Below are 127,140 nucleotides of genomic sequence, written 5' to 3' on the forward strand. Positions count from 1 at the left end.
TCATCAACTTGTGCCTCATAAGATGAACTCTGTTACTGAAGTCTGTAATCTTATTGAATATTTAATAACCTTATGCCAGCCAGTTGATATAACTTGGGAAGTAACCCTTAATCCTTTTGCAGAGAAATTTAAAGAGTAGGATGGGCATGATTTTGAAAAATAGGGGAGGAGAAGCAGGGGTTTTTGTTGTTTGTTATAGTCCAAAAATAACGATGGGATAAGTGACATAGAAAAGAGAAAGAGTCATTGTATTCTTTGGTTTTCCCTTGGAATAAATGTGAGGGACATAGGGTCCATGCAAAGTCACTATAGAGTAAGAACCATAACTACCATTTTGGTGAAGAAAAGATACCAACTGAGAAAATGTTCTTAGCTATGAGGGATCTTCAACTAGTGCCCTGTGAGATGATTTGTAAGTAGGTAAAGGTGGTGAACTCATTGCCCTCCAGATTCTGAAAGAAGCCTCTAAAAAATGGTGGTGTGATGCTCATTACTGAAGAGAGTCACGTGGACACCATAAGGCAACAGCCATAACAGTGGAGCCTCATTGCCTCTCTGATGGCCTTGCTCAAAAAGATGCCACAAAACGCAAGAGAGAGTGTACATCAACATATCAGCAGGAAAATACAAAAGGTGTCACTAGAGTTATTAACAGGAAAAAAAGATGAACAGTGACAATGTAAATGACATCAGATAAAGTATGAGTGTGACATATGGAAGAGCTTTCAGCAGAGGAAAGTGTAGACAGAGAAACCCAAAGCAAACTGCAAGATATCAGGGGGCAAGTTAGACATCATCTCAACCAAAGCTGGAAGAGGAACAAGTTGAGTTTGAAATGCCTTCCTGTCGATGGCTGTCAATCTGAGTCAAGGCACCTGGTTAGATGTCAGTAGAGAGTGGGGAGTTGAAGCTCCAAATCTCAGTTCTTATGTTCCAAAGAAAGAAAATTTGAAGTCACACACCAAAGGCAATGCAAGATAACTTTTTTCTTAAAGTAAAAGTAAAGCAAGGCTCAAAGGAAGAGCATTCTCAAGACAGTGGGTCAGCTGCCAGTAGAGAACAAGGAAGGAAAGAGTGCTGTCTCCAAATGCATTGGTATTTTATGGTTCCCTGAGAATTGGGTCCACCTTCTCCACTCTTTGCCAATCAGAGGTTCAACTCCTTCATGTCAGGGGGTAGTTTTTGACCTTCGTTGGTCCTCTCCAGAACTGTCATAGTGGCCATCATATTAAGGGGGAGGGGGCTTCATTTACAAGAAAATACTCTTAGTGTTGAGTATTGGGGTCAATGACCAGACAGAACTTAACTTTTTTCTCTTTTTCAATGCTAAGAAAATTTCTCTTGTGAAATTTATTGAGACACCTATGGCCATAAATTCTAGCTTCACAATGACCCCAACAGACTCTGCTAAGAATTAGTAAGTAATAGCCCCATTAATCTTTCTTAGTATATTTCTCAATTGACTCCCTTTGTTCTGATTATTTGTGTACCTGTTGTTTTTCTACATTATCTGTTTACCCATGTGCCTTAAAAGTAATTTAAAGAAAACCTTAAAAGCAACAAAAAGAAAACCCATGACATTACTTGCCTATTGTTGGTTTGCATATCAGTGCTCACTACTGTGATCTAGCATCTCTCAGCCCTTGAGAGAAGTGACAATGGCCTTCTTTGGTTTGGCAGGTAGAGGTCAGAGGAGGGTCCCTTTGCCTTGGAGCTGGCAGGCTGCATGGCAGATGAACAAAATCCCCCTGCCTTCCACAAAGACCATGAAGGAGATCAGGTAGAGGGTGGGGGTCAGTCACAGAGCTACCTTTGTCAAGATGTCCCTCCTCACACTGTACAGCAGCCAGGCTTCCTTAACCTTGATGAAGTTCTTCACTGATCTTCAACAGTTCCATGGACAGATTTGACACAAGTCCTCACAGAGAAGAAATTCAAGCAGAGCACAGCTGTCCAAATTGCCCCAAGATAAGCACTAAGGGGGCTGGAATTCAGGTCCCACCACCCTCAGTCAGGGCTCCTATCTACTGGGTGGCAAAGAGCCAGGCACACATGGACACTTGCCTGGGCAGACATCAAGCTGTGGCTTCACCAGACTGTGGTTCTGATGGAGTTGGTGTCTGGTGCAAAACTTTAATTCAACTGTTAGCTCTAAAAACAGGAAAGCAAATGTTGTAATCAATAAATTGACAATATTATGCTACAAAATTCTGATGTCTTTTTCAGATTTAAAAAATCTAATGATATCAAATATTATTACAGCATAACATTTAAAACAACACAAAATGCAAGCATGGCTTTCAGATTTCTCACAAAACATATTTTCCCCTAGATTAAATACCTTTTGGGGGGTATATCACAGCATTTCAATATAGGTACAAGTTTTATCATGCACCTTTGATGTTTCTTGGGAAGTCCCTGTAATATAACCTACCTTTAGTTTTTTGTTATGAATGACTTTTCATAGAATTCATACTGTGACACAGTCTGAGAGACTGTTTCTGTGTGCCTTTCAAGAATAGGGACATTCTACCATTTCAAGCAGGCACTGATGTAGGACACAAGAAGCTGGACACCTGAGGAATTTGGAGGAAGCAGATTTATTTAAGCTGCAGAAATCCAGAGGGGCTAAGGCCAAATAATCTCTGGACCCCAGGTCTGGATATTCTCTGAGATTTCAGTGGGTGGTTGCACAACACAATGGTTAATGTTAACAATTACTTTTGGTTCCATGTTTTTAGGTTAGACAGAGGTTTCACAATTTTTTACTAAGAAAAGAGAAACTTTTTTTAAGTTGTAGATGAGCACAATACCTTTATTCTCTTTATTTATTTTTAAGTGGTGCTGAGAATCAAATCCCAGGTCTCACATGTGCTGGGCAAATGCTCTGTCACTGAGCGACAACCCCAGCCCTGCAGGCCTTTACAAGAAACCTGGCCTTCACAACAAAGAGGAGCTCAAAGCACAATAAGCTCCCTAGAAATCCTGCTCACTTCTTAAACAATATCTTCTTGACTAGAAGAGAGGCTTATATCTTACAATGAAAGTGGAGGTCTTTGATGCTCATTTTTAATTCTCTAAGTCAAAGAGCAATGTCATATCATAGTTGTTCTCTTTTTAAAACAGCTGCTTCTATAGTAGACCCACTAGTTATAATGTAAAGAGGAAACAAACATGGAAGCAATAAACAAGTTCATAGCATAATCCCTGCTATGTCAATTAAGCTTTTGAATCCACCAAGAATGGGAAACCATCATCCAAATAGTAAGCTTGGATCCTAGCCGTAATGCCCTTTCAGGTTTGAACTGGTACATGTGGTAGTTTTCTGATATTGTTAACTATGTGTTTGATTGTTATCAGTCCTAGAGTCAAGACAAAGCAAACGACTCTGTATATGAAAGAACTAAGGGGTGGCAATGACAGCACAGGAGCCATCTTAGAGGGAGAAACAGTCCATTTTCCTGTTGGTGTGTTTATCTTCCACCTTGTGTGGATCATCCAGCCCAGAGTGGCTGCAGCAGGGCTGATGTTTCCTCTAGCTTTGGGCACATGCAGGCTAGTCAGCTTCCAGGGACTTGAGCAGTGTTGGTGTCCTTCTGATCCTTGAGCTTCTCTGGTGTTTCCTTCTTCCTGATGCTCAGCTTAAGGGGTGCAAATTAAGGAGGAGAAGCTTCAAAATAATGTACATAAGAATAAGAGATTTTATTTTCAGGAGGTTCCAAAGCAGGCCAAAAGGAACAAAATATTACATAATGTATATTTAATGTATGGATATCATAATGCATGTGTACATACATGTATTGACATATTTGGTGACACTCTAAAGAAGAGTAAGGGATTATGGACAGTGCTCTGTGTGGAGGTGTGGCAGGGGTGAGGGATATCACAAGAGGCTTGAACTATATAGATTTATCTCAATGTAACTTTAAACAAATTTGAAAACAGCCTATAATTTCACAAGCCTGACCCAACATTGGCTTATGATCTTCCATATATTATTATTTCATCTAAAAAATGAAGTGAATTTTAACCCCGTCTCACAGGTCAATTGCCTTCCAAAGGTGCATTTATTAGTGGGTTAGCTTTAATCTCAGAATATATTTCTGTGTCTAAATCATGTCAAATGCCTACCTGGCTTCCAAAGTTTAGGTAGTGCTCAGCAGCTTAATTTTACCCCTGGCTTATCTTCCTCACCATCTTTACTTTACCAAATGCAAACCCAAGGTTGTGCCTAGTTCTGCACCCTGGTCAAGGTCACCCAGTAAAGAGGGATTTGAATCCAGCTCTACCAACTCTGAAGTCTTTACTTCTCCTCACACTACCCTTTAGCCAGACAAAACTTCCTAACTTACATTTTTCCTTTCTTGATAATCTCTTGAAAGAAGACAGAGTTAGGCTAAATTTGGTAGATCTAGGAGGGTATTTTCCCAATAGCTGTTTTTCTCCAAGTCTAGGTATGGCCAGTCTGGCTGTCCCTAGCCTGCTGCAATGTGCTCAGGCCTCACACCACTGCCCCGAGACCCAGTGCCCAGATGCCCCTATCTCCAAGACACAGAGTCCCTGCAAGGATAAGTGGAGGGGTAGAAGAAGGAGACACGGTGGAAAGTTCAGGAGAAGGGACCCAGAAGGTGCTTCCAGGGCTGGACTCCCAGAGCATCCAGAGATCCCTCTCCAGCTTGCCCTACAGGATCAGGTCCAGACCTGGCCAGCAGCTCCCAGGCTCTGACCCCGCCCCCACATCAGTGAGCTGGACCCACCTAGCCCCACCCACTGCCTGCTGTGAGGACTGCAGCCTTTATTTAAAGCTCTCACTTGTTTATTTGGATGAGTTCTCTGAGTTAAAGTCACAACTCTTCAAGGGTCTTGAGGACTCATGGCTGGTCCTGGGGTGAAATAAAGGCAGGCAGCATGCCGTGAAATTTGGTGAGGTGAATGTGATGGAGAATGCCCAGTTTCCCAGCTCTTGTACATTTTTCTCAGAGCAGCAGCCTTGGGGTCAATTCACTGCAATGGCACCATCATGAAATGGTGGCATCTGGTGGCAATAGCAGCATCCGGCTGCTTTGAGCATAGAGCATCAGGCATCAAAAGTCAGTTGAGTATTGGCATGGGGTGGGATTGTCTGTGGAGGTGTCAACATGCAGCTGTGATTTGGGAGTTTCTTGCTTCCTACTCATGGTGGCATTGACTGTGGAAGAATCCAGAAACAGTGGTTGTGACAACAGAGGCATCCACCCATCTGTATTTTCACCCTGCCCTAGTGACAAGAGTCTGGCTGCAGTTGCAATGAAGTTGGCATCCAGTGCTGAGTGTCACTGTCTGGTATCCATGTTAAAGTCTGGTGGCAGCAGGGTGGAGCTCCAGAGTCTGGCAGGTGTGGGAGCAACTTGCAGCCTCGGTATAGGGGTTGGACATCAGGCCTGGGGTGAAGTGCAGTGACATTGGGTCCTTGGTGGGCAGAATAAGAGTCCAGCTGGAGTTTGGGAGTTTGTTTGCTGTAGATGGCGGTGGCACCAGAAGAGTCCTGAAGCAGGGGCAGCAACAACAGGCAATGTGCAGCAGGGAGCATCATCATCCTACAACAGAAACTGGGGTCTGGCTGCAGGGCCACGAAAGTGGCATCCAGTGGCCAGGTAGGAAGTCAGGGTGACTGCAGCAAAGAGCTCCAGGCTGGCAGTAGCAGCAAGGGCATGGAATAGTGGTCATTAGAGTGAGAAGATGACCAGTAGCTGGGATGGCCTCTGTGGTGGAGGCTCCAGGCCCTGGTCTTGCTCCTGGTGGACTGGCCTGCTCAGAAGAAGCACTCAGGAGGCATCGGTACCCAGGCAGCTGCAGGACCTTATGTTGCCCACACCTGCCATACCTCACTCTGGCCATGAGCCCACTGGGTGTCTGCTCACCACATCCCCCGATACAGCCTCTACTGAGGAACTAGGCTGTCTGCCAGGTTGGGGCGACCTTGGGAGAGAACCCCACCATCCCCAGCCACATCCTACATGGACTGTGGGGGCAGAGAGCAGAGGCCCTAGGACATCTTCACCCCCATAGCACATTTCTGTGGCCGAGGGTGGCAGAAGACCAAGACAGAGAGCTTTGTGCCCTCAGGCTCTCTTTGCCACCTGTGCCCTTCACACTTGTCCTGCCCCAGGGATGCACTTGGAGGGTGAGGATTTGCTAGGCCCCCCCCCACCTCCCACCTCTTCACTCTGCTGCCACAGCCCAGGGGAGATGTGGCTGGGGAGGGAGGGTGTCCTCTCCAAAGGCTGCCCCAGCTGGCAGCTGGCCTACTTGCCTCTCAGAGGCTGCAACCCAGGGAGGGGCAGGGCAAACACAAGGATCCGGTGAGCAGTCAGCTGGTGGACTCAAGGCCAATGCCAGGCATGGCTGGCATGGGCAGCATAAGGTTCTCAGCAGCTGTCTTGGTACCACCAGCTCCTGCATCCTCCTTCCTGATCAGGCAAGCCCTACCAGGAGCAAACCAGCCACCTGGAGGAGCCACTGCAAAGGCCACCACAGCCTCCAGTCACCCTCTGACTCTGAGGCCTGCTGTCCCAAGCTGTCACCATTACTGCTACCAGAGCTCCACACTGCAGCCTCTGGAGTCCCCACATGGCCACCAGAAATGCCATGGCTACCACCACTGCCCTGGGACCAGACTCCCGCCACCACCAGAGGATGAGGATGCTCCTGTCTGGAGGCCTGGCTTGCCACTGCCACCTCCAGACTCCTCAGTTGCCTTTACCACCACTGCCATAATGGAACTCCAGGCAGCAACACCTCCTCAGATGCCCAACACCAAGGCTTCACTGCCCAGGCTCCTGCCTGTTGCTGTCCTCCAAGCATGAAGTCAAGTTTCCATCCTGCACTGATACATCGGCACTCCACAAACTGCCTTAGGACACCTAGGCTCGCTATGTGACATCCTCCCCACATATGGATGCCCCTGCTACAGGATCCTGACACTGCTCCTGGTCTCTGGGAACCTCCAATGTGGAATGGTGAGGCTGGCCTCTATAGCTTCAGTCCTAGAAACCAGACTTCTTTCACAGCCACTGGACACCTCCACAGGTGCCACCTGCACCCCCATGCCCTTCCATGCCTGCTGCCTCTTCATCTCTGTCCGGGGATTAACTCACTGATTGGGTTAAAGCTCTCAAAACTGAATCATTTGACTTATAAACCTTGCATTGGCTCACCCATGAGCTTCTGGGGACTACCTAAACCACAAAACATCTTCATCAAACAGCTTAGCAAGACCTCCTTGATGACTTGCAAGAGCTTCTGCATCAGCACTTGCTTCTTTGCCTTGCACTTTTATTTTATGGAGAGGAGCCTCTTGCCAAGAACATCATGGACCAAACTCTGGCACCTTCAAACTTCTTCTGCAGCTCTCTCACTTCTCTTGTCAGTATAACAATCTAAAGTGATGGCCTTATCTGGATTTGGCTTCAGCTGAATGGAATGTGGGTTGTTTCTTCTTTTCTCCACACTATGAAAAGTTTTTCCATATGAGCAATAAGGCTGTTTTTGATTTCCTGTCATTTGCATATGCCCTGGAGCAGAACTTTAATTTCCTTCATGAATATTTTCTCTGCATTCTCGATGTGACAAAGTAGAGTAAGATGCACAGCTTTTTATGTGAAGTGCAAAAAATAAGATTCTTCCTTTTCTTTAAACGGTACAGACCATTACTGAGTCATTAACAGTTCTAACTTCAATAGTGTGTCTTGGAGAATAAGAGGATGGTGAGCCATGCTCTGTGGAGCAATAAGAATGCACATATTAAGGTTGTTATCTTAAATGAACAGGATTTTTAGTGCTACATTACAGTTAAAATAGTTAATATCACAGATCAAAGTACGAGTTATAATGGCCTGAAATCTTCAACACTCATTAGGCAGTCACCTCTGCTCCATACACAGGGGCCTCTATCTCACCTTCTCCAGGATGGCCTGTTTGTGTCCTCTCCCACAGCACCATGAGCTCTACATGGGCTCCATCAGCAGCTACACAGTGCTGATGGTGGCACAGCCTGGTGAGTGGATGAGCATTTTTAGGTCAACATAAAAGACTGTCACTAAAAATACTTACAATGCCATCCTAAAAAATGAAATAATTGCCATCACAAAAAAATAAAATAGACAGTCTCAGAGGGAAGTGGAAGGAGAGCTGAGCTGGGGGGTCTGGCACTGGATAATGCTCATGAGCTCACATGTGGAAGGTGCCATAGAAAACATTAGAACTAGGGCAGTGAGGATACATTCCAGGAGAAATGAAGGGATGTGGCCTAATAGTTTCTAGACCTCCTGCCTCTAATGTTTTGGTGCCCGAATTTATGTTGCTGCCAGGAAAGGTGGCTGGCTCTCTTTCAAAGGATGGGATGGCAGCTTGGAGCACCATATGTACCATACATATATACCAAGTAGAAGATAATGTTCAATGTCCACTGACTTGCTCAGTGGCAGCTAAGCTGCCTCCTCTTCTTGAAGGTTCACAGTGGCCACTCATAGCTCCATATCTTCCTGTGTGGTCAGTGCTGGTGTAGGGCCAACTTCTGTTTTTCAGGGCTATTCCTCCTCCTTCACAGGGAATGTGATAATATGCTCCCCCAAATGTAAGCAGGTAAATTAGGCCATGGCTGCTGGAGGAAATTATATCACTTGGGGTGGTGCTAGAGCTGCAGGAGAAAACACCCCAAGGCCTTTCCTTGAGTCTTTCCCAATTCACACTAGAACCCTGCCTCTGAGAATAGCCCAGGCCCTCCCCAATAGGACATCTTCGCAGACTAGGTTCCACCAGCTGCAGGATGTTAACAGTGTGTGTCTTGGGACCATATGGAAACATCCCAAGGGCACCAGCAGAGATTCCTCTGCACACACCTTCAGTCATCCACCCCAGGCCCCATCATCAGAGAGCTCAGACTCACAGGATCTGTGTTCTTCAGCTGGGGAAGGACATGGAAGGTCCCCTCTGATTCAGGCATAATGAGTAACAGGAAGGCCCTGAGGTATTTCAGGTTGTCCAAGTCTTGGGACCTCAAAAATATTCTGGATAGAGGTACAGCAGAGGGTGCTGTGGAGTGTGGAGTGAGACAGGGAGCCATGAGCGACTGGGCCTCTCCTTTAGCTGGAACCTCCCAAGGTCCCTGCATCATGGGCTTTCCAAAGAGTGGCCAAGCAGGTCCATGCACCAGATCAAAAGGGCAACCTTTGAGGCACATGTGTGGGTAAGGGGCTCCCCACACTTGCTGTCCAGTCTCTGTACAGAAAAGTATGGGCAACCCAGGCTGGGATTGGCTGTGTTGGGGAGGGATCCTCACAGAGCCTGGCTCTGAGGCCCCAACCACTTCTCTGTTCCTTGGGTGTCCAGAATCCCACTGTACCACACTATGTCCTTTCTACAGTGTAAGCCCCAGAGTTGAGTCCTCTGCTGGAAATCACACAGGGTGGAAATTTGGGTTTGCCCAGCCATGTTTTACAACAGCCCACCAATTGGCCCCTCTTGAAACAGGAGCCCTCCCGACTGACCCAAAGACCACTCACTTCTTTCCTTGAAGCTACTCCTCACGAACATCTGGCTGCAGGTTTCTATACCTAGAGAGGGTGAGGAGGCTGTCACCTCTCACATCCTGTGCCCCTCATCTGCCAAAATGGCTGGTGGGCTTGACTAACTTCCTGATAATCATGGAAGTTCCGGAGGGCTAGGAGGTTTGTCTGCATTGCTTCCTAAATGAGAGGCCAAGTGATGGCCAATAGTGGTGTTACACATACTTTTGAGCGATGACTGAGCTCAACCACCTAATACCTAGCTACCTCAGGGCCAGAATCCTATTCATTTCTCCCCAAGGGTCCCTGTTCTGACTACATGCAGATAGGAACACTCCCAGATGTGATCCACAGACTCCTTCCCAAAAGTGGAAATTGCTTTTCCTGAAGCCTCAGAGTAGTGAGGTCTGAGGCAGAGAACTTTCTCACAGGGAGAGGTTGTGCCCACAGGGTAAGACCAGAGCTGCAGGCAGCATGTTACACAGAACCAGGCCTGAGGCAGACACTCCTTGGGCTCATCCTACTCGGTTTTCTAAACATCCAGGCAGGATTCTCCTCTGAAAACACTACTTTCCCCAGAGCTGACTGAATGCCCAGAATTCCCAGCACCAAGCAGGAGATGGCCATGTGCCAGGGCTTGGAGCTGATACACACCTTTTACACAGCAGCTCCAGCACCTTCTGAGTACTGTCCAGATTTTGGTAGGAATGTTAAAAATTCATGGCCATAGGAGGCATTCCCCTCTGCAGGACAGGAACCAGGCCATTCCTCAGCTCCCAGATGAGTGCTGTGAAGGTTTCCACTAGACAGGACACATCCATTGATGAATCTTGGTCATCTTCTCTCTAGGTTGAGGAATCAAATAGGGACACTGCAACACGGAAACAGTAGCCATCTTCAAAATGACTCATTGCCATACACTCAAGTTAAAATGAAGGATTTATCTCTGTATTCTTGAGATATCACACACACACACACACACACACACACACAAACACACACAAACCTCTTGAGGGTCTGTAGCAATCAAGAGGAATTTGAGTGGTGGCCTAGACTGTGGTCACCTGCAGTAAACAGTCATGTCTCACCTCTGGTCTCCTTGGGAAAAATTGCCAGAGTTGTCAGGACCCAGCAGTGACCCAGTACCTCCACACTCAGAAACGGCCCCTATTCAGGGCTTTTCTGAGGCATGAGCATCCTCAGATCAGTAGACAGGAACTCTTGTTGCTGGGCTTGCTGTCTCGACACCAGTTAGCACACAGGGACTGTATCTGACTGTTGGTGCCTAGCTACTAGGGTTGCAAGTTCTGTATGTTTTGTGACCAAAAAGTGAGGTCACTTCCTTGGGGAGTCCTTACCTGAGTCCCATTCTCACACAAGATGGTTCCAAAGGCCCCCTGGGATGTGGGCTGCTCCCATCTTCTCATGACACATGCACCAGTGGACACAGTTACACCAACACACCCTGGATCAGGTGCACATGGCCAGGTATAGGCAGCTCCTCTGGTTTGGGACAGAATGTGGTTCAGACCCACCTCCTCCTTCAGGTTATGTGTGTGACCCTGAAGAAGTCATTTTGGCTTGCAGGGCCTCCATGGCTCCCCAGTGTGTCCATTAAGGATTATTATACCACCTGTTTTTCAGGTTGTCATCAGGGGAATGAACCCATACATACATGTACTCCCTGAGATACCCTAATGCTAAAGTTATGAGTCTGTAATACACAAATCTACAGATGACACAGCATTGGAAGGTGAGGGACAAAGGATGACATGCAACACTACCATAAGCTGAGTCCCACAGTGAGAGAGAGAAAGTCAACTCCTGTCTTGGCCATGGTCCCCTCTCTGCACCACTGGAAGGCTATAGTGACTGATTTTCAGAGATAGCCTCTCCTTTGTCAGAGACCTGCCAATGGCTTCCTGTGAGTTTAGAATTGTCCCAAGGTCTCTTCCCATTGTATTATGTGGGTACATTACAGGGGATCCCAAAGACCATAGCATCCTGGTGCCCAAGGCCTGTAGCTCCCTTCCCTCCAAGTGGATCCACATCAGCATCTGGTTTCTAAGAAACAGAAATCAGCCAGGTCATAAAGATCACTTCTAAGTTTGAGTCGAGGGAAGTCTCATTTCTGCCTGGCTCCATAGCCCCACAACTGGGGGCACTGCTGGGATTCTAGATCTCTGGGGAAAAGTTTGTGTGGCAGCAGGCAGAGAGACCCAGGGATCCCATGAAATGGCAAGGGGATGGTATTTCTGTGCTTCCCTTTCTGAGTGCCTCATAGAAGAGAAAATATGTGGGTTGTAAAATTCACTGATGCACAAAATATATCAAGAAGCAAGAATGGTGTGAAGTGGCTAAGATTTGTTCAACAGCATGGTCCTAACCGCAGGAGTGGATACTCTGCCTTCGTGTCTTTAGGAAAAGGCTATGTTGCTTCTTTTAAGGAGGCAGCAAGCCACTTTCCTTTGTTTTGTGTGCAGTTCAAGACAGTTTCCTCCTATTCTTCCAACTAAAATTTTGATACATGACCCCAGAAACATGAACAAAGATGTATCTCAGGAGGCAATACTGACTCAATAGCTAAGGATACTGGAGCCAAGAGAAGGACAGACAATTCAGGACTAGAAATGGAACAGGAGACCATTCCCTGCAGGGGACACTCACTAAACTAATACATGACCACTGAGCACCCTGTGCTCACTCTTGAATAAAACACAAGGAGCTGATGTCTTTCCCTCTCCGAAGGAACTTCAAGAATTAGCTAACTCTCCCAGGTGACTCAGGATCATCTTCCTTGTACAAAGGGAGCTAAGTGGCTGCTCATTACCTTCCTACCAAAGGTGACAAGTGCATGATGCTAAGTTCTTTTAAACTATACCAAACTTAAAAAATTGTTTATGCTCTCTAAAAATACCAGGAGAATCATCACCTCAAAATACCATAAGAAAAAACTAAATGGGAGAAGATTACTTAAGCAAATTAAGAAATGATCAGGATTCAACTTCCAAATTACCTAAATGGTCTTGCAGCTCCTGGTCCCTTTGCTGTGGCTTCCAATGGACAGCAGACTCCTTATGTGCTGATTTTGCCTTAGTGACACATGACCTAACAGGAAGGCTTTCTGTACACAACAGCTGCTTCACCCAAGCATCTAGATATACACAACTGCAAATGTTGAAAGTAGCACTAAATAATGTCTTTCAAGATAAATAGGTCCTCTCATCAACACATACTAAAATGAGATAAAATTCTACTAGAATACAAAATGTAGACACTAAGCTGACCTAACACAATGTTTATTAAGCATATTACTTATTGACCCAAAAATTATATCATAAAGCATTTCTAAAAGTCGTCATCCTTATTCTTCTTTGAATTGCTTCTACTCATCTGAAAGATGCCACATCCTTAATTACTGATTGATTTAGTGCCTTCACATTGGAATTTATCCTGTGAATTAAATGTCTTAAATTAAGAAGCCAAATCACAAATTTCCACCAAATCATTTATAAAAGGGAAAATGGCCTTCTCCACCCAATTCTACACAATATGGCTGAAAAATATCCCAACAAAACCAGAAACACACTGAAAAGTTTCCATATGAATTGTGGAATGACACAGCACCTTCCAAGAATTGAAGTCAGTAGCTGCTGTGTAGTAAGGGTCTGTACATTTGTTTTAGTAGCACCACCTACCACTGTGTTTCTGGCCCATGCTCAGGGACATGATTTCTTCAACTCTTCATGGTAACACAATGAGATGGGTACACCCCCCTCTATAGATGAGGAAACTGATTCAAGCAAGTAAAAAGCAAGAAGAGGAAGAAGTGTGCTTTGTCACTCTGCACTGGGAAAGCTGAGGGCAGGCAGCCAGACCTCGGGGCAAACAGACCCAGCACCTCCTTCCCAACCTGCCTCTCTCCAAGCTCAGCACAGCATGGCCTTCAAGGGGCTTTGGGGTCTTTACGGAAAGGTGTCTGATGGTCACAGCTCAGAAGTCCTGCCTGCAACCTCCTCAGGAGGAGGCCATGTGGGAAGACTCAGATTTAGGGTGGCCCACCTCTCCATCTCTGTCCTGGGCTGTCCCTACTTATCTCCATTCCACCCCTGCTCCCTCAGAGGCTGCCAGCTGCTTGCTGCCTGAGCACCTTTGAGCTGCCCTTCCCACTTCTTGGCCCAGCAGCTCCTGTCCATCAATAAGCTCTCAGCTCCCACGACACCTCCTCTGAGAAGCCCATTCTGACTGCCACCCAGGAACACCCTGACCCTCTCTCCCCCCTTTCTGTTTCCTCAACCATTTCTGAATTCAACCTATTTCTTTATCAGTTTGCTTGTCTTCTCTTGGTCCCTCCTTCTAGACCATGGGCTCCAGGAGGGTAGGGGCCTTCCTTGTGCTCACTGTGGTCTCCCCAGCTCCCCAGGACTCGAGAGGAGGGCTTGGAAGCTGTGGAAAAGGCACAGGGTGAGGATCTAATGAGAAGTGTGCAGGCTGCCACCTGGGGGAGGGCCCGCACCATACCCTGCCATTCTGGCCCCCTGATCTTGGCCTGCCAGCCTCCAGATCTGTGAGAAATCAGTTTCTGTTGTTTCAAAGCCACACAGTTGATGGGTCTTAGGTACACCTGCCTTCAATGATTCAGACCTGGGCAATGTGAGCCAGATTTGGATAATGCACTCTGGACACTTGGAGGTATCCAGGAAAGCTGGGGATGCTCTCTCCATGCAGCAAGTAGGTGTCTGTGTGCACAATATCAGGGTCTGCTCACCTGATCCAGTGGACACCTGGCACAGAGTAAGCCTACAGGCAGCACTTAGGACCAAAAGCAGGCACAGGGGCAAACTCAGCCACCTCTACTGCAAGGGGCTATGCTCTAAATGCAGCTGCTCTCACCCCTTCAGTGGGGAAATCTGTGGCTTGCCTCCTGGGCTTTCATCTCCCTGTCTCATCATTTAACCTTGAATATTTTGGGTGACTCTTTCTTTCTCTCACATGGTGACTCATCCCCTCGAGGCTTGACACTCAGATCAATCCATCCCACCATGATGGGCACAAAGAAGCAGTGACCCAGGCTGGCCCAGCCACAACAATCCCATGACTTTCATTATCATCATTAGGCAGGGGACACTGTCTTTTCCTCCAATGCCAAAATAGTGGATTGTGCCCCTAAAGCTGCTTGGCAACATGCCACCACCCCACTGAGAGAAGGTGAGCAGGAGAAGGCAGTGCAGGGAGATGGAGCGAGGCAGTGTCCTGATGACGTCACTGCAACCTCTGGATAAAGCTGTGCCTGAATCTGTGTTCATCCACACTTCCCAAACACGTGAACCAAAGCAACCCACTTTTCAGCCTTTCTTTCTCCTGTAAAGTTATGCTTGTTTACTTCTTGTTCTAGCTAACTTTGTTAGGGTTTATCCAATTTGAAAGATGTACCCACTTTGCTGCTTCACAGCTGTGTGGCCTGGGCTCAGTCCTTAAACCCTCAGGGATTCAACTTCCTTGCTAATAAAGAGGAGTTGCTACCTCCACCTACACAAGAGGAAGTCAGCCTTGTAGATTATATGAGACAAGGCAAAGCACTTAGGATTGAGGTTTGATGAATTGAAGTTCCTAAAATTCTAGTCTACTAATTAAGCATAATTTACTGAAGAATAACAACAGGGAATGCTTTTAAATGTCTGACTCCTAGGGTCTCAGCTAACTGAATTTTCAATGTGGCCTCAGTGTGGAAGCAACTGTTGTGTCCCTAAGAACGCCCACAATCTGAGCTCCTAAAACATCAGGCAGAGAAAAAGAAAAAAAAAACTGATCTAACTTCTCATATAACTAAAAGAAAAACACAGTGACCCATCTGAATTTAGAACTCTGAAACCCCTCACCCAAGGGCTCAGGACAACTCCATGGGAAGGTCAGGAGGCTCCCCCCAAAGGGATTGTCCCTTTGGACATCAAGAAATACCCCTTGCATTCAACATATAGCACAGCTCTGGGGCCTGCAGCACCCCCACCCAGGGCTTACCCAGGTGAGCAAGCTCATGCTCTGAGAGCATCTGCAAAGTCATCTGTGAGCAGAGGGCAGAAACTGACCCCCTGCAGCTGAGTCCACCTTGCTCCCACTGGAGTGAGCCAAGCACACCTTCCTGCATACAGATGGCACCACTAGGACAGGTCAGCAGCACTGCTGCATAAGGGGAAAGAGACTGTCATTCCAGAGGTTCAGGTGCTACTAAGTGGGCAGGACCACAATTTGAACCAAGGACTGTCTAATTCCAAAGTCTGGCCCTTTGCCAACTCCAACTCCACACTCCTAGCATAGGTCACAACCACCTGTGGGCTGTTGGTTCCAGCTGCAGAGCAAGGTAAAGCAGGATTTGCAGCCAGATCCCTGGGTGAACCACTCACCATCTCTGGGACCTTAGGCAAGTTACCTGCCATCTCCGTGTCCCAGCTTCCTCATGCACAAGTGAAGGTGTTTTGTCCACAGAGCATGGGGGTGGTTAAATGTGATGGTCTATAGAGCAGACTCGGTATCATATGGTGATTTGTTGTTTTGTTTGTTTTTATGCCTTTATTTACTTGGGATGTCTTTAACTGGCCCTGGGCTTCCTGGAGGGGAACAAGCCTTATCAGCTACTATTTTATTATATCTTAAGTGCAGCCTTGGCAAATTATAGGTGGGGCCTGGTCACAGAGGGTGGTGCCAGCCAGTGGCTAGACCCTAGGGCTCACCAGAGGTGGTGGTCAGCTCTAGAACTTCCTGCACTTAGAAAGCAGGAATAGGGGGATGTGAGAAGGGACTTTCTAGGAGTCACATGGTTGTTAGGGACAGAGGTCTGGGTACAAGGACGCAGGCCATGTCCTGTTCCATCAGGTGTCTGCAGCCTTAGCAATTGCAGGCCCATGGGGGTGACAAAAGTGCCCTTTCCTACTTGTTAACCCATGACAAAACCCTCCCCCCAGCTACTACAGCACCCCATGAGGCTTTGGCAGGGAGACCCAACAGGATGGCACAGGAGACACAAGCAAACAAGAAAGTCAGGCCCCTCCTGCCACCCTCACTACTGAGAACCAGGGAGATCAAGGCTACCAGACACCCGTCAATATCCAAAGCACCCAGGAGCTGAGCTGCCAGAGGCCTGAAACAGCCTCAAAACACATCCTGTGGGTGGGACTGCATTTTTCATGAGAAGTTCTGCCCCATGAGCCCACACACAGGCTCAACTGAGTGAATCTTACAGGACTCAGGGGACCCAGAAATGTCCTTCTTGGAAGTTCTGCACCCATTCAATGGACAAGAATTCTGCAGCACCTCCTCTGCATGCTGGAAAGTGGAGGCTGGGCCTGGGGTTCCCAGCCCAGAGTCAAAATTCTACAAAGAACAGGCAGAAGGTTCCTCTCTGGCCTGACACCCTGGGGACCATGCTTGCTCCCCACTGGTCCCTGATACTTGCATGTTCCTCCTCTGGTCCAAACTCCCCCAGGGCTCTCATGTTACCCAGAGTGAGGATCAAAGACTTCAGCAGCCAAGAGGCTCGGCATGGTGGGCCCTGTTCTTTCTCTGACATCATCGTCACTCTCCTTCACTCTGCTCTGGTTTCATTGGCCACCTTGCTACTCTGTCTTCCCAACTCAAGGTCTTTGCAGGTGTTGATAATTCTGCCAGGAACACCCTTCCTGCAAAAGTGTATGTCCTCCCTTCCTTCAATTCTCTGCTCAAACATTATCTCCTCAGAGAGACCAAGCTGACCACCTCTGGTGAGCCCTTTCCCTCTCTATCTGACCTTCATTTCTGCAATGGAACTTATGTATCTACCTGTCCTCAAACTGGATTGTACTTTCAATGAAAGCATGTGAGTAAGTGCTCAATCTGCATCTGCATGGGAAGGAGCTCCTCAGTGGTCTTAGTGCATCCACCACATGATGCCACCCCTAACACACACACACACACACACACACACACGCACGCACGCACCAGGCTGGCCCAAAATGTCTACATCATGCAAGATCTCAGGCTGATAGCTCACAAGATGAAAACATGACTGCAAAGGGGTGCCAGGCTGAGCAATGGTGGGGGGGGTGACAAGAGAAGGGCAAGTCACACACACACCCACACACACACACACAATCATAGCCTTATTTATTCATATATACTCATGCATTACACAAACACAGACTCACAAAAACAGTTCACACAGATTCACATACAATGCCTGGAAATGCACTTGGACATCTGCAGACAGGTGCACATACATTCTCATATACACACACTCCAGCCACAACTCCACACATATGCACACACACACACACACACACACACACACAGCCATGTGTGCAGCCACGCACACTCAGTCCAGGCATGCAGATGCCATCCTTAGCCCCCAGCACTCTAAATGTTCCCCACCTCTACAGGGACCTCAGAGGTGACTGGCTATAAATCCAGAGGCTGGACTAATCTCCAGGGTGGCCCAAGGGATAGTAAAGATCAGCAGGAGTCTGTCTGTCATTCTCCTGTGTAAGGTGGTTAGGATGAGGGGACCCTGCCTGCCAAAGGAGCAGTCCACAGACCCTGACCTGCAACCCCCAAGAAGTGGCCTCTGTCTCCTGGTAGTGGCTCTGGGGACTGGGAATGTGTGGGTGCAGGAGGGAGGCTTTTTGTCTCCAAACTGAACCTCTCTCCTTTGCTGAAGGCTGGGTCCTCTTTGGCAGGCCCACTCAACATTGACCTCCCCAAACAGGCCTGCCTGTTCCCAGGAGCTTGTCTCTCCTTTAAGGTCCCCTCACTGAGACCCACACAGCTGTTCCTGCACAAGATGAGGTCCCACTCAGGCACCTCAAAGTATGCCCCCAACCTGGAGGATCTTCACACTACATCCACCCCTGCACACAGCTTAAAGACACCACAGGTACACCCACACCTCCAGACCCAGAATCCTAAACTCATGGGTCATACCTCTAGCCCTCCAGAGATAGATGCTCATCCTGGGTGAGCCTGCCTATAATGTGGCAACTCCTGTCACAAGGAGCAGCCCTCCAGAAGCCATTGCCCCCACCCAAGCTGCCTGTGCCTTCCCAGATGTGCGTCCTGCACCTACCTTTTTCTTCAAGGTCTGCAGCATCTTCAGTAGTCTGCAGCAGCTTTTGCCTTGTTCCAGGTCTTTACCCTGGGGGACAAGCCAGTGGGCATGGGTGACCACATGGTAGGGGCATCCAGGGATGTCCTGCCCCCAGCCCACGTGGACCTTCCTTACCTGTGGGAGCAGCAGCCATGGCTCTCACAGCGTCCTCTGAATACAAAGGGATGGGGGACCCTTGGGAATATGCGCCTGGTAAAGGCAGTGTGTTTGGTGTGCTACCACTCAGGTGGGCATGGGTAGAACCAGGGACTCCCAAGTTCTGAACTCAGAGTCAGTACCTCCCACTACAGTAAGCCCATTCACTAGGAGGGCACCATCACCTCAGATCAGCTTGGAAAGTGTTGGAAATTTTCCTGGAGACCAAAGCCTTCCTCAGGATCTGAGAATCCCCTCACCTGATCCACGCTGCCCTCACATGGACTCATACCAGCATCACAGAGCAATGGTGCAGTAGCTTAACCACGGAGGTCTCTGGTTCCTGCAGTGTCACTTCAGCACCCTCTACTGAGGAAGCCCACATCATGCACCTTGTAAATGGGAAATGGTGTAAATCCAGGCTATGGTGGAGGAGCAAACACTGAAGGAAGGAAGGAAATAAGATCAGAGCCAACATTAATGAACTTGAGAATAAAAAAAATAACAACATTAAGGACCAATGAAACAGTGTTTCTTTGAAAAGGTAAACAAGATTGATAAGCCCCATGCTAACAACCAAGAGAAAAGGAGAGAAAAGCCAAGTTTATAAAATTAGAGATTAAAAAGGTGAAATCACCATAGATATCACAGAAATCCAGCAGATCATTAGAGACTACTTTGAAACTTGTATGCCAATACATTGGAAAATCTAGAATAAATGAATACATATCTAGATAAATAGGATCTCCCAAAACTGAATCAAGAGCAAAAGACAACCCAAACAGACCAATGAGTTGTAATGAGATGGAAGGCTTTTCATTATTGTCTCTAACAAAGAAAAACCCAGGGCTGGATGGACTCCCAGCTGAGGTCTACCAAAAACCTTTAAAGGAGAACTGATGCCAAAACTCCTCAAATTACTCCATGAAATACAAAGGGATGAACACATTCCAAATTTATAAAGCCAGCATTGCACACATACCAAAACCAGATGAGGACACATCAAGGAGAAAACCTACACACCAACATCCACAAAGAACTTAGATGCACAAATATGGGATGTATGCTTCCTCTGATATGCAAAAAAAAAGAACAAAAAGGAAAATAAATGTGGGAAAGATGAGTGGAGAAGGGGGACCAAGGGGTAGGGATTGGAGGGAGGGGGAGCTGAGACATACTGCAGCAGTAAAAACCTGGGGAAATCAAAAAGATTTCCAGGAAATCTCATTTTGATCCTAACCCCAACAACTGAGACAACCAGTCATTAAGGGAATGGAACAGCTTTCCAAAACTGTTCCATATCACATTTCACATGAAACCACTGTTTTTTGTTTGTTTGTTTGTATGGTTGGTTTTTTGTTTTTGTTTTTGTTTTTGTTTTTTGGTGAGAGAGGCTTGTCAATCAGCCTACACTTTAATGTAGAAAAATGGCCCCAAGGTATTTGTATGATGAAATAGGAGGAAGACCTAGAAGGAACTCCAACACTATTCTTTACAAGGATCAGCCTTCTGGGGCAGGCAACATGGCTCTCAGTAAATTAAGTGTCCTGGTAGAAATGTGAAGAGATGGAAGTCAAGCTAAAGGATAACTGGAATCCTAGAGGTGATGACACAATCAAGAGCTGTTCCTTGGCACTGCATTCCCCTCACCCCCACTTTTGGTAGTCGTATTAATTTTCCATCATGGAATTTATAAAATAGGTGCAGAATAAATCATGTTAGTGTATTCTGTGGTGACTGAGGAGCAAGGACAGGTATTTAGAAAGCCAGCTTATGTATTCTATTGTACAACATGTCACCACTCTTCTGAATGTTGTTGTAGTATGTTTCTTCTTTTAACAGGAGGCTTTTTAGCCATGGTTGGCACAGGTGGGTCCAGGAGGCTCTTCTTACTGCTCATCAGTTGCTTTATGGACTTTGAGATCAGGCTCATTTTTATTCAGGTATTTTGTCCTTCAGTTCACTTATAGTCATTGAAGGGACTGTGGCAAGAAGTCATTAAGGATGCAGCATCTTTCTGATGGACACAAGCAGATTATTGAAGAGTAAGAGAACTCTGTTGTAGAAATTGTTTAGCATGCATGCTTTGTGTCAATGATTTTGCTAATGTAACATGCAGAGGGTTCTAATGATCATGAAGACTTTCTACTTTGTTTTCCACATTGAAATATGGCCAGTTTATTCACTACTTTTCTTATACTCTGGTAGTTTCAGTGTAGTTTTAACATTTGCTGAGAAGAGAACCTATTTATCTTAAGAGATGGCCCTTCATGTTGCTTCCCCAAGTCTCCTACTCTTTCTTTATTCCTACTTCATTTTCTTCCTCTGTTTCTCCTCTCTTTGGCGTTTAAGTGAACTGTGTTGGAGCTCACTGGTTCTTCCCTCTGGGTGATCAATTCTGCTAGGAGGCTCTGTATGTTTGGGAGCTCATTCGCTGTAATTCACAGGGGCAGGATTCTGGGGTGATTTTGGAAACTTAGTGCAATCCTTTGCTCACCTGCTCTGGCAGGTTTCTGTATTGCTTCTCTGTATTCTCAGAGTTTGTTCAGTTCACTTCAAATGACTCTTTTGAATCCTTGGCCACTGCCCAGTCTATGCAGAAGTCCATGTATGGAAGGCCCTCTCCAGTGAGGACATTATTAACACCTAACCTTCATGTTTGTATTCTCACTAGAGTTTGCCCTGTCCCCTTTCCATCCCTCATCAGTTCTTGCACGCTGTCTTTCACTTTGGATCCAGGCACATGTTGATCATAGTGATTTTAAAGTCCTGGCCTTACCATTGCAATATTTCTGCCAAATCAGAACCTGGCTCCCAGGCTTGCTCTATCCACACTGCACATTCTCTCTGTTCATATCACATGTGCCCTATGTGTCCTTTAGAGCCCTACATATTAACCATAGTTGTTTCTCTTTCTCAGTTGTCCAAGGCTCTCTTCACTGCATGTTTCAGGATGGTTCTAGTGCTGCCTCTGTCTCTTCAAATGATGCCCTTTTGTTAATGCACTTTTCACATTTAGTCCTGCTGTGGACATGATGTACTGGGGAAAAGGAACTGAGGCCTGTAGGCCTCTAGAGATACTTTATATTTTATTGGCTCAGAGTTGTGGTGTGATGATGAGCTGTATTTTTTAAGGGCTTGTGACTTTGGTTTTCCTAGGGATATCTTCATAAGGTCTGAGTCTTACAATTCCGTCTTGTGAAAACTGCCATTAGTATGTGAAGGTCCTAGAGTTGCAGGGTGAGGTATGGAGGGAGGAAGCCTTCTTTCATCCTGAGATCAGTCAGTAAGTGAGCCTGAGACCCTGGGCTGTGACTTTCTCAAGTCCTTCTCATTCCTCCTCTTCAGATGTGACTGGAAGTGCAGAGGGAACTGGAGGTAGATATTTCCATTCTCCCCAATAAAAGGCCAGAGGGGGATAGATTTGGAGCTTTCTCTTTCCCCAGGCCAGGGAGACTCTGTGGGAACCCAGGCTGGTTAGGCTCTGCTCAGATGGTTTCTTCCAAGGGCAGATGTTCTGTTCATGAAATGAGAATGGATCCAGGTGGACCTAGAAGCCAATGCCTCAGTTTCCTCTATCCCCACTGGAAACATGGGGGAAGCTTTGTCTGACCTTCCTCCTGAACAGCTGGTATGGTAACTGGAGGGAGATGTGTGGAGGTATGAGGAGCTCCAGGAGATTGGTTCTTCCCTTGGGGCCTTTTAGTTATATAGTGGGACCACACTGCACCTCCAGCCATTCAGCAGTGACAGTGTCAGCTTTCCTACCCAGCTACAGTCTCCAGCAGAGGTCCCTGCTCAGTTAAGCTGATGGTATGAATTTCCAATGACCCAATTTCAGGAGCAGTGGTTGGCCCTTGAACCTCCATCCATTCTGGGGGCTGAGAGCTATAGTCATTTTCAGTTTAGACTTCCCTGGGAGGGCTGTGAGCATGGGGATGATGACCACAGAGCTCCACATGCATTGGTCCACAAATTGAAAACCTTTCAATTTTTCCTTATCACTAACATCTGATAAAGTTTTTTTGTTCACACAGAAAACACTCTACTACCATCCCAATGCCAGAAAGTGGGGAGATATACTCAGGGGGCACCCCTCCTTTGTCAAAGCAGAATGACACCAAAGCCTCAAGAATATGTTAATCCTTTGAATTAATTTTTCCCTAGGTTCAAAAAAAAAGTGAGTTTTCTTGTTCTTCCTGCCCAGGTGTTCTGATGCCAGGCCTGCACTCTCTGTTGAAGATGTCCATGATGGTGATTGGCCCAAGACTCACAAACTGCACAAAGGATCAAAAGGAAGAGGCCACCTCAGAAAGGGCAAAATGTGGGCAGTGGGGCCCCTGGTGGATGTGACAGATGATGCAGACCCTTCAAGACCAAGGAAGTGGGTGACAGGTGGCAGCTTGTACAGCAAGTGTGAGTCTTCCCTTTACACTTCCAGTTGGGGCACTAGATCAGGGGCCAGCATCCCTTCAACTCAAGAAACATTTGAATAGGCCAGAAAAGGGGATGCTTCATTTTCCAAGAATGCATCTATAGGCCAAGGCACATGGTCTCCTTCGGAGTGATGGTTGAATTCTACATGTTTGGGGGAGCCCAATGTACTCGGTTGGGAGTCCCACAAAAGTCATGTAGTGTACCAATACATGAGGTGGATCTCTCACCCATTCAGCTTCTCCTGCCAGTAGCTATCTGGCTCCATCACCTACTCCATGGCCTTTGTCTGGAGTGGTGTCGAATCCTTCTCTTTCTAGAAGAGACAGGTTTTCTCTTCTCAGCCTTGATTTTTAACATCTCAGGACTCTCCTGGTTAGAAGGGGGAAGGAGGCATTTTTGGTTGAGCATGGTAGCATTCCCCCTTGATCTGAGCCAGTTAGGGACCTGCTGCCAGGTACTTTGATTGGCTGCCTGAATTTTCCAAATTAGTTAGTCAGTGTCCAGCAGAGGGAGCTCTCCACAGTCCCAACCATCCACCTGATGATGGAGATCAGAAACTGAGAGCCCAATCTGTAACCAGGTGGAAAGGACTCTGACCTGGTTTTAGGGAGGGACAGAGAAGGTCAAGAGGAACAATCATTGAACACATGAAAGCTTGATGTATTCCATCTAGGGTTGTCTCCTGAACAGACGTGTGAGATTTATAGAGGGGTTGTCAGCTAACCAGGGACTGTGGGTTCCCAGGATGAGCGGGACAATCATCTTCTGGTGGTGTCTTTCCTCCTCAGATGTGGTGAATGAGGGTTAGGAATGTCTGAGCAATGAGGAGTACTACATGAGGGCCTGTCCACTTATCCATGAGTTGCGCTTCTGATCTCTGATTTTTCTATGTCATAAGCAGGATTGAGTCTGCTTCTAGAATGTCTGAGAAGGGTCCTGAGGAGAGGGTGTTGTCCTAGAAGAAGGAAATTCCTGCATGGAGGTCAGAATTAGTTTCAGCAGCTGTACAGAATATTGGGTGCTGCCTTCATATTTTCAAGGTGGAAAATGCATTCTTCTTAGTGAGGTCTGAAAGGGTCTTCCATGTGTAAATAGTGATAATTTAAGTTCTTCTTTTCCTATTTTTATGCCTTTAATTTCTTTCGTCTAATTGCTCTGGCCAGTGTTTCGAGAACTATGTTGAACAGAAGTGGTGAGAGAGGGATTTTAGAGGGAATGCCTTCAATTTTTCTCTGTTCAGAATGATGCTAGCCTGAGGCTTAGCACAGATAGCTTTTACAATGTTGAGGTATGTTCCTGTTATCCCTAGTTTTTCTAATGTTTTGAACATAAAGGGATGCTGTACTTTGTCGAATGCTTTTTCTGCATCTATCGAGATGATCATATGGTTCTTATTTTTAAGTCTATTGATGTGGTGGATAACATTTATTGATTTCCGTATATTGAACCAGCCTTGCATCCCAGGGATGAATCCTACTTGATCATGGTGCACAATTTTTTTGATATGTTTTTGTATCCAACTCACCAGAATTTTATTGAGGATTTTTGCATCTAGATTCATTAGAGATATTGGTCTGTAGTTTTCTTTCTTTGAAGTGTCTTTGGTTTAGGAATCTGGGTGACGTTGGCCTCGTAGAATAAATTTGGAAGTTCTCCCTCTTTCTCTATTTCCTGGAATAGCTTGAAAAGTATTGGTATTAGTTCTTCTTTAAAGGTTTTGTAAAACTCTGCTGTATACCCATCCGGTCCTAGGCTTTTCTTAGTTGGTAGTCTTTTGATGGCTTCTTCTATTTCCTCGATTGATATTGGTCTGTTTAGGTTGTCTTTATCCTCCTGACTCAATCTGGGTATATCATATGACTTAAGAAATTTATCGATGCCTTCACTATCTTCTATTTTATTGGAGTATAAGGATTCAAAATAATTTCTAATTATCCTGTATTTCTGAAGTGTCTGTTGTGATATTGCCTTTTTCATCCTGTATGCTAATAATTTGAGTTCTCTCTCTTCTTCTCTTCGTTAGCATGGCTAAGGGTCTGTCGATCTTATTTATTATTTCAAAGAACCAACTTTTAGTTTTGTCAATTTTTTCAATTGTTTCTTTTGTTTCGATTTCATTAATTTCAGCTCTGATTTTAATTATTTCTTTCCTTCTACTTCTTTTGCTGTTGTTTTGCTCTTCTTTTTCTAGGATTTTGAGATGAAGTGTGAGATCATTTATTTGTTGGTTTTTTTCTTTTTTTAAGGAATGAACTCCAGGCAATGAATTTTCCTCTTAGAACTGCTTTCATTGTGTCCCATAGATTCCGATATGTTGTGTCTGTGTTTTCATTTATCTCTAAGAATTTTTTTAATTTCCTCCTTGATGTCTTCTATAACCCATTGATCATTCAGTAACCTATTGTTCATTCTCCAAGTGATGCATGATTTTTCCTTCCTTCTTTTATCGCTGATTTCCAGTTTCATTCCATTATGATCAGATAAGATGCATGGTATTATCTCTACTCCTTTATACTGTCTAAGACTTTCCCTGTGACATAATATATGTTCTGTTTTTGAGAAGGATCCATGTGCTGCTGAGAAAAAAGTGTAACTGCTTGATGTTGGGTGGTATATTCTATATATGTCAATTAAGTCTAGGTTATTAATTCTGTTATTGAGTTCTATAGTATCCTTATTCAACTTTTGTTTGGAAGATCTGTCCAGTGGTGAGAGAGGTGTGTTGAAGTCTCCCATGATTATTGTATGGTGGTCTATTATTAGACTCTTGAACTTGAGAAGAGTTTGTTTGATGAACATAGCTGCACCATTGTTTGGAGCATATATATTTATGATTGTTATGGCTTGTTGGTGTATGGTTCCCTTGAGCAGTATGTAGTGTCCCTCTTTATCCCTTTTGATTAACTTTGGCTTGAAATCTATTTTATTAGATATGAGTATGGACACTCCTGCTTGTTTCCGAAGTCCATATGAGTGATATGATTTTTCCCAACCTTTCACCTTCAGTCTATGTATGTCTTTTCCTATCAAATGCGTCCTCTGTAGGCAGCATATTGTTGGATCTTTTTTTATCCATTCTACTAGCCTGTGTCTCTTAATTGGTGAGTTTAAGCCGTTAACATTTGGGGTTATTATTGAGATATGGATTGTTCTTCCAGCCATATTTGTTTATTTATGTTACTTAACGTGGTTTGTTTTTCCTCTTTGATTATTTTTTCCCTTTACTGTACTACCTCCCACTGTTGGTTTTCATTGTTATTTTCCATTTCCTCTTCCTGTAATGTTTTGCCGAGGATGTTTTGAAGACATGGTTTTCTAGCTGCAAATTCTTTTAACTTTTGTTTATCGTGAAAGGTTTTAATTTCATCTTCCATCCTGAAGCTTAATTTCACTGGATACACAATTCTTGGCTGGAACCCATATTCTTTTATTGTTTGAAATATGTTGTTCCAGGATCTTCTAGCTTTCAAAGTCTGTGTTGAAAGATCAGCTGCTATCCTGATTAGTTTACCCCTAAATGTAATCTGCTTCCTTTCTCTTGAAGCTTTTAAAATTCTCTCCTTATTCTGTATGTTGGGCATGTTCATTATAATGTGTCTAGGTGTGGATCTCTTATGATTTTGCACATTCGGCGTCCTGTAGGCTTCTAGGATTTGTAATTCTGTTTCATTCTTCAAGTCTAGGAAGTTTTCTCGTATTATTTCGTTTAACAGATTGCTCATTCCTTTGGTTTGGACCTCTATACCTTCCTGTATCCCAATGACTCTTAAGTTTGGTCTTTATTGTCTGATGTTCTATCTTCTTAGTGTTCTACTCTGCTGGTAGTATTCTCATTTGAGTTTTTAAGTTGGTTTATTGCTTCCTGCATTTCTAGGATTTCTGTTTGTTTGTTTTTTATAACCTCTATCTCCCTATATAGTTAATCTTTTGCTTCTTGGATTTGTTTATGTAATTCATTGTTGAAGTGATCTTTCATTGTCTGATTTTGCTGTCTAATGTCTTCCTTGAGACTCCACATCATCTGAAGCATGTATATCCTGAATTCTTTATCTGACATTCTATCTGCTGCAGCTATTACCTATTCTAACGTTGAGTTGACCTGCATTGCTTGTGGTCCTTTCTTTCCTTGTCTTTTCATACTGCTCGCATTTCTTTCTGCTTGGTTAAACTGTTGTGTTATTGAATTTTCCCCCTATATATTTATATTGCTCTTGTATAGTTGCAAAATCTCCCTTGCAGGGGTGGGTGGCAGCTGTGCTCCTCCTCCGCTGGGCCCCTTCTCCAGGTCGCGTGATCTGCCTACCTTGCGGGCAATGGCTGGGCCCCTCCTCCAACAGTGATGATCTGTCTATCACGCTGGCAGGTCGCTGGGCCTGTTCTCCAGGTTGCAGGTCTGCCTACCTTGCAGGCGCAGGTGGCGGCTGTGCCCCTCCTCCAATTGGGGTGATCTTTCAACTAGGACGGCAGGCCGCTGGGCCCCTTCTCCAGCATGCGCGGTCTGCCTACCTTGTGGGCGGCAGCTGGGCCCTTCCTCCAATTGGGGTGATGTGTCTACCACACCGGCGGGCCGCTGGGCCTGTTCTCCCGGTAGGTCACAGGTCTGCCTACCTTGCAGGCGCGGGCGGTGGCTCGGCTCTGCCCCTCCTCCAATTGAGGTGATGTGTCTACCACGCTGGTGGGCCGCTGGGCCTGCCCTGCCGGTGGGTCACAGGTCTGCCTACCTTGCAGGCGCGGGCGGCGGCTCTTCTCCGCCCCATGTGGCGGGCCGCTGGGCCTGCTCCACCAGTCAGTCACAGGTCTGCCCACCTTGGAGGCCTACTCATTAGTTTTATATTGTATTATCCTTACAAGTTTTAAAACTATTATCTGTTAAAACCTTACACAAGTACAAATTTTAATGTAACAACTGAAGTTAATTTATAATAATAAGATCATTACCTATAAGACAATCAAGTTGTAAAACTGTATTTCAGTATCTATACTGGCCCCATTTTATAATTTTATTGCTTAGCTCATTAATAGACACAAAGGAAAAATCAAAAAACTCATAAAAACAACAAAAATCTAGGCCTCCTTTTGCTGTGGTGCCCTCTTTGGCTGGACAGCATGGACTTTAACAATCCTCACATGCATCACAGGTCATTTTTGTTAATTGTCCTGGCCAAATAAAAATATTTATTGTCATTTCTTGCTGTTTAAATACTTGTAAAGTGCTGGGCCATTCTCTAATTTAAGGCTAAGTATGCTCCAGCTTATATCAACTTTTTCTAAAATTTTAAAAATAAAAAGGGGGAAATGAAGTCTCATATAATCCCACTAAATCTCACAATTATTTTAAAAGGTTTCAAAATTGTGATATTAAAAGTCTCACTCCTGCTGAGTGACACATGGAGCCCTAGAATAAACCAGATTCAGTAATAACATAGGGTAGAGGCTATGCCTGTATGTTTCCAGAAAACCCAACCTGTCATTGGGGAGACAACTGAAGGACCTGGCCTTTCAGGCTGAGCAGATAACTTAACAAAAAGGAGGTAATAAGTCTCAACCACATGTTTGTGGCTATGCTGGTTCTGTTGAGTTGCCAGTTGAGTGGAGTCAATGGAGAAACTTATTGGACCTATTTTCCAGATCTACCTTTAGTACATCCAGCTTTGTGGACTGGAGAATCCATCCCAGTATCTACTAATGATATTCACATAATGCGAGGTTTTACAGATGAATGCATGTGCCTGGATTTAATTACATTGACTACAGTGGGAATCCACCTATATGTTAGTCCCATGATAAACATGGTGGCTGTTTTAAAAGTAACTTTTAAGGAAAAGAGAGCATACTGGCCCCTGGGACTTAAGGTCAAATGGCTGGACAGTTATTAAAATGAGAGTTGCCCATAAAAAGTCAGCCATTCCCATTAAAAATCCACCAATAACTTACTGCCCTAATCATTCTGCAATAGAATTTGACACCTGTCCTAAATTGACAGAGTTTGTTAATGTCTTGCCAGCACAACATAATGCCTCTAGAAATGTGGATATATTTTGGATTGGTCTCCAAGAAATGAGAAAAGCCACATCAGGATGCTATGACCCCTGTAGGTTCTCTTGGTAATATTTTAACTTTCATAAGGGTGGTATTCCAAAAGATCTCTGGCATTTACTTGCTGCCTCAGATTTTCTCAATTATACTGATGGCTCCATGTCTGACTTTATAAACAACAATTGCAAAGAGGGCTTCTGTTATGTCCTAGAAGCCTGTGTTCAATCTCCTTAGGCTTTAATTACTGTAAATGTAAGAGTGCGGAGAAAAGGTAATAAATATCATGGTACTTTTTAAGAAATGTAATCTAATGAAGCTCATTGCCTCAATAATTTGGTTCAAAATACTTCCAAAGCCCTTAAAATTGGGAGAATATTGAAGAAGAGATTGAGACTAAATTAATGTTTTGAAAATTTATGTAGGAAATGAAGTTTCCACACTCAAATTTGAAGAAAGGCTTAGATTCCATGCTGGCTATAAGCATATCTGTCATTACTGCAGACAAATAATATGCTTCCCAATGGGGTTGAGAAAAAGTCAAATACTATCTAATGGGGTTTAGCATAGCAATAATAATAGCTTGGACCTTGTGAACCTTAGCTCACAACCTTAACACGGCCACCCAGAGATGGGAATAACCTGCCAAGACTCAAACAATTTGTTTTCCCCACTCTTACCTGTTTTTCTGATTATGCTCCTCACTGAATCCCTTTGGTGTATTTCACTATAAATGAAGCATTCCCAGGCTTTTCTCCTTGTTAGCATCAGACCCATCAGTTTTATTCCACTTGTCAAGCCACTGTTTCCAATATTGTCCTGCATCTTTTGTGTTTAGTTCTTAATATTACTATCCAGGCCTTTATTTTCAGCCAACCCACACTTCAGTGGTTACCTCCTCCCTCCCCATGCAGGTCACGAGCAGGAGTGATGTATTTCAAGCACTGAAAGAACAGAGGTGCCAACCTAGATTACTGCAACCAAGAACATAGTGCCTTCAGAACTGGAAGAGAATTAGAGACCTTCCAAGATGAGAAGATCCTAACAGAATTCATGGGCACTAAATCAGCTGGACAGATACTTAAAGGAATCCTACACACAGAAGAGGAAGAAAGATGAACACAACCATGAGAGCTCAGGAAGTGTCTCTAGGGGAATAGATACACAATTGAGAAATGAGAGTGTCACATGGTATCAATTTAGAAAACCCTGAAACATCTGAGAATTCCATGTTTCCTTCTTCAACAAAAAGACAAGCAAAAAAGAGAAGAAAGAAAGAAAGAAAGCCAACAAAAAGATAAGAAACATACCATACCTTTCAGAATAACCTTGAGTACACAATTATTCTTGAGTACAAATTATTCTTTGACTACAAATTACTCTTCAATTTAAAGGTAGAGGGATAGATTGAATCTTTTTTTTAAATCTAATTTCCACAAGAAACTCCCCTCCCCTGCAAAAGTGAGCAAGACTGAAAATGTAAAGATGGAAAATAATTTTCCAAGCAAGTAGAGTGTGGAGGCAGGGAGAGGTCACTATGCTTATATATGACAAACACACTGAAGCCAAAGCCAGGCACAAGAGACAAACAAGGTCACTCTATGTTCATCAAGAGAAATACAGCAAGAAGGTATCACAAAGTCACCAATACATATAAATGCACGAATATTGGAGAACCCAATTTTATCAAACACTACTAGACAAAAAGGAAGCCATAGGCTCCAAAAAAAATAAAATGGGGTGACTTCAGAGCCCATCTCTCTGGGAGGTAGATCTTCCAGATGAACAATCAACAAGGGAATGTCAGAGTTAAGTGGCACTATGGGACGAGTGAACTTCACAGACATTGATAGAAAAGGCCATACAACAAATGTGGGGTACACATGCCACTCACCAGCACAAGGAACATTCCCCAAGGTATATTATGTATTAGGCCATAAAGCAAGTTTTTAAAAATACCAAAAAATCTTATATGCTTTCCAATCACGATGAGATGAAACCAGAAACTAAGAGCAGAAGAACCTACAGAAACCTCACAAACACTTGAAGATTATGCCTCACACTATCAAACAAGTGAGAAATCCCTAGAGTCAGAAGAATATGGAAAGACAACATATCAGAACTTGTGGGATCCAGAAACAGCACTATGAAAAGGAAAGACTACAGGAAACTGTACCTAAAGACAGAAGAGAGAGACCTCAAGTAAATTTCCTGGTGATGGCTCAGGAAAACAAAAACCAGTCTAAAATCAGGAGAAGGAAAGAAATAATCAAGATTAGGGTGAAAAAATGCAATAGAAAGTAGAGGAGCACCACCAAAGTTCATGGGAACAAAGAGTAGTTTTTTGAAAGCATAAAACAAAGTTCCCAAACCCTTAGCTAAATTAACAAAAGAAAAAGAGATTAGACCCAAACCCATAAGATGAAACTTGAAAAGGGAGATTTTACAACAGATACCAAGGAAATTCAAAGGATCATTAGGGAGGATTTTGAACAACTACATGAAAATATGTTGAAAAATCTAGGAGAAACAGACAAATTTAGGGACCCAAAATGAATCAAGAATATAACATTCAGATAATAGGAGGGACAAGTAAGGAGACTGCAGTAGGGTCTTATGACAGAGATAAGCTCAGGTCCCAATGGAGTCAATGCTGAATTTGGCCAGATTTCAGAAGAAGCAATAACACCAGTATCATGTTACCCAAAGTATTCCATAGCCTAGACGTGGAAGGAACTTGTCTAAACTCAGCCTCCAAGTTCACTGTGTTCCTGATTTAAAACCTGACCAGGACAGAACCACAGCAACTATGAGCAGAACAATGTTAGGGGGAGTCCCTGCCCAGGAATGGAACCAGGTGTTGTGGGGGATGGAGACCGTGGTGAGTGCAGTGCAGGTCTAAGAAGTGGTTTGGGGAGGCTGCAGGGGAGCCTGCTCCTGGAGCTTTTCTGCTGCTTTTCTCCTGTAACAGGCACAGTCTAATTAGATTTCTGTTGGACTGGGAGTATTGGGGTGTCAGCCTGGTGAAGGACGAGAGCCTCCACTGGGCTTACTGAAGAGATGACTCTTGTGTGCAGTTTGTGAGCTAGAATTATGACAGCATGAGACAAAGATGCTCCAAAAGTGTTCCATCATTTTCAGGGTCATCATGGTTAGAAAGTTAAGATTCTTTGTGTTTAGCAGACCAGAAGAGGAGAGGGAGTGTAGGTTGACACAGAGTAAGCTACTGACCTTGGGATTGCTCCCATGGGCTATTGTCTTAGGGGACATGGCCCTGCCCCACTGAGGTGGGTGCCCTGGCCAAAGTGCCCTCACAAGTCTTCAAGGGCTACAGCATGCCAGACTCACCATCCTATGGTGGAGGTGATAGGATGCCCAGTGGCCCCATGGAGTGGAGGCAGGGCCAGCTGAGGCCCAGATGGGGGCAGTTGAGGACTGTTGGGATCTAGGCAGCGTCAGTCCTTAAAGAAGTTAGCATCACCCTATCTGGGTAATGGGGTTGAAGTTGTTAAAGCCCAAGCGTGTTCTTAGCGCTTTCTCGTGCTTCTTGTTTCTTCACTGGGGCTGATGACCATGGCCCCAAAGGCAGAGATCAGATCTGGGAGCCAGTCTGGACTCCCAGGTCTCATAGATGGAATATGGGTGGACTTCAAAGTACAGGTCGATTATGGGAGTGTGGTGCTGGTTCCCCCAGGAGAGCTTAAGCCTTTCTGTGTGGGCAGGCTTTGGAGGATGGCAGTAACTGTGGCCACACCAGTGGTTTCTTTCCCTGGGGTGTGCCTTGCTTTCTGTCCCTTGGTCCCCATGGTGGTGCTCTGGCTAGGGGCACTGGAGGTGTTCTGTTCTAACTGTGCCCCATGTTGCTGCCTGTTGCTTGGGGTCCCTTTACTTTGGGAGGAGATACACAAGGCCTCAAAAGCTGTAATGAGTTCAGGAAGCAAGTCATGGCTCCCAGATCCTCTCAATGTCACAGGGACCAAAGGGAAACTAGAGGTATCCTTTCTGGCTGCACTGCTTGTCCCACAAGGTGAGCTTAGGTGTTTCTGGGTGGGCAGGCTTTGAGGGATGGGACTTGGGGTAGAAACACCACTGTTTCCTTGTCCCTTGTTACCCTTTTTTGTGTGCTTTCTGGGTGCCATTGTGGTGCTCTGTCTAGGGGCACTGGAGGTGTTCTGTTCCAACCTTGCCCCATGTTGCTGCCTGTTGCTTGGGGATTCTCCTCTTTGGGAGGAGCTACACCAGGCCCCAAAGGCTGACATTAGTTCAGGGAGCAAGTCTGGGCTCTCTGATCTCCTTGATGTCCCAGGGACTGAAGGGAAACTAGAGATATCCTTTGCAGTGCTTGTCCCCTTAGGTGAGCTTTGGTGTTTCTGGGTGGGCAGGCTTTGAGGTATGGCACTCGGGGTAGGAACTCCACTCTTTCCTTGACCTTTTTTACTCTCTTTGTGTGTTTTCCGGGTGCCATGGTGGTACTCTGGCTAGGGGCAGTGTAGGTGTCATTTCCCAAACTTGCCCCATGGTGCTCTCTAGTTTTGGGGGTCTGTCTACTTTTTTGAGCTTGATACTTCCATGGTGATGTCTGACCCAAGGACAAGTCTGTCCTTGCAGCTGCCATTGAGGTCACTGAGTGTGTCTGGGTTCTGGCATGAGCACCCACGGTAGTGTTTCTATGTTTGTCGGCCACAAGGGATGAGTAGTTTAGGCTGCCCAAGGTTGTTGGGCCCACAGTCAAGGGTGGCATCGGAGCTGCCCCTGGACCTGGAGCCCCTACGTGTCCAAGCTGATGACAGCTGACAAAGCTGGGGGCTCCGGGCTTCATCCCACCAGGAACCCCAGAGCTTGGTGGGACGGTGGCTCCAGGGGTGAGAGGCTGCTTCCCCTGCGGAATGTTTCCTCACATCCTTCGAACTGGAGAGCTGGAGCTGGCTGCAGGTGAGGGCCTGTGAGTACAGTAGGGCTTTGGGCTCTGGTGAGAGCACCGGAAGCTCCTACCCAAGGTGGAGGGAGGCCCCAGATGTGGGGGCTGTGAAGGCATAATAGTGTTCAAGGGGGTGACCCCAAAGGGGGCCACTGGCTATGCAGCCAAGCCTGCCAATGTGCTGAAAGAGGGCCTGGGAGGAAGGGCCAAAGCAGCAATTGGCAGGCTGGGGGAGAGCGGTCCTGTAAGATTGGAGATGGTAGGGTGGGTCTGAGATGAGACAGCAGAGCCCACCAACACTGGGATGTGGGCCACCATGGTTGTGCTGCTGAGGGGGAGGGGAGGTCTGACTGAGGCCCACTGATGCCAGAGGCATGGCCCCTCCGAGTGGAGAGGGATCCCCCCCCATGGGCTTGTGGGGCTATGGCACAGCTGTTCCCAATGGCCTGGGTCTCACCCATCAGAAGACGGTTGATGCTCTGCAGAGCTTTCTTCTTCTCCCTGCCTAGGTCCTCAGCAGTCACTGGACAGGCCACTAACAGAGGTGGTGGCAGCTTCAGAGGTTCCCCTCGGAAACTTGCATTTCCGTGGCCTACTGGTGTCTCTTGTGGGTGAGGACTTCTTCCTGGGCAATGGCTGTCCCGCCCTGCCTTCTGCCACCTTCTCACCCTGGGCCTTCTTTGGGGGAATCCCTGGGGATGAAGAACATCCCAGGGGCGGCTCCCCTTTGGATGGGTCTGGAGCCCTCCTCTTCAGGGCTCGGAGACCTCGAGTAGAGCTGTAGGAGCTGCTGATGGGGTTTCTTTTGGGGCAGGAGCTCATGCAGGTGGCCCGGGAGCTCTCAGCTCTGTCTTTGGAGCTCTGGGTGCAGAGATTTGCCTGCAGAGCCCCAGGCCTCGGCACAAAGGCAGGCACATAGCTATGGGCCCCCAGGGGCCTAAAAGTAGATTGTGCTCTTCCAGTGACCTGGGGAGGTCCTCTCTGATGTTCTCTATCTACAGCGTGCTCGGCTTGCTCAGCCACCACTTAGCCTCTGTCTCCAGGAGCTATGATCACAGTCCTCCCTGGGCAGGTTCTTGGGGTGCTGGAAACTGGCAAGGGGCGACTTCCTGCCCCTGAGCCCTACAAGGCGTCTGCTGGCTGGGTCTGCTGACTGGGCCTGCTGACTGGGCTGCAGGAAGCCATGAAAGCTGCAGCTGACAGCAGCATCTTCTTCAGGAGACCAGGCATGCGAAAGGAGGTGGCAATGTCCAAGTCTCTGAGAAAAGATCCAAGGGTCCGCAGGACCCTGGAAAAGCACCGAGGAGGCACTTTTTGCAACCGCTGAGGAGCAGTTGCAGGGTGGCGGCAAGATGACCTGCGAGTGGTGGCACTGGCCCAGGCAGCCCCGAGTGGCCAACCAGTATAGGGAAGTCGGCGGGGGCCACGACCGGGCTTCTTGTAGGACCCTTCTGGCAGGTCTCTGCCCCCCCCCAGCGCCAGGGCAGGGCTGAGGGACAACACTTGCCCTGGGAAGTCCCCATGGCAGTCTTCGCGAAGGCGCTAGTCGGTAATTTTAGCGTCCATCACAGAAGCTTCTTCTTCGGCTGCCCACGCAGCTTCAAGCGAAATGGCTGTCAGACCTGTTGCTAGGATGCAGCTGAGGAAGGAATGAGTGGAGAACACTCGAGCACGTGAGGAAAACCATCCACACTGGGCAAGAGGAAGACTTGCGCCAGGAAATGACGTGCAAATTCCCCGTGCGTGTGCAAAGTTTGCATGCGCGTGCAAAGTCCACGTGCTTGCACCAGATGCTGGAGAAATAGGCGCGGGAACTGCGTGCCTGGTGCGTGTGTGGGTCCTAGGGGGACTGTTGAGTGCTGGCACTGGGGCTGTGATCCAGGTCCCACTGATCCACCTCCTGACCCAATGAGGTTTCCCGATCATCTGAGAAGGGTTGTAGATGATGGAAAGCCCAAAGGTTGAGGGGTGGCAGCTATGGCTAGGCAAGCGATCTCTCCCCTCAGACTGGTGCAGTGACCCCGCCCCTCCCCAGAGGCGGCCAGGATGGCAGCACAGATGGGCTGGAGTCCAATGGAGGTGAGGGCAGCCGGAGGGTTGAGGTAGCTCTTGGGGCGTGGAGCAGGTGGGGACTAGGGTGACAAGCAGGTCTTTGGCTGGCAATACCTGCGCATTCTGTAGGGAGACATATCCCTGCCTCTTCAGGAGAGCTCTTCTCTGAAAAGGTGGGCAGTGGCATGGCCCCAATAGAAGCGCCCCCCATACCTCCAAGCTTGGAGCAGGGTGGTAACCTCCCTGGGCCTCTGAAGGGGAAAGCAAGGGCATTAGATAGGCAGTGCACCAGCAGGTGAGCAAGTGGTGGTGGCATCTCCAGGATCTCGCTTGCTGGGGCTGGGTAAGGACACCCTGACCTCCCTTGAAGGTGTGAGCTTGTGTTTGTATCTAGCCTTGCTCTGGTGAGGGTGGGTGGGGCTGGGGCTACTAATTATGCATAATTATTACATATTGTTCATAGTATTACTAGGCAGGTTACAGACTTAGCAACATTATGCAGCTTATTCCTCAGTTACATACTAAGTTGCAGTATGCAATGTTAGCAGCTTTGTGTAGCTCTCAAGAAAGCCCATTGTATAAAGGTACTGCTATGTGGACAGATTTAGGTTCAGTGAAACATTATGGTCTTCTAACAAGAGAGTTCCTTTATTCCCAAGGAGCTGTGTGCCTTAGATTAAGGTGAGGCTGTTAAGACTCTAACATAGAGCTTCCTATTGAAAGTTATTGCTACAGCAGCCAGGCATCCTGTGTCTTTGCACAGAAACTTCCTAGCCGCCAAGCATGCCACAGTCATGAAGACTGAGAAAATCCCAACCCTATTATTTCTCAGCACACTCTCTCTCCTCTGGAAGGTGGCAAGGGCAACCCACCTAGCTGTAAAACATCAGAGACCTCAATCCCAAGCACAGAACTCCTACAGAGTACCGGGAGGGTTTCTGAACTGGGCAAAATATCAGCGAGCTGGGCCTGGAGGAGCAAGGCAGGAGGGAGCTTCAGCTGGGACCAGTGTCCAAGATGGCTGCTCCTCAAGCCCCTCCCTGTCCATGGGCTCTCTCTGGTCCACTGTACCTGCAGGTACCCAGGTGCAGGCTGCTGGGTGGGGGTGTGGTGGCGCTCAGCTCCCCTGGTACAGTTATACCTGGCGGTGCATCCTCCTGAGCCTGGTTGGTGGTGCTGCCCTGCAGGCTGCAGTGGGGACCAGGCCAAAGAAGAAGTGGAATCACCAAATGGGCCTGTGCAGCCACAGACCAGTGTTCCTTTTCCAGTGGGTGACAAACTAGGAGTTTGGGGTTGGGTTGCTAGAATATGGTCCTGGGGCTCAGTGTCTGGGTCCTTCCCTGTGTCACAGCTGAGTGGGCACTTATTTTGAAGTGGCCAGGACCAGAAGCTTCTCCACTTCCCAGTGTAGTGAAATCATAGTGCTTTGGGGAAAATGGCTGGGAGATGGGTTTATGTCTCCTACCATAAGCCTCCCCACAGGTTTTCAGGCTAGGAAATTCTCAGTATCCTCTTTCAGTTACCATTTCCTGCTGCATAGGGAGGAAAAATGGACACCCTCCTAGATCATGCCTGCCTCTGGAGTCAGGGTACTGACTGCCTGGATGGTCAGGGTGACCGAACCTGGGCCACACCTGAGTGGTCCTGGAGCCTGGGATCTGCCAAGCTCTTTATTTTCTACTAACAAAGGTAAACACAGTCTTTATTGCTTGTTTTATTCCTTAATAAGTAAGTAATTCATGCTTGTGGTAGATAATCTAGGAAGTACAGATCTACAAACAAACTTAAAAACAGCCCATGAGGAAGGATTCCAGCACCCAAGAGACCCTCACCATTGTCATTGTGGTTCACCATCTTCATGTTTTACTCCTAGGTGTGCTCCCACGCCCACCTTCCCATAGGACAGAGGGAGTTCTTAAGAATGCTTAGGAGGTGGCGGTTTCTCAAGATCTTAATTTTGACATGCTATGTACAGTTAGGGTGGGGACATATTGACTTTCAAAGATTTCAGAGTTTTGGAGGTCTTAAGAGGTGACATGGTGAAATCAGGAAAACAAATATTAAAGAAATTGAACTCATATTTGGCTGGGATTCCTTGGGAGGTGGACTTACCCTTGGAGTATATGAATGATGTTGTATACAAGTGGTGTGCAGACATTTGAAAGGAATCTACATTGTGGTGGTCACAAACACACACATAAAGGATTAATGTATATATATGCTAAGCCACATGAAGGCCTCACTGTGGTTTGTCAAGATCATCCTGATTCACAAGGACCCGTCTTTCCCTCTCCTTAGAGGGAACAGAATCTGAGTCCTGGAAACTGCCTTTGAAGAATCAAAATTGGCTTTGGAGATGAGAAAACACCAATGTTGGAGAGGACTGTGAAGAATTTGAGTTAGAAATTGATTTCTAAATGTGGAAGCACAACATAGTAATACATATTTATCATATTATATATAATATAAACATATAATTGCTTCTAAATTATCAAGTCTAATTTCATAAGTATGTATTTGATCTCCTTAAACATTTATATCATGGGACAAATCCACATTTTTATTCTCTCTGGAAAATTTTTTTTAACTCCCACACTGAAAATTTTTCTTAGAATTGGGTTCAGCTTGTATTTTGACACTTATGATTTTATATATATATTTAAATCTAGAGTTACTTGCACACATCTTCTAATCACTTGTTTTTAAGTTGAATGTGATGATACACACACACACACACACACACACACACACACACACACACACACATTGATCAGCTGTTATTATCACCCTTTTTCTGCATGAGGCAGCAGAAGCACAGAGAAGATACAGAATATGCCCAGGACCCCACAGTGGCATTCCCTTCTGAATGTTTGTGTCTCCTCCAAATTTATATGTTGAAGCCCTAATGCCAGAGTGATGGCGTGAGAAGTGAGGCCATTGTCAGGTAATTAGATTTAGATAGACCATGGGGGCGTGGCTCCCAAAATGAGATTAGTATTCTTAGAAGATGAGGAAGAGACCAGACCTCTCGGTCAAGTGAGGACACAGTGGGAAGGCAGCCAGCTATGAGCAAGAACTCTTTCCAAGAACTCAATCTGCCAAAACTTTGACCTTGATCTTCCCGCCCTCTCAAATGGGGAGAAATAAATAATTGCTTTTTAAGCTTCCCAGTTAAGAGTATTTTGTTATAGCAGCTAGAACCGATTACGGCAGCAAGTAAAAGGACTTTGTGAATATTAAAATGAAATAATGTATGCAAAGTGGTCTAGGAATACTAGCTTTATCATCTATATCACCATTACCATTTTTCATAACAAAATGGCATAGGAGCTATTTTTCCACCTAATCCAATTCCAAAGGAAGCCACTGGACTTTGATCCAGCAGACAGAGGCTATAGACTTCCAGATGAAGTGGTACCCAGATTTACAGGTAGCTTGTGGCCATTTTAAGACTCTACATAGACCTTTAGCTGCTCTGTGAATGATTTTTCTGGCCCATCATGAGATTTATACCCCTGTGCCATCAATACCATCCCCTTTTAGGGGGGCCAAGTCAATCTTGACCAGTCATTTACATCTTGAACCATTCTGAAATCCATGTGGATTTTCTCTTCCTAGAGGCCTGTAAAAACAAGAATAACAGGTGATGTCACTGAAAACTGACACAGGAATGGAGAGCTCAGAGAGCCTGAAAAGGAGCCAGGCAATCAGAGGAAAGATGACACCAACGGTGGAGGAGGCCAACCTTTGTCCAGGGGCTGGGAGCAGAGCCAGCCAGAGTTCTTTCTGGAACCTGCTCAGGATGGAGTCTTGGAAAAAGAGTCGATATGGTCAGCCATGAGCTGTGTGGAAGCAGGATGGATTTCGATTCTAGTAGAACTACATTTAAATTTCAGCTTTACAAATTTATAACTGAAGAATTAGGTTCAATTCCCTGAGATTCCATTTTCCAAACCACCAAATGGGCATTGTAAAGGAACCCTCCCCACAAAGATAGGGTGAAGGTGTCATGAGGCTACATTTACAAAGTACTTTTTTTTTTTGGCAATTGGAGGCTGGCAAGCACAAGAGGAAAGGGTTGTGGAGTCAGGAGGAGCTGGTTAGAATGCTGTTTGGCCTCCTACCTGATTGACTTGCAGCAAATCACTTTACTACTCTGAGTTTCACTTTCCTTGTCTTGAAATAATATCAGAACATCCAGCCCCAATTGATTACAGTCACTACATGAGGTAACACACAGAGTTGAGCGCAGGCCACAGAGCAAAGTATGAGCTCAGCAAAGAGAGGGTGTTGCTTTGTAAATCTGATTCTTATCCACCCCAAACTGCGCCCAGAGGAGAAATGTTCACTTATGTTCACTCAGTTGTATGACGGAGTGCTGCATTCTTCAGGGTCCTAGCAAGAAACCGTTGTCATCACCACAGCGGGTAAGTTAAGAAATTAAGTGATAACAGCACCACAAATATATTAAAGTAATACAATCTCAAATAAAAATAACACATGCATGAATTATTTACAGGTGCAGTTGGAGCCTGACTGAAGATGGTGTGACAGGGTTTGTGTTTTTTTTTTCTTAAGCAGTTTTTATTATAATCGAAGTATTAAGACAAGTAAAAAATAACCTTGCAGGAGCTAGGGTTGTGGCTCAGTGGCAGAGCGCTTGCCTTGCACATGTGAGGCACTGGGTTCGATCCTCAGCACCACATAAAAATGAATAAGCAAAGTAAAGATATCGCATCCATCTATAACTAAAAAATATTTTTAAAAATAACCTTGCAATCAGGGTATTGTATCAGTCGATAAAGAAGAAGAAACCCCTACACTATGAAGAGATATACAAAGGACTAAAATATACAGCTCTGTTAACAGACAACTTGAAATAGGGAGGTTGTTTTCGTTTAGAAATGCTAAATTTTCTTGAAACAGGACAAATAAAATACAGTGCTCTAAATATGCATAATTATGAAAATAAAGAAGAGCATCTGAACACTTACACTATTAGCATAGCAGACTCCATTGCTCCTATTTAACAGCCTTACTAACACAGGCCTACTCCCTTTCCAAGCTTAAACGACAATCTCCTCTCCGGAATACCAGTGCAGCATAACTTTACATAGTTTATTTTGAAAGTTACCACCTACAGAGATATTAACACCTTGTCAATATATTCTTCCCAACCATTCTTCACATGTACTTCTGCTGGAATGAATTTCCTTGGCTCGAAGGATAAGGTTATGCTATAGAAACTTCTCCCCAAAGCCACAAGTTCCCTTCTATGACCTATCCCTGCTACTCTTATCTCCTCTTCCCCACACTGAAATTCACCCTACCCCCCAAAAAATAGTGCAGTGCATGGTAGCCTTGCTAGAAAAGGGTTTTGATGGATGTCCCAGGAGGCATGCTTTTTAAAAAGCTAACTCTGAACACCAGAGGTAATGGAAATTAATTGTGTTTTTGCATTTCATTTTGTGCTTTCATTAGGTCAAAAAGGTGTGCTCTGAGTACTTAATTTTTTGTTATGTGTATGGGTTTTTTTAAAAAAATATTCAGATGCTCTGGGATATAATGGGAGTGAACAAAGTGAGGGTCAGAAGGGAAAGAGATGCAAGCTGGGGCCCATGATTTGGCTAAGCTTCCAGCCCTCCTCCTGGCTCATTCTTTCACAGGAACTAACTATTGCTTCCTCAGCACTGTTACAGGGACAGCTCTGCAAAGGCTGTGACCCTGGTCATAGTCCACCTGCAACACCCCTGCTCTGCAAAACCATCCCAAGGGCTCTTACTGCACAGAAATTCTTTAGCCCTCAAGGTCACTGAAACTTAGAGTAGTTTAGATTATGAAGGTTTGGCATCTATTAAATGATTATTATTAGCACAATGTTCTGAGTTTCATGTATAAATATTGATTGGCACATGGGCCCTAGCCCTGGATGTGTCAGCCAATCTGCACCATTTTTAGGTCAGCATTAATCCCATCTCTTCCCTTGGAGCCCTGGAGGGAAGAGCTGCTTCATCCGGGTCTCCAAGGCCTGGCCCTCAGGGGAGGTGTTGCTTTGGCTCTTCCCCTTGCTACCATCACCACTGCAGTTGCTGAGGCCTTGATTGCTATTGGCTTTCTCACCAGTTCTGTCCTCTGCCCCTGGGTTTTTCTTTGTTAGAGACAATAATGAAAAGCCTTCCATCTTATTACGTTATTGGTTTGTTTAGGTTTCCTTTTTCTACAGTTTTGTTAGATCCTATTTATCTAGCTATGTATTCATTTCTTCCAGGTTTTCCAATGTATTGGAGTACAAGTTTTCAAAATAGTCTCTAATGATCTTCTGGATTTCTGTGATATCTATGGTGATTTTACCTATTTAATCTCTAATTTTATAAACTTGGCTTTTCTCCCCTTTTCTCTTGGTTATGTTAGCATGGGGGCTTATCAACCTTGTTTACCTTTTCAAAGAAACACTGTTTCATTGATCCTTTGGTTGTTATTTTTTATTCTCAAGTTCATTAATGTTGGCTCTGATCTTATTTCCTTCCTTCCTTCCTTCCTTCAGTGTTTGCTCCTCCACCATAGCCTGGATTTTACACCATTTCCCATTTACACGGTGCATGATGTGGGCTTCCTCAGTAGAGGGCGCTGAAGGGACACTGCAGGAAGGCCTCTTGTGGTTAAGCTACTGCACCATTGCTCTGTGATGCTGGTATGAGTCCATGTGAGGGCAGCGTGGATCAGGTAAGGAGATCCTCAGATCCTGAGGAAGGCTTTGGTCTCCAGGAAAATTTCCCAACACTTTCCAAGCTGATCTTATGTGATGGTGCACTCCTAGTGTATGGTCCAACTGTGGTGGGAGGCACTGGCTCCGAGTTCAGAACTTGGCAGTCCCTGGCCCCACTCATGCCCCACCTTCCTGTGGTGGAAGAGCTGAAACACATCAGGTCTTTATCTTGGAGGAAAATTTCTAGAATATCAAGGAAGGACCAGCACAAGCCAGTTTTCAAGAGCCCCTGCTTGGCACAAAAGGAAAAGCATGGGTTGTGAAAAGTGGCTCCTAGAGTAAGGCGTAGGCATCCTTCTATTCTAAAGTACCCCAGTTGACTTAGGGGTGCAGCTAAGCAAGATCCACCACTGGAGCCTGAGGTCAGAATTTGAGCTGCTGCTTGCTCGCTGTATGCACTTGGAAAACCCCTTTCTTGGTTTTCTTCATCTATGACATAAGGACAAGTGGGAGTGGGCTCAATAGGGTCATGCAACCAAAGCCCAAGGACCTCAGCACAGTGCCCAGAACATACCAGGTCCTCAATCTATGGTAATTTTATACTTATTACCATTATTATTTGTGTTAGCTTTTTGGAGCTGTGACCAAAATACTCGACACAAACAACTTAGAGGAGGAAGGTTTTATTTTGTCTGATGATTTTCAGAGGATTCAGTTCATGGTCAGCCTGGTCAACTCAAGGCAGCCAGGAAGCAAAGTGAGAGGAAGAGGAAGTGTCCAAGGACAGGATAAAGCAGGTGACCAGTGACCTACTTCCTCCAACTACATCCGTCTCCCAGCAGGGCATCCACTTATCAATGGATTAATCCATCAAGTGGATTAAGTCAGTGGTGAGGTCAGAGTCATCATGATCTGATCCCTGCCTAAGAGCCCCACCTCTGAACCTTGCTGCATTGGGGACCACCCTTTCCACACATGAGCTTGGGGGACACTGCAGGTCAGAACCATAGCATCATTTATTTTCTGCTGTCAAGCAAGCATCTCCCATTCTCCAGTCTCCTGTGGACTCAGCACTCCATCTCTGACAGTGGGGATCCCCTCTTCTAGCTTAATAGGCACGTGTCCCAAGTCAGAAAATGTGGATCTTAAAGAGACGGTGCTGTTTACCTGAATGGTAACATACAACTACACTGCCCTTGCCAGGCGAATATTCTCAAGGGTCCCCCCTTTCTGGCCTTTGGACCTATCTTGGTTTTATCCCATTTCCAAGATCTCTAGGCTCCCATGAATGTTGAAAGCAGCCTTCAGGCCCTAAGAGGATCTTGGCCACCAGCCCTGTTGTGCACATCCCACTATGGTTCCCCTTGCTCATGCCACTCCAGGCCAGTGGGTCTACTCTCTCTTTGTCACACTCTCAGAGGGCACACTCATACCTCAGGGCCTTTGTGCTTGCTGGTTTTTTTACTCAAACTGCTCTACCTCTGGGCCTACCTCCACTGACCACCCTATTTCAGAATACAAACCCCATTTTTGCCCATTTTAAGAATGCAGTTTAGCATTTGCCACGTTTCAAGCATTATGTTAAGTCTTGATATAGAGTTCCTTAAAACTGTAGTTAGGAAATAAGAATGACCTTTCTCCCGCCTCTCTTCCCAGCACCATTTCTTTTAATATTGTTTAATTATCAATGGATCTTTATTTTTATTTATTTATATGTGGTGCTGAGAATCAAACCCAGTGCCTCACACATGCTAGACAAGTGCTCTACCACTGAGCCAGGACCCCAGCCCCCCAGCACCATTTTTGGCTTTTGCCACACTTTGACATTTTAGTGTTCATGAGGGTTCAAATACAAGATCTTTTTTTAATTAAAAGTTTATTTATTTTGGTTGTAGGTGGACACAATACCTTTATTTTTATGCTGAGGATGGAACCCAGTGCCTCACGCATGCTAGGCAAGTGCTCCACCTCTGAGCCACAACCCCAGTCCACAAGATCTTCAAGTACAAGATCTTCCGGCTCCTTTTCAGAGTAGACCATGTTCACGTCGTGCTCACCCCTGAAGCTGGAGAACCAAGAACTTCCCGAGTCCATAGAGCAGACCCACCTGTGCAAATCACTCATGTTGGGGGCTATCCGTTAACTTCTGTACCATGCTCTGGTACAGATATTAATGCACATTTTTATATATGCACATTCCCAAATGCCCATGTTTGGAGCCAGGTTTCATTTGAAGGTCACCATAATTTGTATCATATCTCCTGATTCAATGAAAGTTTTCTTTATATGTGTTAATAAAAAATGAAAAAAAAATTTTTTTAAAGAGAGAGAATGCAGATACAGGCTCAGAAAATGGCAGTGGCAGCCCCACCATCTCTACACAACTTGCTCGCGCCCAGCCAGCACCCATCAGACATTCCATGAAGGATGCATACCCTCTCGGTCCCATGCAGCAGGTGGACGGTGGCTTTGGGCGTGGGGCGGGCCGGGGCGGGCCAGGGCTGGTTGGCTCCGCGCACCTTCCTGCCTGCCTCGGGGCCTTTCAGAGGGTGTGTTCCAGAGGGCGGGGCCGCAGCGCCGTGACGTCACGACCTGGGCGGTCTTTGTCGTTCGCCCCGCCCCGCGCAGCTGCAGCAGCGCACCTAGCCGCGAAGCCGCTGCCACCACCGCCGCCGCCTCCCCCGCCGCCGCCGCCGCCTGCGACAGGACCTGAGCCGAGAGGACGCTGCGCGAGCCATGGCTGCGGCCCCCGCGGGTAAGGTGGGCGCAGGCGGGAGGGAGGACAGCCCCGGTCTCTCCCACCGCGTGCTCACCCGCGCCCTCCGGCTTGTCCCCCAGGGGCGGAGACCCGGCAGAAGCTGCTGCGCACCGTGAAGAAGGAGGTAGGTGCCCGGCGCCCCTGCGGGAGGGAGCAGCCGCCTGGGGAGTGGGGGGACAGCGGCTCCTGGAGGGATGCTCCTTGGTGGCGGGGGCCGCCAACGTTGGAGGCGGGCTCATTAGGGTGGCATCTACCGCCACAGGCCTGTAGGTGTGGCCTGTGAGTTTGGGGGTTGCAGGGCTGGAGGTGTGGGGTACCTCTGGCGTGTTTGAGCTGTGTGTAGGGGTGGGTGCCATACCTTGAGGTGCCTGGCGAGACCCTGTCCTATGGAGGAACAGGTGTGTGGGTCTCAGTGAGGAGATCATATAGGAGAGACAAGCTCCCTGGGACAGGCAGGCCTGTTGGGGCAGGGGACCATAATAAATCGGGCTGCCAAAAGGGGCCCAGCCTTCAGCAAAGGGGAGAGATTCAGTTTGGAAACAAAACAAACTGCACCCCCATGTTCCCAGTTTTTGGAGCCACTTCCAGGAGCTGGGAGGCCCCTCCATGATGGTCCCAGGTCAGTGTCTGTGGACTGCTCCCTTGGCAGGCAGGGTCTCCTCATCCCTATCTCCTCACTGACAGACAGGCCTCAGTTCTCCCTCTGCCCTGGACCAGTTAGCCCAGCCTCTGGATTCATAGCCAGCCACCTCCTGTATGTGCGTCTGTCTGAAGATGTCCAAAGTATTTCTAGGCATTGTATGTATGTGTATCTGTGTGTGTTAACTGTTTTTGTGAGTCTGTGTGATGCTAAGTATGAGTAAATAATAAGGATGTGATTGTGTGTGTGTGTGTGTGTGTGGTGTGTATTGCCCTCCTCTTTTAACCACCTGCCCCCCATCACTTAGCCTGGCACCCCTTTGCAGCCATGTTTGCATCTTGTGAGGTGCCAGCTCAAGATCTTGCATGGCTGTAGACCTTGTGGGCCAGCCTGGTCCTTGTGTGTGCATGGGAGTGGGTGTACATGTACGTGTGTGTTTATTAGGGGTGGCAGCACTGAGCACCACTGAGGAGCCCCTCCCCATGAGAAGGCAGGCAGCCCTCTATGGCAGCCCGGAGGCTGGGACCTGTTGCTGTCCCCAGCTTAGGGGTAGCATGGTTGTGCACACAAGCACTGGGTGTGTATTTTTCTTTTTCTTTTTTCTTTTTTCTTTTTTTTTTTAAGAATCAGCTCCAGGGCTGGTTGCACATTCTAGTGTTTTTGAATAAGGAAATGTGCGAGATATCTGGGATCCCTCAGAAAGCCCAGAGGTTTTCTGTTCAGTCCTGGTTTGTAAGGAAATGCCAGGTTGGTCCAATTGAGGAGGGCAGAATTGAAAAATGGCAGTCAAGAGAGTGTCAGCAAAGCATCTGGGAGGGCTCAGGTTGTGGTCCCAGATCTGTCACCAGCTCCCTCAGAACCCTGCCCAAGTCCCTTCCCTTCTCTAGGACTCTTTCTTGTATGCAGAAGGAGGCATTTGTCCTGGTGTCCCAGTCTAATCCTTGTCAGTGTAGCATGGTTTAGAGGGCAGGTTGTGGGGCATGCATTGCCCCAAGTGGCCAGAGATCTGGGCTTCTGTCCTGGGGTCATACAGGTTTGGAGTTGGAATGAGCCTTCTGTGTGGCTATAGGCTGAGGCTAGCTCCTGCTCAGAGGGACCGCTCCTCACCCTGCTTGGTGCAACTCGCTAGGTTGTCCAGATCTGTTGAACTCCAGATCTGGAATCACAGTTGCAAATTGGTGGTGCTTTCTAAATTCTGCATTGCTGGGGGCCCTCATTCTAGAAATAAGGGTTTCCATTTACCAGTGGACAGTACGTGCCATGCTCTGAGTATACCATAGGCTAATGAGGTAGGTAGGTTGAGTCCACTTCACACACAATCAACTGAGCCTCGAAGGGAGGAATGACTTGCCCAAGAGCATCCAGCGAAGAAGGGGCAGATTCAGGACTTACCGCTGAGATCTGTCTGACATCAGAGCCAAGCTCTTATCCACCCCCCATACCATAAATGCTTCCATCAACACCTACATGGTGCCACAACCTTGGAATATGAGGGGGACATAGTTTTCAATGTATAAATGGGAATCCTGTGACCTGGAGAGGGTAAGCCATGTTTCAAGGACACAGATCCAGTGGAGGGGAACTGGTTCAAATTTGCTGTCTTTGAGCTCTCTTTAGAGTATGGGTTCCCCTAAGAGATTAGTAAAATAAATAAATAAGTAAGAATGAATGAATCTGTGTCCTCAAAGCAAACCTCCTCCATTCTTTCCTTCCATTGCTCACCTCCTTGGCAAGGAACATTTCTTCCAGTGTCAGAGAGCCAGTCTTTAGTGGGTTGGACGTCAAAGCTCTTGTTTAGAAATCTGAGTGCCGAATGTCTTTCCTCTCCCTCTTGGGTTCAGAGGAGCCATGTCCTTGACTGTTACAGCCTCACCCTTCTTTTTGGAATGTGTGTCTTATCAGCTTCCCTAGATAAGCTGGGTAGCTTGCAAGCTTGAGCTGAGCCTCTGCAGCCACTAAGGGCCTGGCACAGTCTATGAGGCTGGAAAATCTGTTCAGTGCTGACCTGAGAAACCATCAGGACCCAGGACCAATGAAACTGGTCAAGAAGGTACATTGGGCTCAACCAGAACTGGGTTCAAGTCCTGGAGGCTTTTTAAATGTATTTTTTTTTAATGAGGATTGTGTGTCCAACATGAGCTTGGTTTCATAAACACAGCAGTGAAGCAGACAGACTCAACCCCTGCCCTCCTGGGGCTGGCATTCTCCTGGAAGAGACAGACCCTGGAAGATTCTCAAGAATAATTATGAGGATCATTACAGAAGGCACTGGGCACCAACAAAGCATCAGATTGGGCAGGGGGGGCGGGTGCAGATAGCGGTGTAGCTTAGAGGTAGAGCACTTGCCTGGCATGCAGGAGACCCTGGGTTCTATCACCAACATAGAGAGAGGGGGGGGGGGGAGGACCAGGGCATCAGGGACGGCTTCCCTGAGGATGTGATGTACAAGAAGATACATGAAAGCTGAGTAGGCCTTTTAGGTGGAGGTGTGAAGTAGCTGGAGGAGAAGGAAATCCATTCCACACAGGGAACTGTAGGTGCCAGAGGCTTTGTTGCTGGATGGTGCATGGTGAATTTGAAGGAAGCGAAGTAGCTGGAGCAGAGAGGAAGGAGAACTGTGTAGGCTGCAGAGGAAACAGGGTGTGTGGTCTTAGTCTAAGAGCAAAGGGGAAAGAATGGGGGGCGGGATTCTGGGATTATGGAGGGAAGGAAGGGGGGCTGAGATTGGTGGCTCCTTAGTTGGACCATCTTAGATAAGCACCTATCTCTATCTTCAGTGTCAGAGTTTGGGTTTATTCACAGTGGGAATGAAAATTACTCACCTGGCAGGATCAACCAGGTGAAAACACCCACCGTGTTCACCTGAGCTTCTCCAGGGCAGGGTTATCGCTTGTCTCTCTTCCCCATGTGCCACCAAGGCAAAGCTGGAGACAGGTGGCCTCAGCATGATTTCCCCTGGTTAAGTCCCACCAGCTCTGTCATGGCTCCTACCTGGCTAGCTTGTCTCCCTGACACCCCTTAATTTTGTTTTGTTTCCCAGAGTGAGCAGGGACTGGCTTCCCGTTGCCTCGACAACTGCCATTAAAGGAAGCAGCCATGTGATGCCAGTTGATAACGGAAGCCAAGTGACTAACTGCCTTGTTTTCCTGCCTCTGGCTGGGCTGGGAGGCCTCTTAATTGGAAAGGAGAAGGCAGGGGCTTGTGGGTGGCAGATGAGAGCCAGGGAAGAGGCAGGGAGATGAGGCAGGGCCTACAGGGGAAGGTGCTTTTACATCTGTGAACTGGGGCTGTTGGGAGGCATGTCACTGCAGAGCCATCTGCACAGCTGCCCAGCGGAGTGTGTTTGGGGAAGTGATCCTCCCAGCCCAGGATGGGGCGCTGGAGGCAGGCCAGGAAGGCTGGGGGTACTTGCTGTTTCCAGGAGAACTCCATGGTTTGACTCCAACCCAGTCTTTCTTCATGAACCGGGGCAGTAGCTTTGTCCTTCCCGCAAAGTTGGGTCACCAGATAATATACAGGTGGCCCATTAAATTTGAATTTCAGAAAAAAACAGGGAATACGTTTTTAGTATGTGTTGCTAAATATGGTGACCCTACCCCAGGGCACTTTTGGCAATGTCTAAAGCATTTTAGTTGTCACAGCTGGGACTTCCCCACAGCATCTAGCAGGAAGAGGCCAGGCATGGAGCTCACAACATCCTGCACTACACAAGACTTTTCCCACCCCAACCACGTCATCCACAGGGAGGATCCAGCCCAGAATGGTCATACTGTCCCTTTTCCAAAATGCTGGGCAACAGACATGGTTTTGATTTTTTTTTTGGGGGGGGGGGATTTTGGAATATTTGCATATACAAAATGAGGTAACTTAGGGATGGGACCCATTTCTACACATGAAATTCATTTATGTGAATGAAAAGCCGTTTATGCTGAAGGTAACTTTACACAGGACTCTTAGTGAACCTGCATTTTGCTGTGAACTGTCACATGAGGTCAGGTGTGGAATTTTCCACTTGTGGCATGACATTCACATCAGAAAAGTTCAGATTTGGGACTCTTGGATTAGAAATGCTCAAACTGTACTGAAATCTGGGAAATCTGCTGGCACCTGATGCTGAGGGGCCCCCACGCCACCACGCCCCTTCTATCTACTCTGATGTGCATGTCCTCTTCTTGAGTAACTCATTCTCAATTCTTTTAAATTGTTTCCTATGCATTTTGGGGGTTCAGAGAAAAAGTGGGATCTGTGATTGCCCAGCTGTGTTGTCTGGGACAGACTTCCTCAGCCTGCCTCAGTGTTTCACCTGTAAAGTGGCTCGAGCCACCAGCAAGGCCAAACTTGTGCTAATATCTTTTTAATATTTATTGTTTAGTTGTAGTTGGACACAATACCTTTACTTTTATTTATTTATTTTTATGTGGTGCTGAGGATCGAACCCAGGGCCTCGCATGTGCTAGGTGAGCACTCTACTGCTGAGCCACAACCCCAGCTCACTCTGTGCTAATATTAGCATTGCCTAATTCCTCCCAGCTCATGGGAGGGTTACAGGGTGCTGGGCACCAAGCCAAGAAGATCCCAAGCCAGATCTCCTTCACTCCCCACCACAGCCCCACGAGGAGAACCCTCATCTCCTTTACTAGATATGTGAGGAGCCAGAGGGACAGAGGTGTGAAGCAGCCTGCTTTGAGGTCACACAGCCAGTATGGAGCAGTTAGGATTCAAGCACCATTTTCACAGGCTCTTGTGACCCTGGCAAGAGAGGGCAGCTAGAGGGAGCTTTGAACTTCAGCCAAGACCCCAGGAACATGACTTGAGGACAGGTACATGCAGAGGAAGGAGATGAGGCAGGAGGCTGCCTCCTCCCAGTCTGCGCAGGACTGGATGAGCCAGGCTGCAGCACTTGTGCTTGCCTCAGCAGGGAGCAAGAGCTATAGGAGATGGAAGAGCAAGAGAGGGTTTGCTTAGAGCTCTCCTCCAGGAGGTCTCAGCTGACCGCAAGAAGGAGGGTGGACACTTTCTGCTGGATCATAAAAGAAAACTTCCTTCTTTCCCCTCTCCCTCCTTGCCCTCCTTCCATAAATATTTATTGAGCATCTACTGTGTCCCAGACCCTGTTCCAGAAGATGCAGATTGAGCACTTATTCACATGCTTTCATTGAATGTACAATCCAGCCTGGGAACATGTAGATAAATAATACATATCAAAGGTGATATATAGGAAAAGTGATATATATGATAAAAGTGCCATAGGAAATATAAAGGCTGGAAGAGAGGGAAGGGGCTCAGCAGAGGTGGTGGTCAGCTTGGCCTCTCTGAGGGATAATGTTTGAGCAGAGCGTTGAAGGAAGGGAGGACATACACTTGTTCAGGAAGGGTGTTCCTGGCAGAATTATCAACACCTGCAAAGACCTTGAGTTGGGAAGACAGAGTAGCAAGGTGGCCAATGAAACCAGAGCAGAGTGAAGGAGAGTGACAATGAGGTCAGAGAAAGAACAGGGCCCACCATGCCGAGCCTCTTGGCTGCTGAAGTCTTTGGTCCTCACTCTGGGTAACATGAGAGCCCTGGGGGAGTTTGGACCAGAGGAGGAACATGCAAGTATCAGGGACAAGTGGGAGGAAGCACGGTCCCCAGGGTGTCAGGCCAGAGAGGAAACTTCTGCCTGTTCTTTGCAGAATTTTGACTCTGGGCTGCAAACCGCAGGCCCAGCCTTTACTCCCTTCCATGCAGAGGAGGCGCTGCAGAAGGTTTGGCAATTGGATGGGTCCAGAACCTCCAAGATGGACATTTCTGGGTCCCTGAGTCCTATTGGATTGACTTAAAGAGCCTGTGTGTGTAGGCTCACGGGGGCAGGACTTCTCATGAGCAATGCAGTCTTGTCCACGTTATGCATTTTGAGGCTTTTTCAGCCCTCTGGCAGTGCAACTCCTGGGAGTTTCAGATAGTCCTGGGCACCTGTGGCAGACTTGATGCTCTGGTTCTCAGTGGCAAGGGTGGCAAGAAGGGCCTGGCTGTCTTGCTTCCTTGTGTCTCCTGTGCCATTGGGTGTTGGGTGTCCCTGCAGCAGCCTCATGGGGTGCTGTAGGAGCTGGGGGGAGCATTTTATCATAGGTTAGCAAGTACTAAAGGGCACTTTTGTCACCTCTCAGGCCTTCAGTTGCTAAGGGTGCAGAACCCTAATGTGGCAGGACATGGCCTGAATCCTTGTTCCTAAGCCTGTGTTCCTAACAACTATGACTCCTAGGAGATCCCTGCTCACAGCCCCTTGTTCCTTCTTTCTAAGCAGAGGGGGTTCTAGAGCTGCAAGAGTCTGAGAATCTCAGCTCATCTGATTGGCCAGCACCACCCTCCATGACCAGGCCCTGCCTGTTTTCTCTACTTGGAATTTGCCAAGTCTGCATTTAAGATGTAACAAAACATAGTAGCTGATAAGGCCTTGGGAGTCCTGCTCCCCTCCAGGAAACCCAGGGCTCAGCTAAAAATATTTTAAGAGAATAAAGGCTTAAAAAACAAACAAACAAAGAAAAAACATCAGAAACGGAGATTATGGACAATCTCATTTAACTACCCCCATGCTCTGTGCAGTGAATAAAACACCTTCTCTTGGGGATTAGGAAATTGGGGCACAGAGATGACAGGTGACTTTCCAAAGGTCCCAGAGATGGTGAGTGGTTCACCCAGGGATCTGGCTACAAACCCTGCTTTACATTGCTCTGCAGCTGGAACCAATAGCCCACAGGTGGTTGTGACCTATGCTGGGAGTGTGGAGTTGGAGTTGACAGAGGGCCAGACTTTGGAATCAGACAGTCCTGGGTTCAAACTGTGGTCCTGCCCATTTAGTAGCACCTGGACCTCTGGGATGACAGTCGCTTTTCCCTTATGCAGCAGTGTTGCTGACCTGTCCTAGTGGCACCATCTGTATGCAGGAAGGTGTGCTTGGCTCACTCCAGTGGGAGCAAGATGGACTCAGCTGCAGGGGGTCAGTTTCTGCCCTCTGCTCACAGATGACTTTGCAGATGCTCTCAGAGCATGAGCTTGCTCACCTGGGTAAGCCCTGGGTGGGGGTGCTGCAGGCCCCAGAGCTGTGCTATATGTTGAATGCAAGGGGTATTTCTTGATGTCCAAAGGGACAAGCCCTTTGGGGGGAGCCTCCTGGCCCTGCCATGGAGTTGTCCTGAGCCCCTGGATGAGGGGAGAGGTGGCGTGTTGCCAGGGGAGCCCCACCACGAGCAGTGGGTGAACATGAGGAAGCTGGTCGTTCTGGGGTGTCTGGAGCTGGAGCCTGGGATGTGCTGGCTAGTGTCTGGGAGTGGGGGGAGATGGCGTGGAGATGGGGATCACGGTCACAGCTCCACAGTCTCATGGGTGACTGTCTGTGCATGGGGGGGGGGGGTCAGCCTTATAGACTGTTAGCCATGATGCCCCCAGGTGAGCACCAGGGGAGCCTCCTTGGAGGGCTGTCTGAAGGACTGGACAGGACCACAAGTGGAGACGTGGATGTAGGAGCCTCGTCCCCAGGCCCTGAACACCCTCCTGGTTCTTGGCAAGCTGACCGGTCCTCACACTGTTGGGACAATTCCCGACACTTGTTGATAGCAAGACAGTGAACCATTAACCAGAGCCGGGCTGGAGCTAGCGCAGAGGCCTTTGTTTCTCCTTGTGCCCCAACACCCACCTTGAGGGTGGCAGGTTCAGGGGGGAGGAGCTGGAGGGAAGACTTTTGTTGCACTCTGATGACCCAGGCCACTGCTTTGTCCTTTTCATCCCCATGTCCCCTCCCTGCTGTCGCCTGTTCTGGGGCTGCAGGATGCCCTCCAGCCCTGGCTCGGCTGTCATTACCTGTGCTGTGTGGAGTGGCAGGAAGGGTAGAGGGTGGACAGTCCCCCCTGCAATGAATATGATCACTCACCAGCATCCTCCAAGCTCCTGCAGTCCTGGGGGAGCTGGGGAGACCACAGTGAGCACAGGGAAGGCCCCTGTCCTCCTGGAGCCCACGGTCTAGAAGGAGGGACTGAGAGAGGACAAGCAAACTGATGAAGAAATAGGATGAATTCAGAAATGGTTGAGGAGACAGAAAGGGGGGAGAGAGGGTCAGGGTGTTCCTGGGTGGCAGTCAGAATGGGCTTCTCAGAGGAGGTGTCGTGAGAGCTGAGAGCTTATTGATGGACAGGAGCTGCTGGGCCAAGAAGTGGGAATGGCAGCGCAAAGGTGCTCAGGCAGCAAGCAGCTGGCAGACTTTGGGGAAAGTAAGGGGGCAGGAGTGAGGTGCAGGGAGGTAGGGACAGGTCAAGAACTGACAGAGAGATGGGTCCTCCTGACCCTGCGTCTTCCCCCATGGCCTCCTGGGGAGGTGGCAAGGAAGCTTCTGAGCTGTCACCATCAGGCACCATCTCTGCAAAGATCGCAAAGCCCCTTGCAAGCCATGCTGTGCTGAGCTGTGGAGAGGCAGGTTTGGAAATAGGCGGTGGATCTGTTCGCCCTGAGCTCTGGCTGCCTGCCCTCAGCCTCTCCCACCGCCGTGCAGACAAAGCACACTTCCTCCTCTTTTTCCTCCTTCTTTTTCTTTTCTTTCTTTGGTCCTGGGGATTGAATCCAGGGGTGCTGAACTACTGAGCCACATCCCCAGATTAGTTTTTTCTTTATTTTATTTACAGACCAGGTCTCGCTGAGTTACTTAGGGCTTCACTAAGTTTCTGAGGCTGGCTTTGAACTCTTGGTCCTCCTGCCTCAGACACCCAGCCACTAGGATTGTAGGCGTGGGCCACCTGCCTGGCTCTCTTTTTCTTTTTTAATGGACAATTTTGTAGAGCAGTTTTTGGTTGACAGCAGAATAGAGGGGAAGGTACAGGGATTTCCCCAGTGTCCCCCTCCCTGCACGTGCAGTCTCCTCTGCCGTCAGTGCCCACCAGAGAGGCACATTTGTTACAATTCAGGAACACACGTCATTGTCACTTGGAGGCTGTGGCTTACCTCAGTCTTCACTCTTGCTGATGCACATTCTGTGGGCTTAGGCGGTTGTATACTGACCTTTACCACCTTTGCCCTCTCGCACAGCATTTCCACTGCCCATATGCCCTGATGCTCCCCCTGCTCATCTTATCCCCTTCCAGCCCCTGGTGACCCCTGATCTCTGCCCTGTCTCTTTAGCCTTCTCCTTTCCCGAATGCCATCCGGTTGGATCATGTCATCTGCAGCCTTTGCAGATCAGCCTCTTCGCTTAGTAATAAGCATTGAAAGGTGGAGATTTGTCTTTGTTAGGACTGTGCCCTTTGGAAGTCTTGCTTGGGGCTGGAGAGAGGTGGGAAGTGCTAGGTGTGCTGGGAGAGCTTGACTGTGAAAATTGTTGGCCTAGGGCAGAAGTAGCAGGTGCTGCTGGGCCCTGGCTCTGGGAGCAGGGAATTGGCCATGACCATGACGTTCAGCTGCAGTGAGCTGAGGGAGCAGGTGCACTGGCCACCTAGACAGAGCAACCTGGGGCTCCAATGGATGCAAAGTGCAGTCTCCTCACAGGCCCAGTGGGTCTTGCCTCCCCAGGTCAGCAGCCTCTTAGGGAACTTGGGAATGGTAACAGTGACACCTAGGTTGCATAGTTGCTGGGAATCTTTGGACTTGCATGGGAAGCACCCACTCCTATGAAGCACCCATAGGGATCTGTTGAATGAGTAATAAGTGCACCTACTGTGTTTCAGGCTTGGTGTGGGACAGATAAGCCAGAGTTTGAATTCCCACCCTGGCATTTCACGCTGCGTATTCTGTGGCAAGTCATTTCATCTGACCATGACTCAGATTCCTCATCTATAAAAAGGGGGTGTACCCATCTCATTGAGTTACCATGAAGAGTTGAAGAAATCATGTCCCTGAGCATGGGCCAGAAACAGTGAGCACTGTAGAGGTCGGTGCTGGGTGGTGCTACTAAAACAAGTGTACGGACATTTAACTGTGCAGCAGCTATTGCCTTCAATGCTTAAAAGGTCCTGTGACCTCTCCTATCCTGGGAGGTAGGTTCCAGGACCCCTGCAGTGCCCAAATCCTTGGATGCTCAAGTCCCTTACATAAAAGGGCAGAGTATTTACATATAACCTAGGCCTGTCCCAAATCTCCCTAGGTATCTTACAGGACCTTATAATACCTAATGCAATGCAAGTGCTATATGAACAATTGTTATGCTCTGTTATTTAGGGAATAAGTTGAGAAAAATAACAACTTTTAAAAATATTTTCAATACCAGTTTGTTGAATCTGCAGATATAGAACAGTTGGATACGGAGGGTCAGCTGATCCTCTTATGCCTCTGACACAGAAACTAATATCGCCCATTTCACTGGTGGTGAAGGTGAGGCCAAGGGAAAGGACATGAGTTATGGGTTAGCTGAGGCCATGCCTGCAAGAGCTGGGATTGGAATTCTGGAAATCTGGTTCCAGAGCCTGGTGTGCATAACCATGCATTGGAGGCCTGTCAATAGGGATTTGGAGGGGGGGGCATCAACTTGAGGTGGGGGCCTTGGAGAAGAATGAGGAGGTGGTTGTGGCTCAGGAATTCATCCAGAGCTGGGGACAGATTGGAGTGGGAGGAGGTCAAGTGGAGGGACTGTATGAGGAAGCGGAATCCTGTGGGTCAGGCAGAAGGAAGGACACCTGTGAGCAGCTCAGGGTGCGGGGAGGGAGAGGACAGGATTCAGAGGGAAAGGAACACTGAGCCACCCATGGAAACAGCCAGGTCTGGCAGGTTGGCACCGCCCCTTCCAGTCTGTGCCTTGAACTTCCCCAAATCCTCCCATCCTCACCACCACCACTGGCCCTGCTCCAGCCCCTCCCAGCCCCTCTCCCCTCCTCCCTGCCTTGCCTATAACAAGTGAAAAGACTCAAAGCTGACAGCCATTTCCACATAGTGCTTTCTCTGCACCTTGTCCATCCATCTGTTCTTGACTCCAAGTTGTCTCTAGGGGAAGCACAAGGCCTCTCTGCTTTAGAGGTGGAGAAACTGAGGCCCAGAGAAGTAATTTCTGCCTCTATTTCAGATCTTGAGCCATCACCCCCTCCAGGAAGCCCTCCTTGACTTCCCCGCTGCCCTGTCAGGTCTGGTTTCTTGATCATTTGTTCCCATAGAACCAAGCTTTTTGCTGTAGGGAACTAGCCTTAGGCTGTCACTGTTATCCATTCTCATGGTTCAGTTCATGTCTCTCTCACTGTGCGTTCAGGAGACACCAGAGAAACACAGTTAAGCATGGACAGCAGCAAAGAGCCTGCGACGCTCCAGGCCACCTTCAAAAGATGCTTTTACTAAAAGAGATCTCCTTTATAAATCTGAAAATTAGATTTATCTGAGCATCCCATAGTTTATCTGCAAGTCCTACCCCAAATCCAAAAGATTTGTTGTCTGATCCTTTGTAGAAAAACTCCGGCGACTCTGGTCTTAAACTTGTCAGTGTGATCGGCAGCGAAGAGAGCTTGGTGGGGCAGAGACCCAGGAGCATGGGCTGCTGGTGTTCGTGGGAGGGATCTGATCGGAGTGGTCACCAACATATATTGAGTGCCTACTGCATGCTGTGGCTCCAGGTCTTCCTGGGAGAGATGGGTGTTAAACAGATAAGCCCAGAGATGTTTGCCCTAAAAGGAGCAAGCAGGGTGCAGGGGAGGTGGTGGGGAGGTGGCTCGCAGGAGACCCTATTTTAGACAGGGTGATCAGGCAGCCTCTCCATGAAGGAGAAGTGTGGACCCCTGAAAGAGGGGACGCTTCTGTCTGGGACGCCTATTACAAGCACTCGCCGTGTGCCTGGCCTTGTTCTGAGCTGGGCAGGCCTTGCTCACAGAGCCTCCCAGAGCATCCCTGTAAAGTGTGCAGGCAGCATTCCTGTGTCACTACCAGGAAACTGAGGTCTGAGGTCACCCGAGAGCAGAGCTGGAGCTTGACCTGGCCTGCCTGGCAGCTCCTGAGGTCTCGTTCCTGCTTGTGCCTCCCTTGACTTGAGCCAGCTGTGGCCTTGGCCCTGCTGAGCCCCTCTCCCTGTGTCTTCCGTCCGCCTCACAGCAGTCCTGTACCCTAGGGCCTGGCAGCCCCATCCGGGGCTCAGACGAATAAACAGGACCCAGCACAGCAGGGCAGGGAGGATGTGACCTGACTGTGAGCCTGGCCAGGCATGAGGGTACCTGGACATGGGCAAGTGGCAGGTGTGAGGAACCCATGACTGGCCAGGTTTCCCATCTGCCCTAACTCCCTCCTGAGGTTAATTCTACTTTTATGCTGTTTAAATATTTGCAGGTGGAGGGAGGGCGGGATCTCAGCGTGGCCTCTGAATGGAGGCAGGGTGGAGTGGGAGGTGGTCAGAGGCTTGTGGTGGAGGGGTGGGGCAGCACCCAGCAGGCCAGCTATGCCTGCTGGCCTGGGCCCGGAAGCTCAGGCAAGAGGGAGCCGCACTGAAGAGCTTCTCCACAGCTAGCTCTCACCTAGTGAGCACCTCATGTCAGCCGTGCGTGAGCCCCGGAGTCCGTGTCTCCCCAAGCTCGTGTGTTTGTCGTGTGTAGTTTGTGGGGCCCATCCTGAGTGTCAGGCACTGTCTTGCTGATCTCAGTCCAGCCTTACATCCTCCTATAGGTCAGGCTGCTGCTACCACTTAACAGACTGTGAATGGAAACATGCCCCAAATCACACAGACAGTGAGTGGCCAAGGATCCGACCCCAGGCCAGCGACTCTGCATTCTGACATCTGCCCTGAATGCTAATGAGCTGGCTCCAAAAAGAGTTGAGCTCCCCATCATTGGAGGAAGCAAGCAGATGCTGGGCGGCCTTGTAAGGAGTAAGATCTTCCTGACCACTCTGACCTTTGGTCCCCCTCTCTGGAAGAGGCTCACAGGGTGTGGATAGCAGAGTCTGACCCAGGAAGCCTCACGTTGAGTCTCCTGACTTACAATTCAATGTTTCTTTTGGTCCCAAGTTGGGGAGACTGAAGGGTCCCTTTTCACAGGTTTCCAGGCATCTTGGGTTTCAAGATGACCCAGTACTGGATGGGGCTGGAGATGAAGCTTCACAGAGACCTGGGTTCAAGCCCCAGCTGTGTCCTTTCCTGGCAGTGTGACCCTGGGAGTTGTGCATAAACCATCTGAGACTTGATTAAACATCTTGTATTTCTTTTGATGCTGGGGATGGAACCCAGGGCCTCACATGTGCTGTATCGCTGAGCTGCCCCAGATGTATGTACCTTTAAAATGAGGATAATCATTAGTACTCTTGTGAGGACTGAATAAAGCCCTTGGCACATAGTAGATGCTCAGTAAGCCTCCTCTCACTCTAAGCTGGAGGAGTAACAAAAGCATTTGTTCTAAATGGCCTTTGCTTTCTGCTGTGGACAAGATATCCATTAGGATGAGGCCCTTGGTCTGCCTCCTGCCGCCTCTGTATAACCGTGTGTGGGTTATCTTTTAAGATCTGTGCCTCAGTTTCCCCACCTGTAAAGTGGAATCATGACCGGCTACACTCAATGCAGGACTGGAGTGGCTGCGCTGGGGCGCTGGGGCGCTGGGGCCGGTCTGGGTGGCTCCAGAGTGGCACCACCCCCTCCTCTGCACTTCCTGAGGGCGGCCCGGTTCCTGGATTCCTGGGACAGAGCCTAGAAAAGCATGCTGGTCGTGCTGAGCCAGGGGGCCGCGCTGAACCAGGGGACCTTTCTGCCGTCACTGCCCCAGCCCACCCCTGTGGGGGAGAAAGAGTTGAGCTAGATTCTGGATCTTCCTCCCCCAGGGCTGTAGCCCCTGCCTGCCCACACTCTGATCCGTCCCAGGTGGTTTCCTCCCCTTGGAGTGGACAGCAGCCTCTTTCTGATGCATGGAGAGAGTCTCACAGCCACCTTCTGTGCTGGGCATCTGTCCCCAGCCCTAGTCACCAGCCTTTTTAATTTCCTCTCCTGGCCTCGGGCTGCCTGGGGTTATTAAATTCCGCTGAGATCCTGATAGCTAGGCTTTGGAGGCGGGAGGTCCTCACCTGCACACACCCATGGTGCTGGCTCCCCACCTCCATTTGTCACCCTGCCCTGGATCCGTGCCCAGGTGAGAGGCTTGGGGCCAGACAGCCCTGGGCTCCTCCCTACCATGTGACCCAGGGGAGGGCTTAACCTCTCTGAGTTCCAAGATCCACAGCTGGAAGCAGATGGCCTTCTCCACTCTGCACGCTCAGGCTTGAGAGGGTTTGTGCATAGAGTCAGGATGCAGTAGGAATCAGATGGTCCCCCAAACTCAGCCATGACAGCAGGCAGCATTAACAGGGGGACTGTGGACTCCGGTGGGAAGGAGGCTGGGAATCTGCAAAGCACCCCATGGCTGGTAACAGCAGGGAGCCAGGGATCATCACAACCCTTAGGGCTGGAAGTGACAGTGTAGGGAGGGGGTCCTGCAAGAGTCCTGGATGAATTTCTTCCTTCCCCAGGGAAGCTGGAGACAGCTCCTTGTTCCAGAGTCACCCTCTTCCTTTCCTCTTCCTCCTCCACATTCCCTCTCCTTCCTCTTCCTCTTCCCCTCCAGTTCTCTAATCCAATTTGGGCATCTCTCAGAATCACCTGGAAGGCTTGAGAAATGCCCCACATTTTCCGGCTCAGTAGTTCTTGGGCGGGACCCAGGAATTTGCATTTCTAACCTGGTCCAGGGGAGGCGGGCGCAGCAGGACCAGGAGTGGGGCATCTGCTGGGCACCTCATCAGCCCCAGGACTCCATGGACTAGGAGCCCCTCGGGGGCAGGACCCTCTGATTCCGTCCCTGTAGCTCCCCACGCCCTGCCCTCTGTACCCGAGGGCTGGTGAGAGGGCCCAGCCTCCACCTCCTGCCCAGGTGAATTCAGGGGCAGTTGTACCTCCATTCGAAGCATTTGTACCTGGCCTGTGTTCACCGCTGTTCTGACCGTCCACGCAGCAGCATGGCAGTCCTGGTTGAGGGGGGCTCGTGTGCAGGGGGTTTATGAGGCACACTCTTGGGATCGATAGCAGGAAAGGAAAGTCAGCAAATGGGAGTGGGCAGGGACAGTAGACCATGAGGCCATCTCAGTGGAAGCCCTGATGTCCCTCTAAGGGAGCTGGGACTGCCTGTCCAGCTGTCCTGAGAGGGGAGAAGGTGCTGGGTCTTTCTGCCCCCATCAGTGGTTGCATGTGGCCACGCTGGGAAGGAGACTGGGAGGAGGCTCTGTGCACCTGGGGGCACCCCTGACCTTCAAGGCTGCAGCCGAGTGTGGATGGCTCAACCGTGGGGATGAGGATGTGATAATAACAATGACACTGAGGGCAGACGTGCCACAGAACACGCTATTTAACAAACAGATGTATTCTGTGTTGGTTCTGGAGGCAGAAATCCCAGATCGAGCTGTCTGGTCGGTTCCTACTGTGCTCTGTGACCTGGGTCTGCTCTGGCCCCATTCTTTAGCATGGAGAAGGCCACCTCCTCCCTGTGTCCACACATGGTCTTCCCAGGGTGGGTGTCTGTGTCCTGGTGCCCTCTTCTTGTGAGGACACCAGTCATTTCAGATTAAGTCCACCCTAATGACCTCATTTTACCTCAGTCACCTTGGTGAAGGTCTCATCTTCTGGGCAGCCAATGCTGAGCTACCAGGAGTTAAGAACATTTCAATATATGAATTTGGGGTTTGGGAGAAAGACTCAACTCAGCCCATCAGAGTGGGAGAGGTGACATTGCAGGATCAGATTCCCAGGGTTGGGAGAGGAGTGATAGGAAAGGAAGGGCAGGAGGTGGCATCCTAGAAAGTGGGAGTCGGGCAGGTCTTTGAAGCCTGAATGGTAAGGGGCAGCCCAAGGCCACTGACTGAATGGTGACAAGGAGGACTTTCCCCGCTTGGCCCCTCCCTTCCTCCCTGAGCTCCGAGTGAGAGCTGAGGATTTGGCTGTTCCGAGGGAGCTCATTGCTTCTTTCTGGGGACATGGAGCAGATGGAGCCTGGTGCTCTCTGTAGCCACCATAAGGGAGGACACAGGTGGGCGGCAGGGCCTGCGTCAGAGCCACTCCAGAGAGTGACAGGCAGATGGCGGCTTCTGGAGAACAGGAGGATGTTGGCAGGAGAGCAACAACCTGCCTAAGAAGGGTCAGCCATGGAAAGGGCTGGAGTGTGCGCCTTTGGGCGGGAGCCATGTTAGCAGGGGTCCCAGAGACTGCCGCCTAGGCCGGAGGCTGGGCCAGGGTGCAGAGTGGGCCGGCCTGGCAGAGGCACACATTCACCATTTATTGAGTACCTACTGTGCGCCAGAACTCGGGGTGCAGGTTGCCATAGTGCTAAAGCTGGGAGTCACAGAGTGCTTGTCCTCACGGGGTTCAGAACCTGACAGGGGAGCTAGGTGCGGACCACAGCACTGCAAGTCTGATCAGTGTTGGGAATGCAGCTGCTGTGGGAATGCCAGCAAGGGAATTTAACGTCCTGAAGGATGACACTCCAGCCAGGGCCAGAAAAAACGGTAACAGGAAGCAGGTGAGGCTCCAGGCAGAGGTGACATTTGTTACAGGCTCATTATGTGCCGGGCTCTGCACTTAGGACCTGATGTTCCCTACCTTGTTCAGAGAGGTGATGTGATTTGCCTGAGGGAACACAGCTAGTCACTACAAGGACCAGGATATGGCAGCTGGAAATAGAAAAATCTTTTTAAGTCTGAATTCCAGCTCTGCCTTTTCCTGGCTCTGTGACACTGGCTGGGCCACTTCGCCTCCCTGAGCCTCGGTTTTCCCATCTGTAAAACAAGGCCCGCTCCCCAGGGTCTTGGTAGGTTTTCACACTTAGAAACGCTACAGGCAAAACCCAGCCTGAGCTCTCTGAGCTGGAGGTCGGGAGCTGTTCCTGGGGCTGGTGCTGACAGGAGGGAGGGGTGGTCCAGCGGCCAGCTCTGAGTGGGCCTTGTTCCTCCGTAGCACACAGCCAGGAGTGCTCTGAGCTCTGCCCTCGTCCCAGGAGACATCCAGATGTAAGGGAGAGTGGGAAGTGAGGCCTGCACTACCCTCAGCAGGTGCCCAGATGTGCTGTAGACTGCGTGCAGAGGCCATGGGGAAGGGACCTGGGCAGTGCTGAACTTTCCCCCTCCTCCCTGACCCCACAACCCAGTGATTCAGAGCTGAGCAGACCTTTATGGTCTTCTTTTGACACCCTCCATCTCAAGGTGGGTATGTGGGCCCAGAGAGGACAGGGCTTTGCTCAAGTCCCATAGTGACTAGAGCAGCTTGGGATCTAGAATCCAGTGAAGCCACCATAGGGCGAACTACATGAGCAGAGGCCTGTCTGCCCTTTCCCACTGCCCCCTGTGCTTGGCACATCGGGGACCTCAGGTAATATTTGTTTTGCGAGCAGGTGTAGTGAGAAAGCCCACAGCCTGGGGCGTGGGGCCCGAGGTGGACTTCTGTCCCCTCTCTGGCCAGCTTCATCTCCCTGGGCAATTGCTTCCCCTGCGGAGCCTCCGTTTCCCACAGTGAGTTCACAAACCCATGTGGGAGGTGCCCAAGCAGAGATTCGAACCCAGGTCTACTGGATGCCAGGGCTGAGCGTCTACGCCACCCCTCCTGGTTCATTTGCCCACCTGACTCATCCAAACACCCACTTGTTGAGATCTTTACTGAGCACCTACTATGTTCTGGTTATACTGCAGTGAAAACAGGAGAGGAGGTGTCTGCTCTCCTAGACCTTATATTCTGGAGTGGGGAGGTGCAGACAGTAAGCCCATAGAGAGAAAGAACAGGAAGGGCAGTGAGTACTGTGAAGGGCCCGTGGTAAGGGCCAGGATATGGGCTGCTGTGGTCAGGGAAGGAGAGGACATTTGGTGTGACGTCTGACCTGGAAAGGCTCCGGGGAGCAGCACAGCCCTCTGGGGAGCTGCCCTGGTGGCACAGGTCTCTTCCGTCTGCCTTGCAGGTGAAGCAGATCATGGAAGAGGCCGTCACGCGCAAGTTTGTCCACGAAGACAGCAGCCACATCATCTCCTTCTGCGGTGAGTCGGTGGCCGCAGGAGAGTGGGCAGTGAGGCCACTCATGTAAGAGTCTCACTGAGTTGCTTAGCACCTCAGGAAAGGCGTCTTCCAGCCAGAATCGCGCGTCATGGTTTGCATTGTGACTCCCAAGTTAATTTTGGATCCTGAAGGGACTCAGTTGGAGAACCTGGAAATGCAGAATAGTGAGAGAGGCAGTTGACAGTGACTTCCGCGCCCCCCTGGAGAGGTGGCTGAAGCTCTTCACGTGGGCACCACCCACACGCCTAGCCGTGGTGTCCTGGCCCCTGAGCAGCGACCTCCGTGCTGGTTCCCTGCTCTGCCATGAGCTGGTGAGGTACAAGAATAGGGTGGCTGGGGACTTTCTAAGACAGGGAGTGAAGAGCCGCTGACACCTCCTGAGGGACCATGGCCAGCTGGCTCAAAGGCACAGGCCTGGTGCTCGGAGCGTGACTCAGACTTCTCTGCTACACCCGCTCTGCCCGCCAGGTTCCAGGATAATGGCACTGCCAGGTGCTGCTGTGCTTTGACAGTGGCTAGAGACAGGACTTAGCGTGAGTCTGAAGTCAGCACTCAGCTCTCAGTCAGTGTGGGCCCTGGGGGTGATTCTCGTCCTTCCTGGGAACTTTGTCTTCAGTGACGGCAGTGTCTCCTGTGAAGGCTTGCTGCAGTCCCCCTCCCTATGACTTCGGCCCCAGGAGGAGCCTGAGCAAGGGCACCTGCCAGCCCACCAGCTCCATGTGCATGGCTGGGACACCACGCAGGGGCTCACAATATGCTGAGCATGCGCGTGACCTGGGGGACCAGAGCTTCATTCAGTTCACCTGCTTTTCACCTAGACAGACCTGTGTCTGCCTCTTGCTGGGTGACTTTGGGCAGGAATCAGGGATTGAACTCCAGGGCCCTCGACCACTGAGCCACATCCCAGACCTGATCTGTGTTTTATTTAGAGACAGAGTCTCACTGAGTTGCTTAGCACCTCACATTTGCTGAGGCTGGTTTTGAACTTGCCATCCTCCTGCCTCAGCCTCCCGAGTCCCTGGGATGGCAGGTGTGGGCCACCGCCACCCACAAAGTCTTATTTTTTAAGTGGAATGTGTTTATTTAAATATACACACATATATACACACTCAGGTACTTATAGGTGTATATATAAATATATATATTTTCATATGTATATATGAGTACATATGAATAAGTACATATGTATATGAGAATATTATATATCTAGGTTTATTTGAAACATTAATATTTTGTTATATTTACGTAGCTTTTTATTTTCTCCTGGACTTTTTTATTTGCAAATAAAAAGCATACATGTTTGTGTCAAGACTTGCTAACATATCTATTAGTTAAGGCCTTAGAGGAGAACATGATAAGAAGCATAGTTCCCTAACTCTGACCAGTTTCTGTATGAGAGAAATCAGATGGCAGCAACGGAGGCTTGAAGGGCCCATCGAGGTTTCTTTTATCCATTCTCCTTAGAAGGTTCTGTGAGAAAGGATCCAACACTGTATACAGAGCCTGAAGGTGATCAACTTATCAGTATAAACAAAGTGGAAAGTTTTATATGTACAAGTTAAAATTAAGATCATAAAAACGGTTTCACCCAAAATATTTTAAACGCATGAGCAGAGTGGGCGGTGTGATTTGGACATTCATTCAAACAAGTACTTGCCGACTCAGAGACAAGCCACTGACCCAAAGCCTCTTCCTGTCTCTCTTTGCTCTTGACCTTGGCCAAGCCATCCACCTTGCGTGGCTCACTAGGGCTCTTCATGGGTTTTGTCTCAAGAGTTAAGTGAGGTAAACCTTAACAGTCATCTGATACCCAGCAGGTGCCCAATAAGGAGTAGCTGCTGTTACATACTCACTTTTTCAGTAAGCATTAACGATGTAGCTGTTGTATACTGGCATGAGGAGAAGGTGAGAAGATGGAGGGCTCCCAGAAGTACCAGAGGCCATCAGAATGGCCTGCACAGGACCAGTTACTCAAAATGACTCCCTTCAGCCCAGAGAGGGAAAGTGGTTTGCCTGAGGTCACACAGTGAGTTAATGTTAGAGACCAGGCTATATATAATCCAGGTGTCCTGTTCTGAGAAGAGCTAGGAAGGACTTCCAGGGAAAATGGAAATGAGAAGATTGCTATGAAATCCTCAAAAGAGTTTCAGGTACAGCACACCTTGAACTCAGATTGGGTTTGAATCCTGACTCTATCACTCATTTTCTGGGTGGCCTCGAGCCGTTCAGTTTACCTCTCTGATCCTCAGTGTCCACATCTGAGGAGTGAGGATAGTTTTCCTTTCTTCCCTGGCCTGGCAGAGAATAAAGGAGACCCATACGTGTTAGCTGCGCTACAGACACAGTGTCGATGATGATGATATCAATATTGATATTCTGTGGCCAGGTAGAGCTCAGCAGTCCCATGGTCCATCTTTCCCTCTCTGACAGCACTATAGCTAATATTCATAAAGCACCCACTATGTGCCTGGCTCTGCTAAGTACTCCCATGCATTCTCTCCTCTCGTAACAGCAGCTCTGAGGCCAATGCTCACACTTCTGCCCTTTCCAGGTAAGGAAGCCGAGACACCGAGGGGGTCATTGCCCAGTCACACAGCTGGCTAGTTACCAGCAGAGGACCTGAGTAGAGGTGGTCCAGCCTTGAGCCACGACTGTGGGTCACCCACTAAGCTCTCTTGCTTCATTAGAGGGGGAAGTCGGCTGGGGTGCAGGGCAGGCGGAGGCAGGTGATGCTGGGGACTGGCTGTCCAAGGAGCCCGTGTCTGACTGAAGCTCTGAGCCTTGCTGGGAACATGGGCAGGAGAGTCAGTGCTGCTGACCGCCATGTCCCCACAGCTGCGGTGGAGGCCTGCATCCTGCACGGGCTGCGGCGGCGGGCAGCTGGCTTCCTGCGCAGCAACAAGATCGCGGCTCTCTTCATGAAGGTGGGCAAGAGCTTTCCGCCGGCCGAGGAGCTGAGCCGTAAAGTCCAGGACCTGGAGCAGCTGATCGAGAGCACGTGAGTGTGGGGACCGGGCTGGTCAGTCCCCTGGAGAGTGACCCCCAGTCCCTTCAGGAATCCACAGCCCCTGCTACTCTTTCTGCTCCTCAGACCTGCCAGCCTCTTTCCACCTCAGGGCCTTGGCACATACTGTACCTCCAGCAGGCTCCCCGACTTGGTCTTCCATGGCTGTTTATTGTCATCATTCAGAATTCCCCAGCTCAGTCACTGCCAGCCCTCACCCCATCTTCTCCTTCACATCACCTGGTTACTTCCTTCCCATTTGTTCCTGCCATTGGGAATTAGCTATTTCTTGTTTAATTGTGAACTTGATCGTCCTCTCTGCATGAGAAATGGCAGCTACATGTATGCCACCCTATTGTGTCCCCAGCATCTGGGGCAGTGTCTAGCACCTGGAACATGCCCAGGAAACAGGTGGTGCTGGGCCACACCCTGTTCTCAATGCAAAGTTTCATAGAATCAACATGCTCTCATCTGCAAGGGGCAGCTGCTGGAGCCACTGGGTAAAACCCTTTTTGAGGCATCCATTGAAGGGGGAGGAGTGTCACTCCCCTGTCATGGTGACTGGTTAATGAGCTGGGGAGGTTTATGGACTGACTGTGTCACATGGTCCCTGTTGCCATAATCACCCCCTCAAGTCCTGAATGCACAGCCAAACCCCCAACTTGGGGCCTGGTTAGGGGTGGCAAATAGGTTTCGCTCCAATTGTGCCTGGGGCTCCCAGAGACTGCAATGAAGGACTCTGAAGCCATGGTTGGGCATCCTGGGAAAATGTGTGTGGATTGATTGGCCATGTCTGTCACATGCAAGGGAAGGGAAGGGGAGAGATAAACATAGTCTTTGTCAGTTCTCTGTTACTGTGACAAAATACCTCTCATAATTAACTTAAAAAGAGGAAAGGTTGACTTTGGCTCACAGTTTGAGAGGGTGTTTTTGATGATCAGTGGGCCCTGTTACTGGGCCTATGGTGTGATAGCTGTTCACTTTATGGCCAGGATGCAAAAAAAAAAAAAAAATTTAAAGGAGGAAGGAAGAGATCCACATCTCACAGGGTCGCTTGAGGGTACTCCCTAATAACCTAAAACCTTCCGCCAGGCCCTCCCACTAAAGGTTCCACCTCCTCCCTGTAGCCCCAGGCTGAGGGGGAAGGCTTTGACACATGGACCTCTGGGGGACGTTTCAGATCCAAACTCCAGCGTGCCCTAAGGTTGCCATCTCTGTGTAGGCTGCACTCCACTGAGGGAGAAACGGCCCCCCCTTTTGCTCTTACCCTTCAGGCCCTGCCTGTCCAGGGCTTCTCCATAACTGAATGGTGGGTAGAGCTCATGACTGGGCTTTGCCAGCTCCCTTTGGAATGACTTCTTAGCCACCTTTAGGTTCCTTCCAGCTCACCTGCTGAATTCCTGGCTGATTACAGATAACAGGGCCTTCCACCGTGTGGGTCTGACTTCCTAGGGAGGGATCGGACCTGCCCTTGCCGGGCCGTAAGGGACAACCATCCATTCGCTTGTGCACTCATTCATGAACACGATTACTGAGCATCCCCCTGTACACCAGGCACTGTGCTGGGCCCTGGAGGTTCAGACACAGGGGGGCCTGTGCTTACCACATGCTTAGTCCATATTCTTAAGATCACACAACGGAGGGGAACACAGAAAATGGAACAGCTTAGGGGGCAGAGATCAGCTTTGTCTGGTTCCAGAGGGCTTCCTGTAGGAGATGGCCTTGCTGAGACCCAAAGGGTGAGAAGGGATCAGCCCAGGAATGGGAACAGGAGGGAAAACAGGAAGCGGCATCAGCATGTGGAAAGTTCTATAGAGCCTGGCAGCCTCAGGAGTCTTCTCGTGCTCTGTGTCATGGAGTGAGCAGGTAGAATAAGGGGCTGCTGGAGAGGTGGGGGCAGGTCATGGAGCACCCTGCCAGTCATGGGGAAGACCTTCCTTTGCAGGGACACTGGGGAGCCACTGAAGGATCTGTAGTCCAAGGCTCTTGGTCAGCATGTCATTCCAGGAGAGAGGGAAGGAGCCAGGGAGAGAGGGAGGTGTGTCAAGAGCATCTAAAACCCTCTGTTGAACCACATCTGCACACTCACTGGGGATTATTACTTTTTCAACACTTGACCCAGATGATTGGAGCAACATGGGCTCCTGTTTAGCTGTCCTTCCTTCATTTTCTAGCAAGAATGAGCATTTTCCCATTTGCATATTGGTCCTGTGGATTTCATTTTTTGTTTCCATTCTTTCTTGTTGGTCTTGAAGGCGAAACCAGATCCAGGGCCTCCAGGAAAATGCTCGGAAGCTGCCCAAGCTGCCCAACCTGTCCCCACTCGCCATCAAGCACCTGTGGATCCGCACTGCCTTGTTTGAGAAGGTCCTGGACAAGATTGTGCATTACCTTGTGGAAAACAGCAGGTGAGGGGGAAGGCCAGATGCCCAGGTGTGCTCTGCCTCCACCTGCTGCCTGTCCTGGGAGTTGCACCCTCGAGTCTTTCTTTGTCCCATTGACAGTGCAAGTGGGTTTGAAAGTGATTTTAAACAGGCCTCTTGGATGTTCCACCCTGAGCCAGGCCAGCTTAAAAAAATGAGAGGATTTGGGTGTTTAAGATCATAGGCTTCTGACTTAGGGCAGGGTGAAGGGATCCTGGGTTTCTTCCTTCTCCTGTAGAAGACTCTACTTGTGGCCTTAAGGGGCGGGGGGGCAGGAGAGAATAACCTGTGCAGGTGTGTTCTGTTCCTCTTCCCATCTTACCGCAGAGGACTCTGAAGCTTAGAGAGGCATTCACTTGCCTAGGGAGCCACAGCAAGGTGGCAAGTGGCTGAGCGGGGCTCCCATGCAGTCTGTCTGACCCCACACCCATGTCCTCCACACACTGCTGGGTGACAGCAAGGGCCAAGCCAACTGGATGTAGCTCAAGCCTGCACAGCCCTACAGATGCAGTGACCTGACATGTGTCACCTCCAGCAAGTCATTTACCCTCTCTGAACCCAGCATCCCTGGGAGGCTCCTTCCAAACTTTGAATTCTGTTGGTCTGGGGGTCGCATGAGTTTTCAAGGATTTAGAAACCATGACACCATCGTAAGTCACACAAACAAACAAATGCAGAAGCATTCAGCCTGATCCTTGTCTGGATGACGTCCCATAGTACCTTGCAGAGCTGAGTTTCAGGGGGCTTTTCTGAGCATCTCAGGCCAGCCTTCCCAGCATGAGGTGTCGGGGCAGGAAGGCCTGTTAGCACAGCATTGGGAGCACAGTGCAGGTAAGAGGCATTTTATTGTCTCAGAGAAGGGCAGACATAGCTGAGCCTCTCAGGACCTCCTGTCTTCAGCAGAAGTCCTGGTGGAATCATCCAGCCTGCCGCTCATTACTCCTATTGCTCAAGGGCCCCGTGTGTTCAGGTGAATACCAAACTCCACGCTGATACTGTTCATCTCGTTTCTCTCAAAAGTCCTCCAGCAGCCCTGTGATATATACCGTGATAGTCCCCATTTGACACATGGGCAGCCAAAGCTCTGGCAGTAATAAGGTAGTGGGGCATTGAACCTGCTTGTCTGCTGGCCTCCATCCAAACCCATGTTTCCTTTCCTCTTCTAGTAAATACTATGAGAAGGAAGCTCTCCTGGTGGACCCCGTGGACGGTCCCATCCTTGCATCCTTGTTGGGTAAGTGGTCTGGTGCTCTGACTTCCATGCGGTCCTGGGCCTAAGGGGTGCCTCTTGAGGGCCCCTGGATCCTCTCCAGCCTCCTCCATCCAAACTGCTCACTGCCTCCTGCTCCCAGGGCCTCCTCTGGCCTCTTCTTTGCAGGACTCTGGGGCTTCCCGGCTGGCTGAAGGGGAGGGGTGGTGGAGCGAGTGGCCCCTCCTTCGGGAGTTGGGAGGGTGGGCTCTCTGGGGCTGCAGTTCCCAGCCCCCTGTGCTCTGCAGTGGGGCCCTGTGCCCTGGAGTACACCAAGATGAAGACCGCGGACCACTTCTGGACCGACCCCTCTGCCGACGAGCTGGTGCAGAGGCACCGCATCCATAGCTCACACCTGCGGCAGGACTCACCCAGCAAGCGGCCAGCCCTCTGTGTGAGTGCTGTGGGCCGCAGGGCTGTGGGAGGTGGGGCTGTGGGAGGGCCTTGGGCCAGGGGACAGGGTAGAGGTCACTCCAGGGCCACCTGTCTGTCTCCTGTCACACTACCAGATCCAGAAGAGGCATTCGAGCGGAAGCATGGACGACCGGCCGTCCCTGTCTGCCCGTGACTATGTGGAGTCCCTGCACCAGAACTCCAGAGCCACCCTGCTCTACGGCAAGAACAACGTTCTGGTTCAGCCGGTGAGTGTCCACCGTGGGCCAGATCTTGCTCTGAGTGTCTGCTCTAGGTTATGGAGGAGGCTTTCCCTCTGGCTCTGGGTTGTTCGTCTGTTTATTCATCCATCCATCCATCTGTCCACCCATCCTCACCGGATCTCTAGCCTGCTGTCCAGCCAGTCAGCTCTCTTCCATTCTCTCTGGGCCTCCTTCTGTCCAGGCTCCACCCACCATTTGTCCATCCGTCTGTTTATATTTTTACCCACCCACCCATCTATCTAACCACCTTTGCACCCACCCATTCACCTGTCCTAATACTGAGGCCTGTACAGGTGAATTAGGGGACAGAATCATGATTTGGATTCATGCCAACGGGTGCCACTCATCAGTCACCTTCTATGCCCCAGAGGCTGGCCAGGCTCCAGGGGTGCAGGGACAGTGGGGCACATTCAGCCCCTGCCCTAGTGCATTGTCTCCTTTGGCTGTCCCCTCTCCAGGGCCATTGGGTCACAGGGTCAGCATAGTGTCTGGGCTCTGCTGGGAGGAAGTTCTGTGAGTCATCAGCCACCCGAGATGTGTGGGTGCAGTTTCAGTCAATCACTGGGTGACCCTGGGCAACTCCTCGTCTTAGCCACGGTATCTGCTCTCTGTGGGCACAAACCTTGTTTGCTCAAGTCTTTAAGAAGCCATGATTTTAAGATGTGCCTTTTTTTCTAAAATGCTATTTAAATTACACATGGGACTTTTTCACTACACAATTTCACCTTACCCATTTGAATCAGGTCTTTGAGATGTAACCAGATATAGGTTTTTTTGCTTGTCTTTTAATCATACATTGCTCTTTCATACACACAAGAGAAAATGTAATTAAAATACATTAGCTAAGATATTCCTAAAGCCTCCGCAGTCCAGAGTTTAATCTTCTATATCACTTTGGCTAAGAATCATTAATGCCCTAGTTTTTCCACATGCTTCTCTGTTCTACTATTACCCATGGGCCAAATGTGGTCTTCCACCTGTTTTTATAAATAGAGTTTTATTGAGACCCAGCCATGACCATTAGTTTGTGTGTTATCCAGCACAGCTTTCAGGCTATGGTGGCAGAGTTAGGTTGTAGCCGAGCCTGTATGGCTCACAAAGCCAAATGTTTCTTTACACAAAAAATGTGGTGCCCCCTGACCCACAAGCCCAGAAAGTGCAGCATTTCTTCAGGAATATGCATCCTCATCTCTGAGATGGGTCTGACGTCCTATGAAGCACTCACTTGCTGTTTTACAAGGGCATCTGGGTTCACAGGCTTCCCTGCAGGGATGAATAATGTGCCTGCTTTGCCAATATCACGTTAGTAGTCTGCGGCTCTGTTCCAGCCTCTCTGTGTCACAGTAACTTTTTTCAATTCAAAGCTGAATCACAGGCTAATCTCTCTGAAGGCATTTAAAATAACACCTGTCCTGCTCATGCAAAATAATAGCCATGCACAGAACTCAATTGAAGCGAGGACAGGCTGAACAGCTCTGAGTTTGCAGGCAGTCACCTCTGCGTCATGGTTGTGAGTTCTCATCAAGGGTAAGACATGTCCCCATTTAGGGAGGTTAAAATGTGAAAGGAACAGAATGTGCATCTTGGGATTGATGGAAGGCTGTGGTAGTGCTCCTCCACGGGGCACGGGGCTCAGCGGAGCCTGTGTGTGAGGACTGAGCCGTACTCCCTAGGCACTTGGTGCTCAGTAAATGGTGCTGGGTCTCTGCCTGTCGTTGAGGTGGATTGGGTGCAGGGACTGCCTCCTTCATGTCTGACGTTTATTGACACATCCCTCCTACTTGGCATAAAATAAAGCAGGTGAGAAGTCCTATGGGGAGTTTAGGAAGGTGGAAGATCTGACCACTGGGCCAGAGCATGCTGGGGACACTGAAGGAGCAGGTTGCTGGGGAATGGGCCACAAAACTCAGCTGCCACCTCTGCCTCCCTTAAGATTGGCCCAGATAAATGCCATTTTGAGAAGGGACAGAGCCCCCTTCCTAGTTCTAAAGACCCCTAGGCCTGAGAGGGAGAGTGTGATGGTGGGCAGCTTTCACAGCTGTACTTGGTAGTACTGCCCCACCCACAGGTTGGCTGCAGACAGCTTTGCTGAGCGCGGCCACCCAAAGAGGCTCAGGAGGACTTCAGCTTCTCAGATAACCTGCTCTGCACCCCAGAGTCTAACGGGTCAGGGCCTTCAGCCATATGTACTCCAACACCATGACCAGTCCTAAGCCCTTGTCTCTCTGCAGAGGGACGACATGGAGGCTGTACCTGGGTACCTGTCCCTGCACCAGACAGCTGACATTATGACCTTGAAGTGGACACCCAACCAACTGATGAATGGGTCCATGGGGGACCTGGACTATGAGAAGAGGTAGGTTGCTGGGTCCTCGCTGCACCCCGAGTCCATCCCCTCTCTGGGCCCCACCTGGGAGCGGAGATGTGCACCCTGCCCTGTCTGCCCCTCCGCCTAGTTGTTATGGTGACCTGGCCCAGCCTCCCTGCAACTGTGGCCTTAGGGGCAACTCAGAGACTCAGGAAGATGAAGAAACCAAGGGAAGAGTGTTGGGGGTGGGGGTAGCCATTGGCTTGAACACCACTCAGAGAGGGAAGTCTACAAAGACCACGGAGCCTGCAAACACAGGATAGTGGCCAGCCTTGGCCCACCCTTCCCGTCACGTCCTAACAGGGGTCTGGCGTTGTTACTGGGTTTCTGGTCCCTGGAGCTGTCTCTTCTTTGGTACCCATGATATATGCAACTCCGCAGTGGCTTTGGAGTCATACTGGGAAGAACCACCAGACTGGGGCTCCCTCCTGCAATACCTTTGTTCTAGCCAAACCAGGGACAGCTTCAGGGAGAACAGAGGACAGCCATGGGTCTGAGGTGGCCCACTTGTGTCATTCCAGCTGCTGATGGGGAGAAGCAGCGATTGGGCTGTTCTGAATCCATGTCAAATTCTCTCTTTCTTTAAGAATTTAAGCTTGATTTTTAAAAAAATTTTTTTTTATGTGGCACCGAGGATCAAACCCAGTGCCTCACCCATGCTAGACAAGCACTCTGCCACTGAGCCACAACCCCAGCCCTCAGATTCTGTTTTTTGTTTTGCATTTTCTTAAAAAACATTTTTACAGTCAAGAATTTTTGACTTAAAAATAGTCATGGCACAGGTTCCCATGCCCCAGCCCTCTTGGCCGTTAACCATCCCCTACCTGGACATGTTTGAGAAGCTTGCAGATGACCTGTGATTTCATATGCATTTTAAAATGTAGTGTTAAAAAAATAAGGGCTCATTTCAAGAAACATGGCCAAAACACTATTATTGTGTTCTACTTAATATGAAGCTCAGTGGGGTCCATATTAGATCTTGGGGTGATTCATAGCATTTTCTTAGCTGTTCACTTCCTGCTCAGAGGTGGTCAGTGAGAGGTACCAGTGGTCCCAGGCTGGGCTGGGTAACTCTGTCTCTGCCAGACCGTGGGGTTTCCAATGAAGAGGCCCTCGCCGAAGAACAGTGGAGGTCTGAGGAGAGGCCCTTGGCCTGGAACTTGCCTCTTCATCGTGAACCTTGGAACTGGGCTTTCCCTGGCCTCCCAGCAAGAGTGGCTCACCCCAGCCCTGAATCTCCCTCCTAGCATTTGCCAGACGGTAGTCTCATGATCAGCTGTGTACGCTCCTCTCTCTCCTGCCTCACCCTGACTTCAATTTCCTTGAAGACCAAGATCCTGCCATGCTCACAGCTGATTCCTGATGCCCGCTGCAGATTGTAGCACGCAGTAGGAGCTCAGAAAACCTACTTGTTACATATTTACTGAGCACCCTCCCTGCAACTGTTCTAGACACAAGGCACTAGCAAGTCAATCAAAGGAAAGCAAAATCCTTACCTTCTCAGAGCTCAAATTATGCTGGGGAAGAAAAGAAATAACCAAGTACACAAGGTCCTTGCCCAGCCCTCACCTTGCTGGGTGACCCAGAGTATGTCACTCCACCTCTCTGAGCCTCAGTTTCCCCTTCCTCTTCAGTGAGGGAATTGGACAAGATGGTCTCCCCAGAATTCAAGGGATTCCCAGAGGGTCTAATAAGTGCTTCTGCACCCCCGAGGCATGTTCTTCCTAAAGCTTTAAACAGCCCCAGGACCATGCTCTTCACTTGGATGGAGGCCCAGGAGTGTGTGGGTGGGAAACCTGTGATGCCAGCTTGGAGAAAGGCCCTGGCCAGCTCATCCCCCACTGCTCCAGCTCCTGCCACCAGGGGCTCCGCGTTTCCACATCATCTTCCTCTGTGAACAGGCGCGACGTAGATGCTGCAAAATTGAGTTTCAACTAAATCTGGACCTTCAAGGTCACCATCCTGGAGTTGGGGATGTCCACATCTCTGAGCTCTGAACTCCCTGCCACCTTGTTACTCTCAACCAGAGCCTCAGTTGGAAGAGAGAAACAGGCAGGAATCAGAAACATGAGGATGGAGTGCGGGAACGGGAGACGACCAGGGGCTTCAGCATCCCCTTTGGGACTAAGAGACACTGAAGACAAAGGGGGTGGTCCTTCTGGGAAAGCACAGGAGTTCTTCTCTCTTTTTCCAGCCATCACCTCCTCTTGCACAACCATGGACATAACTCCCCAGCTGGGCTTCTTAGTGTTAGAGAAGAAATGTCCCCAGGAGGCGGCTACTCAGGCTCTGGAGTCAGACTGGGCTTGCCCCTGTCCCTGCCCTGCTATGTGGAGCAGTGAAGTGGGAGAACCTCTGTACCCTTTGGCAGGTTCATCGGTTCAGAGGCCCCAGCACCTCCATGCCTAGGGATCTACCCAGGAGCATGATAACTTACCTACACAAAAGCTTATACACAAATGTCCACCATAGCGTTGTGCAGGGACAGTGGAGCGTGCTGATTGGCCAGGCCTGGGTCAGGTGATCATTGCTGGAGTCCTGAGGTAGAGAGTCGTGGATTCATCCTACCTGGGCCACATGGGCCGGGGAGGACGCTTCCCTCAGAAACTGAGGCTCTGGAACCAAAAGAAGAGGAGAAAGGCTGGGCAGGCTGGGACACCAAAGTTGGGGACAAGGGAGGACCTCAGGAGTGGTCCTCTGGCTTCCAAAGCCCCTGCCCACCATAAGGTAGGTGGCCTTCCTACAAGCCTCACCTCTCTCCCTTCCAGTGTCTACTGGGACTACGCCATGACCATCCGCTTGGAGGAGATTGTCTACCTGCACTGTCACCAGCAAGGTAGGGACCACAGGAGATCACGGGACTGGCTGGTGTTCCTCTTGGATGCTCTGGTGCCTCTAGCTCTGATTGTTCATTAGCCTCATGAGACAATGTGGTGGACATCCTGTTACCTGTGCAACTTCAAGCAAGTGGCTGTACCTCTCTGAGCCTGGGTTTTCCCTCTATAAAATGGCGATGCCTATTATTTCATTGTCATGACAACCCAGTGAGAGGTGTACTCCCATTTTAGAGGTGAAGAAGCCACCTGACACAAAGCCACACACCCTGTAAGCTCCAGAGCCTGGACTCAAACCAGATCTTTGTGACTCCAAAGTCAGTGCTCCTCGGGTGGTTCTTTAAAGTCAGAAGAACCTACAGTCAAAAGAGGCAGATGGCCGTCCTGCTTTAGGAAGCGAGTGGCCTGTGTCTCACCGAGGTGTGAGACACTGCGGCTCAACTCCTAAGATGGTCATGAGTCTTAGGAGTTGTGACCTTGAGGAAGTAACTTACCCTCTTGGAGGCTGGGTTTCATTTGTGAAGTAGTAGATCGGCCTCATGGGGATATTGTGAGTGTTGGACAAGACAGTTCTTGTAGGTATTGTGCTGGTGCACAGGAAATGTCCCCCACACTAGCCAGAGTCACCTAGGGGCCTGAGAGGGGTGAAATCTGGACACCCCGTGCCACAGTGAGCCAGGTGGATTTGCAGCAGATTCTGGAGGAGCGTGGGTGTTTCAGGGCATCTTTCCTTTGGCAGGTAACTTTAGGGAGGCCACCACACTGTTCCTGACCTTGTCCTGTAGCTCCCCATCCAGGTGGATGGTGGGTGGGATGGGTGGGACACGGGAGAGGTGAAACCTGCCCTGACCTTTTGCCCAGGCCTGGCCCAGAGCCTCAGATGCTTGGTCTGGCTGGGCACCTCTGGGGACGTGTATTTGCAGAGTTGGGGGCTTGTCACCATGCCTCATAGTGACTTCCCACTGGGTCTTCTCTGCTGGTCATGGTGGCAGTGGACAGCGGAGGGACAGTGGTGTTGGTCAGCCAGGATGGGATCCAGAGGCCGCCCTTCCGCTTCCCCAAGGGCGGGCACCTCCTGCAGTTCCTCTCGTGCCTGGAGAATGGGCTGCTTCCCCACGGGCAGCTGGACCCGCCTCTCTGGTCCCAGCGGGGAAAGGTGAGTGGCCTTAGGGGTGTGGGTCCTTATGTGACTTCACGGGCTGGTGCATGCCCCACCGAGACCCTTAGGCTGTGCAGGTTTGAGGACAGCTATGTCCTTTCACTGGGACGTGTCCTTCCAGGGCAAAGTGTTTCCCAAGCTGCGCAAGAGAAGCCCTCAGGGTTCCTCGGAGTCGACGTCTTCAGACAAGGAGGATGAGGAGGCCACAGATTATGTGTTCCGGATCATCTACCCCGGCTCGCAGTCTGAATTTGGTAAGCTTCCCAGCCCGGCCCAGGGGTCCACCTGCCACCTGAACCTGGGAACAGCCCCAGGCGTTTGGAACAAGAAGACAAGGGGTCAGGATTCTGGGGCTGGCTGGGGACCTGGGACCTGGAAGTCAGTATCTTGGTAGCCTCAGCTCCCTCCACCTGGCTCACAGAGATGCCACTAGACAGGAAGCAACACGGGGTAGTGACAGTGGCATGGGCTCTGGAATCCAAGCTGCACCTAGCAAGTCACTTCACCCTGCGTGCCTCCGTGTCCTCAGCTGTAAGTGGGGCTGTTTGCAGCACCTGTCTCATAGGGTTGCTGGGAGAAGGGACCCGGACAGGGCCTTCGGCACCTAAAGATGACTCGAATGTTAGCTGCCCTCCTGTCCGCCTTGCGATGTTCACTTCAAGTCAAAACTTCGGTGACATGAGGAGGTGACGAGAGAGCAGCGCGTTGGGTGGGGGGGGGGGTCTTGCCCGTGGTAACCGTGGTGAGCGGTGGTGAGAACGGCAGTGGGGAGGCGAGCAGCGGCACTGTCACCAGATGGCGGCAGATGCCCTGTGGTCCGTATAGTGACTGCTATGAGGAGATGCTCTGCCCAGGGCGGCTCACCATGATGGGGTGGGGCCGTGCGAACACTGTGAATGAATCTGCACAGCACTCAAAAGGGGCCTGGCACTTAGGCGGCCCTCTCTGGTGTCTGTTAAAGTAGTTCTGAGTTACAGCTTCTTTTCTGTTAGGCTCCTTTGTTTAGACCTCTGCAGGCATGTTGATCCCATTTGAGGGACAATGGGCCTGAGCCTCCCTTTGCATAAGCGACCCTGTGCTGAGCCGTGAGAGGCTCTTCGGAAAGCAGACAGATGTCCTCCCTGGCAGGGGCCTCATGGAGCCAGGCCCCTTACTTTCCTGGCTCTCCTCCTTGGCCAAGCACCACTGGGCCTGGGGCAGGCCTGTCGGTCAGGTATCCTGTCTCTTGCGTTAGCCTGTGCTCCGCCCCCTGCCCCCCCACCCCCCGCCGCCATGATGTTCTTTCAGAGCTCAGCAAAGCCTAGTTCCCACCTCACCCAGGTGTCCATGGCCACTGCTGCCCAGCATTAGGCCTCCCCGTGGGAGCAGGTCTCTCAGGTAGCACTGGGCGCACCCCAAGGCTGTGCTGGCCCAGTGCTGAGAGCAGAATCCCCCAGGATGGGGAACTGGCTTCTGTTCCCTTTCCCAAGAACCTGGGCTCCATCCTGAAGACTAACAATATTAGGACACCCCCTGGTGAGCCTTGTATCAGAGAGCCCAGATCCCTGGGGCTCTTCCCAGGAAACGCTTCCTGCGGATTCTTACCCAACAAATAATTTGCCTACTCTTGCCGGGAACCAGGCTTGTGCTGGATGCTTATTTGGGGGATGTTTGTGCTGTATCCTGTTGGGGATCGTGTGGCCAGGAACAGAGGCCAGCCCGGCTCACCCACAGTCCTTGGCGCCTCCCATTCTGGGCCTATGGTTTAACTGCCAGCTCCCATGGAGGTGTCTGCTTGGTGGAAAGGCTTCTCTGCCACCAGGCTCCCTTCTCCGTGAGCGGGGCACGTTGGAAGTGCCCTGGAGCCTCCTCTGGCCCATGGCTGACGGGATTGGTGTGTATATCTCAGCTCCCTTGGCCCTCGGGTGAGCAAGCTCTGAAATGTGCATGCTTTGCATAGCCCTCGGGGTCCCCAAGGCCATCGGGCACAGTTGCCCCTCGTGGAAACCTGCTTGGTCATACCCTCCACTCCAGGCCTTTCCTGGCCTGTCTCGCTCACCTCTCTGCTACCCGTGCTTCTTAGGAGCACCTCCCAGATAATCGACTTGGGGTCCCTGCCTACCTTTGAGGAATCCTGATGACGCAGTGTATGTGGGACAAGGCCCCTCCACCTTGGCTCTGCTGAGGTGAGGCTGGAAGTACCCTTCACAGGACGGGCTTGTCCTGTGCATGGAGGATGCTGGCCACATCCATGGGCTCAGACCCTGGATGCCAAGTAGCAAAGCTCTCATGTTCCTCCAAGTTGTGACAACAAGAAATGTCTCCAGACATTGCCATGTGTCCTCTCGGTGGGGCAGATGGGTTGCAAAATTGCCCCTGCTTGAGAACCACTGGTTTCCAGAAAAGAAACCATCACTGGATACTGCTCTGCCACTGCAGGACACTCACGGGGTCCTTCCTGTTCAGGTCTCCCTTCCTTGCCTGGAGGACAGGGTGACAACACTGCCCCCCACCCCGGGTCAAATTCTGAGGGGTCAGAGCGATGATTTGTGAAACACCTTTCACCAGATGCAGGCCCATTCCTTAGTGGATGCTCAGGTCACAATCGCAGGTCTCCTGTACTGAGTGCCACACGTGCCAGGCCCACTTCTGCACTCGCTGTGTCTTAATTCACCTCACCCCCAGCGTAGCTCTCCCGAGCAGGATGTCATCACCATTCCCTGTTGTGCAGAGGAGAAAACTGAGGCACAGAAAGGTAAATCAACTGATCCAAGGTCACTCAGCTGGTTTGGGGCACGGCTGGGCTTTGCACACAGGTGCCTCCAGCACCTGTGCCTCTAAGCGCCACTCCATGCCTATGGTCCTGATGGTGGGGGAGAGGGCAAAGTACTTTCACCTTCTTCAACCTTGAGGTCAGAGGCAGCCCTCAAAATGGTGACCCCACCCCCATCCTTGGTTGAAATTCTCAGGGGCCTGAGCCACACAGCGTTACCAATTTAGAAAAATCAGAAATCAACACACCTCTTCCCGTGGGCCACATTTTGCAAATAATGTTTTATTGGAACACGGCCATATTCCTTCATTCACATATGATCTGTGGTCACTTTCATGCCACAACAGCAAGGTTCAATAATTGTGACAGAGCTCAGATGGCCCCAGGCCAAAATTACATATTATCTGTCTCTTTGTGGAGAAACCGTGCAGATGTTTGCCTTAAAGAGGAAGACGATTACTTCAACATGCGGGAGGGAAGACGTGGGTGGCTTAGCTGCTTCTACACTGCCTCCCCCTATCATATGCTCCTGTCCCCACCACTGGATCTCTGGCCTGTCTTTATGCACAGAGGGGCAAAGACCAGCACTACAATGCGGACAGGTCACGGTTGGATCCTGGCCTTCCAGGCTCCTCTCTTGCTGAGGTTGTCTGTGCTGCGGTGGCCACAAGGCACATGTGCCAACCGAGCACTCGGAAGGTGTGACTGGTGAAGTTGAGGCGTGAGGCGTGCTGTGGGTGCAAAACACGCCCCAGATTTTGAAGACTTTATGTGAAAAAAAGAGAATGTGTGGGCTGGGGATGTGGCTCAAGCGATAGCGCGCTCGTCTGGCATGCTTGCGGCCGGGGTTCGATCCTCAGCCCCACATACCAACAAAGATGTTGTGTCCGCCGAGAACTAAAAAATAAATATTAAAAATTCTCTCTCTCTCTCTCCCTCTATCACTCTCTCTTTAAGAAAAAAAAAGAGAATGTGGATTTTTGCATGAATAATTTTATATTGATTATATGTTGAAAGGATAACATTTTGGAAATGTTGGGTTGAAATTATTGAGACTGTTTTCACCTGTTTAACGTGGCTACTGGGCAGCTTTGAATTCTATGCATGGCTCCTCCATATTCCCTCGGACAGTGCTGGCCTGGGGCAGACTTCTCAACCTCAGCACTGTTGGCCTGGGGAGTCGAATAATTCTTTGAGTGTGAGGCTGTCTTGTGTGTTGGGGGGTGTTGCACAGTGCCCCTGGCCTCCAGCCACTAGGTGCCCAGAGCATTGAGCTTTTCTGCAAGTGTTGACAGCTGAAGTCTCAAGAGTCTCCAGAACCGCCCCATTGAGAGCCGATGGGTGGGGAGACAGGAGCCAGTGGGAAACAGCAGTGGGGGTTGGCGTCAGAGCTTAGAGTCGGGCTCCTAGATTGGAATTCAGTGCACTAGCTGGAGAGCCTTGGGTATGTCACTCTATGTGCCTCAGTTTCCAAGTCTATTAAAGAGGATGATGAGAGTACCTGCGCTCAGTGAGAGACCACTGTCATTAGAGGAAGGAGAAGGGGGACTTCAGTCAAAACGTCCAGCTTTGCCAGTCACTCCTTGATGGGTCTTAGGGTGACAAAATCCTATCATCATTCAGACCCTCAACAGGGGAGAGCCGAGATAGGAGGAGTTGCCCAGGAGCCATGTGGAAAATGTGCACATCTCTGTTCCTCAGTTACTTCTGCCAAATGAGAAAACAAATGCCCCCCTTAGAGGTTCACTGTGACCGTAAGACAGAGCACGGCCCAGCCCATCACCCACTCGGAGCAGTCACTTTATGAACACGAGCATTCTTTCTTCCTCTAATCAAACTCAGTATGCATGGGGGGGGGGGGGGCAGCTGTGGAGAGCAGGGCAGGGACAGTTCGAGCCCCAAGGCACTGGTTCTCGTGGCCGTCTCCTGCCCCACCCCACACCTCGCCTTCACTAGTGCTTTCTGTTTTGTTTCAAGCTGCCCCCGGCCTCTTGAGCAGCACTTGCCCCATCTCTGTGGGCCCCGCCTGGATGATGATTGCTGCTGGTCAGTCCACGCTGGTAGTGGCCAGGGGGAGTCGGTGGGCACGAGCCAGATGGAATACCACCCTCCCCACACCGGGCCTGAAGGAGCAGCCCCCCTGTAATGTCTGGGCTCCCCACTTCCCCCAGGGCTGGGTCCCAGCCACCTCTGCCATGTTGACATTTGAGTCTTCGTCCAAGGGAGATGGAAGGAAGGTGCAAATAGATGCCCCAGCTGTCTACCTGAAACAGACAGCTGGCAGCCCTGTGGGTCCACTGGTGAAGTCTGCCGGGGTAAGGGGCTGGGATGGAGCCAGGATTGTCCCCACGTGGGCTGAGCCAATCAGTGCTTCCCTGAGACTGGCGAGGAACTGGGGATGTCTTTCTAGAACAGACTACAGGAATCACTGGCCTCTCTTGGCCGTCTCATTGGTGAGTCTGCATGGGGCGGAAGAGTGTGATGCGCCACTTTGGGTGGCTGCAAGAACCATGTTCTGTGGGCAGCTTCCTTCTCTGTCTGTGGGCAGAGGCAGACCCTGCTGGCTGCCGAGCTCTGATGACCAGTGGGGTCAGGCCCCAAGCTCTAGGGGAGAGCTGAGATAGGATGAGTTGCCCAGGAGCCATGGCGAATGGGGAAATGTGCACCTCTTTGAGTTCCTGGAACAAGAATAAGAAAACCATAACCCAAGGGCCAAATCCAGCCTCATTCTGTACATCTCTGAGCTGAGGATGGTTTTTATTTGTTTCAGTGATTGGAAGAATCAAAAGAGTGATATTTTATGACTTGTGAAAATGATGCAAAGCTCACATTTCAGTGTCCATCAACAAAGTTGCCTTGGAGCACACCCGGGCCCCTCTGTTGATATTACAAAATGCATGGCGACTTTTACACTGTGAGAGCAGAGTGTTGAGGACACAGACCAGATGGCTCACAAGCCTAAAATACTTCCCACCCCGCAGACTGTTCAAAGCCAGACTCAGCAACAGCAAGGCCCTGAGCAACTTGGCAAGATCTTGTCTCAAAAAATGAAAAGGGCTAGGGGTGATGTTCAGTGGCTAAGCGCCCTGGTACAAAAAAAAAAAAAAAAATAGATAAATAGATAGATAGATCTATCTATCTGTCTCCAGGGGGTTAACTCAGAAGGTCAAGGGTACAGGATGGGCATGTGACATTTTGATCCTGGGGATCGCTAACCCGTCTGCACCCGCTTAGCGGAGCAGCTTTCTGGCTCAGGACCACGGACAGCACCCGCATGGCCTCCCCATCCACTGCTCTCTTGCCCTGAGTCAGGCTCCCTCCTATCTGACCACCAGGAGCTCCCCAGGAGGCCCCTCTCTGGGGAGTCAAGCCCTCGACCTTCTCAGAAGCACCCAGCAGGCTCCCCTGCTTCCCCTCAAGTGTCCTGTGGGCACAGCTGAATGACAACATGGCGAGGCGTGGTCCCCTGTTTAGGTGGCTCTGGTCTCTGTTCTCTTCCTCTCTGGCCATCATCTGGGGCCAGCTTTGCCTGTCTCCTGGGGCCTCCAGGTCTTGGTGGTGGCTTTCATTGGATCAGGGGGCTCAGGGGCCTCAGTTGGACTGTGATCTGGATCGTTCTTTCCTGGTCTCTTTCAGGGCCTTTCCCTTTCTCTGTGCCAGCCTGGAGGGTGCGGGGAGCTGCTCGCTGTGGGGAGGTTTCTGTGGCCTACACAGACTTAATCAGGGCTCTTCCTTTGCCCCTTCTTCTACACCCCACAGTCCCCCAGGATCTGATGGATGTCTCCGTGAACAACCTCCCATCCCTATGGCAACCCAGCCCCCGGAAATCCTCCTGCTCGTCCTGTTCACAGAGTGGCTCAGCTGGTGGCAGCTCAACCAATGGCTGCAACCATGAGAGGTAGGAGGGGCTCGCGCTGTGGTAGGGAGAGGCTGAAGGGTTACCCAGAGCTTGGTGGATGCACTGAATCTGGAAGAGGGAACACGGGCTGTGGAATCAACCAGAGCTGGATTAAATGCTGGCCCTGGTGTAGTTCTAACTGTGGGAAGTCACTCACGTGGTTCAGTCAGGATAAGCAAGATCAAGCCACAGGAACAAATACCCCTGAACCCTGAGTGTAACTTACAGCAAACATTTTATCCTGCATTGTGTGTCCCTCATGGTCGGCCAGGAACTCAGCTCTCTGCATATTAAAGGGCAGCACTGCTGGATGTTGCCAGTTCCAGGTGACAGGCAATGGTAGCTCTTGCAGGCCTTGAATCAACAATAAGTGTCCCACCAAAAATGATTACTTATAATTTCCTCTTCCAACTGTTGGCCCCACCCACAGGAAACCAGGAAGTACAGCCCTACCAGGTGCCTGGAAGGAAGAAACCAAAAATATCACTTAAAGACAAATGCCTCCTCAGTTTGACCCTCCACAAAATTCTTCTCTTATGTGATTATGAGGAACAAATAGAATAATGGTTTAAGGTGGCCAGCACACAGAAGCTGGCACGTGACAGTGTTCAGTAAATGACACTCACTGTTTTCTTGTTCCAAGTTAAAGCTCAAGTTCACCTCTGTCCTTACCCACAGAGCTCTTGTCTCTTTGGAACTACTCGGCCATTCATGAGATTGGGCTAGTTTCCCACTGGTCCCACTTGGTCTGGCCAGGGAGACTCCCTTCCCCCATCCTTGCTGGCCTTCTTCCCTGTGGTGTCCAGTCTTCAGCCCGTCACAGTGTGAGGGAATGGGACTCGAGGGCTGGGGGCCAGATGTTCAAAGCCCCCTCACCCCCGGCTTTCCAGTCTGTGACCAGCAGCCACACCTGGGCAGATTCTCAGCTTGTTATCCCAAACCCACTGAATCAGAACCTGTATTTAACACCTCTAAGACCACTTGTTGGCATGTAAGGGTCATAAGCCCTGATACAACTGGAGAGTCTCAAACTTTAATGTGCCTCAGTCACCTGGGGCCCAGGAATTCACGTGCCAGAGAAACCCCGAGTGTCTCGGGCTGGACTGTCACCTCCATGGGGCATTGAGAAATGCCGCTTTCCCCAACACACACTCTGATAGCATCTGCTTGCGTGTCCGTAGCGGTGGGGAGCTCACTACCTGCTGTGGGACACTGGTCAGTGTGGTGCTGTTCTCCTGCAACCTGACCAAGTCAGCCTCGCCACCCTGAGGGCACAAAGAGGACATTTTCCCAGGTGCATAGCTGGAGATTGAGCTGCGTTTCCTCTCCAGCCTCCCTGGGTTTTTCCGGGTGTCCCCTGGGATGTCCTGAGTACATACACGGCCACAGTCCTGCTCTGTGCTCTGCAGGAGTGTACCGCACTCCTTTGGCAAGTTCTGTGGTTTTCAGCAATGCTGGGAGTGAGGGTTTACTCCCCCCTCAGCCAAAACAGCACCCAGAAGTGACCACACAAGGGGAAGCCAGGTGGCATCACCTGCTTTGCGGTCATCCCCACTGAATCCCAGTGTAGCTCAGTTTGGGTCACTTGAAGAAAGTGACAGAAACCCTCTTCAAACCGATTGAAGAAGAAAGTAAAAGTGTTGGCATAACTAAGGTTCAAGGCAAGCGGCCTCAGGCCTGGCCAAGTGCAGGTGCCCACTGCAGGAAGCCGGTCTACGTCCTCAGGCATCGCCTCTGCGGACCTCTATGCTAGTACCACACTCTAGTCTCAGGCAGGGAGATAAAAATACAGCGACTATTTCCAACAACAAACAGTCCCAAGACTGATTCTCATTGGCCCATGTGACCATCTCTGAGCCAATCACTGTGACTTCAGCCTGGGTCCCATACTAGGTAGAGTCCTTTGTCCCATCCAGACCACAGGGACAGAGGCTTAGGGGAGAGGTGATACCTCAGAGGAAATCTGGGGTTCTGATAAGAAGGGCGATGCAGCTGTATGGAAATCACAGGAGGCCACTCTTGGGTCCCCTGAGAGAGTGGGTCGTGGTCCTCTTCAGCAAACCTGGGCCACAGGCACCTCGTGTGAGCATCTTCCTTCCCCCCCCCCACCCCCGCAGGGCTCCTCTGAAGCTGCTCTGTGACAACATGAAGTACCAGATCCTCTCCAGAGCCTTTTATGGATGTAAGTATAGCTCTTCGTTGCTGGTGTGGTCTCCAAGGAGCATGTATTGAGTGCCTACTGTATGCCAGAAATACCAGGGGACAGAACCTGGCTCTGGAGTTTGAACATCCCTATCTTCTAGATATCTGGTTTCAGGCACAGTTTGCTCATCTACAGATCAGGGATAAATTTTATCTCTGGGTCCTAAGAGAAGGCAGTGGACTGGGGACCCTGGGAGAGGAGGCCGGATCTGGTCACCATTGCATTCTAAGGTCCCACCCAGAGGGTGTGTCAGGATGGAATGAGAAGCGTGTGTAAAGTCTTTGGCCTCTAGTCTTGCATGTTGTAGGTGCTCAGTAGATGTCAGTTCCACTCCACAGCAGAAGAGAAAGGTGACCTGATCCCATCGCCCAAGCTTAAAAATTAAAACTAATAACACAAATATTCTGGTTATTCCCATTAATTAGACAAGGCACAGAGAGGCAAAGTGATTTGTCTAGGGTCACACAGCTAACAAGCTTAGTTTTTCTCTCTGTCTTGTTTCTCAGCACATTTTATTTCCCAAACCTCGTAGCCTAGTTGGGGGAGATCAAGCATGCATTTTTAGGGATTCTAGAGGAGTTTTAATTACACCCTGCATGGGCCTGCATGTTGATGTTGGAAAACAGTTTCCTTGTCAACTAGTTTGGGAAATGTTGAAGTTAAACAATTTTCTGTATTCTTTGGGACTATCCCTATCACACTCAAGAAATTGAGGCCATGGGAGAATAAGAGGAACATCCCTCAAATGTATTTGGCCACAGAAACCTGGATGGCTGCCTGGGTGCTCATCATCTCCAAGTGTCCAGGGGACAGGGAGTGGAAGGTCCCCTGGGCTGAGGTTCTTGCCTGTCCTGTGACCACCATCCCCAGTGCCTGATGCAGAACATGGCGTGGAGTGGGCGCTGTGCAGGTGTTTATTAGACCCAAGTGCAGAATCTTCCTGGAGGAAGGGCAGGGTTGAGATGAGTCTGAAACGAGGTGATCATATGACAATATGGCGCATCCTTGATGCCTGTTGAGAGCCCAGATTCAAATGAGGAGGTCTGGGACAAATCCCAACCCTGAACTTCCTGGAGAGATGGGTTAATGATGTAACCAGTGTGTGCCTCAGTTTGCCCATCTATAAAATGAGGAAGGTGCCAATACCTGCTTCCTGGGGTCGTGGTGAGAAATAGCTTTGGAAACTCAGGGAACAGCCCCTGGATGTCCGTGCTGTGTAGCGTCATGTGCTGTGTGAGTATTGGACATTCTGTGGCCACCACCATCATTGTACCTTCCTGCTGTTGGTGGGGGTGAATCCTCAGGCTCTAGAAGGTCAGTTTCTCTCTGGGAATTGGTGATGAGCTGCTGGACAGAGCCAGGAGGAAGGGACGCCGTCAGCAAAGGGCATGAGCTAGGGGCTGGGGCTAGTACTCAGTTGGTAGAGTGCTTGCCTTGCATGCATAGGGCCCTGGGTTCAATCCCTAGCACCAAAAAAAAAAAAAAAAAAAAAAAAAAAAAGAAGAAGAAGAAGAAGGGCATGAGCTGGCATTTGCCAGGAACTTCTTGGATTCCAGGCACCCTCGGGGGCCCAGGTTACAGCAGACAGGGTGGCAAACATACCTTTAAGGTGACAGGTCCATCCTGGAAAGCAGACTGGGTGCCTTCAGCATCTCCAGGTCACTGACTTGCTGGGACTTTCTTTGTCCAGCTGTAGTCTGAGCAGGAATCTGTCATTCTCTCTATCTGTAAGGATTGGAGACAGAGGCACAGTGAGTGTGAGGGGTCCCTGGCCCTCTTCCTTCCCAATCCTTCCCTGCCTGCAGCCTGTCAGTTAAATGCATTGGATTCCAACCCATTAGGCTAGCATCACTCTGACTGAGGCTGAGAAAGGCGACAGAACTTCCCTAGGGCTGAGCAGTCAAGCCACCAAGTGACATCACCCCTCTGGGCTTCACTTTCCTTTTGTGGGAAAGGGGGTAATGAGAATTTGCAGGACATGGAGGTTCAATTAGCTGGGGAAAGAGACACCACCTTGAAGACTCCATGAGCCAGCCGGGGGCACCAAATGGCAGAGGGTGACTCGTCCCTTCCCTCTGCAATAGGGCTCGCCTACTGCAGACACCTGTCCACCGTGAGGACCCACCTGTCAGCCCTGGTCAATCACATGATCGTGTCTCCGGACTTGCCCTGTGATGCTGGCCAGGGGCTGACAGCCAGGATCTGGGAGCAGTACCTTCAGGACAGCACGGTAAGCCTTGGCGGGGAGTGGGCCACCATGGGGCAGGCTGCGGGGAAGGCTGTTCTGTGGGGACTAGAGTTCACCTGCCTGAGTTCTCTACATGCACACTGAAGGTCAGCTCTTCTCAAGAATTTCAAGATGCCCAGCTCTCTTCTATCCTTGCAAGGTGGAGATTGAAGGACATATACAGGTTGAACATTGCTGATCTGAAAATCCAAAATTACCTGGGCATTGACATGACACCCCAGTGGAGAATCCCACACTGACCTCATATGACAGGTCCCAGTCCCAATGCAGCTGCACTAAAATACTGCATGTCATTACCTTCAAATGATTTCTTTTTTGGACTCAGACCACATCCCCAAGATATCTCATAATGTAGATGCAAGTATTCCAAAATTTTAGAAAACCCAAAATCTGAACACTTATGGTCCGGACATTTCAGATGAAGAGGGAATGAATGGCAAACTGTAAATGATACAGCATCTTGTGTGCTCCGTCCTGCACACGGTGCTGACTGGATCCAGCTGCCAGGAGTTTACGGTGCTGTTCAAGCTCCTAGAATGAGAGCAGCTCCTCGGGAGGCAGGCCCCAGACCTCTCCCACCACGGCTCAGAATTCTCCCATCCCCGTCTGTGGCCTAGGTTCTAGGATTAGGCAGTTCCCCTACAGAGGCTCGTTGCTTGGACGCTTTCTAAGATTTCCTGATTGCAGTAAAAGTGGAAGGAAAATATTGATGTTTGAAAAAAGTTTCTTTGTCAGCTAGTTTGGGAAACACTGAGGTTAAACAGTTTTCTGTATGTCTTGGGACTTCTCCAAACCTTGCCCCTGCTAATGTCCTGGTCAACTCAAGAACTCAGAGGCACAAGGGAGAGTAAGAGGAACATTCCCTCACATGTATTTGACCACAGAAGCCTGGTTGGAAAATTGCCTCCCACGGCTAGTGGGAGATGGAATCCACTCTGAGAAGCTCTAGTTTGGGCCAAGAACAGGATTTTGGAGGAGGCACCTGTCCCCATGCTGGGTGGATTCAGTGCCCTATTGGCTGTGCGCCTTCCCACCAGGTGCTGGGGAGGACCTAGCTGGTGCACCCTGGGCTGGGCTGCCTCCCCTGCCCTTGCAGGGAGATGCTATCCAGTGCCTTCCTGGGGTGCCAGGGGACTAAGTGGGAAAGACCAGCTGGTTCCCAAGCCCAGACTAACAGAAAGGTGGTTTTGCTTTTTGCCAAAGATACTTGTTTTTTAAATTATAAGAGTAACATCCATGTACTGTAAGAATTCAAACAATGAACACAGGAGTATAAAAGTTGAAAAGAAATTTAAATATCCTCTTTCTGCTTCATTCTTGTAGTTCCAACCCCTGGAATGAATGGCCTCAATTTGGTGTAAATATTCCATATATTTTTTTATATTTATCCATAAGAATATCTTTATATCTTATCCATATTTCTATAACTATAGATATAAAGCCATACATATCTTTATAGCTTGTCTATATTTCTATATCTACATGTCTTTGGTATATATGACACATGTATACCTTATCTGTATTTTCATATCTATATCTGTAGATACAAATCTATGTATCTATAGATATGTAGAGATAGAGATTTTTGTGTATTTCTATATCTGCCTACATATTTATATATAAGCTATATATCTTTAAATCTTATATTGATCTATCATTTTGTTTAGATTTATATGTAGATAGGTAAGAATACATATATATCCAACATATAGATAGAAATCTTTACCTCTATCTATAAGATATCTGTCTTATTTTTATTTTATTTTTATGTGGTTCTGACCCTGCGCATGCCAGACGAGCGTGCTACCGCTTGAGCCACATCCCCAGCCCGACTTATTTTCTTAATGATATAATACCTAAATTGTATTTCAGGTAACCAAATTGCTTTCATGTCAAGGGACTTTCAAATCTCTGGGTGAAATATTGAATGTTAGAACTTAGCAGCTTATTATGTGGGTGGGCCATAATTTATTCAAATCTTCCCCTGATGACAGGTAGCTGGGTTCTTTTTTTTTAACAAAAATTATTTTAAACAGTGTTTCAATCAACATCTTTATAGCTTATTGTACTGGTGCTTTTATTTCAAACGATTCCTAGAAGTAAAACTGATTGATATGTGTTTAAAATTGAAATCAGGCAGCCTGCCTACTGCCCCAGCATTCCATAGCAATCATCATCCCCAGCAGTTTCTGAGTGTCCGTGTTTCCTGAGGAATGTAAAAGATTTGTGATTCCTGGGCTCCATTCCAGCTGTACTGATTTAGCCCCTCCAGCCCTGGACTCTGTGTTGAGAGTTCCCCGGTGCTCTGGTGCTCTGGTGACCCTACAGTTGGGGAGCCACCAGTCTAAGGACAAGCTGAGTGAGATACAAAATGGGTCAGCAGCGGGCATGTCTCACCTCACACCTTTCTGGACCTGCTTGGCCATGACTCACCTTTAGCTGTGTTGGGCATTAGGGTGGACTCATGCCCAGGATGGAGCAGGCCCCACTCTTTTAGTTGCCTGGCACCAGGCTCTGGCTTCTGGCTGACTTAAGAGCCCTGGGTGGGCACTTCTGGTGAAGGGCATCTCTCCTCCCCCAGGGGTTCAGGCTCCTTCAGTCTGTGCTCCCACCGCTCTCAGGGCCTCATGATCATCTGCCTCCAGCAGACGGGAAAACAGAATGGAGGGAACCCACCTGCTTCCTCTGGCCTTGGCCTAGGAAGGGCTTCCCTCCCATCCTCTCCCGCCTCACTGGCCAGATCCTGCCCGTGCGGCCCCTCGCTCCTAACTGCAAGGGAAGCTAGGGAGTGGAGTCTGGTGGTTGATCCAAAGAGGCAGTGAGTGTTTGATGAAGAGGTCAGAGCCTCAGTTGCAAATCATTTTCTGATTTTTAAATAGCTTTGACAAGGACAGCTACATTATATAAATTAAAATTCCCAAAAAGGACCGAAAGAGGGGCTGTTTTTTTCATTGTTGTTGGGTAGACCCAAGACTAGCCTTCCCATGATTATGTTTTTGATTTTGGAATATGAAATAAAGAGCTGAGAGGAGGTGGCCGTGGGGCCCTTCCATGCAACCTCCTGCAGCCAGGGACCACTCCCTTCCAGAGGCACAGGTGCAGTCGGGGTCTGCTGGCCCCTCAGCTCAACAAATGGTCACTGTGAAGCCTTTGTATAGAAGTGATTATTTCTTAACTGAAAAAAATCAACTCCACACAATGCAGCAAACAATTGCTAAGGCCATCCTAGCGTGCACAGGAGTTAGTACTGTGTGAAGTGGCAACTGGAAATGTTCCCTCTAGATTAATTCACTGCCAAGTTTACTTAGAGCCGAGTCAAGACTGATAACTGTAAGATCATCTTTCCAAATATACACAATAGCAAACATTGGCTGAAAAGTAAATGTGTATTCATCATACGCTGATTACCATACAGTAATATATAATGAACATACAACACGTCATTGATATTCATTTTTCTTTTCACAAAGATCCTAGTCATGTTCCAGTCGTCCTAGACGTGTTCTGTATTGTGCTTTTGATCCCCACTTAATATACATTGAACCTTGCACGTGGCTTCCCTCCACACTGCCTACTTCCCCTTCTGCTGAATCAGACAACCGGGAGGCCCTGGATAATGGTGGGAGCATAGCCAAGCCCCTGGAGGAGGAGAGATGCCCTTCACCAGAAGTGCCCACCCAGGGCTGTTAAGCCAGCAAGAAATCGACCCCATGGTATTAAGCCTCACAAACGCACCTCTGGTCCTCTTCAATCTCTGTGTGGTCCCCATGTAGGGATCACGGTCCCCATTGGTGGGCAGCAGGGAGTTGCCTACGTTTGGCTCTTTCCTAGGATGCCACAGTTGATATTCAGGAACTTGTCACTTTGCTCATGCACACAGGATCTCTGGGGCTGGCTCCAAGAAGCAGGACAGCCGAGCCTCGGAGCCCACCCGCTGGTGGGCTGTTGACCAGACTCTCTGCTTCCTCCCACCCCAGAGTTACGAGGAGCAGGAGCTGCTGCGGCTCATCTACTACGGAGGCATCCAGCCTGAGATCCGCAAGGCTGTGTGGCCCTTCCTCCTGGGCCACTATCAGTTCGGGATGACAGAAACGGACAGGAAGGAGGTGGGTTACCCCATGTAGGCTGCGTGGCGGGGTCTTCTGCCACAAAACGAGCTGGATGTTGTGGCCTGGGGAGCTCTGCTTCCATGCTGGACCAAGGCAGGGAGATACGGGGGAGACCTCAGGTTCATGGCTCCCCCATATTTCCTGTCCAGTGGAAGCAACACAAGCTGCATATGTCAATTTTTAAATAAACCTTTTATTTTGAGATCTTTATACATTAATATGCAGTTGTAAGAAATAAAGCAGAGACCTTGTATATCCTCTACCCAGGTCCCTGCCATGGGAATAGCTAGCAACACTGACATGGTGCGCCAGCGTCCCCAGGGCCTCGGCACTGGGGGACACGCCTTCCGTGCTGGGGCTGCCCAGTCTCCCCTGCCCTCGTGTTGGTGCTGAGGGTGTGTTTATTTAGTTCTCCTTGGTTTTCTCACAAGTGGAGATTCGTGCTTGCCATCACAGTGGACATACAGAACACATCCCTGGCCTCTGGTGGCTGCTTATCTGTTCTTCAATGCTGTAATTTTCTAGGTTCCAGGTGTTAGACCAGTGGAATCACAAGTATGTGACCTCTGGGGGTTGACTGTTCTTATTCAGCCAAGCCTCTGGAGACTCTTCCTCATCTCTGGGTCAATGGTTGAATCCTTTTCCTGGCTGAGCAGTATTCCCCGGTCTGGGGGACCACGAGCTCTTCGTCTGTCTGCAGGGAGCTCTGTTGCTACCAGTTTCTTGGCAATGTGAACAAAGCTGCAGTGGACATTGGGGCACAGGTTTCTGTGTGAGCATGAGTTGTCATTGTCCTGGGATAGATGATCAACCTGAGGGGTCCGAGGGTAGCTGCAGGTTTAGACCTTTGCTGTGGCCGGGCCACTTTACAATCCCCACCAGCCATCGGAGCTGCCCCACCTACATTTTCACCAGTTTGGTGGTGTCTCCATTTTCTATTTTAACTACTCTGACAGGTGTGTAAATGACATTGCATTTGGTTTTAGTTGCATTTCCTAAAGGGCCATGAAGTTGAACATCTGTGTGCCCGTCGGCCACCCTGGGTCTCCTCGAAGGAGGTGTCTGCTCGAGTCTTTTGCCCCCTTTGAACTGGATTGTCTGGGTTTTGGCTGCTGAGTTAGGAGTTCTTTAGGAACGCTACATGATGGTTCTTCATAGGATAAGTGGTTTATAAATGCTCTCTCCCAGGCTGCACCTTCCTTTTTATTTTCTTAAACAGGGTCTTTTGCCAAACACATTTTAATTTTTTTATTTGTTTATATTTTTGGTGCTGGGCATGGACCCAGGGCCTCACCCTGCTAGATAAGTGCTCCACCACCGAGCCGCACCTGAGCCCCTCTCGGTATTCTTGATGGAAGTCCAGTTTCCCCATTTTTCCTTTTACAGATTGTGCATTGGGGTTAGAGCAGAAGAATTTTTTTTTACCAACCCTAGTTCCCAAAGCTCTTCTATGCTTTTTTCTTTTTTAATTTTTTCAACCAAGAGATTTTATTGGGGGGCTACCCAAAGGAGAAGAAAAGGAGAGGCCGAGAGAGGGGAGGAGGAGGTCAGAGGAAGAGCATGTGAGCAGAGAGAGGAGAGAAAGAAGAGGAAGAGGGCAGAGAGCCTTCTATGCTTTTTTCTAAAAGATTTATGGTTTGACATTTTATTTTTAAGTCTGATCCATTTCAAGTCTGGCTTTACATGTAATATGTCATTTGGGTTGAGGGTGGGTTTTGGCTCTGAGTGTCCAGTGGCTCTGTCACCTTGTGTTGCCACGGTCAGCTTCCTCCACAGACTGGCTCGGCACTTTGTCAAGTCGGCTGGCCTCTCCACAGTGTCTATTTCTGGTCCTCTGTTCTGTCCTGTTGATCTGTGTGTGTCCTTCCAGGACTACAGTGACTTGATGATGGTGGCAGATTGTTGGAAATACCTTAGTAGTCACATATTAAAAAGGAAAAAGGTAAAGGCAAGTAAGATATTTAAATTTTGTATTGTAAAGTGATTATAAGGTCACAGGTGGTTGCAGAAATAACACAGGGATTTTTTTAATCAGCTTTTTCGTTGTGACCAAAAGACCTGATAGGAACAACACAGAGGAGAAAAGGCTTATTTTGACTCACAGTCTCAGGGGTCTTCGTCTACAGAGGTTGAGTCCGAAGCTCTTGGCCTGAGGCGAGGCAGAAGGTCATGGCGGAAGGGCGTGGTGAGGGAAGACAGCTCAGGACATTGCAACAGAGTGGAGATAGGCCGCCACTTATCAGGGACAAAATGTGTACTCCAAAGGCTCAGCCCAGTGACCCCCCCTCCTGCCGCCACACCCTGTGGATACTGCCCAGTTGATCCATATCCATAATCTTCATCATCTGATTGTTTCAGCTCTGCAAATTGTTGCATTGCCTCACGCATGAGCTGTTGGGGGACACTCATACCTAAACTGTAACAGGAGTCTTGTGTCCCCATCATACAGTTTTCACCACTTTCCTTCTTGTATAATAGAATGTTAGCAAAGACACTGGCTCAGTACAACTAGCCAGACCCCAGGCCTCGCTGGGATCTCACCAGTATTTATATTTGTGTGTGTGTGTGTGTGTGTGTGTGTGTGTGTGTGTTTCTGTGACATTTCATCAAAGTGAAAAATATATTTTATTATTAAGTCCAATGTACCAACATATTACCATCTTAACATGTATTTTACGTTCTCTAAGTTTTCAAAACCTGTTGGTGCTTTACGCCCTCCGTCTGTCACCACCTGTACCATTATTGACTGACATTTGTCTTTTGAAAATGAACTCCCTTAACATTCATGTAACTTATTTCAGAAGATCCCTGCCATCCATAGGAAACCAATGTGACTTGCTCTAAAATGGAAGGAAACTGTACAAATAAGTAGAATAAGACAGAATGGTGTCCTCAGTGTACCCAGATGCCTCGCCTGCTTGGGCCTGCCCTCTTCTTGTGCAGAAGAGAGTCGATTACAAAGTGGAGGGGTGGAGCTCTAGGGGTCCCAGCACAGATGACAGATGCTTAGGGAGAAGGAAATGTCGGTGACCCTGATCCAATCATAGGTGTAGACACAGACATTGAATTGTCACACCATACCCATCACTGTACACGAATGCTACGTGTCCAGTAATAGTGACTTCTTAAGAAGGGCAGTCACAGTGTTGAGGACGTAGTGACGACCCAGTGGTACCAGGCTGGCCTGATGGAGGAATCGGAGGAGCGTTAAGAGAGGAGACTTCCTGTGGTCCATATCATGAGGACCCACCCAGTGGACTGACCAGAGTCACCTCAGTCACTTAGTCACCTCGGTCACCTAGTGTGAGCAACGCTCAGAGGAACTGGGACTCTGGGGTGCTGGGCCTGTGCTCAGGGCTTAGGAACCAGAGGGGCACTAGGTAAGCTCTTAAGGTGTATCAGGGTGGCTGTGGTCACTGATGTGACAGAAGCCAACTCTAGGGCTGAAAGAGCCCAGAGGTGGCACCTAAGCCAGGCAGGAGAGAGCAGCAGGTGGAAGGAGACCCCTGGGGGAGCCCATGGAACCCAAGTCCTTCAAAGGAATTTCTTTCTAGGCAAGAGGATGAGGAGGGGCTTTCAGGAAGAGGGGACAACAGAGCAAATGCCTGGAAGGGGCCAACATGCCGGGGGGGGGGGGGGGTGGTGTGAGCTGCTAGAACATGAAGGGCTAGGGGTGGGGGCCAGTGCGGAAGCTGGGACTGGAGAGGAAATGAGGATGGAGGCTGCTGAGTGGTGCACGGAGAGGAGGGACCAGCTGGACAGGAAGGGACCTGAGAGGAGGGTTTTAGGTCATGAGTGGGGAGGAGCCTGGCCTGGGGTGGAGCTGGAACTGGGAGGTGGGTGGGTCTGGAGAAGTCCTAGGGAGGGAGGTAGAAGCCTAGGCCCTCGGGCTAGGAGGGCTGGAGCCCCTGTCTGAGTGGCCACAGGGGACAGCCTCTGCACCTGTCCCCTGCACACCCTGTGCAGGCGGGCTGTCTGCTGCAACATGCCCAGATGTCTGGTAGACTCAGAACCCTGGTCACCTGGGCTGTGTAACCCAGGACAATGGGAGTCCCCCTACCTGCTGACATCCTACAGGGAATGGCTTGAAATCTGTGCCCCTTCCATCAGGCACTGGCTGTAGGGAAGGGAAGCGAGTTGGTTTTTCTCATCTTTGTATCCCAGCTCCTGGGCTCATGTTGGACAGGCAGGAAGCTCTCAGCAAACTGCAGAGTGAGTGGGTAGATGGGTGGGTGGGGGTTAGAATCCTGCTCATCTTGTATTCCACATGCCTAACTAGGTGCCTGGCGCACAGTAGGTACTTTCAAATTAAATGAATGAGTAAGCAAAGGGATGCGGAAGCAGAGAAGCATGGTGGTAAAATAAGGAAAGAAACAATCTTCTCCCTCTTCTACCTCCAGAGCCAGAGACTGTCCAGCACACAGTGGGGCAGGAAGAAGGGAGGGGAGGAAGGAGCCTCGCTCACTGGTGTATTCTCAGGTCTGGCCAGTGCCAGGCATCTCCTAGTAGGTGCTCAGTTAATGGAGGCTCCCTGCAGGACCTTTGGGCTGAGTCTGCCCTGGGCCCAGTTCCTGCACCCTGGCTCACCTTGATCCACCCCGGCAGGTGGATGAGCAGATCCATGCCTGCTACGCACAGACCATGTCTGAGTGGCTGGGATGCGAGGCCATCGTGCGGCAAAGGGAGCGGGAGTCCCACGCAGCCGCCCTGGCCAAATGCTCGTCGGGGGCCAGCCTGGACAGCCACCTGCACCGGATGATGCACAGGGACTCCACCATCAGCAATGAGGTGAAGGACAGCTGGCCGGGTGCCAGAGGGGAGGGGAGGGGAGGCTGGATCTCTCCATCAGATGATTTTGAGAGAGGGGCAAGGGTGGCATATCCTAGGCCTTGGGACAGTTGACCGCCTCACCCTTCACTGCTCTTTATTTTTTTGAGGGGGTGACTTTGGAACCATATACCTGAGTTCAAATTCCAACGTCAGCCCTGGGGTGTCCTGCATGACCTTTCTTCCTGGCCTTCATTTCTGTATCTAAACAGAATAATCAGTCATACAGAGGTCCGTGTACAGCTCCAGCAGGACAGTGCAGGTTTGGGCTGGGTCAGGGCTCAGTGACAGGGCGTTTGCCTGGCATGTGTGAGGCACTGGGTTTGACTCTCAGCAGTGCATATAAATAAACGAATAAAATAAAGGTCCAGGGGCTGGGGTTGTGGCTCAATGATAGAGCACTTGCCTTGCACATGTGCAGCCTTGGGTTCCATCCTCAGCACCACATAAAAATAAATAAATAAAAGTATTGTGTCCAACTACAACTAAGCAATAAATATTTTTAAAAAATTAAAAAATAAAGGTCCATCAACATCTAAAAACAACAAAGGCATGCATATCAAATGACTCGCACAGTGCCTGACTTCTGACTTCCATGTATTCAGCAAGTGCTTATCAAGTACCTACTGTGTGCCAGGTACTGTCAGGAATGTCCTGGAATGTCCAGAATGTCCCAGTAGCCAAGGCGGACATGTCCCCCTTACATAACCACCAGCTGAACAGGTCAAAGCAGGAAAAAAGTGCTGTCCTTACCAGTGATGTGTCCTTCCTGTGGCCACAGAGCTGGCCTAACAACCAGCCACCCAAACCCAGTGACTTCAGCCACCAGCATGGGCCTCGTTAGCTTTGCTCACTAGTCCACAGGTCAGCCCAGCAGCTCGGCTCTGAGCATGCCTGGGTGGGGCTCTCTCTGAGGCCATCTGCCAGTGGCTGTTCACCTGAAGCTGTTGATCTAGGTTGGGCCGTGTCACCTGTGTGAGGGACTCGGCTCTGCTCCGTGTGCCTCGCCCTCCAGCAGGCTAGCCTGGCATGCTGTCCCGGGAACGCAGATGCTGAGGGACAGAAGCACGTGTGTTTTGAGTCTCTGCTCTGCTGAGGTTGCTAGCGTCCTTTGAGGGAAGCAATCCACGAGGCGGGGACTGTGAAGTTACAGGGCAAAGCCTTGTGTAGAGGGGGCTGGTAAAAAATGGAGCCCTCGATACAGCCAGTCATTCTGAGTTGAACCAAAACGTTAGCCAAAGTCTCAAGTTCCACAGAGCAGTTGGGGGTGGGTGCTCTCGTGGCAGAGGAGGAGGGGTGGGGATGCGGAGGCCCAAGTTATCTCTGAGGCGACTCTGGGGAGCAGGGATGCCACCTCCTTCGTCTTACAGCTGGGAAGCTGATGTCTCCAGGGGTGACGTCTCCTAACCAGGGACAGCGAGGGACCAGGCCTCCTGGCTCTGGCCCAGCAGTCCCCCTGAGCCTCACCCGCTCTTCTGACGCCCCTTTCCTCTCAGTCTTCCCAGAGCTGCAGTTCCGGCCGCCAGAACCTCCGTCTGCAGAGCGACTCCAGCAGCAGCACACAGGTGACCTTCCAGAGGCCCTGCCCCCTCCCACCCACACCCCACCATGTCCCCCAGGGTATCGGGCATTGGATGGCCACCATCTACGGGTCCCTCTTTGGTTTGTGTTTTAGCATTTTTATGTGTGTGTGTGTGTGTGTGTGTGTGTGCGCGCGCGTGCATTTTTGTTTTATTAGTCATCCATGACTGTAAATGTACTCTGACATATCATACATACATGGAGTATAGAACACTGAATCCCACCTCTCTCGATATTTTCTTTAATATTATTATTATTCTCACTCTTCTGGTCATACATGACGTAGAATAACCCTGGTCATGTGATCATATGTGCATGTAGGATAGTAATGTCCGACTCATGCCACCGTCTTCCCCACTCCCCTCCCCTCCCTTCATTCCCCTGGGTCTAATCCAACGGACTTCTATTCTTCCCTACTGTGTTTTAGCTTTTTATTCTAGCATTCAAAATGCACCTTTTAGCGACACAACTAATACAGTTGTCCCTTGGTATCCAGGGGACTTGTTTGAGGAGCCCCCATGGATACCAAACTCCAGGGATGCGCAGATCCTATGTAAAATGGTGCAGTATTTGCACAGCCTTCTGTATACTCGAGATGACTTAGAGTCCCCAACACAATGTAAATGCTATTGAAATACTAGCTATATTGAATTTTTTAGGGATAATGACAAGGAATTATTCACATACAAAGAATTATACACACATCCAGCAGAGATGCGGTCTTTTTTTTTCCAAATATTTTCAATATGCAGCTGGTTGAATCTGTGGATGTGGAATCTGGGGATAATGGGAGACCGACTCCATGTGAATCCATTCTCCCGGCAGAACATTAAAACACTGCAGAGAAAGCCAAACTTGCTTCTGTCTCCCCTCATCCCCCTGCCTGCCTTGAAAATAACCATCAGCAGCCCACTGTGCTTTTCACAACTGAAATATGCAGATAACATGTAGCAGCATTTGGTAGTTTTTAAAATTTTCTACCTAAATGAGATTGTATATATTCCTTGTTGACTTTCCGTTAAACTAGATGAAAACACTTAATTCCATCTCTCTCAATATTAAAGAAAAAGCAAGTCGCAAAGAAAGGTACAGAGGATGACAACTTTTGTGTAGAAGGGGAAATGTGGATACATGTATGCAATCACATACATTTTCAAATACAGTGGAAAGAGAAACCAGAACTACCCAAAGTGCTTACCCAGGAGAGAGGAGTGGGGTGGGGAGGAGCTGTGAGTCCCTGAGGTTGGTTTTCTTATTTTGACTTTGGAGTCAAAAAGTTCTAATTTTGACTCTGGGGTTAGATAAACTTTTATACACTGAATGAAAAAGAAATTTTTAAAAAAACTAAGCAACATACATAATTAACCATAAAGCAAGTCAGTAGAGAGAAGAAATACTGCAAATGACTTTGGAATGTGGTCTGTGGTCTTTTACTGTCTGTCCTTAGGCCAATAGGACACAAAGAATCACCAATACGTCTTTAAAATGAATTCCACAGATAATTTCATGTGATATGCTTTTTAGCCTGTTCCTGACATTCACTAATTGTTTAGTTTTTAAAAAAGCTCATGGTGAGCCAGGCACAATGGCACACGCCTATTTATATCTCACCATCTCCAGAGGCTGAGGCAGGAGGATTGCAAGTTCAAAACCTGCCTCAGCAACTAAGAGAGGCCCTATGCAACTCAGTGAGACCCCGTCTCTAAATAAAATATATAAAAAATAGCTGGGGACGTGGCTCAGTAGTTAAGCACCCCTGAGTTCAATTCCCAGTACAAAAAAAAAAAAGAAAAAAGAATTCATGGTGAAAGTCTATATGATGCATTACAGTTCCCTGGTAGCCCTCTTCAGAGGGCTGTAATGCTTTCTTGTTATTTCTGAATTATTCATGCATATATAAGCACGTATCACTTACTTGTTACAAATGGAGCATAAGATACACTTTTCCCGCTGTATAGTATTCCAGTGCATGCAAATTCCATCCTGAAACCAATCCCCAGTTGTTGAGTATCAGGTTGCTGCTTGACAGTGTCGCCAAGCTGTCCTGTTCACCTCTGTCCCTGTTCACCTTCTGCTCAGGTGTTTGAGTCCGTGGATGAGGCAGAGCAGGTGGAAGGAGAAGGCCGACTGGAGGAGAAACAGCCCAAGGTCCCCAATGGGAACCTAGAAAACGGCCCGTGCTCCCCAGACTCTGGCCATCCATCTTCCCACAACTTCTCCTCCGGCCTCTCAGAGCACTCGGAGCCCAGCCTCAGCACCGAAGACAGCGTCCTGGACGCCCAGCGGAGCGCGCCCCCGGCCCTTCCACCTGAGGACAGCAGCGTGGACGACGGGCAGAGCAGCGAGGCCACCACCTCAAGGGACGAGGCCCCTCGTGAGGAGCTGGCAGTGCAGGACCGACTGGAGAGCGACAGCCTGGCCAACGGGAGCCTAGATGAGTTCATGTCCATCGCCGGCAGCATGGACGTGGCCCTGCCCGAGAAGGACAGTGCGGCAGGGGAGGGCTGGCGGGGCTGCGAGGCCGAGAAGCGCAGCCAGGCGGACAGCGAGGACAACCTCTCGGAGGAGCCCGAGATGGAGAGCCTCTTCCCCGCCCTGGCTTCCCTGGTCGTGACCACTTCGGCCAACAATGAGGCATCCCCTGTGTCGTCCAGCGGCGTCACCTACTCCGTAAGTCACCAGACTCTCCTCCATCCCACTGCAGGGGTGGGGCAGAGAGACCCAACCTTAGAGCTGCAGCTGCTTGGTTTCCTTTCCTCATCACCTTTACCAGGATTCACTGCACACACCCGGGTTGGGAGAGAGGAGTGTCCCTAATCTAAAAACCCAGACTCCAAAGTGCCCAAACTCAGTGGCCAGCACCTGTGATCCCAGCTCCTCGGGAGGCTGAGGCAGGAGGATCCCTGAACCCACGAGCTGGAGGCCAGCCTGGGGAGCAGAGCGAGACCCTCTCTTCAAAAACAAAACAGAATCTATTCATCAGAGGACTCCATACCCCAAATCCAGTTACCAACTTAATCCACCAAACAGAAAACTCCACATCTGACCTCGTGGGATGGGCTGCAGTCAGAAGGCACAAAGTTATTCAAAATACTGTAGAAAATTACCTTCGGGACAGGGGGAGAGGTGCATATGAAGCATAAATGGATTTATGTGTAGACACAGGTCCTGTCCCACCATATCTCATCAGGTATAGATATAGACATAGATACAGATGTGTCCCCAAAATCTAAGCATCCCCAAACACCCCTGGTCCAGAGATTTCAGCCAAGGGATGCCCCACCATGGGGGACAGGGGGACACAGGCTTCACAGTGAGCACTCCCAGGCTCAGACCCCAGCTTTAGCAAATCACTTCAGTGCTCCTGCGCCTAGGTCTCCCTATCTGCCTGGCACCTTCTTGAGTTATTTTCAGTTCATACTCTGAAGTCCTGGGTGTGTGACACACAGTGAGCACCCGATCTGCAGCAGCTCCACAGTCACCTTCATGCTTTTGACTAAGGTCTGATATCCTTTAAATGTGCCAATAAGTCCAGACCAGAAGGCATCATCTGAAAGGAAGATGTTCCAAGCCACCCATAGTGTACACATTTCTTTAAAAGATTTTTTTTTCCTATTAAAGATGTGCAAGCCCATAATTTAAAGGGTCAAACATCTGGACAAAGCTAACTATGAAAACCAGATGTTGGGCTGGGCTCAGTGGTGCACCTGTAGTTCCAGTTGCTCGGGAGGCTGAGGCAGGAGGATCACTCCAGCCCATGAGTTGGAGGTCAGCCTGAGCAACATAGGGAGATCCTGTCTCTTAAAAAAGGAAAGAAAAGAAAAAAAGAAAGGAAGAAAAAGAACAGAACCATGAGCTCGCCCCTCCTCCCCATCAGCCCTCCCCAGGGCGACCATCTTACTTATTGTGCCCTGATGTCTGATTCCACCCCATAGCTCAAACACACTTGTATTATTGCTGTTTGATCTTTTTTTTTTTCCAGTTTTAGACATTATCAGTGACCCCCATTATGGAAGCAGATTTTTGGCTCCCACGTCCTTCTCCGCCCAGACCCGTCACTTCACAAGGGACACTGGCCACACCCATCTTTCCAGCACAGCTACGTAATGATCTTGGTTAAATGGTCACTCAGGTTCACAGGATCCTAGGTGTCTCCTCTGGGCCATGAAGTCAGCTGTGTTGACTTTTTTTGCAGAAGAAAAAAAAAATGTCCTGGATGTGTCTTCATTTGTTTGCTTTCTTTCCTTAGTTTCTTGAATATTGATCACCAATTCACTGCCCCAAGTCCTTGCCGGGTTTCTGGGTCCCTCCAACATTCAGACTTGGCAGGCTTTCTGTGTGATCTGTGTATCTGGAGAGTTCAGCCTGTACTTGAGGCAGGTGTATCCCGACCTTCCTCCCGCCCCCGCTCCAGATCCCTTCCACCTCACTCCAGCCTCTGTCCCCCAGTTTCCCTTCTTCTAACTTGACACCCTTGTTTGGGTGGGGCTCATGCCTCAGTGAGCTCTGTCCCCCATTTGGCTTTTCTTGCCTTCTTATGTGGCGGGCCCCTGGCCTGGGGTCCCCGTCTCCATGTGAAGTGCCTTCCTGAGTAGATGGGCCTCCATTCATCTGGAGTGAGACTCATGTGGCCCTCGGTCTTGAAGATATTTGTACTGAATATGCGACTCCAGTGATTTTTTTCTTAGTACAGATGGTCCTCAGCCCCATCCTAAATCAGGACACCTCTGGGCTTTGAAGACATTGTTGCACTTTCTTCCAGTTGCCTTCACTACTGTTAGCAAGTCAGGGAGCTGTCATCTCTGCAAAGACAATCTCCTTCCTTCTCTAAGATTCTCTTTCAGTGTGTTGTCACTGTGTGCCATTATGTGACTAAGTGTAGCTGTCTTTTTCTATTTCCCAGACAGAGTCTGTGTATGCATCTGTGAATTGATGTCTTTAGTTAGTTCTGGAAAATTCTCCTCTAGTATTCATTCGGCTGTTGCTCCCCGTTTTCTGTCTCGTCTGTAGCCTTTGGACCTCCTCACACTCTCCTCTGTGTCTGTTACTGCTCTTTCATTTGACCCTTCTCTGTCTCTCTGCTGAATACTGGACTTTCTTCAGATCTCTTTTGAATTTACTGATTCTCTTCCAGAGTGTTGGGCTGGGGCTGGGGCTCAGCGGTAGAGCGCTCACCTAGCACATGCGAGGCCCTGGGTCCAATCCTCAGCACTACAAAAAAACTAAATAAATAAAATAAATGTATAAAAAATGATAATAATTTACTACTTATTTAAAAACAAAATAAAAGAGTGTCAGATTTTCGGTTAAAGCTGTAGCTCAGGATTATGTACTCCTACAATCCCAGCGGCTTGCAAGGCTGAGGCAGGAGGATCATGACTTCAAAGCCAGCCTCAGCAACCTAGAAAGGCACAAAGCAACTCAGCAACCCTGTCTCAAAATAAAAAATAAGGTCTATGGATGTGGCTCAGTGGTTAAGGGCCTCTGGGTTCAATCCCTGGTACGAAAAAAAAAATGCAGCTTAGTGGTAGAGCCCTTGCCTAGCATGCACAAGGCCCTGGGTTTGAGCCCCAGGAACGAACACACACACATACACAGACACACACACACACACAGACACACAGTCTAATTTTCTGTTACATGTCTCTAATGAGTGTTTAATGTTTTTTAAAAGTTTCACTTGAATTTTTTCATATATGCTGTGACTGATTATTTTATAGAGTTGCTATTTCTTTGACCTCTTATTTCTGTAAATATATTAAACACTTATTTTTCCTCTGTCCCTGATGCTTCCAGTAACAGAGGCTCTTTTGGTTCTAATTCTGCCATCTTTGTTCATGCCAGCTGTTTTTTGGGGTCCTCTTTCTCTGAGCATCTTGTGGTGTTTGGACATAAGCTTATATTTCATGGAGTGTTATCTGTTGAGGCCTAGGTGAAAGGTTGATTCCTTCCTTTGCCTCATCCCAGTCCCAGAGGCATAACAAATCTGAGATGACTTTATTCTCCAGTCTTTCAGACCACCTAGGCAGTGGGAATTGGGTTAGAAACCTGCATGAGTTATAAACTTGATTTGGGGCTTAATTATCCAGGGAGATAGCTTTTACACTGAATTTGGCATCTGTGTTCAAAGTGCAATCGAGCAGTTACATTCAGGCCCCAGAAGGTGAGCAGGCTATTTCATAGGTTTCCCTTACTGAGGCTCTGGCTCTTTGGGGTGCTGTGTTGCTGCGGAAGATCTTTTACTAGGACTCACCTTGGCAAGGGCTATAGATGGTTGAATCCAAGCTTGATTTCTCTGGTTTGGCAGCTACCCTCAAGGCAAAGCCAGTTTTGGTATTTTCTTGTTTTTCTGGGGTTTTTTTGTTTGTTTGTTTGTTTGTTTTGTTTTGTTTTATATTGTTTTGGGGGATTTTTTGTTTGGTTGGTTTTTTTGTTTGTTTGGTTTGGTTTTTTTTTTTGTTTGTTTGTTTTTTTGGTACCAGGAATTGAACTCAGAGGCACTAGGCCACTGAGCCACATCCCCAGCCCTGTTTTGCATTTTATTTAAAGACAGGGTCTCACTGAGTTGCTTAGGGCCTCACTGTTGCTGAGGCTGGCTTTGAACTCATGATCCTCCTGCCTCAGCCTCCTGAGCTGCTGGGATGACAGGCGTATCCTATTGGGCCCTGCTGTAGTTCGTTTTTGATCCTGAATATTCCTTCCTTTCTTGCTGATTATTGAGCCATTGCATCAGTCTATGACCACAGGATCTGGTCTAATATGGTACCAGACTTGGACCCAGGTTCAGTTCCTTCACCCTTCTGCAGTTTTCTACAGTGGGGGACACTTCCAGCTACAATTATAACTCCAAGTCTTGTTTGTTTTGTCTTGTTTTGGTGGAAATTTTAGTTTAGATGGACACAATACCTTCATTTATTTATTTTTATGTGTTTCTGAGGAACCAACCAGGGCCTCACACCTGATAGGCAAGCGCTCTAGCACTGGGCTACAACCCCAGCCCAAGTCTTGATTTTTTTTTTTTTTTTTTTTTTTTAGTAAAATGGGGATAATGATTTTGTGCATTTCGTGAGATTGTTTTATTTAAAAAGGAACAGAACATACAAACTCAAAGAGGCTTTCCCAGAAAGTGTGCAAATAAATAAACCCCAGCTGGCCCTGCCAGAAGACCTTCTCTTCCCTGTCCACAGGAAAGGGTCAGGAGGAGGAACGGGGTTCTGCCCCCCAGCGGGGAGTTTGGGGATAATCTCTTTTCTTCTCCTGGGCACCCACAGCCGGAGCTGCTGGACCTGTACACCGTGAATCTGCACCGCATCGAGAAGGATGTGCAGAGGTGTGACCGCAACTACTGGTACTTCACACCCGCCAACTTGGAGAAGCTGCGCAACATCATGTGCAGGTGGTGTCCTGGGAGACCTGGGGGAGGGGCGTGGCAGGGGGACCCGGTGGGGCTGTGGTGAGCCCAGGTGGAACTTCGTTCAGCCTCTGAAGCTGGTCTATTTTTAACCCACACTGACAATTAAATAACAACAGTAATGATAAAAGAGAGTGATTATTGAGTGCTTACTGTATACCAGGCACTGTCCCAAGACCCCTACTATCCTCAGCTCATTTATTCCTTCAACAGCTCTATGGAGTAATTATTATGCCCTGTGACAGGATGTGGAAACTCAGAGGGGGCCACCCCGGTGCTCGGTGCCCTCACTGGACCACAACTCAGGGGGACTCACAGCCACATCTCTATCTAAAATCTGTCCTTTTCTTTCTTTCTTTTAAGCCAAGATCTAAGGCTACTTATTTCTGTTCATTAAAAATTATTATTGGCATCTCTTAAGAAGTAAAACTGGCCCAGGCATATTAAAAATCTGCAGCAATTAAGGATGTCAGAAGGTCCTAAAATGCAAAGAGAAACTTTTTCATCTCTGCCTGTCAGTGACACTCCCACAGAAGTAATACCAGCTAGCCACATGGCAAATATCTTCCGTAGCCACATAGATGGTGTTTAATGATCATATAATCTTATGTCGTATTCTGTGCACTGCAATATGAGTGTGTATTACATGATATGATGTATTTTAAAGTTTTCAACTGAATGACAGATGTTATATGTAAATGAGAAAAGTGCTGGGGAGGAGGAAGAATAGACTGACTTTTTCTGGTTATGAGCTTAGGGAGAGGTCATGGGGAGTCTCACAGAGGTGGGGACTCTCCAGAGAGACTTGGAGAAAATTTTTTTGAAATGACTGAAGAAACCACTGACCATGGAGTTTAAGGTCACATACCCTCAAGTGAGGCTTCCTGGGTCCAGAAACTGCCTCCACCCCCCACCATTAGGTCTATGACTCTGGGGAAAGCACTTACCTGTCCATGCCTCAGTCTCTTCATCTGTGAAGAGTGGTAATGATGATATTTATTTTATATGATTATCTTATATGATTATCATAATTTGTATGATTATCTTGAAATACATGATCATATATCTTTTAAGATATATGATTATCTTAAAAGATGCGGTAAATGTGTATCAGGCTAAGTATATAGAAAATACTCAGAAAATACGAGCTGTTATTAATAAGAGGCTGATCAGAGTTTCTGAAAGCGGGACCCCCTAGGGCAAAGGTGCAGGGACGTAACTGTGTGGTTTGTCTGTGGGGAGGGAGACCTCTGCGTGGCTGGGGAGGAAGAGGCACTGGAGGTGCTGCATGGGGCTCTGAGATGAATTGGGAGGCGCTGAGTCCTGTACCCCAGTAAAGGAGTCTGGATGTCACCCCACCCAACAGCACCCTTGTGAAGGCTTCTGAGCATGCAGTGGCCCCCTTGAGCAGGACATTGGGAGGGCCATCCAGGTGGCTGTGCCCAGGTGTCTGGGGAGTGTGAGACAGGATGGGCATGCAGGTGTCGGGCTGAGGGCGCCATCTAGAGGAGGGGTAATAGGAGGTGGCTGGTGGCGGTATCACTGGCCCCTGTTCTCTCATAGCTACATCTGGCAGCACATTGAGATCGGCTATGTCCAGGGCATGTGTGACCTTCTGGCTCCGCTGCTGGTCATCCTGGATGATGGTAAGTGGGTCCCCTCTGCTGTAGACTCGGGGGTCAGATCCTTCCCACTGCAGGGAAGGGAGTGACCCTCACTCAGTGGGTCCATGGAATGAGCAGGGCAGGGGCTCAGGAGACCTGTCTGGGCACCACATCAGGGTCCCAGTGAACAGAGTCCTCCTGCACCAGGTGTCCAACACCGAAACCCAGCCAGGCCTTTGCTAGCTACCGACTGTACAGACGTGAGTGACGGCAGAGAAGAACCAGGCCCAGGTGGCTTAACTGTGAGCGCTACCAGCGCTACCAGATATTCAGGGAAGATTTAACACAACTTCTTCACAGACTCTTCCAGAAAAAAAAAGGAAAGGAAATGAGCCAGGCCCAAGTTCAATGCCTAGTATCAGGAAGGGAGGAAGGAAGGAAGGCATCCCAACTCATCTGGGAGGCAGCCCTCGGATAAGTGCTGAGCTCCTTATCACCACCCTGTCACCCACACCAGACACAGCCATCACAGGAAGGCTGCACCCCAATATCTTTCATGGATATGAATGCAGAAATACTCCACAGAATACCAACAGGCTAATTCCAACAAGATATAATAAGTGGGGTGTTTCATTTTGTTTTGTTTTTATGATGCTGGGGTTTTGAGTCCAGGGCCTCACATACGCTGGGAAAGTGCTCTAACACTAAACTACACCCCCAACCAGAAATAAAAAGGATTACAGTCCATGACCAAGTGGGATTTACCCCAGGGATGCCAAGGGGTTCAACATACAAAATAATAAGTACTATTCACTGCATCAATAAAAGTTCATCTTAATGGACACAGAAAAACATGATAAAACCAACACCTTTCATGATAAAAACACTCAATGAACTAGGAACAGAAGGGGACCTTGACATGACAAGCAATATCTATGGAAAACCCACCATCAACATCAAACTCAGTGGGAAAGACCGAGCACATTCCCTTGGATCTGGAACAAGATAAAGATGTCTGTTTTCTCCACTGTGGGTCCAGCACGGGCAGGTCAGGAAGGAAGAGAAACCACTGGAGAGGAAGCAGAACTGTGTTCCCAGTTGGCATGACTTTGCTGTAGAAAATCCTACATAATAAAAAAAATATATTAGAACTAATAAATACATCGATTTTGCAGGATATGAGATCAATAAACCAAAGTCTATTGTGTTTCCATTCAGCCTCCAGAGCTGGTCTTATTTTAACTGATGATTAAATCACAACAACAGGGATGATAACAGAGTAGAATTGGAACAAGCAATTCCAAAATGAAATGAGGAAAACAGTCCCATTTGCAATAGCATCTATGACACAGGACACTTAGGAGCACATATAACAGAAGGGCAAGGAGGGTGCCCTGAAAACTAGAAAACATTCTTGGAAGAAATGGAAGAAAACCTAAACTATAAAAAGACATCCATGTTCATGGGCTTGAAGACAGAACTGCTGAGGTGGCATTGGCTGCAACATCCCAGCACCACGGAAGAAAGGGAGGGAGGGAGGGAGTCCCCACTCTTAGGCACAGACCTCACTCCCTCCCAAAGATCCAGGTTGAGAGGAGGTGGGGCTGGAAATGAGAGGAACATCACAGTGGTGCAACACAGGGACAGACATTCCCTGTGCAGAGTGACTAAGACCCACGTCATGTGTCATAGGTCGTGTTCACAGTGTATATCCTGGACATGATTCAATTAAAATGCCCTTTATCTTTGGGATCTTCCTCCCAAAACCCATAATCATCTCATTGTGAGAAGAACATCAAATTCTGCTCGTAATGGAGCATCCTATAAAAATAATACCCTACCAGGACTCTTCAGGACTGTCGAGGACATTAAAAACAAGAAAGCCTGAGAAACGCGGGAGCCCAGAGGAACCTAAGGAGCCAGGACAGCATGAAGTCCTTCCACAGAGAAAGCACAATAGGTGACTGCTGAGGAAACCAGAATACGGACAGAATTCAGTTAATGATGTATCAGTATTAGTTCATTAGCTATAACAAATGAGCCATGCTCCCGTAAAGATATTAATAACAGAGGAAACTGGGTGTGGACCATGTGAGAAAACTTTGCTGTCTTCTCAGTTTTTCTATAAATCTAAACTGTTGCAAAAATAAAGTCTTAAGCAGGGTGTAGGGGTGCATGCCTATAATCCCAGTGGCTCAGGAGTCTGAGGCAGGTTTGAGGCCAGTCTCAGCAACTTAGTGAGACCCTAAGCAACTTATCCAGAATCGTCTCAAAATAAAAAATAAAAATGGGCTGGGGATGTGGCACAGTGTTAAGCACTCCTGTGTTGAATCCTTGGTTCCAATACATAAATAAATCAGAGTGTTTAAACAATGAATGAAATCCCACTGTCCTTGGGAAATTTTCCAGTCTAGCATAGCTCTCCTCAAAGTTATCAATTATTTAGCAAGGGAAAATAAAATCTACCATTTTTCAAATAAGTTTGTGACTTACTGGATGGTATGAATCTTTGCTACAAGACTTCTCAGAGCCTTTACTTTTTAAATATGTGTATGCATGGGTGTTCTAAGCAGCAGATAATCTGAGCAGCATTTTCCAAAGTAATTTAAAACTTTGCATGTTGTCTATAAAAGCCCTTCCGATACTCAGAGACGCTGCTTGAGGATAGTGGTTCTCAGACTTGGAATTGCCAGTGGAATTTCTTTTTTTTTTTTTTTAATTGTATTTGGACACAATACTTTTATTTTAGTGTGGTGCTGAGGATTGAACCCAGGGCCTCGCACATGCTAGGCGAGAGCTCTACCGCTGAGCCACAACCACAGCCCCTCAGTAGAATTTCAAAAAAGAAAAAAAAAAAGGTACCAACAAAACACTGTCAACTTTTTACTGGAGCAAACAGAGGCCTTTTCAAAAGAGCCTCGGCCACACCATCATTTCCTAAACGAGGGTGCCAAGAGCTCCCGGGTGAGAAGCACACGATCCCCCTCAGGTTGGAGAGCTTCCCTTGGAACCCAATCCAGTGGGCCCTCCGCGGTCCCATGTTCCCCCCCCTCCCCGGCTGTGGACACTCTGACCCAGCCCTGGGCTTAGCACTTCCCCCGGGGAGCTGGGGGCCTCGGGCAGTGGTACCACTAACATTTGTCCCTCACTCACTGCCGCCCCAGAGGCCCTGGCCTTCAGCTGCTTCACAGAGCTCATGAAGAGGATGAACCAGAACTTTCCCCACGGAGGCGCCATGGACACGCACTTTGCCAACATGAGGTCGCTGATCCAGGTATGACCGGCATCTAGTCAGCTCTTTTGGGGACCAGTAGGTATCACTCTGTGACTTAGGATTGAGCAACTTGGGGTCAAGGTGCATTTGAACCCTATTTCTGCTTCTCACTGGATAGAAAATCTAGGCTTTCTGGGCCTCAGTTTCCTCATCTGGAAAATAGGTAATTTTCCCATTTATATGATTCCCAATGAATTGTTACAGTTATGGAAATGAAATAAAATAATGCATTTATAGTACTGAGCACAGGGCCTGCAGGGTCCCTGACCAGCGGCAGCAGTGTCACCTAGTAACTTGTTAGAAATACAGGTCAGTCTTACCTCCCTCTGCCCCCCTGACTCAGAGACACAGAGCTGAGCCTGACAATCTGTGTCATATGAACCCCTCAGTGACTCCGTGCAAGCTGAAGTATGCAGGTGCTATGAAAAATGCCAGCCCTTCAGCACCCACCATCCGTTCCCAGAAGAATTGAGATATTCGCCCCTTTGAGTGGAAGGAATGGAAATGTATCAGCCTTAGTAAATGACAGGGAAATGTCACTACCTGGGCACCTGCAATGACATTGCAGCAGTGATCAAGTTAATCCTGAGTACTTTTTTGGTCAAGCTAAAAAATGTCACCAAATATTTTAGGCATAAGAGAAATGATGATACGATGAGTGTCCAAAGCATTAACCTTAGATTTCCAGCCCTCATGTGTCCCTGTGGATGGCGTGTCCTCATTCCTGTCCTCCTAGTGGAGTCCCCTTTCTAGGATGTGAAGCTTGTCATTAAAAGACATTCACAAAAATCCTCCTACCACGTATGCACTGCCGTGGGGCTGCGCAGCCCACAGCCTAGTCTCAAGCTTCCCCGGGGCTCATGTAAGACGCAGGAATAGTCTTAACTGGCGTCGGTCTGGCAGTGTGTCTGTGCCGGCGTGGGGGGGGGGGGGGCAGGTCTGCGGCACTCCTCAAGGGTGCAGCTCACTGCTTCTTCCCTGAAGCTCAGCTTCCACTCTAGGAGTCACTCAGGCCCACGTCATTCGTAGCCCTTTTCCTGTAGGTGGACATAGTTTATTTCCATGTTGGTTTGTTTTGCTTTTGATTTGGGGAATTGGTGAGTTTGCTTTTGGCCTTTACAAATGGTGCTGTTAAGAAATTCTGTGCACATCTCCTCCTGCATGCACGAGCTGTGCTGGGGCTTCATTGGACACGGCTAGATCATTCTCCAAAGCCAAGAAGGTCTTTTTTTCTTTCTTTCTTTCTTTTTTTTTTTTTTTTTTTTTTGTGTGTGTGTGTGTGTGTGTTTTGTTTGGTAAACCCAAGACCTTGCTCTTGCTAGACAAGTGCTCTTAGCATGAGCTACACTCCCAGGCTTTTTTTGTTTTTTAAATATTGAGACAGGGTCTCACTAAGTTGCTGAGGCTGACCTTGAACTTGCCCTAGATCCTGCTACCTCCCTGGATCCTGAGCCTCCTGCCTCGTGCACTGCCCCACCCAATAGTGAGATTCCTTGACCCACTTTACCCTTATCTGACCCGTCACACTTCTTCCTTTTCCCCAGTCTCCTGGGTGCACTTGCAGCAGTGTGTGGTGATGTCATCTGCGTTTTCTGAACAGTGCCATGGAAGATCCGTCCTTCTCCCCTTGGAGTCATTTGGGTCGCTCTCTGTGGATTCCCTGTCCTAGTGCTGCTCGCTTTATTTGGGTGCCTCCTGCTGTGCGTGCTGCCCTTCTCTTCCCGCAGACTCTTTCAGAGCTGCTGTTCCTCTGAGCACAGTGTCTGATGGCCGCAGGTCTCTGCCCTCTGTTTTCTAACAGCCATGGTTTGTTGGTCCATTCATCTTTTGGTGGACGCCAGACTGGTTTCCGTTGGCCGTTTTGAACAGTGCTGCTGTGCGGTCCATGGTCAGATTATTCCACGGATTGTTGAGGAGTCTCGTGGGACGGTGCCTAGGGAGGACCTGCTGGATCGCGCGGCAGCTCTGTGTTTAACTTTTTGAGAAGCTGCCAAAATGTTCTCCGCAGCAGCTGCCCCACTTCCCAGAGCAGTGGAGGGGGCTCCAGCTTCTCCTGATCCTCGCCAGCACTTGTTATTATCTGTCACTGAGCCGTCCCAGGGGTGTGAGGTGGCGTCTCCTGCAGTTTTCATTTGGCTAAAGATGCCAAGCGTGCTGTGCGTGCTCATGGCCACTTGGAAGTCTCTGGAGAAACGTCTACTCACAGTCTTTGTCCACTTAAACCCCACCTGGTTGCTGAGGGCTGTCTGGTGTGTGGTGTGGGCTTGTGCCGTCCTTGACCCAGTGGTCCCCTCTTGTTCCAACCTTTCTCCGGAGCTGATACCACCGCTTTTTCTTCCTCTAACAGATCCTGGACTCGGAGCTCTTTGAGCTGATGCATCAGAACGGGGACTACACCCACTTCTACTTCTGTTACCGCTGGTTCCTGCTGGACTTCAAACGAGGTACCCCCTTCAAACCAGGGCCTTGTCCCAGGCTCTCTGAGCAGGACCTCGGAGGAGGCGCTAGGGCAGAGGCGAGGCTGAGTGGGTGCTGGGCCAAGGCAGCAGAGGGATCAGCATGTTGGTCACTTGCACTAACAGCTTCTGCCACTTCTTTTTGCCTGACCTTGCAAACACACTGCATGGGGACTGTGACAGTCCCACTTCACAGATGGGAAAACTGAGGCTGAGGAAGATTTAATCCAGAACAAGGAAGAGCAGAGCCAGCCATCTGTGCCCACTCTCTCTACCCCCAGGGCCACCTCCTCTTCCACTCAGTGCTGCTTAGCAAAGACTCTAAACCCACGGAATGGAGGGTGCTTTGTGCATGTGTCATACATGACTTAGAAGTGACGTCACTTCTAGATGCAGGGCTGTTATGTACATTGGGGTGATATGATAATAAGAATGACTCACATTTGGAGGGGTTTACTAAGTGCCACCCACTTGGGTGTCTTATCTCTGTCTTTTACTCTCATGAGTATCAGCCCCCCTACAGACGGGGCAAGAGGCAGGGAGAGAAGTAGCCACCCTGAGGCCCCAGAGCTGGACTGACAGCCAGTTAATGGGAAGCCTTGCTCCTTTTGGTCCCCAGACCATTAATAAGTAGAACTTATCTCAGAAATGCAGATTATTTACATATGAAAAGCACTCAGTGTAACACATGGTATCCATAGAGTAAGGGGAAAAAAGAACATGATCACTCAATACATGACATAGAAAAAGCATTTGGCAGTGAAACAAAAAAGCTTTTGACAAAATCTAATCCTTCAGGACAAACCAACCAACCAGGAGTAGAGGGGCTTCCACCAGAAAAATGGGAAGCCACAGTGACCCAGCTGCCATCATGTGATGGTGAAGGCCACATCCCCCTGCAATGAGGAGCAGGACGTGGGTGTCCGCTCTGGTCTTGTCCACCCTGCACTCCCGGAACTGCTGGCCACAGCAGCTAGGCAAGCTGGGGCCGGGCTGCAGCTCTGTGGTAGGGCGCTTGCCTTGCATGAGCAGGACCCTGGGTTCGATCCCCAGCACCACCTAAAAAATAAAATAACAGTGTTGTGTCCTACAACTAAAAAAAAAGAAATTTTAAAGAGCAGTTAGACAAGAGGAAGAAAGAGCCTCCACACTGGAAAGGAAGAAGTAAAAAATCTTCTGTTTGCAGAAAACACAATTGTGTACAAAAAAAAGGATTCAGAAAATCCCAAGGAATCCACCCACATAGCTATTGGAATTATAGACAAGCTCAGCAAGGTGGCAGGATACACATCAACATGCAAAAATCAGTGGTATTTTTATACACTAGCAACAAAAAAATTTAAACTCAGAACAGACACATTAATAAAGCATCAGAAAGAATAAAATACTTAGGAATAAAATTTTATGGATTTTTTTTGTTTGTTTTGTTTATTTTTTGTTGTTTTGGTTTGTTTTGTTTTTTGCTACTGTGGATTGAACCCAGGGTCTTAGCCACTGAGCCACATACCCAGCCCTTTTTAATTTTGAGACAAGGTCTCGGTAAGTGGCTTAGGGCCTCCATTAAGTTGCTGAGGCTGGCCTCAAACTTGCCGTCCTCCTGCCTCAGCCTCCCGAGCCACTGGGATTATGACGTGCATCTACACATGCAGTTTAAAGGAAGCCTTGCTCTTACCTACCCCTATCTTCCACCTCTTCACTAACCTCAGGCAACAGCCAGCCCTGCCCTGTGCAGGCTGATGGGTAGCAGAGGGTGGGCCCTGGCAGGAGTCAGGGAGGGCACAGGTCCATGCCAATCAAACCTGCACGTGCTCGGTTCCTCCACTTGAGCTGGAAGAAACGCAGGAAGCTGTTCTACTGATGGGGGAAACTGAGGCTTCCCAGGGTCAAATGACAGGGTTCCGGGCTCCACGTCCTGCCTCACAGCCAGGACACAGGCCCAAGCCCGGCTGGCCCCGGATCCTCGGCAGGGAGGGCAGCCCTGTGAGCGCGTGGCTGACCTGCCATGCGCATGCGTGTTGGTGTCCCTGCAGAACTCGTCTACGATGACGTCTTCGCGGTCTGGGAGACCATCTGGGCAGCCAAGCACGTCTCGTCCGCCCACTACGTCCTCTTCATCGCGCTGGCTCTGGTGGAAGTCTACCGTGACATCATCCTGGAGAACAACATGGACTTCACAGACATCATCAAGTTCTTCAATGGTACCCTGTGGCGGGGTCACGTCGGGGGTGGTGTCATCCAGAGGGAGGGGCCGAGGGAGTTGTGCACACTTTTACAGGCGATGTCCCAAAGGATGAGTTGACATCTTGTAATGCTGAGGTCGTATTTTTCTCAAGGACCTGGCAGAGGTTCCTGAGTGTTGAAATCAGGCTCAAGGGTAAAGCCTGGCTCTGCCAGTGACCAGCTGTACCCTGGGCGAGGCCCTTCCCCCTGTCTAAACATCCACTGCCTCATCTGTGAAATGGGGGGCTGCCATGTACAGGAAAAGAGGAACAAGGGGGCAGCTGGTTGGCATGAACCAGATACAGCCTTTGAAACCAGACAGGTGCAGGGATCTGATTCCAGCTCTGCCCCTTGGGAGCTGTGTGACCTTGTCCAAGTGACTTCACGTCTCTGGGCCTCAGATTCTTCAGGGATAAAATGATGCTAACATCTCCTCTGACACAGGGAGACCTGGAGGATTAAAGGAGACGATGGATTAGTCTCATCACATGGTCCCTGGACCATGGAGGGGCCTGAAAAATGAAGCCATTGCTACTGTTATCACCATGTGAAAATGAAAAACTAGAGGCTGAGAATGTAGTTCAGTGACAGCTTAGCATGCATGAGGACCTGAGAGTTCAAGGGAAGGAAGGGAGGGAGGCAGGAAGGGAGGAAGGAAGGAAGGAAGGAGCAGCTCCAGCTACGACTCCACCCCCTCTTAAACTAAGGGGGAAAAATAACCACCTATGATCTCACCTTGGAAACCTAATTAGGGTTTTTTTTTAATGTAAACTTTTAATTTTGGAATAATTTTGGATTTTATTCATTCATTTGGCATTTAGAACTCTTTCAGATTCACAAACATGTTGCAGAGAAAGTATGTAGAGTTGGTGATAGGTTTTGCCCAGTTTTGCCTGATTCTGATCCATCTGTCAAGACCGAGAACTTCATATTGCTTACACCGCTGCAGACTTCCTCGGGTCTCATCTGGCTTGTCCCTACTGTGCTCCTTCCCAATAGGAACCACAGTGTATTCATGTTGTTACTAGTTCCATCTCGTTTTTCTATTAACAGTTCAAAAAGCTCTCACGTATAACCCTTTGTTACCACCACAGAGTACACCCCAGTGACTATCCTCTAACTTACTGGACCATTCCTTGTTCTTGGGTGTCTTATTTTCTATTTGAAGATGTGATAGAGAAAGAAAAGCAATTCGTATCTTGGTGTCGAGGCTCCCAGGCCCCTCGGCTCAGGGCCACCCAGGGTCTCTGCCCAGCATCTCCATGACATTGTCATCACAGCATCTCAGGCCAAAAGTTCCATTTAGTAAGCAGCTTGGGCTAAGTCACTTAATGAGTTTCCATGTCCTAATAACACAGTAGCCATTGCGGGGGGTGGGGGTGGGGATGCATGTAAATTGAAAGAAAAATCTTTTCTATTTCATTCTTAAGTAAGTCAGTTCCAGGGCTGTGTGCACCTGTTGGACCCACCGTGGCCTCACCAGCCTCCATTCCAGCTACGACTCCACCCCCTTATTTCCCGTTCCTCACACAGTACTTGCTTTGTATCACAGCAGCTGCTAACAACCCCACAAGTGGACGGGCGATGTGGTGCTCAGTGGACCACAGTGTGTCTGGGGCTGACTATCCCACAGTGCAGTTCACTGTGCAGTCCCGGGGTACCTCGGCCCCCAGTTTGGGAACTGCAGTCTTAGTGCTTTTCTCTTTGCCCCGTAAATGGTTCCTCCATGGCAAATGTCCAGTCTGTTTAGAGGTTTGAAGATCTGACCACCATGCCCCCTTCTTCCCTCTGTCCTTCCGTCCTTCCGTCCCTCTGTCCCTGCATCCCTCCCTCCATTGCTTCCTTCATCTCCATGTCATCCAAAGCACCAATCTCGTGCCCATCAGTGCTCTTTTCTTGAAGGTTCCCCGTCGTCTCTCTGTAGGACCGGGGTGGACAGACGAACACTTTTCCCAGCACAGGCTGTGGACCAACACTGCCTCATTTTGTCTCCATGGCAACCTGGAGCGATGGCCCTGTGACCTCCCCAGATGAGGGAACTGAGGCAGGCGGTGCAGGCCCTGCCCAGGGTCTCTGCCCACAGGGTCTGTGTGACAGGGCTGTCCCTGAGGGGGCAGGAAGCAGCTCCTGAGCACGCCTTCTGCTCTTTCAGAAATGGCCGAGCGACACAACACCCGGCAGGTGCTGCAGCTGGCCCGGGACCTCGTGTACAAGGTGCAGACCCTGATTGAGAACAAGTAGGGGGGCGCCGCCCGCACCCGTCTCCCGCCCTCCTTTCCTCCCGCGAGCCCGGCCTGGGCGCCCGCTCTGGAGTCTGCTCATGAACGTGGCTCCTGTGCCTAGAGAAAGGGCCCTGCTTTGGCCGTGGGCAGGTGGGTCCAGGTCAGTCCAGCCTTACGTTTTCCTGTTTGACCAAAGATTGACCAAGCCTGAGGCCTCCGACGCGGGTCTGGCTGCAGATGGACGGAGGAGGCCTCTTCCCTCTGCCCTGTCTGTCCCCCAACCCTTCCTCATCTGTCCAGAAGAGGCCTGGAGAGGTCTCTGGGGCTCCCACTGTGCCCTCAAAGCGGCCTTTGGAGACATCCAAGAACATGCTGGAAGGCTGGTCTACGGGGGCCCCTCCCGCAGCGCTGTCTTGGAGGTCCGCGGGTTCCTGGTGGCAGGCTGCCCCACACATCTAGGATGCTGAGCGGCCTCCTCGGCTTCCACCCAGATGCCAGGAGCTCTGTCCCCACCTCATGCCTGTTGTGATAATCCCAAATGTCCAGAACATCCCTGGATGTCCCCTGCAGGGCAGAATTGTCCCCATTTGAGATGTCTCCGCTGCCTCCCTGTTTTGCCAAGCCATCCTCTGTCCTGAGGCCTCCCTCAAGAAAAAGGGCGCACGGCGTCCTTCCCAGGCTCCCCTGGACTCTGGGGCTGCTCTGCTGCATTAGCTTGTTTTCCCTCCTCGACGTGACGCCAGGAGACACTTCTTTTCTTCTTTTCAAGAAAAGCATCTTCCTGCAAGTAGCTGGAGTCTGAGGACTTCTGTGGGCGCCAGGTCCAGGCTCTGCAGGGCCCTGTGCACCTCAAGGCCGGGCGGGGTCCCCTCCCAGTGCCTCTTCCTGGGGGAGACCTCACTGGGCCTGGTGCGCAGAGGCCTGCAGGGAGAGCCTCGTTCAGGGGGCCGACCTTTCCCTAAGCACTTTGTTCACTCAGGACAAAGGAGGGAAATGAGACGGGATTGGCCAGGGCAGAGCTGGCTTCTGTTGTCCTTGGGGAGCACCTGCTGATGAGCAGGGCCATGGCTGGGTCCAGGAAGAGTACCCTGTGCACCTGCCCATCAGGGGCACAGTCTACAGACGACGAGCTTCAGCACCTGCCCCTGCCCTCGGGCAGAGCACCCGGCCAGCTCTCCCATCAAAGAACAGACCTGGACAGGCCAGAGAGCAGGAGGCTGGGCGGAAGCTCCTCCCGCTAGACCTGCTGCCTCTGGGGTCACCAAGGGCCAGCTGCAGCTTGGGATGGGAGGAAGTGGGGAAGCAGATTTAAGATCTGAGAGGCTGCAACCAGGCGGGGAGAGTCTCTCCTGCCTCCCTTCCTCCAGCTGCATCTGTCCTCCGCCTTCCCCAGAGGGGACAGGGTGGACAGAGGCCTGGCTGCTGCCTGAGGAGAGTCCCATGGGAGTCACCTTTGCCCCACCCTGCTCCTGCTCTGCCCCACCGTAACAGGAAGGGGAGGGGACATACTGGTCCCCATCTTCCCAAGACAGAGGGGCCTGTGGGACAGAAGTTCTCTAGGGGGATGGTACTGAGCACAGCCCAGGCCCCGGGCCTCCCGAGTCCTATTTATTTTTTTATCAGAAAGTCTCAAAGTACAGCACAAGATCTCTCCTCTGCCTCCCCTGTGGCGTGCCGAGTGTCTGTGGTTGTGGTTTGGAGTGACTTTATATTTACACAGTTTACCTGCTCTCATTCAGACTTCGTTGGCTGTGTGTGTCTGTGTCTATGTGTCCTGGAGCTGACCGTGAGAGACCCTGTCTGCGAGCTGCCCTCTTCTCCTTTCCCCAGTGTTGGCCACATATCTTGTAAATGTTTACTGAAGAATTGTGTCTATATGTGGAGAGAAAATATATATGAGCAGAGAAACATAAGTCTGTATTATGTTTTCTTTTGTTTGGAGAACTTTTTTTTTAATCCCATGGTTTCCATACTGTGCCCTTGCACCCTGCACACATGGGGAGCTGCTAGGTTTTCTCTGGAAAGGTTGATTCAGGTGAAGCACTTCTCGCCTTGTGTATCAGCTAGCAGTCCCCCCAGCAGTGCTGTGTAACAATACCTGAAACGTGGTGGTTCCGGGTAGCCTTTTATGTAGCTCTGGGTCTGTGGGTCCAGCCAGGGAGGCCTTCTGATCTTGGCTGGACTTCTTCATGTGTCTGTGGTCAGCTGATGGCCAGAGAATCAAACACTGCTGACAGTTGGCTGGCTGGTGGCTCGGGCAGGGGGAGCTGAGCCACACATCCTCCTCTAGCAGGGCAGCTAGGCTCTTCCGCAGGCCCTGATGGCAGGTTCCCAGAGGGCAAGCGGAAGGCCACCCCTGAGCTTCGCTGGCACAAAGTCATTTGTGCCACATTCTGGGCAGAGTTCAGATGCGAAGGTGGGGACGCAGACTCGGCTGCTCATGGGCGGCTTTGAAAAGCGACATTGGAAAGGAGCGTGGGCACTGGCAGGGACATGCCGTCAGCTCTCAGGGGGCCACTTCTGCATATTCAGCCAACCTCGGACAGGAAGTTAAACATTGGCAAAAGGAAACCCAACCCTGGTCTGCTCTGAGCACGTCAGGACCTTCCCGGTCCCCATTCCCTGAGCAGCCCGACACAGTACTGGTTCCCACAGCGTGAGGAGGGCGTACCCTGTGTTGTAAACCCAGTCTCAGGACTTAGGTGACATGTACTGTCACACGCACAGCTACCTGCCCATGCTGCCCACTTTACATGGAGACTTGAGCAGCCTGGGATTTGGGTGCCCACAAGGTCCTGGAATCAGTCGCCCATGGGTACCGAGGCCCACATGGGTGAGCCATTAGACACAGGCCCTGTCCCCAAGTCACCACCTTGGTGTCCCCGCTGCTGAGTGGTTCCTCACCCACCTCCAATGACCCCACAGACCCTGACCCTGCCTTTCCCGGCATCCCTGATGCCCTCTCCTTGCAGCTGCCCTGCAGGCCCTGGTCTCAGGCAGTGGGCTCCTAGTGTGTCTCCATCACCACGGGCCTCGAAACCTGGGCTTGATGTCACTTGCAGAAACAAAGCCTGACTCCTCCAAGGAGCACAGCAACACTGGGGGGGGGGGCAGTCAGTGCAGAACTCGAGACTCAAGAAAAAGCCGACAGAGCGGAGGAGTAGCAGATATGAAGCCACCTGGCAGTGGGTGGCACTGGCCAGCTCAGCCGGGGCTGTCCTGGTTGGAAGCTATTCTCCTTTAAAAAAAAAAAAAAAAAAAAAACCTAAGGTATTGTTTGCTTCGTAGACTTCCCTACACTTGGATTTGAACTTTGCCTAGATGTGGATGGTGAGGCACATGGCCATGACCCCACGGCATGAGAGTGGTGTTGATTCCCTTGCTGGGGCGGTTCTGGGGACCTCCTCCCTTCTCTCTGCCCAGGGGAAGGGAGGCAAGGGGCTCAGGGCGTAGGAGGAGGTGGCACAAACACCCTTCCCTCTCACACGCACTCTCGGGTTTGGCCAGCGTTAGACCGATCAAGTCTTCTCCCTGTGTTTTGGTTTTGGTTCTAGTTTCTGTAGTGTTGGGACTAGGCCAGCACCCTACCACTGAGCCATGATCCCCACCCATCTTTTTAGATAGACTTTTGCTAAATTGCCCAGATTGGCCTCAAATTTGCCATGCTCCTGTCTCAGCCTCCCAAGTAATGGAATTACAGTGTGTGCCACCACGTCCAGCCTAACCATGTTTCATGACAGCATCTCCCAAGCTCGGTCCCTGCCATCCACCTAGATGATCTTGATTGTGTCTGTGGACCACCCATGTCCCCATATCCTAATGGCTTTCTTTAAATCAACATACTTTTTAAACTTGAAACATGCAAAACCAGGATGAGTTCCACAGAAGGAGGATAGCTGTGACGTCCAATGATGTTATCAAAGCGCTCACTACTCCCTACCAGAGGTTTTGGGTGCAAAGCCTGTTAGTGAACATCTTGTCCCTGTAAGACACACCTAAGATAACCAACTTAAAAAGAGAAAAGTTTTACTTGGGCTCAGTTTGGGTCATCAGGTCCATGATTGCCCTTCCACATCTGGGGCTGGGGGCAGTGCATCATGGCAGAAGCACGTGGTGGAACAAAACTGCTCACCTCGAGGCTAGGAAGTGAAACAGAGGAAGAGCCTAAGGTCCTAAGGGTCCTCTGCAAGGACATTCACCCAGTGTCTTAACTCCCTCCCACCAGGCCCCACCTCTTCAAGGTCCCACCACCTCCCAGTAGCTATCCCAGCTGGGGACCAAGCCCTGAGCACATGGACCTTCAGGAGACATTTAAGATTCAGTTAAGAAAAGGTCATTTAAGGACTTGAGAGGTGTCGAGAACACGCCAGCCCCCAGCCGTCCTCCCTCCTTCAAAGACTTCAAGGAGAATCAACTGCAGCCCTCACCGCGTCTGTCCACCTCTCGGAGAGTGAAGATCCAGCATCCCAGGCCTGCTCGGCAGCGGTGCAGTGGGTTCCGGCTGGGAGGCCATCTTTCCCCTGCTCCTCCCGTCCACCCCGGGATCCCAGATGGGTCTTGGCAAGATAAGAGGCTGCGGCTCCAGGAGGGGAGCGGTTCCGGGTGCGCCCCAGCCCCCTTGGGCTGTGCCATGCAGAAGCGCCATCAGGTGCGCTGAGGCCGCAGGTCCTGAGCAGCAGCTGCCTGTGGGTCTGGGCTGCGGTGTCCTTGTGGCTTTCAAGCCTCTGGGAACATGGAGAACTCCGCCCGGGACAGAGGCACAGCTGACCCACCTGCAAGTGCCAGCCGGCCAGCCACAGCAGGTCCACGCAGTCCCTGGAGTGGCCCCTGGGCGCTGGCATGTGCTGCGGGAGTCCTCCACCCTCCCCCGGCCGCTCCTTTCTCCCCTTGTGGGCACCATGGCTCTGTAGTGCCATCCTCCTTGCCAAAAAAAAAAAAAGGACACCTCTTGTTTTGCTGGAGAGAAAACAATCAAGAAAGATCCCTCTGCCTGTTGCCATGTAAAACAGAGTCTCTGTAAATGGCTTTGCTTTAAGGGCTGGGGACTCGTTCCCTTTGGCATTGCTGAAACAATTCACAGAGAAACAGTTAAGGACCTTGGGAGCCATTGTGAGGTGCACAGAGACGGAGTGCCCCACCCCAAGCTTGAGTAGGTGACCTGAGGATTGAGGGGCTTCTACTTGGTGGCACCCCTTACGGCTTTTTTCTGGGGGGTGGGGGGATACCAGGGATTGAACTCGGGGGCCCTTGACCACTGAGCCCCATCCCAGCCCTATTTTGCATTTTATTTAGAGATAGGGTCTCACTGAGTGGCTTAGGGCCTCGCTGTTGCTGAGGCTGGCTTGGAAATCCATCCTTCTGCCTCAGCCTCCCCTGCCTGGGATGACAGGCGGGCACCACCGCGCCCAGCTGCTTGCTGCTATTTGTGCTGTGACGTGCCTGGGTTTGCACGGCAGGGCAATTGGCATCAAGTGATCGTAATGACATTGGAAATGTCCTGCTGGCCTCCCAGTCCCTTGGAACACTACTCTGTGGCTGCCTAGGTTTTTCTATTTATTCTATTTTTTTCAAAGCAGAAGTTATCGATCATCCTACTGTTCCTTCTGGAAGATAAACACGAGCTGCTTTTTCCTGTGATCTATCAATGCAAGCTGAGTGGGTGGGGGCGGAGGGAGCAAACCCAGGTGGTCTTTTACCTCCCCGATAGTCTGTCGGATTTGGATTCAAATCCCAGCTCTGCCATTGATCAGCTGTGTGGCCTTGGGCAAATGACTTTACCTCTTTGAACAATTTTCAAATCTATGAAATGATCTTAATAAATAAAACCTCCGTTAAAGAGCAAGCTGGCCATGGGATGCCCAGCAGCCTTCCCCTACTCCAGTACCAGCAACCACTCTAACTCTAGCTCTGTAAGTGAGGCTGCTGGCACACCCATCCCCACTATGGGCATGGGACTCGGTGCTGACCAGTCAGATACTTCCCTGGGATTCGGAAGGGAGGAAAGGAACTCTGGGTGCCAAAGTACTTTATTTACATTGAAGATCTTGAATTAACTGTCATAACAACCCTCATTTATTCAGAAGAATAAATAGGTCCAGAGAGGTAAAGTGGCTTGCCTGGGGTCACACAGCAAGGAAGCAGCCGAGGTGGGATCTGAACTTGAATATGGAGGGATTTCATCCAACTGTAGAGTAGACTCTTTCTGTTCTTCCTGGGAGATTTTTATTTGCTTCCTTCTGGCACAAGGATAATTTTCTCGGTGTCACTGGAGAAGATGGCCCTCCCCTGGACCTTGGTCATGCAGGGCCACAGATGATGGGCAGGAGGCTGGCCAGGATTGTGTTGAAGATGGCAGTGACATAGCCCCACCCAGCTGGCACTTCCCACCACGGTGCATGGAGGGGGCCTCGCAGGCTGGATGGTGGGCTAGAGATGGAAGGTGGGAGGGCACTGGGCCGGCCTTCCCCAGGCCTCAACATCCACGTGCCGTCCACCCACCATTCAACCCCCCGTCCACCTCTTACCGTCCTCCAAGCACATTCTACTCAGCTCGTCCTCCCCGCCCCTCTACACGGAGGCAGTCCCTCCGCCATCCACCTCTCTGCACGTCACACCAACTGTCCCAGCCGTCCCTCCACCCCACCCTCCAACCATCCACCCACCCACCCACCCGCCCTCCATCCAGGCACCCCTCCCCCATCCGTGCGCTCACCATCGGAGCCTGTTGGAGGGACCTGACTTGTCACAAGAGAAATGAAAATCAAAGCCACACTGAGAGTCCCCCACACCCATTAGGATGGTGACTATCAAAAACCCAGAAAATGAGTGTGGCAAGGGGGACATGGGGACCTGCGCACGGCAGGTGGGAGAGGGTGGTGCAGCTGCTGCGAGGACCATGGCTCCTCCCCAGAAGGCTCCAGGGGTGGCCGTGGGATCAGCCACTCCACTTCTGGCTGAGTGCCAGAGTCGGGCACCGTGTTCCCGCAGCTGATGTGGCGCAGCCGCGGCTCCACCGCAGATGAACAGAGGAGCAGGAGCGGCGTGCGGGTGCGGAGGAATGGCCAATGCGTCCATTTTAAATTTACAAATATATATGTATTTTTATCCTTTTTTTTTTTTTTGGTACTGGGCATGGAACCCAGGGGTGCTCAGCCACTGGGCCACCCACAGCCTGTTTCATTTGATTTTTCTTGTGAGAAAGGGTTTCACTAAGTTCCTTAGCCCCTCACTAACTTCCAGAGCCTGGCTTCCAACTTGAGGCCCTCCTGCCTCAGCCTCCTGAGTCGCTGGGATGACGGTTGTGAACCACCACATCCGGCTCAGAACATATTTGTTAGGTACGACTTGTTGTTTTGAAGCGTGTGTGCACTTAGAGCAGTGGACATCACTGAGCCTTACGATGGAAGGAAATTCTGACCTAAATAGGTCACAATCCTAGGGCTTAGGAGGCACCATGTGGGCCCCAGGGACGTGGAGGCAGATGGCTACGTCCTTGCCCTCTCAGGAACAAGTGGATAAAGACGGACAGTGATCTGGGAGACGGGGAAGGGATTTCAGATCAGCAAGTAAGTGCATGAAGGTCTAAAGCTGCATCGGAGGACCCAGCGCAGGAGAGAGGAGCTGCCAGAGGTCGGGAGGCCCCAGGGAGGCAGGGCGTCCGAGCAGACAGGGGGAGCCAGGTGTGGGAAGGTCTGGGGAAACCGGGTTGCAGGCAGAGGGACAAGCAGGAAGGACAGGAGCAAAGGACAGTGGGTTGGGGCGGAGCCCGGCGCAGGAGGGAGAGATGAGGTGGTGGAGAGGGGAGGCCTGGGTCTGGGGAGCCCCAGAGGCTGGACCCGGAGTTTGGATTTCACTCTGTGACGGGAAGCCACCGGAGAGTGGACGAGCCAGCCTGCCTGGCGTGATCCCATTTCACTTTCAGCAGGACCTGTTTGTCCAGTGTGCGGCAGACAGACTGGGGGGGTGGGCAGCAGGAAGACCTGCCAGGTGCTAGTCACCTTCGCCCACGGTGGAGAGTTACTGGGCTGAGAGCTACAGTCAAGATGGGCTGGTGTCCAGGGGCTGCGGGTGAATTATAGAAAAGCAACCCCCTCCGCAGGTGCAGTCTTGTGTGTCTATGGCTTAGCAAGTGGGGCAGCAGCTAGAGGTCAGCCTCTCTCAGCTCTTAGCCGGGTATGATTGTGCAGTGCTCAACCTCCCCAACTGTGTAGAGTCACCCAGGTAGAGATGACACAAATGGATAAGAGAGAATCAAAGGGGACAGATAATTAGAACTGGGTTGGCTCAGGGCAGGAGTAGGCTGCATCAAGATGCCAT

At 49.6% G+C, this 127,140-nt stretch overlaps 2 protein-coding genes across 3 annotated transcripts in view; one reads left to right on the plus strand and one right to left on the minus strand.

Moving 5' to 3' along the window:
* The first annotated feature begins 40,356 nt into the window (after positions 1-40,356).
* SGSM1 (small G protein signaling modulator 1) lies at positions 40,357-120,718 on the plus strand. 2 transcript variants are annotated; one of them, XM_081285408.1, is made up of 28 exons: positions 40,357-40,680; positions 42,798-42,976; positions 43,666-43,854; positions 45,588-45,714; positions 45,798-45,841; positions 64,232-64,307; positions 67,162-67,324; positions 69,586-69,738; positions 70,920-70,987; positions 71,251-71,396; positions 71,512-71,643; positions 73,890-74,014; positions 76,795-76,862; positions 77,853-78,016; positions 78,141-78,273; positions 84,531-84,669; positions 86,787-86,851; positions 88,957-89,102; positions 93,098-93,226; positions 97,835-98,017; positions 99,553-99,621; positions 101,717-102,307; positions 106,909-107,033; positions 108,612-108,694; positions 111,817-111,926; positions 114,274-114,370; positions 116,413-116,580; positions 118,755-120,718. In XM_081285408.1, exons 4-28 carry the CDS (start codon positions 45,696-45,698, stop codon positions 118,841-118,843), a joined length of 3,285 nt encoding a protein of 1,094 aa, XP_081141534.1. In that variant the 5' UTR covers positions 40,357-40,680; positions 42,798-42,976; positions 43,666-43,854; positions 45,588-45,695; the 3' UTR covers positions 118,844-120,718. The 2 variants fall into 2 exon arrangements, with proteins under 2 accessions (XP_081141534.1, XP_081141535.1); XM_081285409.1 differs by lacking the exons at positions 40,357-40,680; positions 42,798-42,976; positions 43,666-43,854 and having other exon boundaries at positions 45,552-45,714.
* Positions 120,719-125,046: 4,328 nt separating this feature from the next.
* LHFPL7 (LHFPL tetraspan subfamily member 7) overlaps positions 125,047-127,140 on the minus strand; it is a gene marked incomplete at both ends in the record, with an annotated part of 5,734 nt that continues 3,640 nt past the window's right edge. Inside the window, 3 exon segments of the mRNA XM_081283261.1 lie at positions 125,047-125,135; positions 125,138-125,191; positions 125,194-125,250. Of these exon segments, the coding sequence (XP_081139387.1) occupies positions 125,047-125,135; positions 125,138-125,191; positions 125,194-125,250 (200 nt within the window).

Source organism: Spermophilus citellus (genome assembly GCF_964194105.1).
Source record: "Spermophilus citellus genome assembly, chromosome: 3".
NCBI classification, from domain to species: domain Eukaryota; kingdom Metazoa; phylum Chordata; class Mammalia; order Rodentia; family Sciuridae; genus Spermophilus; species Spermophilus citellus.

What these genes read in the sequence shown, in the direction of transcription:
- SGSM1 (XM_081285408.1), top strand. An exon ending in CATCCTTGCATCCTTGTTGG is followed by an intron (nt 70,988 to 71,250) that starts GTAAGTGGTCTG and finishes TGTGCTCTGCAG; the next exon opens with TGGGGCCCTGTGCCCTGGAG. An exon ending in AGTACCTTCAGGACAGCACG is followed by an intron (nt 89,103 to 93,097) that starts GTAAGCCTTGGC and finishes CTCCCACCCCAG; the next exon opens with AGTTACGAGGAGCAGGAGCT.